This window comes from Mixophyes fleayi, chromosome 9 (assembly GCF_038048845.1).
Source record: "Mixophyes fleayi isolate aMixFle1 chromosome 9, aMixFle1.hap1, whole genome shotgun sequence".
Lineage (NCBI taxonomy): Eukaryota > Metazoa > Chordata > Amphibia > Anura > Limnodynastidae > Mixophyes > Mixophyes fleayi.
In genome coordinates, this window is record NC_134410.1 from 19,610,639 (window position 1) to 19,754,817 (window position 144,179).

A 144,179-nucleotide genomic window follows, 5' to 3' on the forward strand; every position below is an offset into this window, starting at 1 on the left:
CCCTTTCTAGCTTCCTCTCCCATGTATTTTTTTTTTAAAACATATAAATTAAACATTATTCTAACACCTCCACTCGACAATTGCTTGTCGTGTGAATCCGTCATTGGTTTGGAGTTTTTAAAGCTCGGGTCTTGGTAGTGGTTTTGCCAAAGCACCAGTTATCATCTTGCAGTCTCTTAGTAAAGAATCAATGTCGCATTATTTTCCCTGGGTCACATAGGTGGTGATGTCTGACATCAATGCACTTGGTTCTAGCATTGATCTTCTCACTATTTGCAAGCGTCATACAATTTTGGTTGTCTTCATATAGATCCTCTAGATGACAAAGGAACTGACACTTCATTTTTGCTGGAACAGAAGACTGGGCTATCCCTGAATTTGAGCAAGTAACCACTTATTGACTTGCGATCGCTAGAGTCACCAACCCAATCCACATAGCCTGTGAGTTTAAAATCATCTTTTGCTGATAGCCATCTATAACAATGTCCCCACTGCTTGTATATACCTATCTTTGTTAGGTACAAGATCATCCTCTCGTTCCAACTTTAAATAGGTTGTATACATCAGTGGTGACGTGCCTTTGGTTTCTGTCTTCCTAAACGGAATGAAGTTGGTAGAGTAAAGAGCTTCCATATTCTTCTATCAATCTGTATTCCCAGGTATTAACATCGCCCCAGCTTTTACCTGTTTGTTGGGAACGTTAGTTACTTTTGTCTTCTGTATTTACTATGATCAGATCATGGACATAGAGAAGCACACGTCAGCTTTTGATATTTACTCTTGATATACAATCTTTGCTAAGCTTAACTTCATGTGTATCTAAAACAAAACCTTGTTCATCTAGAGTCGCATGTTCTGACTAATTGCTTTAGTTCATAAAGTGAGCTCTGTGACTTGCAAACTATGGGCCTGAGTCATTAAGGCAAAAAAGGAGTAAATGTTCTCTGGGACAAACCGTGTTACAATGCAAGGGGTGCAAATTACGTTATTATTTTACATATAAGTTAAATACTGGCTGTTTTTATATCTAGCACACAAATATTTAATAGCTTTATTATTACACTGAAATTTAAAGTTGATCTAGGACATGCCCTACCCCAACTATAAATCTGTTCGCACATTTTAAATTTACCTCCCCCTCCAATGCAACATGGTTTGGCCCAGGTGCAAATGTTACTCCTTTTTTATGCTTTGCTCTCCTTAATGACTCAGGCCCTATGAGTTCTTCTCCTTTTCTTCAGGTTGTGACATGTATAACTTCTCTTCAATGTGATCATTGGAGAAGGCTATTATGATGTCACTACTTCTCATTTTAATCTTTCGTACAGCTGCCAAGACCATCAGGGTCAAAAGCAGGACTGGACCAAAAGTGTCATCTTAATCTTCACAAACGTTATGCAAATATCCTTTGTGACTAGCTTTTCCTTGAATGTGTGAACTTTACCATCAAAGTATCACTTGGTCTTAAAATGTCATGCAATTGTATGCTCTTCAGATGGGAACTTGTCTAGTTCTCAGGTCTTGAGTCGGTTGATCAGGCTGTAGTGGCACAGAGTCAATCCCCTCACTTTTGCTAATTGTGATCTTGGTGGGGTCTTTGCACAGAATTCTGTATCTTTTTTGGCACTCGCTTTAGCCTACCAGGATTTTATTAATTGCATTAGATTCCCACTTAGCAAGACTTTCTTTGGAGCATGCACATAAGCCTTGCTTCCAAACATTCTAATATGATGTAGCACCAGCTTCTTTCTGTTCCACCGTTAATATGGCGTTTGCTCTGTAGCCTTACTGCTTGCTTCACCCCATTATGTCATTGGCATATCTGCTTCAGAGACAATACTTTGTCTTCTTTCACATAGAGTATCGTTCATTCTATCCGCTATATCAGTCTGTTCAGAGTTGTATAGTACTCTGCTCTGGAACATATGTCATCATCATCATCATCACCATTTATTTATATAGCGCCACTGATTCCGCAGCGCTGTACAGAGAACTCATTCACATCAGTCCCTGCCCCATTGGAGCTTACAGTCTAAATTCCCTAACACACACACACACACACGGGTCAATTTTGATAGCACCCAATTAACCTACTAGTATGTTTTTTGGATTGTGGGAGGAAACCGGAGCACCTGGAGGAAACCCACGCAAACACGGGGAGAACATACAAACTCCACACAGATAAGGCCATGGTCGGACATTTAACTCATGAACCTAGCGCTGTGAGGCAGAAGTACTAACCACTGAGCCACCGTGCTGCCCAATATATAAAAGTGAATACAATATACAAAGTGAATTAATAGGCGGTATTCTGTATTGGTTCAGTCCACAACATGGCGTGTAGGTGCTACACATTTTTAAATACAAATATACAAAGAAATAGTCTTCTCTATGCAGAGTGAGATTTGGCCACATATGTTACTAAGCTTTTTCGAATTAAAGTACCTTATTTATAACTAGAGTATATTTCCCCTTTAATGACTCTTTCTAATATCAGTAAGTTTATAGTTGTCAACCTTTTAAAATAATTTTGCTGGCTATTCAATGCTAAGCCGATGCACCTAAGTACATTGAACAAAGTGCTGTCTAGATGGACATTGGATCAATGTCATTGGTGCACTACAACACCCATAATGACATGGGTAATGAAGCATGTTTTGTTTTTTGCTTTTTTTAAAAACCTTACATTCTTCAAGAAGAATGTTGGTAATGTTTCCTTGGTGTGTTTATTCAGACTGCTTTATAATTCTGCACAGTGTCATAGCCCATACCATGGCAACCACAGTCACATGGCACATGCTGCAGTAAGCAGAGAGGCATTGCCACACCTCTCTGAGCTTTGCATGTGCTGTAACATGCCCCCCCCCCCCTTCTTTTCCCTCCTCGACATGCTGAGTGCTGTGAGGATGTGTGTGACTGGCAGCAATGCTTTGCGCCCTCCGTGGAGATTTTGAAAAGGAGTTAATAGTTTGTAGGAGGGCATATCAGATGTATGCTTAAAAAGATCTTAACCTTCTATGTGTGGATTGCTTTTAATTAACTTTTAAATTGCCATGAATAGGAATTGTGAGAGCTGGATACAATACAGTATAAGAGCAATTGTACTGGGCAATGCTAAAAATAAAAACATTTTCAGGGACAGCAATTTCCAGGGACATATCTTTAAAGCCTGGGACCATGGACATTGGGAACCGCTGGCACCTTTGATATGTTCTCTTGCCTGTGCGGTTCATTTAGCATGAGATCAATTCTAAATACCCAGCGCAAAAGCATCCGAGGATGAGTTTAGAAAGTAAAATCTATATGTTTACTCTGTGTATTTGGTCTGTGTACATCCTGTACATCCTGGACGTGCCACACTTTTTTTGGCAGCTGAGAGAGAAGATTCAGGGAGGGGTGAGAGGTGTGGGTACACATTGCAGGGAGGGGTGTGGTGTGGGTACACAAGGCTGGGAGGGGTGAGGTGTGGGTACAAAAGACAGGTCATGGGACAGGACTAATAAGTAGAAGACAGTGGTAGCAAAGGAGCAGACTGCGGACCTGTACACACCTGAGGAATCCTGAAGATCAGGACATCTGACGGAGGTAACTAAACGGAACGTAGCAGCTATCTCAGCCTCCAGGTGTACAGCTGACAGTACAGTCACAGCATATCACTCTCCTTATCCTCATTCTACCTGTACAGGTAACAGAACATATCAGATCATATTCTCCTCCTGATCCTCACCCTACCTGTACAGTTGACAGAACAGACAGAACATATCAGAGCATATTCCCCTCCTTATTTTCATCCTACCTGTACAGGTGACAGAACAGACAGAACATATCAGAGCATATTCCCATCCTTATTCTCATCCTACCTGTACAGGTAACAGTACAGACAGAACATATCAGAGCATATTCTCCTCCTTATTCTCAATCTACCTGTACAGGTAACAGAACATACAGAACATATCAGAGCATATTCTCCTCCTTATTCTCATCCTACCTGTACAGGTAACAGAACAGACAGAACATATCAGAGCATATTCCCGTCCTTATTCTCATCCTACCTGTACAGGTAACAGTACAGACAGAACATATCAGAGCATATTCTCCTCCTTATTCTCATCCTACCTGTACAGGTGACAGAACAGACAGAACATATCAGAGCATATTCCCCTCCTTATTCTCATCCTACCTGTACAGGTGACAGAACAGACAGAACATATCAGAGCATATTCCCCTCCTTATTCTCATCCTACCTGTACAGGTAACAGAACAGACAGAACATATCAGAGCATATTCCCCTCCTTGTCCTCATCCTACCTGTACAGGTGACAGAACAGACACAGTATATCAGAGCATTCACCTCCTTATCCTCATCCTACCTGTACAGGTAACAGAACATACAGAACATATCAGAGCATATTCCCCTCCTTGTCCTCATCCTACCTGTACAGGTGACAGAACATACATAGGAGGATACAAGCAGTCACATGATACACACAGATCTGATATGACCTTTATCAAGGCAACAGGTAAGTGACGTATAGTGAGGGAACAGATATATATTACAGATCAAGCAGAATAAGGCAGACATAAGAAGATTAAGTTTTATATAAACTTCAAATATTTTTTTAATTTATTGACTTGTATTTTCCCTCCTACGACTTTCACTAAATGCACTTCTTTTTTCTTTTTAGCTGACGTATGTGCTTTTTAACCATATTTTTATATCACTAATGTCCTTTGTTTCCATGCCTCTGGGACACCAGGCGGATCTGCTGAGCTCTCTACTTTGGATAAAATTACGTCCAGAGAGCAGCTTTATCTCTTATCTCAGGGCAATAAAACTGATTATTTCTGCCTGATGATATAAATACATGACTAAAAGGCACAAAAAGGGATGCTAGAAAGAAGCAATGTGTTTAGCAAAGGTTACAGAAATTGATCCAATCTGCAAAAATATGTTGTTATATTGAAGGCAATTATAGAAATATCCCTATTGCATGAAAGTGCAAAAAAATGCAGATTCAGGGGAAGTGGAGATAATATACATAAATACAGTCCTATTCTTATTTATATAACATAATGGACTTCACTTGGGGGTAGATTTACTAAAACTTTTAAGAAGGAAAAGTGGAGGTGTTGCCCATAGCAACCAATCGTATTCCACCTATCATTTTCTACAATGTACTAGATAAACAATAGCTAGAATCCGATTGGTTGCCATTAGCAACACCTCCACTTTTCCTTTTAGAAGTTTTAGTAACTCTACCCCTTAGAGTTTGGAGTAAATTCAAATACAAGGTGCAAATTTGCACTTTAGCAAAACCATGGTGTGCTGCAGAGGGGGCCTATTTAAAATTAGCGGACACATTTAGAATTGTGAGAAAAGCGCATCATAACACAAATCTAAAGCGCAGTATAAAAATAAAGCTGCCATGTATGTGATTGCTGCATGTAAGGCAGGCAGTATTTTACCTGCAGGCAAACAAAAATTGAAATTACACCCCTTGCACTGAAAGACTAATAGGCTAAGAGAACAGGAAAACTGGGCTAAGACTAAAAGAGAGAGATGAGGACGAGGAGAGAGAGTGAAAAAGAGGAAGAGAGACTGGGACACCGTGATAAAGACTAGGCAGAGGCAACAATGGACAGTATAGCACGGATTACAAGAGAGAAAGGGATAGAGAGATAAATACTAAAGGGTATATTTACCAAACTGCGGGTTTGAAAAGCCAACCAATCAGATTCTAGCTGTCATGCTGTAGAATGTATTAAATAAATGATAACTAGAATCCGATTGGTTGCTATAGGCAACATGTCCACTTTTTCAAACCCGCAGTTTGGTAAATATAACCTTAAGTAGAGGAAGAGCTATGGTTGTAGGACTGAAAGAAGAGAGGAAGGGATATTATACTGCGGAAGACAGAGAGCGGGATATGGCAGTAAAGGTAAGAAAAAATGCACTTGAATTACCCTTTTCTCATTTAATTTTATTTGAGAAATTGAAAGAAGTACCGTATGAAAAGTGATACATGGTAAGGACTGGGAGAAGAGAGAAAGGGATACAGTGGTAAGGACTGGGAGAAGAGAGAAAGGGATACAGTGGTAAGGACTGGGAGAAGAGAGAAAGGGATACAGTGGTAAGGATTGGGAGAAGAGAGAAAGGGATACATGGTAAGGACTGGGAGAAAAGAGAAAGGGATATGGGGTTAAGAAATGGGAGAAGAGAGAAAGGGATACAGTGGTAAGGGCTGGGAGAAGAGAGAAAGGGATACGTGGTAAGGACTGGGAGAAGAGAGAAAGGGATACATGGTAAGGACTGGGAGAAGAGAGAAAGGGATACATGGTAAGGACTAAGAGAAGAGAGAATGGGATATGGTGGTAAGGACTGGTAGAAGAGAGAAAGGGATACAGTGGTAAGGACTGGTAGAAGAGAGAATGGGATACGGTGGTAAGGACTGGGAGAAGAGAGAAAGTTATACAGCAGTAAGGTCTGAGAGAAGACAGAAAGGATACGGTGGTAAGAACTTGGAGAAGAGAGAAAGTGATATGGGGTTAAGGACTGGGAGAAAATAGAAAGGGATACAGTAATAAGGACTGGGAGAAGAGAGAAAGGGATACTGGGTTAAGGACTGGGAGAAGAGAGAAAGGGATACTGGGTTAAGGACTGGGAGAAGAGAGAAAGGGATACGGTGGTAAGGACTGGGAAAATAGGACAATATAGTAGTGTGTGTGTGTATGTTAGGGAATTTAGACTACAAGCTCCAATGGGGCAGGGACTGATGTGAGTGAGTTCCCTGTACAGCGCTGCGGAATCAGTGGCGCTATATAAATAAATAGTGATGATAAATAATGATGAAAGTGATATGGTGATAATGACCGAGAAAAGTAAAAAAAAGAAACAGTGGTAAGGAATAGGAGAAAAGAAGAGATATAATGGGAACAACTGGGAGAAGAATGAAAAGGATACAGTGATAAAGACCAGAAGAGTGAAAGGGTTATTAGGTTAAGGGCTGGGGAAAAATAGAGGATAACATAGTAGTAAGAACAGGAAAAAAAAAGAAAAGGCAAATGGTGGAAAATTTGGGGGGAATAAAGAAGGTAATTAAAGTTTATGTCTCCCAATAAAATACCATTTACAGGATCAATAGTACTTCAAAATAACACTACATACCTTATATACGAGAGATTTAAGAAATGTAAAATTTCACACGGATCAGGTTTCAGTGATTAGAGCTGGTAAAATGATGGTGAATTCAATCTTCCGGGTGGTATGGATGGGGTAGGACTGAAATTTTGTGACGAACTGCAGAACAAAGCAAAACTGTTTTGAAATTTTTGCTTCTCCCTACTGTATGTGTCTACATAATATTTCTCTCCAATTTTTTCAATATTTCTTAATTTTTTTATTTTTTTTTTAGTTTTAGCATTTTTCCTTTGTCAAAGCTTTTATGACGAAAATAATAGTGTGTTTAATTTTTGTTACTGTTCTCATGTTGTCCACATGACGTGCCTTAAATTGCCCACACACAGAACATTGCTATGTGTGCGGCACCGAAATGATTCTATTGGAGTTGTTGGAGTTATCGGCCATGTTGGTCAATATGGTCAGAATGTGTTCATCTCTGCCTGCAGCCATCAGCCTGTACTACCAGGAATCAGTACTGCTGGAAGTGATCAGACTGCCTAGCCCGAACACCGAATGGCTGGACCTTGTCCAATTTACACCATCCATATGAGTGGCCAAATTGGACATTGGTCCTATCATTCAGCTGTCAGGCCAAGCAGTAGGATCAAAGTGCGTGTGGTCAGCTTTAGTCTTGAAGGCTAGATTGTGTGTGTGTGTTAGGAAATTTAGAGTGTAAGCTCCAATGGGACAGGGACTGATGTGAGTTCTCTGTACAGCGCTGCGGAATTAGTGGCGCTATATAAATAAATGGTGATTATGATGATTACACATCTCATTCCTTGGCTCTTTCTTTTCCTACTCCACAGTTGCCACCTCATCATGGACTCAGCAGAGCCTTTGTGCCTCCTTTACCGCCTCTACATCTACGCCATCCATGGTTACGTGTGTGAAGTGCTTTTCACTGCTGTCTGTGACTTTGCCGTCAGCAGAGACCGGAGGTTTCGAGGTGTCTCCAGTGTTTGGGCATTGTTTATCTACGGAGTAGCCATGCTGGGAATTGAACATATGTACCTATCATTGAGACTCCACTGTGGATTCATTCTTTGTTCTCTACTCTACACTCTTTGGGTGTATCTGTGCGAGTTCTGCTCTGGATGGTTACTTAGGAGCTTGAATGCCTGCCCCTGGGACTATAGTCACTTTAAATACAATTACAAGGGACTGATAACCCTGGAGTATGCCCCCTTCTGGTTAATTGGATGTATTCTTCTTGAGAAAGTGCTAATTTGGCACATTTTACGCTTGCGTCTGGATGGAAATTGGGAGCCAGAGATAGGAAGCTTGAAGATAGACTAGAAGTCCTCTTTGGGTCAAAGAGAAGACATGTGACCCGCTTTAACTATCAAGATGTGAATGAATGAAATAGACATTTAGTCAGAGGACAGTGAAGGTGTACAAGAATTTCACCGGGTAAAGAGGTCTCACAGTTTAGTGAAACTAAATTCTGTGTCTCTCCTGTTTTGCCTTCTTCCATGAACATGCCAGCTGGCAAAATGAATGTACCTTACACTATGACACTCAGTGGAAAATGTCACAGATATTGTATGTTTTTACATTTTTATATTTATATAGGATAAGTTTACAATGCACTTTACAGTGGAGGCCATTACAAATATATAGAATGTATAACTATTACAGGTGTTACACTTTTCAACTGGGATTTACTGTAAGAAATGCTGGAATGTACATAAACATATTGTTGGTTCAGTTTACTATTAAGTTGGCCACACATTCTATGTCAGCAGAGATATTTGGTAATTGGCACATCTTGAGCACAATGCCTGTCAATAATGTATTTGAAGGTGTTTGAATCATCATGTTGATTGACGTGATATGAAGATGACCACTAACGCCCTGTGGGGGTCCATTTTCCAACCTCGCCAATAGGCCCATGTGGAACCGAAAGAGATCTGGCTGTTCGGCACGTACTCCAAACCGCTGGACCTCATCCAATTTGGTTGCCTATGTGTGTAGATAGTTGGACACTGACTCTGTTACTCAATGCTCTGGCCAAGCGGCAGGATTAGCCCTTGGATGGCCACCATTACCTTTGGGGTCGTAAGGTTACAGTATTACCACATCTCCTCTAAACTGCTTATTAAAAGTTGATATTGCTTACCACTTAAGAAGTTTCACCCTTCTCATCAATTAGTGGAATGGGTAGGACCTACCTGTAGATTAGATTGCTTAACTGGATGGGTAGCACAGTGGCTTAGTGGTTAGCACTTCTGCCTTACAGCACTGGGGTCATGAGTTCAATTCCTGACCCTGGGCCTTATCTGTGAGGAGTTTGTATGTTCTCCCCGTGTTTGCGTGGGTTTCCTCCCACACTCCAAAAACATAATAGTAGGTTAATTGGCTGCTAACAAATTGACCCTAGTCTGTGTCTGTCTGTGTGTATGTGTGTTAGGGAATTTAGACTGTAAGCCCCAATGGGGCAGGGACTGATGTGAGTGAGCTCTCTGTACAGTGATGCGGAATTAGTGCAATATAAATAGCTGATGGTGGGTTGGGCACAACAGTTACCCTGTGCGACCAATGGTTTTGGATAGGGTGGCTTTGCCTCAATTTTAATGCACCTCTGAAGGAAGACACTTTAGAAAAGTACCTTCATTAGAATTTTTAAGATTCGCTATGTAATATTGATTGGAACACATAGAAATAAATAAACTAATGCAACACCTATTCTAAAACTGCAGCCAATTGTTGTAGGGATCTAGGTAACTCGCAGACGGAATGAAGACTTGAAATATGCTCGGAACAAAGGTCAAGTTAATGTAAATTCCAGATAACCAAAAGTAGAATGTCGGCTCTTGTAACATTCTAACAACAATTATCCAAAAATACCATTGCTTCAATAATTATTTTTTTTTAGCAATCAGTTTCATTCGATTAATTTTAAATGTTTTTCAAATAAATTATTTAAATCTTGCTGCAAGTGTAAATGTTGTTTTACTTTAATAAACACACATTATTATATGGCTTTATTATTATAATTATTTTTTGAATTGTATTCAAATACCTATTATTCCTTGCAGATTTGGGAAGATAATGAGTTCAGATTTTGACATACTGAGTTTGAGGTAGTGCGGAGAGGTAGGAGGCGAACCAAGAAATTATAATGCCAAGGAAGCAGAGACTGTCAAGGTGGACAGAGTGATTGACAGTGTCAGAGGCAGTGAAGAGTATGAGGAGAGAGAAGAGGCTCTTGGACCTAGATAAGGGTAGATCATTGGGCACTTTAGTGAGGACTGAGACTGGTATATATGGGGCATTGCTGGCATAATATGATTACACTGCATGAGGAGCAAAGATAATAAAAATAAAATATGCGATTATGGAGGACTGGCGAGTAGAGTGTTCTGCACCAGGGCCCAGCCACTGTTCCGTCTGGATGCAGAAACAGAGTATTGTGCAATGACTGTATGGATTGCTGTTACTTCACCTGCCTTCAATTCAATCACATTCACAAACAGCATTAGATTTTAAAGAAGCATTCAAATTTATACCATATAAATACACATAAAATGTTAGCGATCACCAGGCCTGTTTTAAAACTCCTTTATTACACATTTATTTTAATACTCCATATGTCTGTGTAAGCCCTTTAATTACATCAACCCTTGCACTTACATTAATCTGGTGGTACTGTGATATATACTTAGATACCAGGCCCTTCAAATTAGGAACACTGTAATAAGATAACTTCGCTTTAAAATATAAAAAAATCGAAAAGGCTAAATAGGCAGCATAAAATCCAAGGAAATTATCTTATTGTCAGGGTAAAAAAATAAATTATTATCACCCCTTGACCCTATAGTGCCTTATATGCCTTTCTTTATGTACTGCCCCCTTTTGGCTGACACGCGGAAATGTCGAGAAACTTTGCAAAACTGAATTGGATCTACTTCTGTCACGTAGAGAGATGTGTTAAGTATGCTGCGGTTATGCGGACAAGACAGCGGGAGGTAGGGAGGGTTGTTGCATGACAAGATCAAGATCCTCTTAATGAGTCAATAATGAGCCCGGTGAGGTAAATATATACTTTGGAACAACAGCCTGTACTCTGTCAATGTGTTGCAACCATCAGATGGAACCAAGCCCTTCTCAAATCTCAACAGCCCCGGGACATAACTTGGCCTACATAAGTCTGCTGACTCACTACACACAGTATGCAGGTGACAATCGCTCCCATTAAAGCAATCCTATAAATATAGATTTTAATATGACATATAAATTGTAGAGTAGATTTCATATATATATATATATATAAAAATTATTAATAAACAATGGCGTTAAAATCAGAATTGTAAGTCAGTATAAAAATATCCAAAACCATTAACACTTACTCCATAAGAGGTGGCAGCCTTCCTTCCTTCCAAATTTCGGCTGGTGCTCTGGTAAAGAATAATCTGTAAAATCAAGCAGAAGGAACAATGGCGCCAAATATTGCAGTATCCTCTGGGAAGTATCCACAAATCACCAGTATTGTGATATATGTGTACCAGATAGGAAGACTTTAAGGCTCATCACATAATGCTGGGTAAATCAATTCCGCACAGCTTCCATTATCTCCAACCATATGCGAATGTAAAGACAGAGAGAAATGACCAAATAATAGTGTAGTAGAGTTATAACACCAGTGACCGTTCTATATAGAGCACCGTGTGGCAACGTACCACAAGAAATACAGAAAGCAGCTTATCTGTATATGGGCTTCATGGAGACAGCCTCAGCCCATCCTGGTAGATCCACTGTAGATATAAGGACAGCTTGTCTGTGTATGTCACTTCTTGGCCACGCACAACGGCCCCAGCCGTTTCCGCATCTTTTAAGTGGAAATTACCTTGATGCATAGACCCCTTAATCTATCTATCTATATATATATATAAATAAAAGAACAAGTTTGTAGGTTTGTTTGTTTGTAGGTGAATATCTTCAACACACCTGCACCAATTTGGATGAAATTATTATTTTAAGGGGTTTAGAGACCCGGTCGAACCTCCGTTGGGTCCCCGTGTTTGCGTGGATTTCCTCCGGGTGCTCCGGTTTCCTCCCACACTCCAACAACATATTGGTAGGTTAATTGGCTGTTAACAAATTGACGTGTGTGTGTGTGTGTGTGTGTGTGTGTGAATTTAGACTGTAAGCTCCAATGGGGCAGGGACTGATGTGAGCGAGTTCTCTGTACAGCGCTGCGGAATTAGTGGCGCTATATAAATAAATGGTACTAATAATAGTAATATTATGAGAAAAGCAAAAAGTCTAAACATGACAACAAAGTCTAACTTAACACCAGTTTAGAGCCACTCCTTATCTCCAACAGCTACGAGCTGGTGCAAACATTACGTCCACTTCACCCCTTAATCTCATTTCAACATTCTCTCTCCGTCAGTCAAATTCTCTTCTCTGTGCTGCTGTGCAAAACTCGACGGACCTCCTCTGTACTTTACAAATAACGCCCTCATTTCACCCGACTCCCGTAAATGGTCAATGTAAACCGCTCCTTGGCCAGCGATATTTTGCACAAAAACATATGCACTTTCGAAACAGGCACAAAAGAGGATTTTGCGCTGTGCCTCGACCCCACTGTTTTTCCTAAATGAGGCCCATAATCTGGACTGGCCGCTCAGAAGTGAGATTGCAGTGATATACATACATTATAATGCACCTATGAGTAGACTAAGTATTGTTTTCTGTGAAATATATCACAGTCTTCGTCATATTCTGATGTTGGAACATATTATTATTAGTTATTTATATAGTGCCTACGTATTACGCAGCGCATTGCAGAGAATATGTAAATCATTCACATCAGGGCCTAGTGGAGCTTACAATTTATATTCCCTACCACACCCACTAGGGTTAATTTTGTCAGAGGCCAGTTAGCCTAGCAGTAGTTCTGTGGACTGTGGGAGGAAACTGGAGCAACCAGAGGAAACCCAAAGAAACTCCGCACAGATAGGGCCCTATTATTGGAATTAACATAACAAAGAAAATTATATTTTCCATGGTCGCTATTCCCTCTGTCATCCCCTCTTTATCACCACTCATCTCGCTGAGACATGGAGACGGCCTACTCTATAAGTAGGAAGTCAAAATCAGTGCCGTCCACAGGAAAGAACGGGCGGGATGTGATCTCAGGGTGTTATTATTGCAAGAACTTACGTGACAAGAAACTTTTGATAAAGGGGCTATGCTCTAACCACCAGGATGCCGTGATTATCATTCACTCAGCCATGACGCTTCCTGAAGCCGCGTTGCCATCTCTATGGAAGACAAAGAGAAAATGTAAAGATATATATTAATAGAACATGAATTAGCTTCTCACACCAATTTTTCAGATGCAATAGAAGAATTTGTCTCCACCAAGAACCGGAGAGTCAGTATGCCGACTTCTGCATCATGGTCCATGATCATGCTGCAGCTGCACTGTGTTTGTCTTAGTCTATAATATTACATTTGTTTTTTGTGTAAAATGTCATGCTTTGTTGCATTTGTTTACTTTACCCCCTCAACCCCAAAATATAATAAAATGATTGTTTTCATATTAATTTTATCAATTAGAAATATCGAATTTTTCAAATTACTCTCCCAAGAGGAGGTGGGATTGGATATGGTCATGGGACCAGAATTCATGCTTGCCCACTCCCGGGATATCCGGTAGACTCTCAAATTCTAGTTAGGTCTTCTGGACTCCTGGGACAGTGTCAGGTGCCACCTCCGCGCTGACAGTAGGTGCGAGAGGCGGCCGTCTGTAGGTTCTTATCTCATCGTCCCATTGCCTAGCAAAGGGACGCCTTCCTAGCTTCCGAGGACGACGTGCACATGCGCCGTTACTTCCGCGTACCGTTGCTAGGCAAACAGGGACGCCAGGAGGCCGACATCCCCCTCTCCCATCAGGTCTTAACCAGGGGTATTTATAGGCGGCTCTAGCACCACTAGGGTGCCAGAGTATTGGTTTGCCCCTGCTCCAGATCTTGTTTGTTTCCTGATCCTGTTCCAGTTCTGAGCCGGCTACCTCTCTGACCCTCCTTTGGATTACGCTTTGTACCTTGTTACTAGTTTGGTTTCCCAATTCCTGGCCTGCCTCTGACTATTCTTTGGATTATCCTCTCATACCTTGCCGCCCGTTTGGTTCTGACCCGGATTGATGGATTACGCTTTGTTCACTCTATTGCTACGCTGGTGGCTGTCCTGGAGAAACGCGACCTGCGCACTCTCTTGCAGTGAAGCCCAAACTCCCCTGTGTGGGTCCCTGGTGAACACCGGGGGTGTGTTAGACTCCGCTTCCTCCTTGCTCAGCTGTGCCAATACCAGCTGGTAATTCATCTCTGAACGCAACAGACAGCAAGTAATTCTCCTACATCCTGCTCACTTCAAAGTAAAGAGTGTGGTATGGGGGTTTTGATGACACGATTCACCGCGAAATGCGGCATTTTGGACTCTCCCCATGATGAAACAACGCCATTACGACGCAGCGAGCAGGGCCAAATGACACAATTTCACCCTGCCCACCTGCCTACTGCCAATTCACCTCAACCTTCAAAAATGAAAAGTTTGTAAGTATTTCCTAGTTCTTATGTGCGACCCCGGTCACGATAATATGATTTCCTATTTGCTGGTCACTTTACTGCGTACTTGCCAACTTTACTCCTCTCTTTTACTTTACTTCTACTTACTTTTTTGCTTGTGAAACTTTGTTAGTACATTGCTCGAGTGTACCCAGAAATATGCTTCTTTGACAGTGCAATAACAAAGTGCAAAATGGGTCCCATGGACAAGGCCTGAAGGTCAGTACTTCTGAATTGGTGCCCATAAGTCCATTTGCGGAACGAAATACGGCCTTGCACATAGGAATGTCCCTAAAAATGCCTCTTCACCTGTTTCCCTTGTTTCAATAATCTCTCACTGCAAAATTAAATTTAGCTTCCACTGCCCTGCTCCGTGAGACCCAGGACACCAGTGTCCACCGCGCCCACCAGTGCACCTACTGAGCACTTTGCAAGGTACATCCTCACTCAGCCCAACTCAGCCTGTGCAAGCACCATTCTTCATAAACCTAGGCTGGCTGGCAGAAATGGAGGCACACCTGAGTAATTATGAAGTACAACACAACTAAAGCTTATTCCACTCTGTATCAGCATTATTGTCAATGTCAATGTCAGTCAGTGTCAATTTTAGCAGTCTGTCTGTGCCACGGTTTGTGTGACATCTGATTAATATTAGCTCGGTATGTGTGATGTCGGGGTCAGTCTGTGTTAGTGTCATTGTCGGTCTTGCAATGTCAGACTGCCTATGTCAAATGTGAGCGAATACCAATGTCTGTGACATTTAATTTAGACAGTGAGCTTCAATGGGGCAGGGACTGATGTGAATGACAAATATTTTCTGTACAGCGCTGCGGAATTGGTGGCACTCTACAGATAAATGGTGATGATTGGCACAGCTCACCTACCTGTCCGTTCTGTGACATCAACACAGCTCACCTACCTGTCCGTTCTGTGACATCACCACAGCTCACCTACCTGTCCGTTCTGTGACATCACCACAGCTCACCTACCTGTCCATTCTGTGACAGCACCACAGCTCACCTACCTGTCCGTTCTGTGACATCACCACAGCTCACCTACCTGTCCGCTCCGTGACATCACCACAGCTCACCTACCTGTCCGCTCCGTGACATCACCACAGCTCACCTACCTGTCCGCTCCGTGACATCACCACAGCTCACCTACCTGTCCGTTCTGTGACATCACCACAGCTCACCTACCTGTCCGTTCTGTGACATCACCACAGCTCACCTACCTGTCCGTTCTGTGACATCACCACAGCTCACCTACCTGTCCGTTCTGTGACATCACCACAGCTCACCTACCTGTCCGTTCTGTGACATCACCACAGCTCACCTACCTGTCCGTTCTGTGACATCACCACAGCTCACCTACCTGTCCGTTCTGTGACATCACCACAGCTCACCTTACTCTTTATTTTGGGACAACAGCACATTACCCAATATCTGTACACAAACGGCAAAGTGAACTGTGGGCATCGTTTAGTTATAGAAACAACCATATGACTTTTCCTGTATTCCCATTTGTTATTTTAAAGATGTATCATTAGATCAATTTGATTTAGTGTTCGGGCTGAATCCAGCCATTGTTCAATGAATTTAAGGTAATTTTCTGTGCAGAAGCATGTGATTATTCTTAGGTCTGATGTGCTACATTATGAGGCAGTCCCATATAAGTATGTGTTCTTTGAAGGATATTTTAAAAAACAACAACAAAAAGCAGGTTATTGACATGTTTGATATAGTTCAGATTCAGTCAGAATTCAGACAAATCCATTTCTAAGAATTTTTAATTCGGCCGAGTTCTTAAAAAAAAAAAAAAAAAAAAGTGTATTTAGTACATCCCTAGTTATTTTAAACTGAACATTTAGTCATAGACTGAATAAATGCTTGAAATTTAGAAGACAGAGGAATTTGGATCGAAAAGGGGAACGTTTCAGGAGTTAAGGTTATCGGCCAGTAACTGTCTAGGATATGCAGGACACTGCTGAGTAACCACTATCACTTCAGTGTGTGTGTGCGGGTCATAGCCTATCACGTCCCATCTGGTTCTAAACTAGGAGCACACTGTGGATTAGATTTACCAAGCCTCCTAATAAGGAACAGTGGAGGTGTTGCCCATAGCAACCAATCAGATTACAGCTGTCATGTTCTAGAATGCACTAGATAAATGATAGAATCTGATTGGTTGCTAGGGGAAACTGCTCTACTTTTCCGTTTTAGAAGGTTTGATAAACCTACCCTTGTGTCATCTCTCTCGTGAATACCTCTAGCGATCACATAAGTTGCACTACTGTACTTGGAAATGAAAGAGTTCTGCTACAATGATTTGTGGCACATTCTTTCTGTACAATGGTCGTTCTGCCCTGATAAACATGTCAAATACATCTACACAACTCAGAACAAAGTCTCTATTCTTTCTGGAACGCAAAAGCCCTGTAAAACGGACACTCCTCTGATGAGACATATTCCACAAGTACAACGGCCACAAGAGCCACTTCTCGGATCTCTGAAGTTCAGTTGCATTTCATCTTATGCAGCACAAAAATAAAGAGAGTATCTTTCCGTTAGTCCTTCTAGGGCAGCTACTTTGTGAGAACGCAGCCTATGAATTCACGAGGAGTAACTAGTGATATCACAGTGACATGAATAGATAGACTGAATATTGGTTCACCCAACAAAATGGCTGCCTTCACTGTGCATAGGTGACAAACTTTAAATAATTAGATTTTCAGAAATAGTTAAAAGTGTTCATCCATGAAAATATTAGACATTTATTATATTTCAAGAAGTTGGCGCTGTCTCCATAGGCAAACCGCAAAAAGGGGGGGGGGGGTTTCCTAGTGCCAGGAATCCCCCCTTCAAGCCTGGGGCACTGTATAATTAAAGTGGCCCTACCCTGCTCCCATTGACACTGCTCTGCTTAAAAAGGGAGAGCTGCTTAACAGTAGTGCACGCAGCATTGCCCATGTATACTATGGGATAGGAAGAGCTGGAGAGCAGCCAAGCACTGTCTAAGATTATAGCCACGCCCCCATGCATGCTGGTCACGCTCACTGGCAGCGTGGTGTGGAAACCCCCCTCTACAAATCCTGCGTTTGCCCCTGGTCTCACTATACACATTTAATAACCTCCTAATATTCCAATACTCCAACACGAAGAGGTGTGGCCATGCACTTTAGAGTGCACCTGGCATCCCGGATGCGCCAGGCTGCCCCAACACCTTTCTTCCACCAAAAAAACACCCTTGCGCCTCCACAAGCACCAGGGGCATGTGCATGCAGTAGTTGCCCACCTGACATACTGTATATCCCAAAATATCTAGCAGTTGGGACAAATGTCCTGGCTATCAGTATAGTAGGACATTCCTCCAGAAATCAGGAGCCTTGGAAGGTAGACTTTGTGGACTCTTTAAATATTGTAAAACAGTGAATCTTTCCCGGACAATTTGCTTTAAACTCTGGTAATTTTAAGTGTTTGATATATTCCCAGTCTTCTACATAAGTAGGGAAACATGGTGGTAACCACCTTAAACTAAAAGACTAAATTACTATACTAACAGAATTCAATAACTTTTTATACACTACATTACATGTAGAAATGTTAACAACAGAGTATAATGAATAATTATATTATCAATCACTATATTAAAGCATTTCTTTATACACCTGCGAATACGTCATGTCCAACGCAAGCGGCGTATCAGTTATTTTTGATATATGTTGATTGTGACGAGAATATTCTTGACTGTTAAATAATGGGGCTGCACCCTCTGGGTGACCTGAATGGGTTCCGCCATGTCGACATCCTCGAGGGCGGCCTCTTGGAATCTTTGTTTTAAACAAAGCGAGGATAAGTGAATAATGAAACAACACAGAAGTCCGTGATTGAAGTTCCCGCAAGATGCGCTGCAAATAACTGTCACAGTTTCCACACCACCCAGCAGGTCACATGTTTCAGGTCACCCAGCAGATGCACAGGGAGAGCTCACAAACTGTCACTGTTTCCAGAGCAACCAGCAGGTGCACAGGTGTATTGCGAACTGTCACGTTTTCTAGAGGACAATGGTAATGCATAGTTATAAACTGCAGGCAGACATTTTGCAAAATAACTCAGAAACGATGCAAGTGATTACAACGCCAATATTTTTCCACAAATCTACAGACCAAGACCTTAAATTTGGTATATGATGTGACCTACTCGAACATCATCATCATAGAAATAGGTCACTCATAATAGTCGTACTTATGCTATTAATATATAGATCTTGCCTTTTATAGTTCATAATCATCATCAAAATTTATTTATATAGCGCCAGCACATTCCGTAACGCTTTACATTTGGGAAAAAACAGTATAAAAACAATACTAGGTAATACATACATACGTAGAGGTAAGAAGGCCCTGTTCGCAAGCTTACAATCTATGGGACAATGGTTTGATACACAAGGGTAAGTGCTACATCATATTGAATAATTTGTCCAGCTAGAATGCAAAGGTTACAAAGTATTTAGTGGGCTGTATGCTCAGTCACACAACTATGTTGGTCAGAGGGTTGTTGTCTTGTGTTAGCTGTGTAGATGGTGGTAATAGGGTAACCTAGGGCAATTAAGAGGGTGGTAGCGGAATACTATAAGCTTATCTGAAGAGGTGGGTTTTCAGAGAACGCTTGAGGATTTGAAGACTAGAGAAAAGTCTTGTGGTGCGAGGGAGGGAATTCCATAAAGTGGGTAAGGCCGAAAAAAGTCCTGTAACCAGGAATGGGAGGAAGTGATGAGAGTAGAAAGAGGATGCAGATCTTGTGCAGAACGGAGGTGTCAAGTTGGGAGATATTTTGAGACAAGTGAGGAGATGTATGTCGGTGCAATTTTGTTGATGGCCTTGTATGTTAGAAGAAGAATTTTATATTGGATTCGTTGAAAAACAGGCAACCAATGTAGAGACTGAGAGCGGCTCAGCAGATGTAAAATAATTTGCAAGGAAAATCATAGTTATATAATTAAACATCCATATGGGGTTTTGTAGTATTTATGTTTGCTAGTAGTGAGATCTCAAAACGGAGACCCCTTTTGGGAGCATGTTTTAATATTTCTTAGTATATTGTTAATTCTAAAACAGTGACTACATGGGCCTCTATACAACAGCAGCAGTCGTTAGCATATGGACTGTACAACTGGATAAACATCGCCCCCTAGTGACTGCATTTACAGGTAGAAATTCTGTATTAAATGTAGAATTCCAGTCATGTCACAAGCGCAAAACAAACTCTAATTATAGTCAGGGAACTAATCCAGGCAGGAAAAATACATTATATGCTCCGTATAAGATGCAGCCAATGAGATAGGGTAACAGTAGGGGGCATGGCGTATGCTTGTATAGAGACACAGAGAAAGCAACAATTACTTACAGGCACAGGGATAGACGCTTGTCCAAATTACTTATTGAGTGTCAAGTTAAGTTGCCAGCAATGGTTTCAAACCTCCCAAAACACAGAAAAAGTCTAAAGTCTAATGTACATTGCACAATCTAGAGAAGAAAAATATATGTTATTTTATTGGTATCAAATAATTCATAGGGGGGTATTCAATTGTTTGTTTTAACGCGCTAAAACCAAAAAAAACGAGCGCTCTAAAAATATTACCGTTAACACGGTTATTACTCGCTAAATTTCATCTCGCAGCTCCCTGAGCAGCGAGCTGAAATTAAGCCCGCTGGCAGCGAGTAAGTACCGTATTAACTGTTTACGCGCGCAAAATTACCGTATAATATGACGTTTTTATAGAGCGCTCGTTTTTTTTGGTTTTAGCGCGTTAAAACAAACAATTGAATACCCCCCATAGACTTCTTTTGTGAAGGTGCAGGAAATGATGAAGTCACACAGTAACGTAGTCAATTCAAAACCTATAAAACGTTTGCTTGCACAGCTTCAAGTAATCAGCATAACTGCAGTGCTGCCCACACTCAATTTATAATAATATGCAGACATGCTCAAGAGGTTCAGTTATTGTTCAGACCAAACACCAGAATGGGGAAGAAATGTGATCTAAGTGCATACTTAAAAAACAAAAAGTGAAAATAATGTAATATGTGAAATAAAATTCAGTCCCAGCTGCAAACTCTCTGTTATCTTACAGCTATTATTGTTTTATAAACACCTTCGTTTGTGTAATTTATTTATATTCTGGAGTAATGACTAACTTGGATCATAATCTCTATTCCAAATTAGTCATAATATATCAAGACACCATCTGTAAAACTAGTTATAACATTCCAAATGACCAACATATAATCGTTGGATAGTGTCAATTATCTAGTATTTAGCCCTTTCAATTCAGTGCGATCTTAATATCCATGAGCCACTTAGTATGGATGATCTTATTATACCCAATAATAATTAAACAGTATACTGAAAGCAGTTAATTATTGTTATCTGCTTATTGTAATGCCATTTGTAACCAATGCATAGCTATTGAGTGCAGTGGAGCTAAAATATTCACTCAGTTCATATACTGTCTCATGCTAGGTTCTAATAATCATATATAGTCCCAAACAGGATTCATCGGTGATCTCTTTGGTTGTAAGTAGATACTAATTAAGCTATGCTATAGCGGCGGTATGTCCATCTACCTATTCTATGGCTATCTAGGACCACTTATGATTAGAGCAATATAACCAGATTATTCGACCAGATATATCATATGAACGGCAGGAAGGGAGATACAGAGTGAACGCCGATGCGCGTTTCGCTTGTATGTTTTTTGCCCTGACAAAGCATATAGGTATATTAAGATCGTCCATACTAAGTGCTTCATGGATATTAAGATCGCACTGAATTGAAAGGGCTAAATACTAGATAATTGACACTATCCAACGATTATATGTTGGTCATTTGGAATGTTATAACTACTTTTACAGAGTTTATTAGTTTACTATGTTTGTCCCCAATTGTAAAGTGCTGTGATGATGGTGTCTTGATATATTATGACTAATTTGAAATAGAGATTATGATCCAAGTTAGTCATTACTCCAGATTATCAATAGGAGCAGAATATAAATAAATGACACAAACGAAGGTGTTTATAAAACAATAATAGCCGTAAGATAACAGAGCGTTTGCAGCTGGGACTGCATTTTATTTCACATATCACATCATTTTCACTTTTTGTTTTTTATTTTCGCTAGTTGTATGAAAACAATATTTTTAATACATATCAAATAAAAAATTATTTTAATATAATTTCTAACATCTCAGAGTGCCTCAACATATACTTCTCTTACTCCCTTTCTTGGATTACATTTAGTATTTGGGTGCCCCCTCCAGTGATACTAGTTGTATACATAAATAAATCTTGGACAAAACTGCATGGTCAGTAATATAGGGGATGTGTTATAGATAAAATCTATTTATCAACTTGGTGCGGTTATTTCTTTAAAAAATATTACTTAGTGCATACTTCTCAACTCTCCCAGAATGTCTGGGAGACTCCCGGGAGAGCGGGCAAGTATCCCGCATACGGAACGCACTCATCAAAATGACGCGGTTCACAGTGAATCGCGTCATTTTGGCCCCGTCCCCGGGTCAAAAGCGTCATTTTGTCGCAGGGACGGGACCAAAATTACGCGATTCAACCCCCCTCCCCCTCCCCCTCCCCCTCCAACCAGGCTCCCTGACCAGAATCTCCCGGATTGCCTTCTCAAAGGTTGGCAAGTATGTCTAAGTGATGTTAACCGTGGAAGGGTTGTTGGGGCCAGTTGGGCTGGCTTGAGCATCTCACAAACTGCTGATCAGAAATATAATTGAAAAAAATATATATAAAAATATTATTTTCCCTTTACGGTTTTATGTATATTATTTTTGCATACAACTAAATAAGTATTTCTGTCCTGACCTAAAGGCTTATTACGTTTTTTTGACCCAACTACTTATAAAACGGGACTGCTCGGTAATTATTTTGGAGGGGTGCCTTGAAAAAAAAATTATGGAGCCGCAAACTGCAAAAGATTGGGAACCAATGGCACAGAAGGTTATGCTGCCATCTAGTGGTATTTTAAAGTATAACGTGTAATGAAAAAAAGTGTTTGTATGGCACTGTAACAATGTAATAACAATAATACTATGATTATGCTTAGTAACATAATAAATAATTATTTGTATATTGATACATTATATGATGTGTTTGAGTAACATTTTATCTGCAGAAAAACAGACCACAAAAAAAAGAAGCCACCATCACAATGCTAGCCCCTGTTTTCAAAGACACATTGCTGTAGAAGGGAGTTTTCTTAAAAGACAAATGGGGATCCAGACGTATAACGCTGAATGGAATATTGATTGCACAAAAATACCATCAGAAGTAACGTCCTAGGTTGCCTGTGTATTGTCTCATAGAGAACAATTCACTAGGACATAAGGGGGTAAATGTATCAATATGCAGGTTCTTCAACACTCACATGTTCAGCCTCTTCCGCGATTAAATTTCAAGCGGCGCTGCATTGTAATGGGTTAACTTCCTTTTACAATGCAGCGCCGCTTGAAATTTAATCGCGGAAGAGGCTGAACACGCGGGTGTTGAAGAACCCGCATATTGATACATTTACCCCAAGATCTTTGTTGTGTTCAGCAAATGAATGACCACTGCGCTACCCTAGTGTAGAACAATTTCAGTATACAGCCATAAACTAGAGGTTACACAATGTAGCAGTAAAACACATGAGATAATCAGGTTTTTACAAAATATTGCTATATATTGATTTTGGGAAGTTGTAGAAATTGGAAAGCTAGGGACTTAATTATTAAGATTTAGAATCAAGCTAGGGTTTTAGATTAAAAAACACAAACCACAAACCGTCTGGATTTCTCCTTTTAAAAACTGAAGAGGAAGAGAAACTGAGGGTGGGTTAGGACTAAATGAGAAGTAGAATTCTGTTAAGATTGATGGGCTAGCAGAGAGGGTATGAAGGTGGGTGCAGAATTAAAGTTAAAATATATAAAGCTATTGCGATGGACCTGCCAAAGGGATTGGACAATGTCTGTGTAATTCTCAGTACTCTTTTTTAACCCATTTTCTGCTGGACAATATCATAGTGCCATTCCTATAGTAAGTTTTACTAATGTTATATTGTACCACAGTAGTCATAGCCTGGGTTAAACAGCATTGCTTAGAGGAGTGTGGCACACACATTTTGCAACGATGGAACAAATACAAAAACTCTGTGCCCAAAAATTGTTAGTTACACCCATACTTGCCAACTCTCCCGGAATGTCCGGGAGACCCCCGAATTTCGGGTAGGTCTCCTGGGAGAGCAGGCAAATATTCTGCATATGGCATCTTGCACCTCAAAAGGATGCGATTCGCGTCATTTTGGGCCCCGCCCCCCACAACAAAAACAGCATTTTGTTGTGGGGGCAGAGCCAAAATGATGCAAATTACTGCACCCCACCCCTCCCGCCCCCCAACCACGCTCCCCTGCCTGGGATCTCCGGGAATTAACTTACCAAAGGTTGGTAAGTATGGTTACACCTCTGTGTTAAAAACTGCCCCCATCTGACCTGAGTGAATTCGCTCCGAACCTGCTAATTGTGAGAAACATTTGACAACCTGACTAAATGTTCTGCAGTTTAGATGCCCCCATAGAATGTGAACAGCAGTAAATATCTGTTGGCCGAATTTCAGGCCGGTCAACAACGTCAGGCAGCAGGTGAGCTGTGTTTGTGGTGGTCTGTGAATAAGGCCTATGTAACATGGTCGTTCTGCCCGACCGCAGAATCTCTCCAGTTTGGGCCACCACATGTGTGACAAAATCATAATTAGATCATACTTGCCAATCTTTGAAAAGTGAATTCTGGGAGATCCTGGACAGGGGGCGTGGTTGGAGGGCAGGAAGCGGGCAATCGTGTCATTTTAGCCCCACCCCCCACAAAAAAAATATATGTCATTTTGCCAGGGGGCGGGGCTAAAATTCACAGCAAATCGCGTTATTTTGACGAGAAAGTTGCCGTATGCGGGATACTTGCCTGCTCTCCCGGGAGTCCAAGAGACCTACCCGGATTTCGGGAGTCTCCTGGACATTCCGGGAGAGTTGGCAAGTATGAATTAGATCCTCACTTCACCTTTATGTAGCCTAGATCAGGACGTATTCAGATCTATTGCTAAAAAAGTAATGGAACTCGTATTGAAGATCTAGACAGCAAACTTGCCCATAAACAATTAACTTTTACATATCTATAGTACAATGACCTATACGTTACTGACCAGTCTGCTGAGCACACTTCTGGACTTGTCCAAGTCCAATAAAACAAACGGTATTAAATAATAAATTGACCATGTCTAAACCCACGCTAAATTATTTAATGAAAAACACATCAGCATATAAATGGATCTATGATATAACACCCCAACCAAACCCCAAGTGTCATACGAGGGATCAGAGAATTTACATGTATGTGTTTATGATGTACACAGCACCTTTAAAAAATTTTAAGCAACAATACAAAATACAGGAACAAGTGAAATAGGGAGTAAAGTCTGTGGAACCCGTTTCGGAAACATTAGGCTGGGGATACTATAGGAAATTTATCCCGATGCCGTATCATTAACGATTTTACTAACGGCTGAAAGTCCCAGGCATGCTGATTCATGTGTACACACTATACACGTTTTACCTTCATATCTGTGCTCTTCATCCATCATAACAATCAGCTGAAAAGATCATGACTCTAAACTCTAGGGGGATCTAGATACACTGCTGGTCGTGAGTGCGTCCACACTGCAGAATTGGAACTCAGTCGTTGAATGACATTTTTTGTCCGTCTATAAAATCAAACGATACGGTGAGCTTGGGAATGATAATCGTTCATCATTGGAGCGTACAACTAATGCCACATCTGACTGAATGGTCATTTATCGTGTGATTGGCCCAATAATCAGGTGGGGGGAAAAAAACCTGTGTACCCAGCCTCACACATTAAGGGGCGTATTCAATTGTCGACGGAAACGGCGAAAATCCCACGGTCCGCGCACCATTACCGTTATCACGGTAATAGTGCACAGAAAAACGGTAATACGGTAATTTTCTCACTGGATTTCAGATCCAGACTAACTTTTTAAAAGAAACTGATAGGGACATTGTTTTTAAAAAGCAAATTTTTATATATTTTCGGCCAGCGTGACAGGATTCCGCCAGTCACTCACTTCAATCTCCAGCTACAAGTGTACACGCAATGCCCATAAGAAATGGGTTAAATCCTTTGTGTCCCCCTCTTACTGATGACAGAGTGGGGAAGGAGGAGACAGGATCCTGTGGGTTTTATCCCCCTCTCCTCCAATACACAATGCTCCTAATTTCCATTTGACTAGGTAGTATGCAGAGAGAAAACACTGCAGGAGTTAGGAAAACAAAGGGATTAAATTTGTGTATCTGGCTCCTCAGTAAAGGGTAAAGTGTGATAAACAAGCCAGGGGCTGTAGGGGAGGGCTCAGTCTTTCTCCATACACAACCGGGGTCCATTCCCTCCTTACACAATAGTCCTCCCCCTGACAATAGATTAAGTACTGGGTCTGTGTTAAGAGGAGAGAAGGGAAAGTCCTGTCATTTGCATTTTATTTAGGCTGGGGGTAGTGGCAGAAAGCAGGGGGGGGGGGGGGGCACGGCCCTAGCAGGAGTAGGACAGATGTTTGTTGCAGTCCTGGTACAAGAAGTAACTTTAGACAATATCCTGCAGCAGGGGAGGGAGTGATGCTTAAACCACAAAAATCTGTTTCTTCAGTTACTAGTAGCTCCCCTCCCCCATTCATTCAATTAACCATTTCCCCTCCACCCAGGAAATACTGGTGGGCAGCAAAAACCCATCACTTGCACAGATTTTGGTCACCTTGGCTTGAAAACATCTATATGTTACAAAAAGCATAAAAATATTCCACAAAGAACTTACATCTGACTTGTAACAATTGCTCCCTGGAGTGAATGAATATTTTATTCCTGCTAGTTACACCAAAGATGCCCTCTGGGCACAGTGCTTGAGGAATTGAACTTTATCCTTTGTTAGAGTTTGTGGATCCTTTAACGGTGACGTACTTAACCCTTTTGGTGCCAGGGAGACAAGATACCACGATTTTACTTATTTTTCGCATAAACCAATAAAATACCGGAAACCGTTTCTTTGTGGCTAATCTCTCTCATTACAACATGAATTTCCCACGTTTCCAACATGTGCTTCAAGCAAAGAATAGTGCAAAGAGAACATAACTTGTTGGGTAATGACTAGCAGCTTCTACACAGTATATGCAAATAAAGAGCCGCTGTGAATTAAATTCCACTTTTTAGCTACCTCTGACCGTTACCATATTTCAGCTACCACAATTAAAATTATAAGCTTGTTTTAATAGTAAATATGTTTATATAAATATCTCCACTATGCAGGTTTTCCTTTTAATATTGTGAATCTAAAGAGCACATCGTGAAGGAAGCCATTAAAGGCAGCCTAGGAGCCGGCGTGTATGGTGGGTGATTTTTATCAATCTTGCCACTTTGTCTTAGTACCCAGTCTTGTTTTGGGGCCATATAAAATAAGTGTTAATATCAAAGCAAATTAGACTACATATAGGCCGCAAAATACACATCAGGTAGGAACAATCCAATAACTGGAACACACATTAGAATAATTGGAAGTCATTCCAGAATGCCCTGCTTCGTTTACTTAAACATTTATATAGCAATAGGATACCATTTACATCAATGGCCAATGTAGAGCCATCACTTCCCCAACTTGTAACATTCAAAAACGTGTACATAACCCAATCACGGAGCTTCTTTTAGAATACTATCCATAGAGTTCTCAAAGAACTATCCATAGAGTTCTCAAAGAACTATCCATAGAGTTCTCAAAGAACTATCCATAGAGTTCTCAAAGAACTATCCATAGAGTTCTCAAAGAACTATCCATAGAGTTCTCAAAGAACTATCCATAGAGTTCTTAAAGAACTAGCCACTCTATGGATAAGGCTGACAGTCATACCTGTGTGTGACATGTGACCCAATCACTACTGCCATAGTGGTCTCTATCAAATGCAGAGTGGTCTATTTCTCTGCTGTATCTATAAAGAGCCCAGAAATAATCATACAATGAAGGTGTTTTGCTTCTTGAGCCTAATAACACATTCTGTCACTTGTCTAAACTACTCCAATGCACTAGAGCAAGTCCCATTAGCTGCAACCACCCAATATACGCCAAGCGTTGCGTGTTCGTCATCGGCTGAAACAAGCTTGACCAAGCTGCGGCTCTCCAGGTGTTGCGAATCTACAAGTCCCAGCATGCCTTGCAGCCATCAGCTACCCATCTACAGGCAAAGCATGCTGGGACTCAGGGGCAGATCTAGACATTTGTCCTACCCGGGGCGATTTTAGGGGGGCCGATTTAGGCTCCACCCCCTTTCTGATGTCTAAGGCTGCCGGCGGCTGCATAGTATGTGCAGGTCCGCTCGGCAGTGACAGTGTGCTGCCCGGCTGCTCTGATTGTGTTTAAAACACAATCAGAGCAGCCGGGCAGCACACTGTCACTGCTGAACGGACCGGCACAGTGTGCAGCCGTCGGCAGCAAGCCCCTGCTAGGGGGGGGGGCAATCGCCCCGATCGCCCCCCTGCCCCTGGATCCGCCACTGCTGGGATTTGTAGATTCACAACACCTGGGGAGCCACAGGTTGGCCAGGCGTGATCTAAAAGAAAAGCGATATTTGTGCGTAGGGTGGGTAGAAGAAATCAGCAGCAAGATTTACTGCTAGTCAACTGCAGAAAGGGAGGTGAATTTTACAGAACTATGGCATAATGGAGTGAGCAACTTGAATGTACACGTGATTACGTGCCAATACCATTTTTATATCAAACCTCATAGATGAGCCATCCATTGTAAGGTACATAAAAAATTCTTAATGGTTTTCCGTAATGTTAAGTGTACAGAATAAAATAAAAGCTTCAGCCAGTCAATTTTATGTCAAAATATATTCAATGGGTAGAGTTCTTTACAAGTGTTCTATATTAAATTGTGAATGCTATTAGTGTCCATGTTAAAGAACTTTAGAGTTCCAGCTTTACCCCCAATGGTTCCAAAGATGCAAGATTTTGGGCAAATCAATGAATTGAGAGGAGGTCATGTGCAAAATTGACAGATCTATTTAGCGTGTTACCTAAAAACCATTATCTTGACTCTTAAAAGCTAGATTTGCTCTCCTCTCCCTTGCACAATGCAGAGGAACTGAAACATTTTGTGCACAGAACTGCACAATATAATGAAGCAGCGTTTCCAACAGGCAATTTAAAATACCAGTGAACACCAAGACACAGCTGTTAAATTTAACAAACAGACGTTTGGTTTATTAGATAGATCATAACACAAACTAGTAACAAGAGGAAAACAAATGAAAAAACGCAAATAAGTTAATGTTGTATTAAAATGAGTTACAAGGAAAGTCAAAAAACGTTCACACGTAATAAATTAAAAAAAAGTTTAAAGAAATTAACAAATCGCATCACTGCCAACACAGAACATTTCAGGAGTTATATTATTCTCTTCCACATTTTCATTTTAGGTCTGTAAGTTAATGGGCAAAATAAAAAAAAATACCACAAAACTTTACAAATAAATTAAAATAAGATTAATATTTGGTCTCACTCAGTTGCGGTGAAGTTGAAAAGTAACTAAAAGCTTCCCAGAAGCCCTTGCTCTGTCACAATGCTACGGATCCCTTCCACAATTGTCAGCCCCCATTAGAGCACTAGTCTACACACTTTTAAGAAATCATTAAAAAAAAAAAAAAAGTTAAAACAGAATAAGTTAGATTTTGATCTTTTGGGATACATACCTGCCCCCAATTCTTTACATACACATATCTACACTGGGCTTGTGGTCATTGCTCGAGTATTCCCCAAATCCCCAGTTGTAAAAACAAAGCTCCATTAGATTGTGTTATTGTAGGATTCATTTAAATAAAGAAAAAGACAATACATATACAAAGTCTTAATGCTCAGGCTACATGAACTGGAAGCTAAGGAAAGGTTTAGCTAACAGATTTGTATCACAGGCGCCATGGACCAACACAGAGGGTACATACTAAGGCACTATTGGCTAACCTGTGACACTCCAGGTGTTGTGAAACTACAAGTCCCAGCATATCCTTCCAGCAATAAGCTGCTATATATTTGTATATATAGACTTGTAGCTTCACAACATCTGGAGTGTCACAGGTTAGCCAACACTGTACTAAGGGGTAGGGTTTACTCAACTTGCAAAATCAGGCCTGGTCAACCCGTGGCTCTCCAGGTGCCGTGAAACTACAAGCCCCAGCATGCATTGCTAGGTGAAAGCCAGACTATGGCTGCCAAGGTATGCTGGGACTTGTAGTTTCACAACACCTGGACAGCCACAGGAGATGTTGCCAAGAGCAACCAGATCCGAGTTATTGTTTTGAAGATTGTAATAAATAGCTCGAATCCGATTCCAACCTGCTGATTTTTTTTTTTAAGGTTTAGTAAATCTACCCATAAATCTTAGTTTACATTTTTTTGCTACCCCATTTTGCATGCACCCAATACCCAGAAAGAAGTCCAGTGGGTGGTTACATTCAATTCAGTCCCACTGCACTGACATTTATATCTAGGATACATATGAATTGACAGCTCGATGCCTAAAAATTAAAATTAAATAATTGCAGCTTAAAAAGACTTAAACCCCAAACCCTCATTAAACTACTATGAAATATAATACCACTGAGTAAAACAAGTTTTTTTTTGTTTTTGGTTAACTGCACATAAAATTTGTCTACAAAAGTGTCAGCTCTTTAACCCTACAAAACAGATGTCCACCCCAGAGTGGGAACGTACAGTGCCAGCGGACCTCCGACTAAGAGACTCCGAGCTGCCATCTGTATACAGGGGGCTAAGTAAGCTACACTAGGTGCTCTTAAAGAACACATACATTCTGCTCCCAACATCCCCCATAATAGACCAGCTAATCAACAGTGCAAGTGAGAGGCTCATACCTCAAACAGAGATGCCAAACAGATCACTGGTCGCCTACAGGGAACGTCTCACACTATACTCTATCATCCGTAACCATTCTCAAAAAAAATAACAAACGGATTCAAAATGTAAGAATACTGACGAGTACTTGGAATGGTCTAAATGTGACTACAGAACAATTATTAGCTGTCTGAACCACTATGGTCCACTGAGCAATACAAAAGATCAGTTATCAGAACAATAACCACCGGCTTTAGACATACAAAAATAGATATATCTGTACTAAAAAGAGCCCCAAGCCAGGCGTCCTGCTCAGAAACTTTGTAATATACAATTTTAGAATCACGACAGGAAGAAATCTGCAGCACAAACGTCTCAACTAAGAGTTGTAAAATAAGATATAAAATACAAGTCACATTGAACTTTCAGGCACCGGAGAGGCGTTCATAAAATAGTGTACTTAGTAAGCCTATTAATTAGAGTTTCTTATGCTTCTAACTGGAGTTTGGCTTGACAAGCACTGGTTAAGTTAATATATATGTAACATCTAAAGGAGGAACTGGGGCCTCCAATCTTGTAAACTAGATTCAGATGGGCCACATCACTTCTAAAACACATTTTAGTTTTCGTATTATGCAGAATTACTCTTGCTTTGCAGACTTCTGCATTTGTCTACAACCCTTGTAACCGAGACAACAGCCATTGTTTATAGATTACATATTCCAGTTACAAGTTAAAAACAAGTTGGGAGAATTAGACCCCAATTAGTACAGGGTAGAAATAAGTTATTTAGGAACAAAGTCTTGTACAATCCCATCAAAGAAAAAAAAAATGATTACGCCCAAACAGGCTTGGGACTACTGCTCTAGCCTGAGTGCTCAATATCACGGACAGTCATTGTGGTAATTGAGCACAAAGCAGCATAGGGTGGCGGGAGCAACAGAATAAAGCCCCTCAGTCTGCCAGAAAGCTAAATATTGGGAGGCGCTTTCCTTCCTGCAAACTACCACAGGCGGACTCGGATTCTTCATCGCCCTCCGGCTCGGACAGAGAATCCCATCTTTCAGCTGTCTTGGGGTCCCCTCGCTTCCAAGGAGATAGCTGGAGTCGTAGCCCACCCATCACCGGGTTCTGAACAGTGGGGCGAGGAGGAGACGTCGCTGGCCCATACAAGGTTAGGCCTAGGGTGACAGGTGGGGAATTTGGCGAAGAAGGACAGACACTGGCAAAAGGATTGGAAGTGGGCGTAACCGGGCTGGCAGGAGAAAAGGGGGACAAGGAAGTGAGGGAAGAGGCAAGGGAAGAGGAGAAGAGGGAGAGCGAGGAGGATGAGGATGATGAGGACGAGGGTATCCCCGAGCAGCTAATACTGTGTCTCAGGACGGGAGGGCGCTGCCCCCTAGCGCCACTGCTGAATCTTTGTTCCTCGGCATTGTGGATAAAGTGACAGCGTGAGCCGTACGGACAGAAGCCGATGGTGTGATAAGTTCTGCACAGCTCCGTCTTGTACTTGGGATGACGGTTCAGCCCCCTGAGCTCCCCAGTTCCGTGGGCAAACTGACACTTCGAGCCGTACTTGCAAGAACCGCTCTCGTGGAAAGTGCGGCACAGCTCAGTCTTGTAGCGGGAGGAGGCGGCTCTAGAGGTGACGGGAGACTTTTTACTCTCCTCAATCATGCTGACAGAGCGCTCCGCTTGGAAGGGGATGTGACGTAGCGGGTTTGAAGGGGGCAACTCCGAATCGCGGCTCCATGGATTTTGCAGAGGCCAAGCAGTGGAATCCAACGAGGTTTCTTTGCTCTCCAAGCTGTCGTTGAGGTTGACTGGACAGGAGGAGTGTGTGTTCGGCTGATCCTCATGGGGACTTTTCAAGCTTACCCCGGCCAGCAGGGATACAAAACTCTAAGAGGAGGAGAAGGGACAAAGTGTAAGTATATTGTCTATAGAGGCGTCTTCAACATCATGATTTAGCAAGGTCCTGTTTTTTTCCCCCCAACTAATACTTTATACCTGTTTAAGCATTTTAGTGCATCAAAAACCACAGCATCTGTAGACTCAGTCAATGACAGTCTGCAGTAAACTCACCATGGTATAAAACAATTACCTAATTCATATCCTAATTTATTCTGAGCGAGTCAGATACAAATATTAGATTGTAAGCGCTTTTTGGCAAGTTAAAAAACAAAATTGGGTTTACAGCAATGAGTAATGGCACACATCTGTACATACTGTATGACACCAAAAGACAAACTACTACCAGCAAAATAAGGTGATAGCAAACATAATAAACACACACAAGAGCACTAAGCAGTTTACATATGTATATTGGTTATGAACAAAGGCCCCCAGAGAAGCATGGAACTCCAGGGCCTGGCTATGTAGAAGTTTTGACTTGCAGTCAGAAAGTTTGTCACAGTCTGCTGTGTATCCTAGTTCTTAGGCATGGTGTTATGTTGGGCTTTTTTTTTGTTAAATAAAGCACCAATAGTGTTTGAATCACTCACTGCACAGGAACACTGGAATATACAAGACGACAACCATGCTCGTTGGGGGTTACAATATCTGGGCTTATGGGATACTCCACAAACCAAAATTATAGCTCAATCTAAAATTCAATCTCAACCACAATCCACCAGTCAGATCATCCCACATGAGGCGCCAATAACACATCCAGAATCATGGGCTAAAAAAAAAGTTATCCAAAGAACACATGTGCCCCAGAGTCAGCTCTGCAGGGCCATGCACACGATATAGAGAGGTATCCCAGCAGCACACCCTATACAGGGGCAGCAGCAACACACTAATATATATATATATATATATTATATATATAAAATTAGGGTTAGCAAAGCAGCAACATGCATGTGTCCCATATACAGATACCTCATTGCAGGGCCATGCACCCCTTATACACAGGCTACCCGGCCATGCACCCCTTATACACAGGCTACCCGGCCATGCACCCCTTATACAGTCAGCCACGCAATAAGTTACCCTGTATAACACATACATGACATCTGACTACCACAGCCCCGTTACCTTTGACAGATCAGTGTCCAGCTCGGGGAAGGGGCTCAGCAGGCTGGAAGGCATGGTAATCTGTCCTGCAGACATGCGGGGGCTGCAAGTCCCGGGTCCTGCGTCCACCTCGTGCTCTACAAAAGTGGAATGTTTGTAAGCGGGGCAGATGGAGAGCACAGCACAGACACGCCCCTCACTTGCCCGCCCACTCCAAGAACGTCCCTCACAGGCTCGATTACTCCAGGAACGCCCCTCTTACACCCGCCCCCTCCTTGGAACGCCCCTCTTACGCCCGCCCCCTCCTTGGAACGCCCCTCATAGGCACGCCCCTCGCAGCGTTCTTGCAGTAATCAAGGTGTTCCTCGAGGAACTCCCTCATACACACGCCCCTCGTAGACACGCCCCTTTCCCAGGCCGCGCCCACAACATGCTGCTCTCAGTCTACAAGAACAGTTTCATCCTGTCCCAAACTTTACCTCCTCCTCCTGCTGATCTATCACCCACCAGCCTGGATGTCTCTTCTGTACCTCTAAGTGACTGCTCTTACAGCATGAGATCTCTAATGAGATCCCCCAGGCCCTCTGTCACCTCTGTCCACCCTCCACTTGTATCCAAACCCTTATAAGTCACATTGTCAGACCTGTCTCTTGCTATGAGCCTTGTTCAGACTCTGTACCACTGTTCCCTGTAAGCTGAGAAATTTGGAAATGATAGAGTTAAACCTGCATATTAAGCTGGGTACACACTACAGAATGTTCCACGAACTTTTTATGCCAAGCGATTTTACATGCGATTGATGTTCCGATTGCTCGGTCCATGGACTGCATACACACTAGCCTTGTTTAGGACGATAAAGGGAAGAGCGGATGTCCCTTTAGCGACTTGTTACAGCCATGTTGTCGTGAGCAATGTAATTTCGTACTCACTGTTGTGGATCGGTCGGAAGTTTATACACACTACACAACGGAAACGAGATTGGAACGTAAATATTAAACGGTACGACCAACCAAATGAGGCGACAATCGTCCATTTGGGCAGACTTTCGACCATTGTGTCACTGCGCACACTGACCCGACTTTTGAACGAGCGGTCGTATATCGGCTGATTGAGCCGATTATTGGACGAAAACCGTGTAGTGTGTACCCAGCTTTACTAGGAAGCGTCCTGCAGATTGTGAATGCAAGACTTCCAGGTAGAGCCCTCATTAGAGTGACCTTTTAACTCTTTCCTTTCCAGATTGCTCAGTTTAGTGGGAACACTGCTCTGCTCTACACGCCATCAAGTCACTCTTTTGCACGAAGACACTGATTGACCTATGTGTTACAGTAGTCTGTGTGGAGCTTTTATTCATTTATTGGGGTGTATTAGGTAGGTTGGGATTGCCCTGATGTCCCCCCACCCCCAGTCTCTGGAGGCCTGTAATGTGCAGGCTCTCTCTGAGAGTGTTGCTCTGCATGGGGGGGAAGGACAACTCTGCTCTGTTCATTCCATGTAGCAGAATTTCAAAAGGTTTACAAGCAGTTCTGTGAGACTTTCCCATTTTGCATAGAAAGCCCCCTCCTCCAAAGCTCACACAGGTACCTCCTCCCCCCCCCCCCCAGCTCTCAGAGGACAAAGGAGAGCCCCATTGTAGAGGTAGCAATGCAGATGTGTGCATATACCACTGGGTTGTGTGTGGTTAGTGATCCCAGGAAGATCTCCAAATAAGAAGATGAATGGCAGGCAGCAGCCCAACCCCCTCCTCCCCTCCCACTGTGCTTGTGTATCTCATCTTCCTCTTTCATTTAAGATGCTGCTAATTTGCCTTGCATGCATTATAAACTTCTTGTCACCGAAAATAGTTTCTGTGTATGATGCAGTATCCCAGCATTGTGCAGTATGGGGCTGACATACAGCTGCAAAGGCTGAGGGGGGAAATAATAAAACTTAACCATTAGTTATGCATGGTTGAACTCCAGTCCTCTGAAAGCTTCTCTCTCATCTTGCATTCTAGTGAAAATCATCTGGTTCTGGATGGCTGAGCTGCTTGCAGTCTAGGGGTATGATGTGTTACCCTGTCCCAAGGATTTTACAATGGCATGGCGTGCCTCAGTGATTGCATTCTTATGTCTTATCAATAGTGGTGTTACTGGAACTTTGTGCCAACTTATGTTTTGCAGGTTTCTTAGACAGCGCCACCTATACCATCCAACATTTATCCATAATTTAGACTTCCAGGGACCCACATTAACTGGATTAGTAGAAATTGGTTTCTATAACTGTTTACCTTCTGTGGGTCCTACAATTGGATGCATTCTATGGCCCGAGCAATCTTCAGTGGGCAGAACAGTGGTGTAGTGGTTAGCACTTCTGCCTTATAGCACTGGGGTCATGAGTTCAATTCCCAACCATGGCCTTAACTGTGAGGATTTTGTATGTTCTCCCCTTGTTTGTGTGGGTTTCCTCCGGGTGCTCCGGTTTCCTCCCACACTCCAAAAATATACTGATAGGTTAATTGGCTGCTAACAAACTGACCCTAGTCTGTGTGTCTGTGTGTATATTAGGGAATTTAGACTGTAAGCCCCAATGGAGCAGGGACTGATGTGAGTGAGTTCTCTGTACAGCGCTGCGGAATTAGTGGTGCTATATATATAAATGATGATGATGATGCTCTTCAGGTGACATAGGTGTTCAGTATTTTTCATTTTAAAATGAAGGGAGCCGTAGTCTTGGTGGACAATGGAACGGCCAAATTTGATGCTTACACTTTAATGATATATTTGTGTCTAGAAAGGCAGTGACTTATGATATAATATTTATGCTAATACACACAACTGGAATAGTTGTAAATGGATGATGCACAGTCAGTAAAAAGAGAAGCAACCCTTTCACCTGTCTGTAAGAAAAGAAGTTGAGGTCAGTAGATATTGGCTCCCTCCTAACCATAAGCACATTGCCCTATTAGGACATAGGGCATGTTCTGGTGGGCCATTGTATGGTCGGTCGATGCTGAGCCCTGGGAATTGAACACTGAAGCAGATCTTCCTGGCGTTGCAGCATTCTGGTGCTATACCCCCCCGTCATATTCGGCTGGTTAATAGTATTAACCAGATGACTATATGTGATGCAGGGGAATATGACCCCACTTATGGCTTCGTGTTGACCTGCAACCTTCGCAAACGCTGCGTGTGCAAAATCCTCCCTTAACATTGTAATAAATCAGTGACACATCAATGCTTTTAATATTGTGTAGCGTTGTAAGTAACTTCTCTATAATCTCTTCTCCTTTTGTTGTAGACACAGCTTCTACTTAGTACTACTCAGTAACTGACAAATATTTGATATAGCAGGACACTGCATCAGTAAATATGCTGCCCGTCAGTAGATTTTTATGCAATTTACGTGTAAAAACTCTTTTTGAGGGTAGGCAATTTTTATGTGTGCATGTGGTACAGAAATGAAATTGGGCCAGGAACTTGTTATGCTCAGGAGAGTCCCTCAGTCAGTATTAGCACTAGCTTAGCAGGGCACGGAGTCTAACAGCCTCTCAGGTCTTCACCAAGAACTTCCGCAAGGCAAGATGGACTTGGCTGCTGAGAAACTGCAGGTCGTGGCTCCTACTAAGCCTACAGACGTGAGAGACAGGTAGACAAGTGGCAATATGATACTGAAAAGGTACCTGTAGCCGAAGTCAGATGTACAGCGGAGATTCCTCCAAGGAGTAGTGAAGTACAGTCGGGTCTGGTACACAATAGCAGATGTCCGTAGTGCCAAAGGAAGATCCAATAGAATAGTGAGGTCCAAGCCGGGTCTGGTACACAGGAGCAGATGACAGTTGAGCCAAAGGGAAGTCCAGCAGAATAGGGAGATCCAAGCTGGGTCTGGTACACAGGAGCAGAAGACAACCCTGCCAAGGTAGGTCCAATAAAATAATCTGGTTTAAGCCGGGACTGGTACACTAAGGAAGTCACAGGAGATGCAGGGAGAATCACGGAGCAGATACAAGAAGCCAGGAGTCAGGTATATAACCTGTTGCTCTGACACAGGGCTTGCGTCAGAGCGTGATTTATATGCAGAGGACAGGGGGAGTTTTGAATTTCCCCGGCGGGAGTCACGTGATCGGCACAGCCGCAAACCCGGAAGTGACAGGCGGCTGGCTGTGCGAGGATCGTGGAGTGACTATTTATTACAGGACTGATGTGCCTGAATAAAGTTCTCTGATTGTACAGAGTTGCTGAATATGTTGGTGTTAAAATAAATAAAAAGAAAGTAGGGACAGTTACGAGCCGCGGCAGCTTGGCCCCGCCGCTACTCACTCTGATTCCCCTGACACATCTCGGCCTTTGTCATGACAACCAGGGCATCACTTCCGGTTTCAGTCCCGGCCATGGTAACGGCTGGGACACTCAGTGCATTACAGCTGTGACCAGGCCAGCTGACAGCCTGGCGCATGGACCTCCTCTGTAAATTAGTTAATCCCCAGCTGGGGAATACTGCTGGGCATGCCTCTTGCTCCCATTGGCTATTGCAGGTATTTAAGGCAGGGAGGGCTTAGCCTTCCTGCCGGTTATAGCTTCAGTTTCTGTCTGCTGACCTGCTTCTTCCCTCTGTTCCTCTGCTCTTGTTGTTGGACTGATTCTTTCATATATGACCCTTGGTTCGTTTACTGGACTCTGTTGGACTGCTCGTGACCCTGATCTCTGCCTGTTACCTGGATACGCTGTCTGCCGCCAGTCCTGACCTCTACCTGGACCTCATTACAGCTGTCTACTGTACCCTTTGACGCCGGCCCATTTTGGACTTTGCGGTTTCTATCTCCTGGCCCTCGCCTGCGCTACGGTAAGATTATTAACTTGTACTACTCCCAATTTAAGACCCGGGGGCATCCGAGTACCTTTGAGCACGTTCAGCCCTACGGGAAAGATGGCTGCTATAGGTGAAGACGTCTGTTACCTGTTCTACGAGTTTATGATACTTGCCATCAGCTTTAACAGGGACCCACTATGAAAAAAACATCTCACATAAGGCACATACACCCATCTGAACAAGCTGTTGCACTGCCTGTGTGTACTACCTCACAGCTTATATCTTTGCAATGCGTATGTTTAGAGATGAATTAGTCACTGAGCAGGATCATTAGCACAAACCAAAACAAACACAATGTTTCCCAGTGAATTACAGAATAAAGTGTAATGTGTATTTTGTAGACTCGTTACAAGGCAATCAAACAACACAGCAATATTTTACTTGTATTCCTATCATTATTATTATACAATATATATAAATTACCAGCATTTTAAAATGTTCTACATAGAAGTGTGAACAGATATTACATGCAAGAACAAAACAAAACAAATATATAGACTGTCTTGCTCTTGAGAGTTTAAAATCTAAAAGGGCCCATGTGCTCTTGAGAGGCAACTAGGCTGTTTTAGACATACTTGGTCAACATTGCAGTACACATAGATAGGTCTAAAAATATTTGTGATCCTGATCATCATCATCATCATCATTTATTTATATAGCACCACTAATTCCGCAGGATCTTCTATTTGGGATCATTCGGATGTCTACTAGGATCATGTCCTTGGGATCATTCGGATGTCTACTAGAATGATCTCCTTGGGATCATTCGGATGTCTACCAGGATCATCTCCTTGGTATCATTTGGATGTCTACTAGGATGATCTCCTTGGGATCATTTGGATGTCTACAGGATCATCTCCTTGGTACCATTCGGATGTCTACCAGGATCATCTTCTTGGGACCATTCGGATGTCTACCATGATCATCTCCTTGGGATCATTTGGATGTCTACCATGATCATCTCTTTGGGATCATTTGGATGTCTACCATGATCATTTCCTTAGGATCATTCGGATGTCTACCAGGATCATCCCTCTGGGATCATTCAGATGTCCACCATGATCATCTCCTTGGGATCATTGGGATGTCTACTAGGATCATCTCCATGGTATCATTCGGATGTCTACTAGGATCATCTCCTTAGTATCATTCAGATGTCTACTAGGATCATCTCCTTGGTATTATTCAGATGTCTACTAGGATAATCTACTTGGGATCTACTCTGTGATACCATATGCAGCCCCATTACCTCCTGCGTTTCACTGTACTGCTTTGTAATTCCAAGTGTTGGCATGCTTTGTCTGAGGCTTCTAGATATAGTTCAGCATTGTCATATCCTTTCAGCACCTGTTATGGCCTATAAATTGATTTGAGCAACTTCCACTTTTGTATTCCTTTCAAACCCTGCCAATTGTGCGTATATATATATATTTATATTTAAGGGTTCCAGCCGCCCCAGGCTATTACAGCCGCAGCGCACCCCACCCCCCCACCCCACCAATATACTTCTGAATATGTATATTCAGGAGAATTTGCCAGCATTCAAATTTAGACAGATTGTGCATTCTCTCTTACCAGTTCTTGCTCTTCTCTGTTCCCTGTTCTTTCAGCTTTGTTGTCTTCTAGCTGACTTCTATAAAGTTGGGGTCCTATTTTGAAAATATGCAGCAATTGTATTATAATGCTCAATGTTAACAAATCCTGAATGATTAGGCTCCAAAACACAACAGTCCATTATGGCCAGATAAAACTACCCCACAGCACAGGCATATGTTGGGAATAAAATAAATTGTTGTCAAAGAGCTATAATCAAATATAAACCTCTTTCAACCCCACCTGACTAATATTTAGCATTCTAATGACCCTAGAAAACTGCTCTATTTTTTTTAAATAGTCCCCTCAACCATTTCATCAGCCCCGTTCAGCCTCTTCACCTGCCCCCTTTTAGCATTGTCACCTGACCCCTTTAGCCTCTTCACCTGCCCCCTTTAGCCTATTTACCTGCCCCTTTATCATTGTTACCAGCCCCCAGACATTAGGACTTACCTGTTGTTCCCGCTTCTTACTGTGGTCACATGAGGTGTGGAAGTCCTGATCCTCACGTGACCACAGTGATTCCAGCCCCGTCGCTGCCATAATAATAAAAAAAAATGTTAGGACAAAAAAAATTAATCTCGGCGACGCTGCGCCCCCCAGGCTCCAGCGCCCCAGGCTGCAGCCTGATCAGCCTATTGGTTGATCAGGCCCGATAGATAGATATGTATGTAAGTGTATATATATATATAATATATATATATATATATATATATATAATGTGTGTGTATATTTATGTGTGTGTCTATATATATATATATATATATATATATGTGTGTGTGTATATATGTATATATATATATATATATACATATACATGTACAATATCCCTTTCATAAGGCAAAACGTCGCTGGTCTGTCTTATCATACGCATTGGTCCATCCCTCCGTTCGTCCAGACACGCCTGCCTTATCAGGCGCATTGGACCTTTTCTCCATTTGTCCAGACACGCCTGTCTTTTCAGACGCATTGGTCCATCCCTCCGTTCGTCCAGACACGTCTGTCTTATCAGACACATTGGTCCATCCCTCCGTTCGTCCAGACACGTCTGTCTTATCAGACGCATTTGTATTTATTCTTGTTATTGTTGAACATTCTGTCTATTTCATTATTTGTTGCTCTCGTTGTGATTTTATAGATATTTAGTGTTTTGCTTAAAATAAAGAACAAACTTGGTCTTAAAATACATTTATTTGTGTGACACAGTTTAGTAGGGTGCAGGCCCGGGAGGAGTCAGTACTGTAGAGGGGTGGAGTCATGACTGGAGAGGGGTGGAGTCAGGACTAGAGAAGGGTGGAGTCAGGACTAATCTGTAAAGCGCCCCCCCCTAAAAGAAATGTCTAGATCCGCCACTGGTGGGCAGTTTGATGAGCATGTGTGGATATCTGATGGGCATTGAAGGAGCATGTGAGTAGATGTGATGACATGGAGAGAGTGATGGGCATGTGGGGAAGTCGAATGGTCTTTTAAGGGGCATGTGATGATGTGGGGAGGTTTGATGGGCATTTAACGGGTGTGTGGGAAAGTCTGATGGCATGTTGAGTGGTTTGATAGACATGGAGAGGTTGATGGACATGTGAAAAGGTCTGATGGTCATGGAAGAGACATGTGGGTAGGTTTGAAGGTAAGTGGGGAGATCTGATAGCATGTGGAGAGGTCTGATGGGCATTTGGGAAAATCTGATAGCGGAGGTCAGGTGACGTGGGAAGGCTGATGGGCATGTAAGGGGCATTGGGAAGACCTGATGGCATATGGAGGGGTCTGATGGGCATTTGGAGAGGTCTGATGGGCATGTGGGGAGGTCTAATGGGCATGCAAGGATCATGTGGTTAGGTTTCATGGCATGCAGGGATATCTGATGACATGTCGAGAGGTCTGTTGGAAATGTGGAAATATCTGATGCGTATGTGGGGAGATATGATGGAATGTGGGGAGATCTAATGGCACGTAGGGACGTCTGATGGGCAGATGAGGGACATTGGGGAAGTCTTATATGCATGGGGGGGGGAGGTCTGATGGGCATGAAGTCCATTTATGTGATGTTTTTATACCCATTTCAACAGTTCCCTCCACATCAATTGTAGATACAGTAGCAGCGTGAGCTACTGTGAAGAGACTATTAGTAGCCCTTTAAATCTTTCTCCTCTGCCGGACACCTTCGGACACAGCAGTGAGGTAAGAGTTGTACTTTGCTGATTTTTATTATTTTTGTGAACATTTTGGCAATGTTGGATTTTTTCTATTTTCGAGATATTGTAAATGATGTTATATTTTCAATATACTGTATGTGTGTGCGGTATGTATGTGTGTGTCTATACTGTGTGGTTTGCGGTAACTATAGATATTTTTTGGATCTTGGTCTCTTGGCTGGTTGGCCACCCCTGATCTAATGCAAGAATAAAGCGTCTGTTTACACCGCTGGGAGCAGCTGGCTTTGGAGTAATGCTCTGCAGAGAGAGTGAGCAGCAGCTGGTTGTCAGTAAGGAATACTCTGCAGAGGATTTGAAGAGCAGATGGTTGTCACTGGCTGTGCAGCAATGCTGGGTGGATAAAGGGGCAGCTGGCTGTCATTAGGAGAAGGAATGTGTTTAGTGGGCTGGGGAGGTCACAAGGGTCTTAACCCATCCATTCCGTTACTCTGCTGCCAGATGTCAACAACCTATGTCTCCGCAATGCCTGCACTATATGATTTATTCTCATGCAGTAACTACATCTGTCTTTTCACGTGAGCATATCTGTTTTTTTGTTCAATTACTTACACAGCAGTGTCAGGGTGAATAAGCAAACTGTCTGTTTGCAACAAATGAGCTACCTGAGCTATGGTTCCTATATCTTTCCAGTCACTGATGTTCTATACAATCTTATTTGTACAAAACAATTTCCCTTTTTAAACTGTGCAGGAACAGAAATGACAATATATATGCAGGATATTTCCACTCTTTGATCTAGGGCTTAAATTGTAATTATTTAGAGATTTATGTAAACAGACAGTGTTTATTGACATTTTTGCCCATTTACTGCCACCTTTTGCATGACTGATTTATGGGTTAATTACTGGATGTTCAAATAAAGAGCACCTCTCCCACAAGATGGCCTTTTGATGCGGGTGTTCCTCCAAACCCATAGCAAGTACACTTGTTGAAGCTGGTTCACGGTAGGGCAGCCCCTAAATGCCCAAATCTTAAATAAGCACTGCCAAAACGTGTAAGTGCCGTTTTGTACACTTTATCATCATCATCTCTTTATATAGCGCCACTAATTCCGCAGCGCTGTACAGAGAACTCACTCACATCAGTCCCTGCCCCATTGGAGCTTATAACGGAAACCAGAGCACCTGGAGGAAACCCACGCAAACACGGGGAGAACATACAAACTCTACACAGATATGGCCATGGTCGGGAATCGAACTCATGAACCCAGTGCTGTGAGGCAGAAGTACTAACCACTAAGACACCGTGCTGCCCCACTTTACAATAAATTAACATCACTTGATCTATGTGATTTTTTTCCCCATAGCACTATCCATATTGTTACACATTCTGCACTGATGTGAATATAAACACTGTCATCATCAACATTTATTGACATATAGCCCCAGCAAATTCTCTGTTTATTAAGACTGCCCCAATATGTAGATTTTTTTTTTATGGCTGCTTACCGCAGCGATAGAAAATCTTCGATCGGGCAATTTACCGAAAAGACTTCACTGGGGCAGCTGAGAAATGCTCATCTCCCTGGCGACACTGGCTGACATCGCAATGTAACAGTACTCTTACCGCTTGCCAGGCCAGAGCAGGGAGCTTCTTCAGCATGGCGGCTCGCACTGGACCGGAAAGGCCGGACTCCATCAGGCTCCATGTAAAATAATTTACAAAATACAATAAAAAAATGACAAAAAAAATAGTAAAATAAATGAATAAACTTTATTTAAAAAAAAAAAAAGAAAACATGCTTCATTTTGACAATAAAACATTTTTTTCCATTGCTGCTCCTCCCAGTCCCTCCCCTAGCTAACACCATCCCAAGCCCCCCACGCACCCTGATGAGGGCTTCCGCTGGCACTAGTCAACACCAGGATAACTAGGCAGAAGCCCTAAATCCGTGGAAAATTCCAGTTTTTGTAGGATTTATGGCTTTTGTCCCTTTGATAAATAGACCCCTAGGAGACAACTCCATGAATGGTGATGCAGCTGGACAGTGATTAACACTATAACTCTCTCCTTTGCCTATCTATACTCTAGTGCCCTTACCATGTCTCTCTTTGGTGAAACTGAAGCATATGAGTTCTTATATGAAATTCTTTAAAGTAACCAGGTTCCTGTATTACATCCTTAGCAGGAATTAACTTATTTTCTAGAACTGAGTCTCTGTATGAAATAATCTGTCAGAACAGAGTTCCCAAACAGTTTCTGTGTGAACTTATTGGCAGGAACAGAGTTATTACATGAAACTAGTGGCTAGAACAACATTTGATCATGTAATAATTTGCAGGAATTAAGTTAGTGAAATAAATCTAGTGCTGGATCTGAGTTTTTTTACACAATACTATATGAAGATAACAAGTTCTTGTATGAAATTATTTACATAACCGAGTTTGAGAAACAAACGAAAAAATTAACACGTGGAATTACAATCTGATATCCCTGCAAAAAACACACACACACACACACACACACACACACACACGCACACTAAAGTGTGTGTTTGAGTTTCTATGTGTTAGGGAATTTAGACTGTAAGCTCCACTGGGACATAGACTGATGTGAATGTTTTTTGTAGCTACATGTCCCTTTTGTTTTTGGCCCTGTACAAACGGACCCTGTTAAAAGTGAAGGCAAAACCTATTACTCTGACAGCGCATTCAATGTGTGTTCTCAAAGTTCCGTTATATTTTACTGAGCATTCTAAACACTGCAGGTAACGTCCACATTGACTAGAAGTATCAGGAAGTGTGTGTACAGGTCCCTTCCCTTATATTAGTACTATCAGAATTAAAATGTGTTTAATAGGCTTTAACAATACACATTGACCCCCTAATTTCAACAGCCGCATATACAAGCGATTTGTGTCAGTTATATACAAAGTTTATTGTTTCATTTATTGTTTGTTTGTTTTTTTTTCAGAGAGAAAGCAGATTGATTTTTTTTTTACAAAAATCAAACAAGTGGTTAGCACTTCTGCCTTACAGCATTGGTTTCATGAGTTCAAATTCCCGACCATGGCCTTATCTGTGAGGAGTGTGTATGTTCTTCCTGTGTTTGCGTGGGTTTCCTCCGGGTGCTCTGGTTTCCTCCCACACTCCAAAAACATACTGGTAGGTTAATTGGCTGCTAACAAATTTACCCTAGTCTGTGTGTGTGTGTGTGTGTGTGTGTGTGTGTGTGTGTGTGTGTGTGTGTGTGTGTGTGTGTGTGTGTGTGTGTGTGTGTGTATGTTAGGGAATTTAGACTGTAAGCCCCAATGGGGACTGATGTGTATGTTAGGGAATTTAGACTGTAAGCCCCAATGGGGACTGATGTGAATGAGTTCTCTGTACAGCGCTGTGGAATTAGTGGCGCTATATAAATAAATGGTGATGATGATGAATGTCTTTCTCAGCATCGAGCATTTGATGGTCAAAACTAATATTACTCTCACAAATAGAAACATTTCCCTATTAGTTTGCTTATTTGTTTTTATTATTATTGTGTTATTACTATAGTAAGGTCTGGATCTGCTCCAAAATCCCATCAATATTTTATCAGAATGCGATGAATCACACCCTGGAGTCGGACACTTTCCTCCACCACTCCCAGTAATTTGAGATATGAAAAATGATTTAACTTGTTTTCTTAATTTGTTTATTTTCATTTACAGTAAAACTCTTATCAATAACAAACGCAGAAACACAGTACAGATCATGTAGGAATAACAAAGTTATCAAAAACACAATGAAAATATTAAAGTCCAGAATGACCACAGTAATCAAATACTGTCAGATTACAGGGAAAATGCCGTTTAGGTTCTTGGATACTCCAGAGAGATAAACTGTTCATGAAAGTAAAAGAATCCATCAGAACAAAACATTGCTAGGTATAGGATGAATCCTTTGCTTCTTTCCAGATAGGAGTGGAATAGGCGAGTGTGTGGAAATAATAGCGTATAGAGGGAGGGGTGAAGGAATGGGGATAGCAGGACCCCATCTGCCGCTCTGACATTCCTGTGATTCAAACACTTGGGAGAGATGGAGATGTTTTATCATGCAAAATAACAACATCAATTAACCACCTCCTCAGTATCTCTCTCCCTCTCCCTCTCTCTTTACGGCACTCTCTTTCTCTGTAGATTAAGATTGACTATTTTAATTTAATAAGTGGGTTCCTTTCAATTGCTTTAAATAGCTATGCAGTCCCATGGGCGCAGGGGGGTGGATTACAAAAGCCCATTATCCCTCTCCAGCTGAGACATATTGTGTAAGATATGAAAACTGTTGCACAAACATTTCTAGAACTGCTGGCTCCTCTTTCCAAGAGGAGAGTTATTTGTAGGCTTTTCCTGAGCAGAACGTATTTATAATGTTTTCTATCTAAACTGTATCGATACATACATACAGTATGAATATTTTGGTGAAAAGCAAATTTTGGAACCCCCCTGCCAAAATCCTGCACTTGCCCCTGTGACACAGAACAGCAATCACTGGAGATAACAGCAGTTAATAAGAGAGCGGAGCAGCAGCACTCGCTAACAGTAAACAGCCGTAACTAACGGTAAATGACAGTGAATGAGTGAGAACAAATGTCACTGTCAACGAACAGCAGTCATTAGCAGAGAACTACAGTCACTAGTAGAGAACAGCAGTCACTAGCAGAGAACAACAGTCATTAGCAGAGAACTACAGTCACTGTCAGAGAACAACAATCACTAGCAGAGAACAACAGTCACTAGCAGAGAACAACGTTCACTAGCAGAGAACTACAGTCACTGTCAACCAACAACAGTAACTAGCATAGAGCAACAGTTACTGTCAGTGAGCAACAGTCACTCTCTGAGAACAACAGTCTCTAGCAGAAAATAACAGTCACTAGTAGAGAACAGCAGTCACTAGCTGAGAACAACAGTCACTGTCTGAGAACAACAGTCACTAGTAGAAAACTACAGTCACTAGTAGAGAACAACAGTCACTAGCAGAGAGCAACAGTCACTGTCTGAGAACAACAGTCACTAGTAGAGAACAGCAGTCACTAGTAGAGAACAGCAGTCACTAGCAGAGAGCAATAGTCACTGTCTGATAACAACAGACACTAGTAGAAAACTACAGTCACTAGTAGAGAACAACAGTCACTAGCAGAGAGCAACAGTAACTGTCTGAGAACAAGTCACTAGTAGAACACTACAGTCACTAGTAGAGAACAGCAGTCACTAGCAGAGAGCAACAGTCACTGTCTGAGAACAGTCACTAGTAGAAAACTACAGTCACTAGTAGAAAACTACAGTCACTAATAGAGAACAGCAGTCACTAGCAGAGAACAACAGTCACTGTCTGAGAACAGTCACTAGTAGAAAACTACAGTCACTAGTAGAGAACAACAGTCACTGACAGTGAACAGCAGTCACTAGCAGTGAACAACACTAGTAGAGAGGGGCAAATTAATTGGGGTGATTCTGAAAATAGGTCCAGAATTGATTAATAATTTATCCAGGGCAATCACAGTACATGGAAGAAGCCAAAGTTAGTATGCTTGTAAATATGTTTACATGGGTTTGTTCCTGGTGCTCCGGTTTCCTCCCACAGTCCAAACACATAGCGGTAGATTAATTGGCTGCTGACTAAACTGGACCCTACTCTGTGTATGTGATTGAGTGCTTGGGCCTGAATGATAAATGTTCTCCGTACAGTGCTGCGTAATATGGTGGCACTATGTAAATAATCAATAATAAATAAATGTTTCACGCAGAAATCCCTACCCCATACAGACCATAGAGCAGAATGAACTGATATATAAATAGTAAATATGAATATAAATTCAGCAAAATGTAAGTATAAAAGAATGCCGTCCACTGAATGCTGAAGCAAAAGAGGAACTTGAAGATTCTATCACTGGAACTTCACACCTCTACCAAACAACCTGTTCCACTGTAAAATTCGATTTCTTCCAAATTCCAACACAATCTTCCTCATTTCTAAACTAATAGACAGAGGGGAAAAGTACAGAACAGAATGTTAAATAAAAATGACAGTTTGCAGCAATTCACAATTTTTTAAATAGATAATGTAATAAAAAATCTATTATCGCCACAATTAATCATGCCATTTTTGCCATGGCATATTCGTGATGCTGCCTCTGCGCATGGGTGACCGGCAGGGCCGGATTAAGGGGATGGAGGCCCCTGGGCAAAGGGGGCCACTATTCCCCCGTGAGCCCCCCCCCCTGAGAGCCGCCCCCCCATGTGAGCCGCGCGCCATCTTTCCCCGAGCACTTACCTCTTTCTGTTCTCCTCCTGTCACTGTAGTCCTGCCGTGGTGCGCTGTATGCTCCTTACTGAGGAGATCTCCTGAGAGTGAGACTCACGAGATCTCCTTAGTAAGGAGATTACTGAGTGCCGCGGAAGGACTACAGTGACAGGCTCAGCAGCATTGATCGGGTCGGTGGCGCCCCCGCCCCGCACTGATCAATAATGCCGCTGAGCACTGTCATGGGTCCCCTGGATGCCCGAGGCCCCTGGGCTGTAGCCCGGTTAGACCTCGGGTTACTCCGGCCCTGGTGACCGGGCATTGCTGGTTCACATAGCCCAGACTTGGGGGTAAATGTATCAAGCTGTGTTTTGGTGGGTTTGAAAAACCAATCAGATTCTAGCTATCATTTATTTAGTACATTCTACAAAATGATAGCTAGAATCTGATTGGTTACTATAGGCAACGTCTCCACTTTTCAAACCCAACGGAAAACTCGCAGCTTGATACATTTACCCTAGACTTCCATTTTCACTTCACATAAACAGTTCAACAAATTAAAAAAAAATAATATTTTTTTTTTTTTAAAACATATATTTACAAAAATAATTGCCTGGGACACTGGTTGGTAAAAATGCTTTATTTAACTAAATAAATTAAGCATGCTTTCCCCTATTATCCAGTGCTATCACCACCCTGAGATGGCAGTAGCAATAAGAGGGCTTTAGCCACTGTTCATGGGAAATAGGCTTCCACATGTTTTAGTCGGGAGAACTCGTGATGTATTGAGAAAAGCCCTAACTCTGGCGAAATGAGTTATCTCCCAATGATAAATAGGCCCCACAGACACCAGCAGACAGCAGTCTATGGTGGAGGGCATCTGCAATTATACATGAGCTAAATAAATATTTACATACAAGTTAACCCGTGCATGATACTCATGCATTCTAGTCAAATCAAACTACTTAAGGTGTTATAAAAGTTCTTGTCATGCATTTGGGGCTAGGCCAGGCCTCCTCAGGGGAAGAGCGTTACTTCCCGACGTAAGCGCCCTTTTTTAAAGGGTTTTGTCCACATGTCACTACCTCATCATTCTTCTCCATCACCTCATCCTTCATCTTCATCGCCACATCCTTAATCTCCATCGTCTTACTGTTCTAAAACCTCTCGATACACAACGTTTCTGCTAAACACCTTATCGCTGTGCTCAATCAGTCTTCCTTGAAGGGCAGTATTCATAACCTGCACTTTTACATCACTGCTTCTCCGTACTCGTGAAAATGCGACATACAATTGTCCATGACCAAACACAGGCTCTGGTAAATAAATACCCACACGGTCAAGAGTTTGAGCCCTCAACTCGTAAGTTTAGCCTTTACTACCCCTCCCACGGGGGGAAGGGGGGATGATGGAAGTTAACTGACTTCACTATTATAATTTTTTTGTCAAATAATGTCAGTATACCGAATTTCTGGTCAATTTTCTGAGAAAATAGTTTTTTCCACACACACACGCCGCTAGGCTTATATATCTACTATATAAATGACTAGTGGCGTGTGTGAAAAAAAAAAACAACAAGCTGCAGCGCCACCTGCTGGGCAGAGTTATACACTAACCTATATATTTCTTGAAGGAGAAGTGACAGTCGGGAGTGGTTGCCGGGGGTGACAGTGGGGAGTTTTTAACACCTTAAGTAGCTTGATGAAGGATGTGGCGATGAAGATGAAGGATGAGGTGATGGAGAAAAAAGATGAGGTGGTGACATGTGGACAAAACCACGTTAAAAAAGGGCGCTTGCGACGGGAAGTAACGCTCTTCCCCTGAGGAGGCCTGGGCTAGGCCCAAATGCATGACAAGAACCTTTTTAACACCTTAAGTAGCTTGATTTGACTAGAATGCATGAGTATCATGCACGGGTTAACTTGTATTAGATATTTATATAATGAAGACAAACGGTAACATGGTAGGCCTAATGCTCTAGTGAAGTTACTGATTCCTACTGAACTTTTAGGTTGTGTTCTCATGTATATTGGTACAGCTTCCCACCCACTAGGTGACAGGTGTACGGTAAAATGTATCTTCAATACAGTTTAATATTTTTCTGATGCTAAACTTCAGCTGTATAATTCATTCCCATGATTTTATGTTTTATTTCTTTTTGTTTTCTAATTCATAGTTTATTCTGACTAGTTTAAGCCTTCCAGTTTCCTTTAGAGTAGTTACATTGTGTTCCGTCTAGAATTGACATGGCTTCTCTTATATTGCATGTACGTTGCATGTCTGACTGCATCCACAAAGTGGCACTCTTGTATTAAGTTTGAACATTGCATTGTAAGCACTTGCTGAGACCTCTAAAAGCCCTCGGTCACTAGATAATCATCTTGTTCTGGATTTTCCAAAACAATAAATCTTTCTACTGTTCAACAACGCCACGATTGTATATAATGAGGTCTATTCTTTCTACTTAAAACGTATAAATCTACTTCGAACTGTGGTTTGAACTTTAATAATGTACCCTATGTAGTGTCCCTGCCCATCGTGAACATAGAGACTGTATATTGCAGTAGGCAGTCGACCCCTTACTGTACATATTTTAAGTGTTTTTTTGCATCATTTGCGGCATCCAAATTTATTGCAGCCTTCGTTGTGTCTTAGTTAGTGCTCGAACTAGGATGATATACAGTGATATGCCACACTTCTCCTACAGCCTTCATTGTAAAACTATCAAATTCCATTCATCATCATCACAATTTATTTATATAGCGCCACCGATTCCACAGCGCTGTACAGAGAACTCATTCACTTCAGTCCCTCCCCCATTGGAGCTTACATTCTAAATTCCTTAGCATACACACAGACAGAGAGAGAGAGAGAGAGAGAGAGAGAGAGAGAGAGAGAGACTAGGGTCAATTTTGATAGCAGCCAATTAACCTACCAGTATGTTTTTGGAGTGTGGGAGGAAACCGGAGCACCCGGGGGAAACCCACGCAAACATGGGAAGAACATACAAACTCCACACAGATAAGGCCATGGTCGGGAATTGAACTCATGACCCCAGCGCTGTGAGGCAGAAGTGCTAACTATTCAGCCACCTTGCTATATTTTCCATACCACCACTTCTAAATTTCCACTTCAACCACTGATTTTAGGAGATACTCAAGAGCACCGCTAGCAATGGGCAGGATGTGTCTGGTAAGGGCCTATCAGTGCTCCAACCTCCGTGTAGAACCAGGATAGACTTCTACTTCATCAGCTATTTATATAGCGCCACTAATTCCGCAGCGCTGTACAGAGAACTCACATCAGTCACTGCCCCATTGGAGCTCACAGTCTAAACTCCCTAACATACACACGCAGACAGAGAGGGATACTAGGGTCAATTTGATCGCAGCCAGTCACCTACCAGTATGTTTTTGGACAGTGGAAGGAAACCCACATAAACACGGGGTGAACATACAAACTCCACACAAATAAGGCCATGGTTGGGAATCAAACTCATGGCCCCAGTACTGTGAGGCAGAAGTGCTAACCACTAGGCCACTGTGCTGCCCATAGACTTTGGCAACATCATCTTTGTAAGTGACTTCCTGGTAAAACACATGAAGATCTTTACTTGTCATATGTGTTTTATGTTTGTTTGGGGTTTTTTCTATCCTTTTTGCTTATGTCAATCCTCACTACACTATATTTTTTTATCTGTAGCAAGCGGAGGTTTCTGTCGCAACTGCCGCTAAGAGGTATTTTAAGAATGTCTTTTGTCGCTGGAACTTCCACATTTTCAGTAATCACATTCCGTGCTGAAGCTGAAAGTTTAAAGAGTCTGCATTGGAACAAGTCATGGAAAGGTAGTGTTTGTAGAATGTCCCTGTTGCATTATGTGGAACATTGGTTGTTGATAATCCCAGAAATCCTCGTGGATGGACTACCCTTCACTATTACTTAGTATTTAGGCATACACGAAAATTACCTCAGGAAATAACTCAGTTATGTGACTTATGTCACTAGGTAAAATGCAGAACATTAAGTATTTTGTTATATCATCATCATCTTCTATTTATATATCACCACTAATTCCGCAGCGCTGTGCAGAGAACTCACTCACATCAGTATATACTCTTACTGACTATTGTAATTGCCAGTAGGTAGAACTCTTTAATGTAGTCTTGTGAAAACTTTCAGGTGCTGTGCTGTTCTATTTCTAACTCATCCCCTGATATATGGGTTGATGGAAATAACCCCAGGAAGACATCTAACTGCCCATCCAAGATCCCTGTGGTCAAACTTAGTGATGTGTGATAATCCTCTCAATAGAGTCATGGCCAGGCCACTGTCATCATCATCTTCTATTTATTTATATAGCGCCACTAAATCCGCAGCGCTGTACAGAGAACGCACTCACATCAGTCTCTGCCCCATTGGAGCTTACAGTCTAAATCCCCTAACATACACACACAGAGACAGAGAGAGAGACTAAGGACAATTTAATAGCAGCCAAATTAACCTACCAGTATGTTTTTTTGGAGTGTGGGAGGAAACTGGAGCATCCGGAGGAAACCCACGCAAAAACACAGGGAGAACATACAAACTCCACACAGATAAGGCCATGATCAGGAATCGAACTCATGACCCCGGTGCTGTGAGGCAGAAGTGCTAACCACTAAACCACTGTCCTCCTATCGCTTTCTTTGGATGGCTATAGCAGAGGTTCTGTACAAAAAAAAGAAATGCTTTATTATTTATATAAAGCATTTTTTCTTAATTTAATTATATGATTTGTTCCTCCTTTTTTTTTTATTGAAGGTGGAAATGGAAGCTCAAGTCCAAGTTTCCAGTCCCTCTGAGCATGTGTGAACCAGCGAGACTTACTGCTGTCAACCAGTATCACCGGGGAGCTGATTACCACTCAGCTGTGGAGAGTACTTATGGTTAAATTGCTGTGAAAGAAGATTTTCTATCACTGCGATAAGCAGCAATATAGGATCTTTCACCTCGTGGGGTAATGATAAAGAGGGGCATCCTGCTTGCCTTTAAAGAGCTTAGAAAATGAACAGCTTGCAAACCGTAATATATTATAATGTCCTTTTATTGGAACGTACTGCTCACCAATGAATTGAAAGGCTTATTGATTTGTACATGCTTGCTTGTTCATACAAATATCTGATCAGCTAATCCTCTAGCAGCAACTCCAATGCATAAAAGCATGCAGACATGGTAAAGACATGGTAGAAGAAACTGCGGATCTCCTGGGATTTTTCCGTACAACAGTCTCTAGAGATTACAGAGAATCCAGTGAGCGGCAGTTCTGTGGGTGAAATACCTTGTTAATGAGCGAGGTCAGAGGAAAATGGGCAGACTGACAGATTCAAGCTAACAGGAAGGCAACAGTACCTGAAATAAGTATGCGTTACATATGTGGTATGCAGGGGAACATCTTAGAAGGCACAGCATGTCAAACCTTGAAGTGGATAGGCTACAGAAGCAGAATACCAAACCGGGTTCCACTCCTGTCAGCCAAGAACAAGAAACTGAGGATACAGAGGGCACAGTCTTACCTAGATAGGGTTAGAATTTAATGTAAGCAACATGAATCCATGGATCCATCCTGCCTTGTCTCAATGGTGCAGGCTGGTGGTGCGGTGTAATGGTGTAGGGAATGTTTTCATGACACACATTAGGCCCCTTAATACCAATTGAGCATTGTTTAAATGCCACAGTCTTCTTGAGTATTGTTTCCGACCAAGTGCCTCCCTTTCTGGCCACAGTCTACCCATCTTCTAATGGATACTTCCAGCAGGATAGCACATAATGTCACAAAGCACACGCATCATCTCAAGCTGGTTCCACGAACATGACAGTGAGTTCAGTGTACTACAGTGGCCTCCATAGTCACCAGATCGCAATCCAATAGACCACCTTTGGGATGTGGTGAATATGGAGATTCGCAGCATGAATATATTTTTAAAGTGGCTCAGTGGTTAACACTTCTGCCTCACAGCACTGGGGTCATGAGTTCGATTCCCAACCATGGCCTTATCTGTGTGGAGTTTGTATGTTCTCCCTGTGTTTGCGTGGGTTTCCTCCTGGTGCTCCGGTTTCCTCCCACACTCCAAAAACATACTAGTAGGTTAATTGGCTGCTATCAAATTGACCATAGTCTGTGTGTGTCTGTGTGTGTTAGGGAATTTAGACTGTAAGCTTCAATGGGGCAGGGACTGATGTGAGTGAGTTCTCTGTACAGCGCTGCGGAATTAGTGGCGCTATATAAATGATGATGATGATGATGATGATGAAAAAGGCAGAGGGCAAAACATCAGTTTCACACATTAAGCTGTGGTATACAGACTGCTATATGTGCTCAAGGTGATCATATTTATTATTTTATCATTTTACAATCATTTAATTATATAGAGTGCACTATTGTCTTAGATATATATCGCTGGGTGGAATTTCATTGACCCACTTCGAAACTCGATGTTTGCTCAAAATTGTGAATCACAAGGGGTAAAATACACTTCTCGTTTGTAATCACTGGTTACACAGTGTACATAACAATCTTTCTTTGACATGTTTTATCACTGGAAACATCTGACATACATCAAGAAGAGTTCTCTCATGTCTAAACGTTCCAACCTCACCAATCATTAGGCGAGTATGATGTTGACATTCTATCAATTGGAAACTATACACAGTACACACTTAATTTATTTTCCTCTTCACATCAGAGTCAGATAATTCTATTTCTTTGTATGCTTCCTAAGAAGCATGCCTGCTGATGTGTCCAAGGGGTAAATTTATCAAGCTGCGGGTTTGAAAAGTGGTGATGTTGCCTATAACAACCAATAAGATTCCAGTTTTCATTTGTTTAGTATATTCTGCAAAATGACAGCTAGAATCTGATTGGTTGATACAGTAACATCTCCACTTTTTCAAACCTGCAACTTGATAAATTTACTCCCAAGTCTCACTTAGTGGCATCCAGGGGCAGGCTGGGCTAGGGGGCAGGGGGGCATCTGCCTCCTCGGGTCGGGCCTTGGGCTGGGTCACAGGGCCACCTGCATTTCTTTCCCTTTAAAATAGGATGCCGAGTCGAGTCTTGCCCCCCGGGCTAAAGTTTGCCAGCCCTCCCATGCTGGCATCTGCAGGGGGGCGTACTGTACTCAACTTACGCGTTCCACCTCTCCAGGCGCAAAGGAATGCAAGGTTATGCTCAAAATTAAATATGGTCGCATTTTGGTGCGCAGACGCAGTATAGTTACATCCCACAAATTGACTTTACCACACCTGAGGATCTGTCTGTACCCAGACTGGGTTGTGTCTCTGTAGCTAAGCTGGTGGCTGCGTGCACACAGCTGGGTGGCCTGATTATGTTCCTTTGCATAGAAGTGAAAGGACTGGTACAGATGGTGATCAGACTAGCAAACGAGACCAGGCAGGAACCATAATGCTGGACCAGATTGCTGGACTGGACTGGACTGGAACCAGAATGCTGGACCAGACTAGAACCGGAATGCAGACTGCATTATCTGAGCTGGAATGACAGAGAAGACTGCAGACTGCTGGGAGCCAGGTGGCCATCTAAAGAAACAATATTGCACTGGCCACAGGTTAAGGCTCCAGGAAGTCCTTTTTGTACAAACTGGTGTTACCTGATCGGAGACAGGTCATCTGGGCTGAAGCAGCAATCTGTCTGGCTGAGATGGATCAGGTGACTAGATCCAAGATACTAGCACCCAGAAACTGGTTTTGGAGTGAACCCTGAAGTGGAGACTTCTATCCTCTGATTGTAAGCTGCAGTCAGCTGAGCTGAAGCAGTACTCTGATTGACTGAGGGAGAGCAGGTAACCGAATCCAAGATGGCAACGCCTATGTACTGGTTTTGGAGGGAACCCTGGAGTGGAGACTGCTATCCTCTGATTGTAAGCTGCAGTCAGCTGAGCTGAAGCAGTACTCTGATTGACTGAGGGAGAGCAGGTAACCGAATCCAAGATGGCAACGCCTATGTACTGGTTTTGGAGGGAACCCTGGAGTGGAGACTGCTATCCTCTGATTGTAAGCTGCAGTCAGCTGAGCTGAAGCAGTACTCTGATTGACAAAGGGAGAGCAGGTAACCGAATCCAAGATGGCAACGCCCATGTACTGGTTTTGGAGGGATCTCTGGTGGGGAGACAGACTGGGCAACATACTGCTGAGAGATCCGAGACCAGCAGAGCCTTCAGACCACAGGGATAGCATAGAAAGACAGCGAAGGGGTAAGTGACAGGTCCTAAGAGCCTGGTGCGTGACTTGAATCCAACTGTAAATTATGCCCACCGTGTGTCTCCCTCTCTCTTGCTTTGTGTCTCTTTCGCTGTGTGCCTCTCTCTCTCCCTTTCTCTGTTTATAGCCCATTTTTATTCACATTGAATTCTAAAATTGCCCTTTTCTGTCAGTATAGCAGACAAAGTCTGAGCACGTAGGCTCACTTTCACTTACAGTGGGTGTATGTTTCCTGTGTTAACCGTGGCTTTGGATCCTGGGTGCTTTGGCATTTGTTTTTAGTCACATGTTGTAAGTGTTTGTTTATTCTGTGGGTTCTGACTGATCTATAGCTCCTTTCCATTTTTAGATGTATATCAGTCTACCCTGTAGGTTATGTGCGCTCCTTTACTTGTGTAGCGTTGTAGGAAGGTGTGTAAGAGATGGAAAACATGATCAGTTTTATCTACCGGAAGATGTTGGTGTATAATAAAAAGAGAAAGGATTTCCTACACACACAATGACAGGTCTTCAATCAAAAGTCATGGTTAATCCACTAGACTATCAAGCAGTGTGTGCCAAAAACTTATCCATTGTATCATTATCTCCTGGATTGTCTCCATCAACCTCCTTCTATCTGGTCTTAACCCCACCTGTCTATTCTCACTACAATCCATCTGGTTTTCCGCTCTCTCGATTCTACATCTGCTGCACCAGTCTGCCAATGCTTAGACTGGCTCCCCCGGGTTAATGTCCCAGACCCTAAATGGACTACCCTGCCTGACTAGAGACTATGGGCCTGATTCATTAAAGATCTTAACTAAATAAACTTCTTATTTAAGACTCATGGACAAAACCATGTTACAATGCAAGGGGTGCAAATTAGTATTCGGTTTTGCACATAAGTTAAATACTGACTGTTTTTTCATGTAGCACACAAATATCAACTTTAAATTTCAGTGTAAAAATAAGCTATCAAGTATTTGTGTGCTACATGAAAAAACAGACAGTATTTAACTTATGTGCAAAACAGAATACTAATTTGCACCCCTTGCATTGTAACATGGTTTTGTCCAGGAGTCTTAAATAAGAAGTTTCTTAAGTTAAGATCCTTAATGAATCAGGCCCCAGATTCTCCCCCAACCGTCATTCTTACAAGCGTTCTCTCAAAACCCATCTCTTCAATATAGGCTATGCCACTCTCACTTAAAACTACTTCCTCTATGCATCATACACAGCTATGGGCACCATAGCACCCTGTCGTAGTAATGATAATTCCCACCACTGCCTCCCTGGCAGCACTTGTGGTAACATTCCATCCACATTGAACAAAGTGTACTGTCTTAATACACTATTACAGGTTTCATTGTTATCATTGGAGTAGTCAGTAATAAATGGACACTGTCTGTTTTAATATTTCAACATTGTTTGTTAGTGTGATATCTAAGAATATAATAGTACATAAATGTGCTTCTATAATGAATTTTATAATAAAACTGTTGTTATTCAACTAATCTCCCAAGCAGTCTAAATCCCCCTGTGATCTTCCAAGCAAAAATGAAATTGCCTATAAACCGAATAGTGGCAACAATTTCTTAAGGACCACTTCACGTCACCCTGGGTCTATGACATGTAATAATGCACCTGGACAGTTTATAAGACTCATGGAGAGCTGGTCTGACTGGCAGGAATTAGAACACAGATAACGGGAGCTTCGAAAAAGATTGTCGCTTATCGGATATTCTGAAGAAAGTGATTCACGCAGCATATGAGAGTGCAGAGTGACCTGACAGGGAAGGTTCACTGATATAAGTCCAGGATAGGATTACAGAGGAAAGGGATGAATCATATCTTTCTATTACACAGTACTCAACTGATTACAGTGAAAATCTGCAAAGTTGCATCAAGACAATATCCTTTATTAAAAATTGCCCCTGAGCAATTTCCAGTTTAACATCTCTCTTTCATTCTCTCTCTCTGTATATATATCATACATGCCAAAAGCGCTACGGAATATGTTGGCGCTATATAAATAAATGATGATGATGATGATGATGAACTGTGGAGATGTTCCGTCTGGGAGATTTCCAATGCCAACGAAACTGGGGGCATGGCCATGCAAATTGCGTCATCCTGGCCCTCTGTCAAACTATACCAATTTCGGCCTAGTACATCAGGGGGCAGGGCTAGGATGACACGATTAGCCCTACCCACTTCACTAACAAAGTGGGAAGGATGCGGGAGGTTGTCCTGCTCTCCCGGGAGAACTCTCAAAAATTACGGGAAAGTAGGCAAATATGATACATATACTGGATAAAAAACTACTAAAATATATACTACTGGCCTTTAAACTGAAACAGGGGGACTTGGGGGGAGGGGGCTCTGTTGTCCACCACTGGGCTCCTAGTGCAAAGACTACAGGAGGGTGGAGATGATCGGTTTCTAGGGGTGGGCAAGCCAGGGGGTTAAAGGGCAGGAATGGTGATTTTGACCATATTTTTTTTCCATAATTTTGCCTCCTCTCCCATAATGTCTGGCGGTCAGTGCCCATACAGCTCCCCCCCCCCCCCTCCACCCACAGCTCCTGCTTGCATCTGTTATCACCACCATACTTCCCAGTCTCCAGCTTTTCTTTCTGTCGCTCCACACTTTTGTGGATTTGGAAGTTAGACATCATCGCACAGCGTTCCCAGGAGAACAGAATATGAAAGGTAATTTTGGATAAACTGCAGAAGTACGGAGGGAGAGAAAAAGCAGGTAAACCAGAAATAAGGTGGGCACAGTGCAGGAGAGCTGAAGCTAGGGAGAGTGGCCAGCAGAGACAATGGTAGTAGAGTACAAAAAAACAATTAAATAAAATAAGTGAATTATTTTGGTGGGGACAAGAGAAGGGAAAATATAAGTCATAGGGTAGGGAGCAAAAGTTTATGCACACCATTAAATGTCACCTGTCTAACACAGGACCGGGTCAGACGGCATCCACCCACATGTGCTAAAGGAACTAAGTTCAGTTATATATATTATATTATATTATGTTTCACTGAAATCAACAGAATACTGAGTAACAAAAGGACATTTTTAGTGTGTCAAATAATTAATAGGCCACCGACAGACATTTCGGTTTTAAGAGTGTCTGGCTCTTCATGTGTCAGATCTACTGTGGATCATAGCTCTGCAGAAGATCCATTCTAATCTGGATATACTTTAAGGCCAGAGCTTAAGTAGAATGGAGATCTGGGTCACGGCGGTAGATGTGGCCAAGATGAAGAGACTGTTGTCAGTATGCACTCCAGTCTCGGAGCTTGGTCTAGGTCTAGGTCAAGATGGGTCTAATGCAAATCTCAGTGTCTGTGAAGGCAGGTTATAACCAATGAGAGTGTTTAATGGCAACCCCCAAAAGGGTGGTCACTGTAGAGAGTGATTACATGAACAATTTTGGGATTGGCCCAAACTGGTAGCAGGGATACCTTTATGCAGGGATTAATTTGTGTCTTCTGGCAGATAGAGATGTTTAGAGGTTTATGCAGGTGAGCATCAAGCTGATGGATCTGAAACCTCAGGGGAATCTGAAATAAACCAGGTTCATAGAAGTCTGTAGGGTCTGAGGAAGCTGTTTCAGGTATGTTTTGACCAGCGCTCAAATATCTGAGAGTGCACGACTTGGTGGTATGGGGACGTTGGGATTCTAAGCAGGAGGTAGGCTTAATGCTGAAGAGCAGTGAAGCTGATATGACACCCAAAGGGAAAAAATTGTGTATTCTCTGGGTAATGGAGCACTCCGCCTGATGGAGAAAGGTGCAGTAGAGGGGAAACTTTAATGTTATAAGAGTTAACTGGATGCAGTGTGGAGTTAAGGCCAACACTTGCTTGGCTGCAAGCCACTCGTCTGCAAGGGTCAACATTTTGTCCATACCTGGACATATGTGTTCTCCATGAGAACATATATGTCCGGGTTCATGGTGGTACCATATAGACTATAACCAGAACTGACTATGCGGGGTCACATCCCATTGATCTCTACTGGGGGGGTGGGGGGTTGGATTGGATCCTTCAGACACTTGTAGAATATTCCATCTGTTACGTAGATATGTGTTATTCCCGGCTTGGATCGCATAACTGATTGCACAACCTTTTGCAAGAGGTGTTATTCTCCTCACAGACTTATTATACCATGCCTTTCCTTGTTGTATTTTCTTAGTTAGTGACGCTTTTATCTTGGTTTCCACTTTGGTTGGAGTGTAAACCTGGCCATGGGGATTATAATACTAGTGTGCCATGATAACAGGTCCCATTCAGTCTGTAGAGCATTTATGAGGTCAGGCACTGATGTTGGATGAGAAGGCCTGGCTTGCAATCTCCATTCAAGTTCATCCCAAAGGTGTTCGATGGGGTTGAGGTCAGGGCTCTGTGCGGGCCTGAACTTCTCAAACCATGTCTTTGTAGTAGCTTTGTGCACTGGGGCACAGTCATGTTGGAATAGAAAAGGGCATCCCCAAACTGTTGCCAGAAAGTTGGAATCATAGCATTGTCCAAAATGACTTGGTAAGCTGAAGTATTAAGATTGCCCTTCACTAAAGATAAGGGTTCTAGCCCAAACCCTGAAAAACACCCCCATACTATTATGCCTCCTCCACCAAAGTTCACAGTTGGCATAACGCAGTCTAGCAGGTAACGTTCTCACAGCATCCACCAAACCCAGACTCGCCCATCTGACTGCCAAGCAAAGAAGCTTGATGGGTCACGCCACAGAACACGTCTCCACAGTCCAGTGTCGGTGTGCTATACACCACTTCATCCGACGATTGCTCTTGGTGATGTGAGGCTTGCATGCAGCTGCTTGACCATGGAAACCCATTCCATTAAGCTCCAGCCACACAGTTTTTGTACTTACACTAATGGCAGTGGAGTTCGGAACTCTTCAGCTATGGAATCAGCAGAGCGGTGGCGATTTTTTACGCACCATGGCCGTAGCAGTCTTTGACCCCATTCTGTGATTTCATGTGGTCTACCGCTTTGTGGCTGAGTTGAAGTTGTTCCTAAATGCTTCTACTTTGGACTATCCAGCAGGGATGAAATTTCACAAACCATGTTATAGCAAAGGTGGCATCTTATCTCATTACCACGCTTGAAATTACTGTGCTCTTCAGAACAACTCATTTTGTATCACAAATCTTTGCAAATGGAGACTGCATGGCTAGGTGCTTGATGGTATACACCTCTGGCAACTGATCTGATTAAAACACCTCAATTAAATAATTAACAGGTGTGGCCAAATACTTTTGTCCATATAGTGTATATCTGTAACATCTTGTGAACATTTTGCCAGTATGTGCTTGACGGAGTGCACTGTGATTTCTGCTAGGCGGTTAGATAGCAACTACTACTGACATTTTCAAAATCCCAGGTGAGTGCAAATTCTCTGCAAATGAATTGCATAGCATTGTCGGTCATGGGTTTTCGTGGAATGTCATGAAATACAGTGTCTTTTGAGCTTTGTAATGACTGTTGAACTGGTGAGGTTGGGTAAGTAGTCAATTTCAAATCAGCCTGAGTATGAGTCAACCAACACTATGGGCTAGATTTACTAAGCTGCGGGTTTGAAAAAGTGGGGATGTTGCCTATAGCAACCAATCAGATTCTAGCTTTCATTTTTTTAGTACCTTCTACAAAATGATAGCTAGAATCTGATTGGTTGCTATAGGCAACATCCCCACTTTTTCAAACCCGCAGCTTAGTAAATCTAGCCCTATGTGTTCTTCCACTCTCCATTTGAAAATGTCTACATGCGTGTACCCACGGCATATCAGGAATCTCGTAGAGGCACAGTGTTTTTTTGTTTTGGTGCAATTAAAGCATGTTACAGCGTGCACAGCGGAAAATCTCTCTTTCAATGTCGCCAAACATAGATGACCAGAACTTGGTTTCCCCTTGCTCCCTGCCTTTTTGGTCTCCATTCCAAGGTGTCCTTGATGATGTTGCTGGATGAAACACTTTTGGAGAGAATATGGTATGATGAACCTTTCACCTCACAGTAGTAATCCATTGTTTACTGTTGGTTCATCCCTCATGGCATAGAAAGGTCAAATGTCATGTTACAACTCTTTCGATGAATCATTCCTGACGATATGTGACAGACGCCTGCACAGATCATCACCTAGTGTTTCACATCTGAGTCCATCAAATCTTCTTGAAGAAAGCACTTGAAGGGTCATGGCATCATACTCCTCCATCAGCCTAGCACTCTCTTTGTGAGACAGGTATGCACATCAAAGGGTATCCGCAACATATAGTTCTTACCATGTTTGTATATGACATCCAGGTTGTATCATGTAGCTTGTAGCTTGAGCATGATTTTCTGAATGTGTGAAGATGCTGTTTGGAGTGCCGTTTTTAGAATGGTGATAAGTGGTTGGTGGGCTGTTTCCATTGTTACAGAGGGCCGTCGATGTAGTTGTGGACCTTCTGACATGCAAATATTAATGCCAATAATTTCTTTCCAGTTTGCACATAGCATGATTCTGTCTCTGTTAGGGCTCTGAAGGAAAAAGGCACCGGTTTGTTGTGTTGGGAGACAAACTGCACCTAAGCCATGTTGAGAAGCATCTACAGACAGTACTACTGGCTGGTGTACATTGAAGCACAGGGCACTTGTCAGTAATACCTTTAGATTGGTGAATGCAGTATCTTGTTGCTCTTGCCAACACCCCACTGTATTTTGGTTAAAGAGCCAGCTGGCACAGTGGTGTAATTGCTTCACTGTAGTTCGGTATGAATTTGGATAAGCAGTTGGTCATTCCAAGGAACCATTGTAGTCTGAGTTTGTTGAAGGTGGCATTTGACATATTACTTCTGTTTTGCTGGGCAGGTTTGACTCCTTTTTCGGTAAGTAAGTGGCCCACATATGGAAGCTCGGAGACTCTAAACTTGCATTTGTTAAGGTTCAGTTATAGGTTGGTTGCCCTTATCCTTTCCAGGACTTGACATAAGCGTTTCTTGTGCTCTTGAATGGAGTTTGTTGTTGACATTGATTTTACATGACTATTCAACAAAGAGCTGTTCGGTGCATCTCTGGAGTACCTAGCCGCCTGTCAAAATTTCGTAGGTCATGTGCAGAAAGACATATCTGCCTGCCATGGAAATTAATGTGGTAAGCTTGGATAATTGCCCATCCAATGGAACTTGCCAAAATCCACACTTTGCATCCAGTGTGCTGGGTACCTTTGAGTCAGGCATGTTTGCTATCACTTGTTCTACCATACTGATAGGATGATGAAATCTTAAAAGGTCCTTATTTAAATGCATTGGGTCAACACAGATCCTCACCATGACATCCTACATTGCTGCGGCTATTATGGCTGCATTGCTTCTTCAATGGGGTCAATGACCCCAAGTGTTGTCAGTCTGGCAAGTTTCACAATGACCTTGTCTTCCATGGTAAGTGGTATTGTCCTGGGCGTACAAACCGTAGGAGGGATTGAGTCATTAAGTCGCTTGTGAAATACGACTGGGAGCTTTTCTGTTGTTTCAGTGTAATAGGTCTTTGAACTCATTGAGCTCTGGAGGTTCTTAATGGAAATTATATACCTCTGCTCTGAGCTGTATTAGGCCCAGCTTGATGCTATCTGGTAGACCCTACAGTGGAATGACCTCAACGTTCATGATGTGGAATTGTAGTTTTGAAATAAAGATCGTTTGTGTCCTTTATCTTAATCACTTGAACGCTTTGAGACACAAATTTCACATTGCTTAAGTGGTCTATTTGTACATAAGGTCTGACATGCCTAATGGGGCAGGAGCTTGGACATAACGTTACATTTTCCATCAGTGTCTATTTTTATTTCAACAATTCTGTTGTGTTTGACCAAGAGGTTTGTAAGGATTCCGCCTCTACCTGAGGTTAAGTTTGTACTTTCACAGTACAGTGTGTTAGTGAGGTCTTGTTCTATTTCTGTTTCAAGTTGGTTAACTTTGTACGTGTTTGTTTCTTGGTGTGGCCATTGCTGCTTCCTGTGTTAGCCTGCCTGCAGAGATCTGCATCGTCATACAGAGATCTGCATAGTGGTCCCACTTTCCACACGAATAGCAGCACTTGTTGAAGGTTTGATATATCGTTGAGATGGGTGATGCCCATTACACTTTTGGCATTGTATGTGTTAAAGCGGTGTGTAATTCACGTTTTTGATTTGTAGCGTTAAAGACGTGTCTGTCCATAATTACGATCCTTTTCTGGAAAGCATATTTCTGCAATGTTCATTAGTAGTATTTCAGGGTCTTCCCTATTTGCCCCTTCCTCAAAAGTAAAATGCGTCAGTTTTTCTACTTCCTCTGCATCAACCAGCTCGAGCAGAGTGTATGCTTGTTCCTTTCTTGATTTCTCTAAGAGACCTGCGATGTAGCAGACACGCTACTCTTTCCTGACCTTTAGCCAGTTTTCAGCAATGTTCTTATCTACCCAATTGTAAAGCGTTACGGACTTTGCTGGCGCTTTATAAACAAATGTTGACGATTTCGATGATCAAAAACGAAGTGATGGATGTGCCAGAGACCTTGTGCCATGTCTGCTAAATTCCGCCACAATTTAGATGTGGGTGAAATAATACTGGACAACACTTGTTGTGGTTGAAACAATTAACTTTTACTGTCCTTTGCACGCATCGCCCTCCCCCTCTGGATCTGCCAGTGTTTGCATGCCACACGTGGTGGTACAAGACAACCTATAACCAGAACTGACTATGTGCAGTGATTTATCAGAGGCCACCCAATCACATCATGAGGGGCCTGATTCATTAAGGGTCTTAACTTAAGAAACTTCTTATTTAAGTCTCCTGGACAAAACCATGTTACAATGCAAGGGTTGCAAACTAGTTTTCTGTTTTGCACATAAGTTAAATACTGACTGTTTTTTCATGTAGCACACAAATACTTGATAGTTTATTTGTACACTGAAATTTAAAGTTGATATTTGTGTGCTACATGAAAAAACAGTCAGTATTTAACTTATGTGCAAAACAGAATACTAATTTGCATCCCTTGCATTGTAACATGGTTTTGTCCAGGAGAGTTAAATAAGAAGTTTCGTAAGTTAAGATCCTTAATGAATCAGGCCCGAGATGCATAACTCTACAGTACTTACTTATTTTGCCATACTGTGCATGCTAAGTATGCACTATTTTTGCTGTGTTCAGTGTTCTACAGTGTTCACATGTTCACTCAATCCTACCCTTATTTCGCTCTTCCCCATAGACAGAAGAGAGCAACGCAGAACTGGTAACTAATATGGGCCTGGTTTGGGGACCATGATAAGAGCTCTCTTCTTGGCTCTGACATGCTCTCCTGGTTTACTGCTGCGTGCACAATGGCCATCTATATATTTTTAAGTGAAGAACCATTTAGGAGTCATTGTTAAACAATGTGCTTATTCATGTGTTCATAAAATCTAAACCACCTAAAACACATAATCACATATGGGGCTAATGAAACAAATGCAAAAGCCAGAGCAATACGTTTGGGCAAGTTTATCCATTCAGATCTATTGGTACAAAACAAAGCAGTTTGGAAATATAAAAGCACAGCAGAGTTTGGTTGCTGCAGAGGAACAAATCACTGTGGCTCCTGGTTACGTGTATAGCTATTCAGAGTATGCGTCTTAGTGATTATTTGTATTTTTACCATTATTTTGTAATGTGAACACAGTTGTGAAAGAGAACAAATAGAGTTTACAGCTGTATTACATTATTACATTCTCTGTGCATGCTCTGCAAATACTTTGCCCATAAAAGCAGAAACTGGAAAGAGGAAGTGGAGGGGGGGAGGAGAACGATGACGCGGGTGGTTGGGGGGGGGGGGGGGGGGGTTTAAATCTCACAACCGGGCAGTTTGCTGCCAAAACAGATTGGAAGAGACATTCTTTTGTGTAAAGACGGAACTTAATTATATGATGTAATAACCCCTGGCTTGAATATTACACTCGACCTCCTGTCCACACAGAGCAGTATATATTTGTTGCACACTGTGAGTTAATACACAAGAATCTATGTATCATTTATGCAGACAATGAGTATTCACACAATATTGTGATTACAATATTGGATTTACAATTTGCCTTCCACGGGTCCATTGTTCTATCCTTTCCTCTTTTTTAACACTAAGGGGTATATTTACTAAACTGCGGGTTTGAAAAAGTGGAGATGTTGCCTATAGCAACCAATCAGATTCCAGTTAACATTTATTTAGTACATTCTACAAAATGACAGCCAGAATCTGATAGGTTGCTACAGGCAACAACTCCTCTTTTTCAAACCCGCAGTTTAGTAAATATACCCCTTAGTTTGAATCAGTTAATCCCGGTGGCTAGTGTATAAAGTAGAACACAGTACTGGTGGCTAGTCTAAAACAAACCCCTGTCTTGATGGCTAGTGTGGAATGCATACTTTAATGATGGCAGCTAGTGTAGGAAGCAGATCTTAGTCCTGACAGCTAGTGTAGGAAGCAGTTCTTAGTCCAGGTGGCTAGTGTAGAATGCATCCCCTAGTCCTGGCTGTTAGTGTAGAAAGCAGATCTAAGTCCTGGTGGCTGTTGCAGGAAGAAGATCTCAGTCCTAGTGGCTAGTGTAGAAAGCAGATCTCAGTCCTGGTGGCTAGTGTAGGAAGCAGATCTCAGTCCTAGTGGCTAGTGTAGGAAGCAGATCTCATCCTGATGGCTAATGTAGAATTCACCCCATAGTCCTGGCAGCTAGTGTACAAAGCAGATCTCAGTCCTCTTGGCTAGTGTAGAAAGTAGACCATATTACTGTAGTATTATTGTCCTTTTGTGGATAAGACCAAAGTCGTAAGTTTTGAATATACAGTCATGGCCAAAAGTTTTGAGAATGACACTAATATTATTTTTCACAGTCTGCTACCTCAGTTTTTATGATGGCAATTTGCATGTACTCCAGAATTTCATGAAGAGTGATCAGATGAATTGCAATTCGTTTCAAAGTCCCTTTTTGCTATGACAATGAACTTTATCCCAAAAACAAAATTTCCACTGCATTTCAGCCCTGCCACAAAAGGACTAGCTGACATCAAGTCAGTAATTCTCTCGTTAACACAGGTGAGAGTGTTGACGAGGACAGGGCTGGAGATCACTCTGTCATGCTGATTGAGTTAGAATAACAGACTGAAAGCTTTAAAAGGAATGAAACATGCAGTCATCATTGCTTTGCAAAAAAAGTACTTCACAGGCAAGGATATTGCTGCTAGTAAGATTGCACCTAAATCAACCATTTATCAGATCATCAAGAACTTCAAGGAGAGAGGTTCAATAGTTGTGAAGAAGGCTTCAGAGCGCCAAAGAATGTCCAGCAAGTGCCAGGACCGTCTCCTAAAGTTGACTCAGCTGCGGGATCGGGGCACCACCAGTGCAGAGCTTGCTCAGGAATGGAAGCAAACAAGTGTGAGTGCATCTCCACGTACAGTGAGGCGAAGACTTTTGGAGGATGGCCTGGTGTCAAGATGGCCAACAAAGAAGCCAGGAAAAACATCAGGGACTGATATTCTGCAAAAGGTACAGGGATTAGACTGCTGAGGACTGGGGTAAAGTCATTTTCTCTGATGAATGCCTTTTCAGATTGTTTGGGGCATTTGGAAAAACGCGTGTCCGGAGAAGGAAAGGTGAGCACTACCATCAGTCCTGTGTCATGTCAACAGTAAAGCATCCTGAGACCATTCATGTATGGGGTTGCTTCTCAACCAAGGGAGTGGGCTCACTCACAATTTTTCCTAAGAACACAGCCATGAATAAAGAATGGTACCAAAATATCCTCCAAGAACAACTTCTCCCACCCATCCAAGAACCGTTTGGTGATGAGCAATGCCTTTTCCAGCATGATGGAGCACCTTGCCATAAGACAAAAGTGATAACTAAGTGGCTTCAGAGATCAAAACATCGAAATTTTGGGTCCATGGCCAGGAAACTCCCCATACCTTAATCCCATTGAGAACTTGTGGTCAATCCTCAAGAGACAGGTGGACAAACAAAAACCCACAAGTTCCAACAAACTCCAAGCATGAGCGGCCATAAGTCAGTACGTGGCTCAGAAGTTGATTGACAGCATGCCAGGATGAATTGCAGATATCTTCAAAAAGAAGGGTCAACACTGCAATATTGACTCTTTGCATAAACTTAATGTAGTTGTCAATAAAAGCCTTTGACACTTATGATTGTAATGTTACTTCAGTATACCATAGCAACATCTGACAAAAAGGTCTAAAAACACTGAAGCAGTAAACTTTGTGAAAAGCAATACTTGTGTCATTCTCAAAACTTTTGGCCATGACTGTAAGGGAAAAAGTGAATATGAAGAGTTAACACACACACACACACAGGGTAATACAATAGTGGCTAGATAGCTTACAGTCAGTGTAATGATTATACAATAACACAAACATCCCTGCCTAGGAATAAACATAATTTCTGGCACAGCAACAGGTTATATGGTGGAGAACCGAATTTGTTCATTTTATAGCTATTTCTCTTTACCATTTACAAAAACATGATTTTAATTTTTTATTGCTAACCCCATTGCCCCAATAATTTATTGCCTAAGTAAATCCAGCTCTATGCTGGAGTATTGTAAATTAGAGACATTTAAAGTTGCATTAGTTTACGATGACGTTAATTAAGAGCGTGACTAGCACTCATGGACGGTTTTACATATGTCAATTGTTGCGCTGCTCTGACGTGCGTACAGCAGATCACACCGATGGCAAAGACATGAAGTATACTCTCAGGGCAGGAGTTGTAGAAAGCCCAGATTGACCAGGACAAAGGGCAGTAGAGCTGTAGTGACCGCAATCAGCACTTACTGGTTTTATGTATATTATTATTTACATGTTATTAAGCTTTAACAATGTGCCCAATCAGGACTGAATTATTTCCATTTATTTATACAAATGAGAAGCCATAAAGACCTGTGGCGGTTTATGAAGGGAAGGGTATAGTTGACAACTGTCAATTTCCAAGGACAGTTCCCAGATTTTGAGATTTGTCCATTAGAGATTTGTCCATTTCAATCTTGACTGACAGCTCAATAAAATGTTCGGAATGTTAGATGCAATCCTTACCGTCTATTCTTATTCCCTATGTTCTAGAAGTTAATATTTACTCTATTGCCTACAATATTTGATGCACTGGCTCAGCAGCGAAGTCTCCCTGCAAAATCTTTAGAAATTTTGGCAACTATGGGGACGTACGCCCGTTTCCGTAGCGTAGCTTTGCGTGAAATCTCTCAGCGCATTCTCAGAAAGTGGGCGAACGCATATGCACCTTTGCAGATTTGCGTGATTCCAGCACTAACGCCCGCTTTGCCTGGAGAGGTGGGACGGGGAGGTAAACAGGCGAATACAGTAAAGGGGTGGCAGCACAGTGGCCTAGTGGTTAGCACTTCTGCCTCACAGCACTGGGGTTATGAGTTTGATTCCCGACCATGGCCTTACCTGTGTGGAGTTTGTATGTTCTCCCTGTGTTTGCATGGGTTTCCTCCGGGTGCTCCGGTTTCCTCCCACACTCCAAAAACATACTGGTAGGTTAATTGGCTGCTATCAAAATTGACCCTAGTCTCTCCCTCTCTGTCTGTCTGTGTGTGAGTGAGTGAGTGTGTGTCTATATTAGGGAATTTAGACTGTAAGCTCCAATGGGGCAGGGACTGATGTGAATGGGTTCTCTGTACAGCGCTGCGGAATTAGTGGCCCTAAATAAATAAATGATGATGATGATGATGAAATGCAGTATATATGCCTGTGAGGAGGTATATATATTGTACCTTCTACAGGACAGGTGCAAATACACGCTGATGATGATTACGTAAATCAAATACTATTTATGCGGACGCGTCTCAATTACAGCTCTGCACATGGGCGAAGATATGATTATTTGGAGTAATTTACGCGCATTTACGCACAACTAACTTTTACTACTGATATCTTTTCATGCACTGCCCTCTTCTACTCAGACACTGCGCTACTTCCAAATGTCTCCCAGGGAATCACTATTACTAATGCTGCAGGACCACATCAGAAGAATCGTGCAGTGTATCAGTTCCACTTTTCAAACATTAAGCTGCTAACATTCCGCTACAGGACCACAGTGTCTCCAGTCACTACCCTCAGCCCCTCCCCGCTCTAGTTTACAGACCACAAGGTACTTGGGCATTGCATAGTCAGCTTGTATTGTGGGGATTTACATAAAACTTTTGTAATTGTAGTCCATGGTGGCTATTTTGAGACAGGGAAACTACCTCTAGATTAGACACAGGGTTATAACCCAATTTCTATATATAAGTGGCCTGCGTTCCACCTGGAGACAGCTATTTGTTCTAGGTGACTCTCTACAAGCTGCCTTAGCACTTCTTGTTGTGGATTGTGTGGATGATTCATAGTCATGATCTTGTTGACGAGGTTTGTGGAACTGGCTCAGCTGCAGCGGTAGACTCACGTGATCTTCTAAGCCTGTTTTTCTGACTTGTCACTCCACAATGAGTCACTGCTGACACACAGAGGAAGGTGTCCACTCCCAGTGCCTGAGGAGAGGGGGCCAGCTTAGCAAGGTGAAACACTTATGCCATAGCCTCAGCAGTTTCTCCCCCACTCCTCTGGGCCATCCTCATACCTTAAGCATTTCAATTATGAGCAGAAACTTTGCTCACAAAATCTGAAACCCAGTGGGGAAATGTAAAGCAGCTTTTTCTTACGTTCTAATTTTAAGATTTCCCTGCCCTATAATTTTCTATGTATTTAATTACATATAGTTAAACATTGCACAGTATGCTGGCGTTGCATAAATACATTTTAATAATAAATACATTTCTTTATTAAATGGTTTGACATCTTGCTGCAGATTTAAATGTTACATTTTATCAACAGTACTTATGTTGATGTTACTATTATCTGCATTTATGATACACACACACACACACACACACACAAGTCTACCGACATTCTGCAAATATATGTGTGTGTAAACCTGCAGCTCAGTCCTCGTAGGTGAGGGGTTAATCTTGGAATGTTGTTGGAAATGCAAACGTAGGTCTGGAAGACAGAAGGAAAAGGAAATAAAGGAGAACGCAAACATAGCAGGAGACTTAAACATGAGACATATAGAATAAATAACCCGATCAGTCACCAGCAAGGCATGACATATGATATGTTGTTTACCGAATTAAATAGTTTTCACTGCTTTGGAATTTTCTTCTTCGTATTATTTACTGCACAATATAGTTCACTATAGAGGAATCCTTCTCACTGTTTATCTGTAAGGTACCACACCACTCTGCAGAGTCAGGGAGTGGGTATAAAACATCAGACATAAAGCAAATCATACTTCAAAACTAACTGTACATAACAGAACAAGTGCCCACGTGGACGACAAAGTGCGAATGTTAGATAGATGGTAGACAAGGCCCAGTTCATGGGAGCTTACAATCTGGAGGATGAGGGAAATGCTGCTGACACAAAAGGAATTGGTGGGGCACAGAGTGGAGTTCTGGACGATAGTTGATAGAACCCAAGAAAAGTAGTATGAGGTGGGGATAGGATCAGAGCCGAAATAAGGGGGGGGGACACCTGGATTAAGCCGCAGTATCTGTCCGGGAACAGACGCTGTTAGGGTAACAGCCTCAGCGGCACCTGTTCCTGGAAGCTAACCCATACAGAGGCTTCAGTATTATTAAGGGGAATTATTATTATTATTATTATTATTATTATTATTAATTGCAATAATCAAAGGGGCACTATTATTAATTGCGATGATCAAGGAGGCACTATTATTACTTAAGATCATCAAGGGAACACTATTTTTAATTTAGATTGTCAAGAGAACACTATTATTATTTATGATTATTAAGAGGGCACTTTGATTAATTTAGATCATCAAGGGGTCTAATAGTGTCATACATTCAGAAACATCACCATCATCACTATTCATTTATATAGTGGCACCAATTCCGCAGCGCTGTACAGAGAATATTTGTTACTCCCTTCTCCATTGGAGATTACAGTCGAAATTCGCTAACACACACAGACAGACACACACCCTACCAGTGTGTTTTTGGAGGACACCGCCCCCCCCCCCCCCCGCTTCCCCCGCAAACACAGGGGGAAAATACAAACTCAACACAGGTAATTCCAGGAATCGAACTCATGATCCCAGTGCTGTGAGGCAGAAATGCTAACCACTGAGCCGCTGTGCTGGCCGTATACCATGTGCCGCTCTGCATGTGTGGCTGCTTACTCCTATCGGTACTATAGACAGGAGTCACATGGGACGCGCATCACGTGACAGGTGCCGTCCCATGGGACTCCTGTCTATAGCACTGATAGGAGGAAGCAGCCACAAACAGGGCTCCGCAGCCACATTAAGGAAGGTGGCTGGTCCCGAAGGAGGAGCCAGCCACCCACTACCACACTTACACCCTCTGCAGGCACCCGGTCCGGGGGGGTGCTCTTAACAACAACAAAAAAGACATTCGGCGGCCTCCTGAGGCCAGCGGCCTGCCGGGAAACGTACCAGTAGGTTGTATGACCAATCCGCCCTTGGATGAAATACTGGCTCTTTTTATAGAGTTTTACATACATAACTTGGCAGGAGGTAATCCAGCACCTGCCCCATTGACCAATCAAGGCTGATTCATGCAGCCTGCACGTGGATCAGCAGGTTGGGAGCGGTTTTTTGGTTCTGAAAAACCCAACACTAATTTTACCTACAAATAAAAACCGAAACAGTTAAAAAGCGGTGGCAATATTAACAGACTTACCTTTACAGCGACTCTGAAGATCACCGATGAGGGGAAATGCTGACCGCAACTGATCTGGACTGTCACGGGCACTAGGAGTTTTACCCAGAATTCACCAGGTGGAATTTCACTTTACCAGATGCGCGGAGTCTAACACAGTGGCTGGTCTTCTCCAGGAACTCCCGCAAGGGAGTATGGTTTTAGCGGCTGCCACTGTGCAGGTCACGGCCCTCTGGGAAGTGTGGTGAATATACAGAACTGTACAACTGAATAGGAAAGAGAATGTCAATAATATAAATGCAGAGTCTCTGAACAAGGGAAACAATGGTAACACGGTAGACTGATGAGCAGTAATAAAAGGAGGAGAAAGTTCCAAAGTGCATTAGCACACAGGTAGCATACAGCAGACCAATATATGACCACTGGATAAAGTCTATGGAAGGACCAATCAATAATGCAGCAGGAGAGTCAGCGACTCGCAGCTATATCTCAGAGGCACTATAGGCTTTAGTCCTAATAACAGGTACCATGCAAAATAGTAGGGTAAGCTGCTCCTGACATACGTTCTAGCTGGTAAATGTAAAGACTTGTGCAGATGCTGGTATAATACTAGATAGCGTGGAGCGGTCTGTGACCGGTAAGTCTCACCACTGATGTGAAGAGAAGACTTGTCCAGGTGCAGGTATGTTACCAGGTAGTGTAGAGTGGTCTGCAGCTGGCAAGTTGTACCACTGATATGGAGAGAAGACTTATCCGGGTGCAGGTATGTTACCAGGTAGCGTGAAGTGGTCTGTGGCTGGTAAGTTGTACCACTGATATGGAGAGACGACTTGTCCGGGTGCAGGTATGTTACAAGGTAGCGTGAAGTGGTCTGCGGCTAGCAAGTTGTACCACTGATATGGAGAGAAGACTTATCCGGGTGCAGGTATGTTATCAGGTAGCGTGAAGTGGTCTGCGGCTGGCAAGTTGTACCACGATATGGAGAGACGACTTGTCCAGGGGCAGGTATATTACCAGGTAGTGTAGAGTGGTCTGCAGCTGGTAAGTTGTACCACTGATATGGAGAGACGACTTGTCCGGGTGCAGGTATGTTACCAGGTAGCGTGAAGTGGTCTGTGGCTAGCAAGTTGTACCACTGATATGGAGAGACGACTTGTCCGGGTGCAGGTATGTTACAAGGTAGCGTGAAGTGGTCTGCGGCTAGCAAGTTGTACCACGATATGGAGAGAAGGCTTGTCCAGGTGCAGGTATGTAACAAGGTAGCGTGGAGTGGTCTGCGGCTGGCAAGTTGTACCACTGATATGGAGAGACGACTTGTCCGGGTGCAGGTATGTTACAAGGTAGCGTGAAGTGGTCTGCGGCTAGCAAGTTGTACCACGATATGGAGAGAAGGCTTGTCCAGGTGCAGGTATGTTACCAGGTAGCGTGAAGTGGTCTGTGGCTAGCAAGTTGTACCACTGATATGGAGAGACGACTTGTCCGGGTGCAGGTATGTTACAAGGTAGCGTGAAGTGGTCTGCGGCTAGCAAGTTGTACCACGATATGGAGAGAAGGCTTGTCCAGGTGCAGGTATGTAACAAGGTAGCGTGGAGTGGTCTGCGGCTGGCAAGTTGTACCACTGATATGGAGAGACGACTTGTCCGGGTGCAGGTATGTTACCAGGTAGCGTGAAGTGGTCTGTGGCTAGCAAGTTGTACCACTGATATGGAGAGAAGGCTTGTCCAGGTGCAGGTGTGTTACCAGGTAGCGTGAAGTGGTCTGCGGCTAGCAAGTTGTACCACTGATATGGAGAGAAGGCTTGTCCAGGTGCAGGTGTGTTACCAGGTAGCGTGAAGTGGTCTGCGGCTAGCAAGTTGTACCACTGATATGGAGAGACGACTTGTCCGGGTGCAGGTATGTTACCAGGTAGCGTGGAGTGGTCTGCGGCTGGCAAGTTGTACCACTGATATGGAGAGACGACTTGTCCGGGTGCAGGTATGTTACAAGGTAGCGTGAAGTGGTCTGCGGCTAGCAAGTTGTACCACTGATATGGAGAGAAGGCTTGTCCAGGTGCAGATATGTAACAAGGTAGCGTGGAGTGGTCTGCGGCTGGCAAGTTGTACCACGATATGGAGAGAAGGCTTGTCCAGGTGCAGGTATGTAACAAGGTAGCGTGGAGTGGTCTGCGGCTGGCAATTTGTACCACTGATATGGAGAGAAGGCTTGTCCGGGTGCAGGTATGTTACCAGGTAGCGTGAAGTGGTCTGTGGCTAGCAAGTTGTACCACTGATATGGAGAGACGACTTGTCCGGGTGCAGGTATGTTACAAGGTAGCGTGAAGTGGTCTGCGGCTAGCAAGTTGTACCACGATATGGAGAGAAGGCTTGTCCAGGTGCAGGTATGTTATCAGGTAGCGTAGAGTGGTCTGCGGCTGGCAATTTGTACCACGATATGGAGAGAAGGCTTGTCCAGGCGCAGGTATGTAACAAGGTAGCGTGGAGTGGTCTGCGACTAGCAAGTTGTACCACTGATATGGAGAGAAGGCTTGTCCAGGTGCAGGTATGTTACCAGATAGCATAGAGTGGTCTGCGACTAGCAAGTTGTACCACGATATGGAGAGAAGGCTTGTCCAGGTGCAGGTATGTAACAAGGTAGCGTAGAGTGGTCTGCGGCTGGCAATTTGTACCACGATATGGAGAGAAGGCTTGTCCAGGTGCAGGTATGTAACAAGGTAGCGTGGAGTGGTCTGCGGCTGGCAAGTTGTACCACGATATGGAGAGAAGGCTTGTCCAGGTGCAGGTATGTAACAAGGTAGCGTGGAGTGGTCTGCAGCTGGCAAGTTGTACCACGATATGGAGAGAAGGCTTGTCCAGGCGCAGGTATGTTCCACAGCAAACAGAGAGCACAAGTAGAAACCGGAAACACTCGGAGTCACAAGGGAATGAGAACCAAGAACAGGCAACGGTAATAGAGTAACAGGTGCCTTAAGTAGTGAGAGGTGATTGATTGACCAATGAGACTATGAGCAAGGTTTTAACAGTCCGTGGTTTCTGCACATGCGCAATCCTTGGTCAAGATGGCGGACGGCCGCGGCGCAGAACAGGCGCTGGCCAGAGAGAGAGAGACCCATGTCCCAAACCAGAGGCACTAACCGTCCGGTGAGTGACATGGACTGAAGAGCTGTCCGGCACTTCTGTTTCCTGTCATCGCGTCTTGTATTCCTCTGAATTTAAAGCGGCAACGTCGGGCCCCCGTAGGTTAAGTGTTTAAAAACTTAACCCGACATCGCCGCTTTAAATTCAGATCAAGTGATTGTGATGGCGATCACTTTGCAATATATTATTTACAAGGAGAGGCTCCTATCAGAGTCTCTGTCCTGGTTAATCAATTCTAATAAATTGTCACGTTATTCCAATGGTTATCATTGGGATAAGAAACGTCAATGTGAGCAATGTGCTATCTGGTCCCCATGGAGTATAAAAATTGGCTACACTTTTACTTGGTTTCAAGTAAGTAAACTTCTCTCTCAAACATGATCATTTGAATAAATAGCTGCTATTGTACCTGATGGTATTTTAAATGGACATCTGAAAAGAAGGAAGTGTCTGATTGCTTAATACAGTCTGCCTGGCTGTGACTCACGTGCCATTACTTATATTACGAATATGTCACATGGCATGTATTCTATTTCCTCCACTCCTTAAAGTACATCTGTCCTGGATATCAGAGAACTTTCCAATTCTCTGCTCAAGTCTCACAACAATCTATCTGACGGACGACAAAAACACCCAACAACGACATAGCAACTATATTACTGTCTTTTCAAAGGATCCTTACGGGACTACTATATCAGTCAACACTGTTGGTAACCTACCCCCAACAGGTCATGTTTACAGGATTTCCTTCTGGCAGAACAGGTTGGTTAACGTTTTACACAATGGATTAGATTCATTCCAATGTGTAATGTAAACCACAGCATTCTCCTACAGATTGTTTGTTCTGTGCATGGTTCAATCCCAGCTCACCTCTGGTATTGTCCCCATCCCACTGGTGTCTCCTATAAAGGAATCTGTTACAATATAGAAGGTATTCATTAATAAGTCCTCTATCCAGTATTGCGACTTCTCATCTAAGATGATCTCTGTTTTTGTTCATCTAATAACATCATACCTGCCAACTTATAAAATCTGCCCTCTGGGAGATTCCAGAGGGGAGTCAAGTGGCAAGAACAAGGGGGTATAGCAATGCAAATTATGTCATTTTGGTCCCACCTCCTGTCATCTTGTCACAGTGGACGGCTCCAAAATGAGGTGATTGGAGAAAGACCCTCTTCCCCTGGGGTCAGGAAGAACTATACGAAATTCAGGAGTAAGCAAGTAGGAATAATACTCTACTATCTTCCCTCACTTTTCTGTCACTAAAACCATGAACAGCTTTTCTTGTCTAGCAACTATATCAGTTATTTCCAGCAGACCAAACAATTAGATTTTTTGTTCACAAAAGAATAAAAAGTAGAGCATATCATACAACAAAACTATAAATCCGCACAGTGTACAGTAAAGCTAGATGATAGGGACCTGAGTCATTAAGGAGAGCAAAGTTTGCTCCTGGACAAACCATGTTACAATGCAAGGGGTGAAAATTAGTTTATTATTTTGCACATAAGTTAAATACTGGCTGTTTTTTTCATCTAGCACACAAATACTTGATAGCTTTATTTTTATTCTGAAATTTAAAGTTGATCTAGGACATGCTCTACCCCAACAATAAATCTGTCCCCACATTTAGAATTTACCTCACCCTCCAATGCAACATGGTTTTGCCAAGGTGCAAAGTTACTCCTTTTTTATGCTTTGCTCTCTTTAATGACTCAGGCACTAAATGCTTAAGCTAGGTACACACTATAGGAAAAATAAACGATGAGCGAATTACAAACGACAGGAAAAAAAAATCCCGATCAGCCTATACACGATTACCTTCAGATCTGGGCTCTTCATCGGTCATAACCATCGGCTGGCTGTCACACTGTTGCTCAGCAGGGATTCACCCTCATACTCAGCCTGCATTCCAAGGTATGTGTGCCTGTCCCCCCCTCTCATCTGTCGTTCCAATTCTGCAAAGTACATGCACACTGCAGAATTGGGACGTTGTTCCATTGCTGAACAAGCTTTTCAAGTCAGTCTGAAAATCTCGATCAATGATTTCAGTGGCTTTGGAACGACCATTGGTCATCGTTTCACTGTACACACTAAGGTGATATCAGACCAAATGGTTGTTTATTGTCCGATTGACCCAATCATTGTCTGAAAACACTGTAGTGTGTACCTAGCCTTACCAGTACACCTTGTACCATGCATTGCAGATCCAACAGACCAGCATATTATACAGCCCCAAGTCCAGGACCTACTGACTCTTAGCACCAGTAGCATATGAGCCCAGTTCACTCCAGGCACACGTCACAGACATGTCCCACTTGCGCCCATGTTGTTTGCCATTTGTGTTATGGTTTTTTTTACAAACGCATTTGCTATTAGGCATCAATAAAACCTAAAACAGCTCTCTAATAAACCATATACAATTTTCCATCATGTTTTAGGTAAAACACACACACAAAAGCATGATATAATCCAGAGGGATAAAGAAAGGACGTTTGTAAAGCGCTACGGAATTTGCTGGCGCTATATAAATAATTGTTGTTGATGATGATGATGATGATGATGATGATGAAAGGACCAATCGGTGTCAGTGGTGCAACCGGAAGCAGCCAATCACAAGCAGCTGGCTAGTGCCTGAGACCATCATCATCATCATCCGCTATTTGCATCTGACCATGACCACCGCCAATAAACACTGCTTTCTCTGGTATATATTTTCCCGATCTCCCTCTGTTCGCAATTGCCTCTATTGTACTCCGTGAAGCCACATTTTTGGCACATCTAGAGCAATTTAGTATTAGCCACATGGAGTCTGCTCCTCTCACTAGAAGAAAGAAGGGAGCCATGAGACGTAGAGGTTTATTTACTAAATGGTGAATTCCTTTTGCCGGTGAAAACGTCTTTTTTTTACTGACAAAAGGGCTTATTTTCACTTCATATTAACATACTACTGTTTAAATCATTTATTTAATAATAAAAAACAAAATTCATGTTTGTTTTTTTGGTTTTTTTTTTTTTAAATCATTCCATTTTTTTTAGTCTGGTTATTACTGGAACTGAAAGCTCAGATCGGAGAAGTCAACTCTTGGCAAGAGCACAATGACTGATGTATGCGAATCCTCTGTACAGCGCTGCAGAATTATACCCCATTCATACTGCACCAAAATCCCGGGATTTTGCCGGGGCGAGCTCAAACGACCCGGGTCTTGGTGCAGTATGAATGGTACAAGTCAAAAATCCCAGGTCTAAAAACCCGGGTCTTCAACCCGGGATTTATTGAGGGGTAATTCCCGGGTCGGATCCGGGTTGCCTGCATTATGAATGGTGCAACCCGGGTTTTTCAACCCGGGTTGCACAGAAAACAAGCTGATTGGCTGTCTGACCTGTAATGCTCACAATATTTACATCAACTGCATACATAAAACCAGGAAAAAAAAACTCGAGAGGAAAACAACAGTATGGACTGAAACAACTACTTCTATCATCCACACTATAAGAAACAAACGAAAGAGAAAGGTCGCACATACTTTACATAGGTGACTAAAGTAAAGTACGGAGCGTTGAGCAGTACAGAACGGAATTGGTGGAAAGACTGAAGAAATGTCTGATTGTTTACAAATGATACAATGGAACAATAAAAATGAAAATATCTTATAAGATACACTCACACATCTTTATGGACAAAACAGCAGAAAAGCAGACTATTACAAAAAAAAAAATGTTTTCAGCCAATAAAAACTGCTCTGGTGATGACTCCCACAGATTGCCAGGGCACAGACTTGTGCAGTATGAATGGGGTCAACCCGGGAAATTCCCGGGTCCGAGGTGCAGTATGAATGGTGTTTCTGAGCTGGGACGCTCCGAGCCCCGGCAAAAACCCGGCTTGAAAAACCCGGGATATTGCCGGGGCGGCAGTATGAAAGCGGTATTAGTGGCACTATATACATAGCTGAGGATGATGAGTGACTGAGAAACACTCAGATACCACAGTAAGATAAAAATGGGCGAGAGTTATCCATGTTTCTTACCACCATAATAGGAAGATGCTTGATAAATAAGTCCCATAGGGTCTATCCCTCCTACTGCAGGGGTGACACAGGTAGAAAGGAGCTATATAGAAAGAAGTCTGCATATCCCACTGCAGGGCGATACAGACAGAAGTGAGTTAGGAGATGGAATCTCTCTCTCCCACTACAAGGTCTGAATTCCACCAACTCTCAGCCACCCAAACTGCTCCAGGGATCACTAGAACAATGTACCCGCTCTGTGCAGTCCATTCAACTCCCCCCTTCAGCCTTCTCAAACTCCTCCTTCTCCGCAAACTAATACGCTTTGGCGGAACACTAGACATTCTTGGGATTTATAAATGACCGCCAGAGAAAGGAGCTATGAAATGACATGTATCACTGTGATAAATGTAACTTTTTTATCACTGCGATAAGAAATCACTTTTGTGCCTCAATTTAACAATATTTTATCACTGTGGCAGCTGAGCGATAGTCTGGAGGCCCTTGTTTTGCTCTACTAAACACGTTGGGGGTCTGACTCACACATGGCTCATATATTTTTATTTCACAATTCTCTATATCTTTTTCACCGATCTGATTTTAATATTTTCGCCTCTTTAATGACCTGGCTAAGTAAGGATCAAGCCTTGAATAAAAATGTTTTAATGTATCATTAATAAAAAATGTTTTAATGTATCATTAATAAAAAATGTTTTAATGTATCATTAATAAAAATGTTTTTATGATTGCTAGTGGACTGAGTACTCCAATATCCAACGCTAATCCTGTGGCCAAGTCCACATCTTAAACTGATCTCATACAGGGAACCGCAAGCCCGGTTTGAACTCATTTGCAACTACTACAAAAAAGACTGAAAAAAATAGTATATAGAACAAAGTGAAAACAACCCTGCCGCCTATCACTTCCACCCTGTGATAAGTCAGCCCCAATGCTCATTATCATTGCATTTAGGAACAAATTTGTATTAAACCATTGCGTCCAATGAGACATTTTCTTTCATTCTCCATCTGGCATTAGACAAATAGAAGGCAACTGTCAATTGGCTGCTCTAGTTGAGTGCATCCTCGCACCATAATACAATGCTATTACATATTCCTATTTATCCATCCCAATACAGGGTAACATAGTCCACTAGTAATTTAGCATAAAATACTTTGGGGAGTAGAATTACTAAAGGTTCTAAAGAGGAAAAGTGGAGGTGTTGCTCACAGCAACCAATCGGATTCTAGTTATCATTCTCTAGAATGAACTACATAAATGATAGCTAGAATGTGATTGGCTGCTATGGGCAACGCCTCAACTTTTCCTTTTTAGAAGAGTTAATAAATGTACCCCATGAATTGCACATGCTCACACACACACACACACACAGTGATCTTTAGGTGTATGGCTATAAATGAGCCGTGGCTGTTTGTGATTTAGGAATAAGAAAAGGAAACACATTTTTTTTCTGTACAGATTCATTTATTTCACTTGAATGATTACAAACTTCTTTTTTTGACAAATATATATTATTTTCAAAATAATACAAAAAGATAAATATATATAAAATTTATTTGGTAAATAAATAGGACATAAATAGATGCATATGTGGTAGAAGATACACACTTTGGATTACAATGATCAAGGTAATAATTATTACCAGATTTCGACTGATATTTTCCATAAAGCACCTGATTTTAACTCCGCAACTGGTTAAGTTGAACTCTGTGAGGTATAAGACATGCTGTAGGTTCTAGAGAAGGGAGTACTAAAATGCATTGCACATAGGTGTTATAATACACAAATCAGAGAATGATAGTTTGATATGCAGAACGTAATGTCATTTGGGCATCACAGTCATTCTCAGGCCATATACACTGCAATATCAGGCCAAATGCCAGATATCTCAATCATTTCCTTACATTATGGTAACTTGTAAACACTTGATTGCTTGCTGTCAGTGACAGCACATTTGTGTTACAAAGGTCTACAACAAGTTACTTGCATATTAAGCCCAATGTGCGGAACTTGAGAACACCGCAGACCTTGATGTCATCCAATGACACCAATTATGTCAAATATTTTACTTATTATTATAAACAAAATGCATAAGTGCTCTGTGATTGTTTTGATTTTGGATTTTGTGATTCTTTTTTTTTTTTTTTGCATTCACAAATTTGCAGTTTTTCTTGTTTCACAAGTGCAAGAAGGAATTATATGGAGCTCTGGGAATAGAGTTGCCTGAACCCCAGGCAGCTTAGACCTATAATGGTTTATTTAATTGCATGTAGCGGACGTACTACAGCACCCAATCAGTAGATGGTGTAAAATTGGTTGAGATGGACACAGCGTATGTCATTACAGAAGTCTTTAAGTGTATGTATCTGCATTATACACAGTGTAGTGTGTATTACCCATGTAGTAGTGTATCTCTATTATACACAATGATGCCGTAATATTATCGTACTATAACACTGCAATGCATTGCAGCACTTCCAAGTTTAAAGGTGAATTATTTCAGGAGTTCACAGGAGTACAAATTCAGGGTTTGTTTTTTTTCACAATAGGGATACTGGTCCACACAGGGTCCCATTCACATAAGTTTAGGTCCAGCCCAAACTTTGGGCTTGAGACTAGGGGCAGTAAACATGTTATATACCTTGTTATGCTACATTAATTCAGGGCTTTATCCCATTCTACGCAGCAAGAAGTAGGGGGAAGCCCTTACACAATAAAATGGACCTTTCAGCTCTGAATAGGTTAACAGATTTTGTAAAAAGGGGTTTCCATAGGTGCAAAAAGAGTCATGTCCTCTGAAGCTACTGTGAAGCCTTCAACCCAGACCACAGAAGCCCTGAGAATCGGTGAAAGGCACATGTAGAAGGTCCCTGAAATCTTCCTTCCTCTACGGAGGGCGTTAACTTCACAGAACGCCTTGCTTCTTCTTAAAGACATTGCGCTGGTCTGATAGGAGGGCTAAAATAAAACAGTTTGTTCGGATGCTTTTGCCCGCTCTCCATCCTCAATCAGATACAGATAGCCTGTGGAATATTGGCAACCTCTTGTTGGCGAGCATCTGACATGACATCTCAAAGACCGGAGACTCTGAGCCGCTGCTGTAACACTCATTTTCGGTCAGGGAACTGGAAGAAGGTGAGCGTAGGAGCATATGGTTGGAGAAAGGGTCCTGAATGAGGGTCCCAGACCTGGAGCACCGACACGAGCAACAGCGAGAGCAGGAATCTGTTCCTTTGAGGGAGGACACATGACTTCTGGTCTCAGAAGGAGCAGGAGAGAATAGCAGGTCGGAGGAAGGTGGAGGGGACACAGAGGCAGCTCTGGAAAATGAAGCAGGGTCAGGGAAACCTGGTGGTGGAGGGGAGCCTCTTCTTAATGGTACACCAGTGTAGCTGAGGCTCTGGCGTAGAACTTGCTGTGGAGTTCCTTGCTCAGCTGGGTGATGAATAAAGTTGCAACGGGACCCATATGGACACTCTCCATATAAGTAGAATTTATGGCAATACTCTGTCTTGTACTTTGGGTGACGGTTTGGCTCTCTCAGCTCCACCTGCCCATGAGCAAACTGACATTTGGAGCCATACTTACAGGTACCCGTTTCAGAAAAGGTACGGCACAGCTCTGTCTTGTAACGAGGAGAAGGGGCAGGAAGGGGAGGTAAAGCAGTCTTCAGAGGAGGAAACCCCGGTGGTGGTGGAGGTAGTGCAGTCCGGGGTCCTTCTGTAAGGCTGATGGAACGATCTGCTCTGAAGGGAACACGAGGAGGGTCAAGAGCCCAGCGGTCACGAGTAGCCCAGTGTGTTTCATCATACAGTTCAGGGGCACAGGAATGTCTCCTCTGTAGGCTGGTGAAGATGTGATCATTGGCAGAGTCTAGTTCCTCAGAGAGACTCAAGTTATGAAGGTTCTACAAAGAAGGCATGAGAATTAGGAGGAGACCTAGGCTTGTAAGGAAATAAGAGGAAGCAAACACTTTTACATTAGCTTTTAGTATATCACTGTTTTAAGTGTCAGAGGCCTTCTTCAGAGAAAGGTCAGATGGATCTATGCAAGTGTGCCTAACATATGTGCCAGTGCTAATATGAAGCTGGTTTTCTTTAGGTTGACACATAGGAGCATTAGAAAAGCAAACAAAACCACAAAGCAGCAGTGAACAGAAACAGGAAGTCTACAGTGAGGCCCCTTCATTACAGTATACATAGTAAAGGAAAACAAGTAGGGGAAGTGCGTATATTCTCCATCTGGCTTTAAGTGCATAAGGTACACAGGTCACATGGATGGAACAGAGAGAAGGGCAAAGGGGCATTAGAAGATGCTGATAACTGAAGACAGTGTAACTGAGTGACACAGAGTTATAAAGTTTGAGTGAAGTACAAAAGCCGAGTGACACAGTGCTGAGGTACAAGAGCTCAGTGACAGGGAGGCACAAGAGCTGAGGTACAAGAGCTAGGAGACAGGGAGGCACAAGAACTTAGAAGCTAGAGCTGAGTGACAGGGAGGCACAAGAGCTGAGGAACTAAATCTGAGTGACAGGGAGGCACAAGTGCTGAGTGACAGGGAGGCACAAGAGCTGAGGTACAAGAGCTCAGTGACAAGGAGGCACAAGAGCTGAGGAACTAGAGCTGAGTGACAGGGAGGCACAAGAGCTGAGTGACAGGGAGGCACAAGAGCTGAGTGACAGGGAGGCACAAGAGCTGAGGTACAAGAGCTGAGTGACAGGGAGGCACAAGAGCTGAGGTACAAGAGCTGAGTGACAGGGAGGCACAAGAGCTGAGTGACAGGGAGGCACAAGAGCTGAGGTACAAGAGCTGAGTGACAGAGAGGCACAAGAGCTGAGTGACAGGGAGGCACAAGAGCTGAGTGACAGGGAGGCACAAGAGCTGAGGTACAAGAGCTGAGTGACAGAGAGGCACAAGAGCTGAGTGACAGGGAGGCACAAGAGCTGAGTGACAGGGAGGCACAAGAGCTGAGGTACAAGAGCTCAGTGACAAGGAGGCACAAGAGCTGAGGAACTAGAGCTGAGTGACAGGGAGGCACAAGAGCTGAGGTACAAGAGCTCAGTGACAGGGAGGCACAAGAGCTGAGGAACTAGAGCCAAGTGACAGGGGGGCACAAGAACTGAGGTACAAGAGCTGAGTGACAGGGAGGTACAAGAGCTGAGTGACAGGGAAGTACAAAAGCTGAGTGACAGGGAGGTACAAGAGCTGAGTGACAGGGAGGTACAAGAGCTGAGTGACAGGGAGGCACAAGAGCTGAGTGACAGGGAGGTACAAGAGCTGAGTGACAGGGAGGTACAAGAGCTGAGTGACAGGGAGAAACAAGAGCTGAGTGACAGGGAGGCACAAGATCTGAGGAACTAGAGCTTGGTGAAAGGGAAGCACAAGAGCTAAGGAACTAGAGCCGAGTGACAGGGAGGTACAAGAGCTGAGGAACTAGAGCCGAGTGACAGGGAGGTACAAGAGCTGAGGAACTAGAGCTGAGTGGCAGGGAGGCACAAGAGCTGAGGTACAAGAGCTGAGTGGCAGGGAGGCACAAGGGCTGAGTTTTATGAAGGCACAAGGACAGAGTTATAAGGAGTTACATGGTCTGATTATTAAGAACAAGGACTGGGTGACATTGAGTAATATAGTGACACGTATGTATAGGACGAGAGGTACAAAGGTGCAGTGACAGGCCAGTGCAATGAGGTCACCTAATATTAGCAGGTTTCAGCTCTGATGTCACTCAGTTTTGAGCACAAACATGCCCCTGGTAAGAGGACATTCCTTAATGACAGATCATTCTGCAGTTGCAACAAATGGATATTGGGATACAACAAACCCTCTGCCCCCTTCTCTCAAACGTTTCAAGTTTCAAAACTGGGGGCTGGGAACACCAGATAGTTACAATGCACTATTGTTCTACATGGGTAGTGTATGCTGAGAGCAAATTATCACTATAGTACAAGTACAGCCAAAGTAAATACGCTTTGTATACACCGAGTTATTTGTGGAATATACTCTACACCAAAAAATAGTTGATGGTCATTGTCTTGATCTCACCAAACACTTCCCAATATCTGTCAAGATCACCTGTATCCCGTCTGTCACCTATTATCCCCAGCTCCTCCAAAACCCCCTTTAAAACTCCCAAAAGTCATTTGTGCCTGTTTATCCACTCCCCCCAGCTGTCCTTCTGTCTATCTTAGTTATCTCCCTTCTCAACACTCTGCATTCCAGCTCTTTAACCACTCTGTCCATTTAAACCTACTAGTCACCAGTCTGTTGTCTCCTGACCTTCATGTCACCTTTATATCCTTGTCTACCTCCAGATCCCTCCCAAACCAGTCTATATTTCCAGTCACCTTTGTGCCCCGCTGCCTGGCTCTCATCCTGTTCGGGGGGTCCCACCCTGTCAGAACCCCTAGTGGTAAACAAAGTGGTCATAACCAGCGTCACAATACAGCTCAAGTCATGTTACACGTATCAGTATCTCCAGAAGCAAAAATTCATTTTGTAAAAACTGAACTTACAAGTTACCTCTATCAGAACACCGAGAAGTTTTAAGACTTATTTAAAGAAACAAAAGGGCAACAAATAAAAGACCCCCCCCCCAACAGACTGCATGTCATCCATAGCTTCCCAAGGTCTCACCTTATAGATAGTACGTATATCCAGGATGGTGGACATAATGATCCAAAAGCAAATGCTTGCTCCTACGCCCAGTAATTCCTTTGAATAGTCAGTGCTGTACTGAGGCTCTACCTTCCTGTCTTATATACTCTAAGCCCCTCCTGCCTGCTGTCACTATGAAGTCATCCTTAAGGGTGAAGTCCAGAGAGGGAGGGGCGGTGTTAGCTAATCTCTCCCCAGTTAGGGAAAACAAGTCGGTCTGAAGCCAAGATCACAGTGTAAGTGGGGGGAGGGAGGGAGGAGAGCAACTGGGAGAGAAGGAGAAAGAAAAGAACAAGAGGACAAGAGGAAAGAGCAAGAGAGAAACTTAGGAGAGGAAAAGAAAGTGAGGAGAGGGATAAGTAGAAATCAAAAGAGTTGAGGCCCATAGGAAAACAGACTGCAACACAGAGAATCGTTTCTGAACTGCAAAACAAAAAAAATGCAACTGTTTGTTCGACAAACACATTTCTAGTCCCTTTCCGGTCCATCTAGTGTTACTTGTTTGTGGGTAACCTGAAGATGCATCCCTGACATCTGTCGGTGCAAACATCTGCACCCCTGAAGACCCCACCACACCGAAACCAGATTAATTTGTGCAAACGTAGGTTGCGTGAAATCACCTAACATTGGCAAGTTCATAAATAAGCCTTACAGCGTAAGTTAGCGCGCAATGACCCACTTATCGCGTTTTTTCTTCCGAGCTGTCCCTTGTTTGAGTCTACTGGGACATAATGAAACTCAACAATCGGCTTCAAAAACTGTCCGATTCGTAGTTTTTTAAAAGAAAGATTTTATTATGTAGCAACATAATTGTTCGGGGTCAACCCAACTTTAGGGAAGGCTGCCCATATAGGTAGCAATCGGCGTGGTCAACTCATTTCGGATTGGGTTGGATCGGATGATAATGGCTGTGATCAGCTTGTGAGTGGATCTGTCCAATTTGGCCACACACACAGTTCCAGTGGATTGCTGCTCAGAACAAGAGGATGGAGTTACTCCACATAAGTACCATTGTTCTGATTATCACAAATTCCGCTCAACCTGTCAATCATCAATGCTGTGAGGAAATTGCGTGATCCATTAAAAACTTTGATCAAAAGTTTCTGACATGTTAAAAGAAAAATATGTTTATTAAGAGACAATTAGGCCAAAAAATGACTTTTGAAAAGATAACAAAAATTCTCCATAATTTAACCCAATTGCAGAAACTAGCAATTGTGATCTACCTTCGCCCCTTCTAAATTGTTTTGCCCTCGATTTTTAGTTATTGAATACTACAGATGCCAACTGTCAGTTGAAAAGCTTTTGAATGATGCTAATGTTGTACTTTCTTAGACAAACTTGCAACATTGCAAAGTGTGACTAGATTAGTTGGGTTTACAATGGAGCCGCACACAAAATTATTTTGAAAAACTCATATTCCCCAAAATGAGAGAATGGTGATTTGCAAATGATTGTTATTAACTTGTTTCTGCTGTAAAAAAATAAGCATGTTCATAAGATAGAACTGCTTATTCCAGTGAATTTATACCATAATAAAGATCTGAAATGAGTTTTCAGATAAATTGAATCTAGCCACAGAACAGATGAATTCGAATGCAGAAGTTAGAAATGCTGATCACTCTGATTGGCCTACGGAAGCACTGATCATTAAGGAAGTGAATCCAGCTGCAAATCTCTCTGCTGGTGTTGTATTATGGTGATATACTTTAGGTTTTTAGCCAAATTTGGGAACTTTTATTAAGGCAATATTTTTTACTTTTCTACTTTTTTTTCCCCATTTAATTCTCTACACTAATGCTTTATTTCACATTAAGGGGTATATTTAACAAGTGGTGAATGCTGGTGTAAACGCTGACAAAAAGGCTCTTTCGCTGTTTATTCCTATATATGGAAGGGTTAGTGTAGGCATTTAACGTGGTCGCCATAGACCTTTATGAGGACAGCAGTTTTAGGCAATTTTCTAAGCCGCGTTACTGGTCTTTTAGAGTGGGATCCAGCTGAAGCTTCTCTGGCTTTGTTGGATCCCTCACGGGTCAAATCGCTATGCCCATGCTCCAATGCTAGCATTAGGCTGCCGGTGAATAGGAAAAAAAAAAATTGTGCATGAAGGGGTTCTTTGCCAGGACCCCCAGAGCAGCCTCGGCTTGGTAAATAGCGGCAGTACTACATTATGTATCACAGCAATACATAAAGATTGTTACCGACACTCCATAATCAATAAACCCCTTATATACATCTTATAACATCATTTTAATTTGGCGGTTTAGTTGCCATTAAATAGTTACAGTATGATAAGTAGGATCTGGCTGTTTTAGATACAGGATTGAATTATTTAATTCAAGTTAAATGTGGGATGAATAAAAGGCCATCTCTATATTACCCCTATTTTCTCATTCTTAATCAATGACACTGTATGTTTCTCCTGGTAATAGGTAGATCAGGAGCTGCCGCCATTTTGGTTATGGGTAACTGATAATTTAAGTAATTCTACTGTTCTTGGCAACACAGTGACTAAATATGTTGTTCCCCTTTCAGATGAAAGTTTGAGACCATGTTCCAAGAATTTTCAAAGTTTGTAATACTTGTAGGTTTATATAACATATAACTAACAATACAACTGTGCAATAACCCATAGCAGCCAATCAGAAGCTAGCTTTCATTGGTTTAAAGAAAGCCTCTGATTGGCAGCTATGGATTACAGCCAAGGTATGCCATTATAATGTTAATTAGAGAGGCTTGCCACGTCTGAGTTAATGGGTAGTAGGCTTATTTTAATTCTGATCCGGGTTAAACTGTTCCCAATTTCTACACACAGTGGAGGCGGCCATTTCTTGGCCGAACCAGTATGCATGAGAATTCACAAGAGACTAGTGACATCACTGAGGAACAACATGGCCGCCGGTGTGTGTGTGTGTGTGGGGGGGGGGGGGGATGGGGAAACTTTAAACTGTGGTAAACACAGTCTCTCAAGAGACAGATACATTTTACAACTGTCTGGACAACCCACTTAGTTTCTAACCCTGTGTTGGCTGATCTAAAACCACAGACCTCCATATACATTATAGAACAGTTTAGGAGATAGGGCCCTTTGTCCTAGTTATGTAATGCATTTTATACCTTTGAAACACTTCACAGTAGCTTAAATCCCTTCGCATATGTTATCCGGGAGTGGGATATAATGTACAGCTCTGTTAAAACATCTGCATTTAACAGTGTGCTGACGAGAGCAGAAGAAGTCGGATGTTAATTTCAGTAGAAAGCCCTGCCCCTTGAACACACACAGGGAGGGCCATTTCCATGTTTGGCTTGGCAGAAAAATACAGCGTAGAGTTGTGTAACAGACCTATATGTCTCAATACTTTGATTTCCAGGAAGCTCACACCCCACACAGCAGAACTAAATAGAACTTATAGTACCTGAAAGTAGAATCTGCCTCCAGTCCTTGCTTTACTTAGACGCTTTTTCCAGACACATAGGTCAAATACTAGATACAGAAAATCATTTATGTATCCTGTTTAGGTCCTCAGAAAATCATTTATGTATCCTGTTTCCTCAAAACTCTATATGTTATTTTCAATATAGGAATAAGAAGGGTATCATTGTCTATTGTGGTGTCATTAAAAGATTAAAGTTTTATGGTATCTACTCACGTTGTGGTTTAACATCTGTTCATGGTACATTACCATGCGATCGTCTCAGTGATCAATAATGTGCTCATTTTCACAAGCAGTGATGCTGTGTTTGCCACCAGGTAATTGCTATACAGGTCAGCATGCTATAGGCAGATACATGCCTACCTGTGAGTAACCTAATGATCATCAGCAGCTATTTATATAGCGCCACTAATACCGCAGCGCTGTACAGAGAACTCACTCACATCAGTCTCTGCCCCATTGGAGCTTACAGTCTAAATCCCCTAACATACACAGACCGAGAGAGACTAAGGTCTATTTAATAGCAGCCAATTAACCTACCAGTATGTTTTTGGAGTGTGGGGGGAAACCAGAGCACCCGGAGGAAACTCGTGCAAACACAGGGAGAACATACAAACTTCACACAGATAAGACAATGGTCAGGAATCAAACAGGAGCGATTGTCACAATTGTGTGATAGTCACATGTCATAATGGATGGCTCATGAGCATCCGCATGGCAGGCAAATGCTTCACAAATCTGTGCTTAGGAACAAGTCTCATTGTTGGAATATGCAGTTGGTGTTTTTTCCCTCAGGCTCAGCCGCTTGTCACTATGCTGCAAACAATAACTGCCTTGTCTCCAATTACCTGATAGGCTATTCGCCTGACTAAATGAAGCAAGACGGACAGACCCGTCTGCTGTGCCAGGCTCTTGTGGAGACATAGTGGTCCTGCATCCACAGAGATTAGAAAACAAAACTTATTAACTTGATGAAATAGATTACAGCGCAAGATTCTATATTTACACAACACCAAAACATTTGCTTTATGATAGCATTCCTATAAACGTTTCACAATCTTATCTAGAACGTTGAAACATGAAACTTACAGTAAAATGATTCTGTTTGTGATACTTTGAATGACAGGATGCGCTTCTTACAGGAACTGAGTGTAAACAAATTGTAAGAGATTTAAAGTCAACAGAACAAAGTGAAAATGATAGGCACATTTTTTGGGGAAAAAAAATCATAGAAAATGTAAAAACTGTCCTTGGAAAATAGGGACAGTTGTCAGGAATGAATTCTATCATGTACACCGCTGTGCAATGAGAAATATGGTCAGGATAAGGGGCAGCTGGACACTCTGCCATTAGACATATGATGGCGTCAACAGAGACTTTGTTACAGACAAAGTTACTGAATAACAACGTAATGGTTAAAGAGGAAATAAGAGTTATGCCGATGCTCTGTACCCTCTGCCGAAACCTTTCTGTTTAGACTACAAACACCAAGTGTGTGCACGTCTGTGTTGTTTCCCCATGCCAAAGTTTAGCCTCAGGCCTAGCTACTGCCAGGAAGCCTCTTCTTCAATTCTGTGTGAATCTCATTGGGAGAAGTTATATTTTGTTCCAGAACTCCCTGTATTGCCGGAAGGATGAATGCATAATTTAAAACGCGTCAGTACAAGAAGGAGCAGAGTAGCCTACTTTCCTGGAATGTACGGGAGACTCACGAATTTCTGAGACTCCTTCCAGACTTCCGGGAGAGCAGGGCAACCTCCGGGTCCTGGACACACTTAATTAATTAAATGGTGGAGGCGGGGTTTATGACAAGAATCATGCCTCATCGTGGCCCTGTCTCATGCCATAATAGGCTAGAACTGATGTGTGCTTAGGGGCGGGGCCAAAGGGCGTAATTCATGGAGCTCCGCCCCCACACGACCACCCCCGCAACTTCTGGAGGCAAACTTACCAAAGTTAACAAGTATGGAAGAAGTCATAGGCTAGAGAGACGGCTTTTTCTGTTCCATGTGAGAGGTGCATTATCTGGGCCTTTTATTAGGGGGGGGGGGGTAACCTTGCCTTTGTGAAGAAGCGATATTATCTGGGCCTACTCCCAACATAAAAATAACCACTGCGTTGCACTAATCTGTTTGAAGGGTGCGTAGTGGGTTTGGATCACCTCACCTCCTGACTAGAAGTACATTCATCAACTGCGAAGTATCTATATGAGTTACCATAGAAATCATCTATTCTTTTTTATTATTATTACTATTAACATTTATTTAACTAGTACCGGCATATTCTGAAACGATTTACAATTGGGAACAAACACAATAAAAAAACAACACTGAGTGGCCTATTTAATATTGGTGGCTAGTTGGCAGTATGCCATGCCAGGGCTCATTGGCAAGGCCTGGCGAAACCCTCCTCCTAAACTTACTAAAAACGCCTTCACGAATGGAGGAACTGACCCCCGTGTGGCTATTGTGCATGTGCAGCTAAGTTTGCGCATATCAGTGGGACCCAACGATGGATCCACAGCGTCTTCTCCAGCGACGATGGAGTCCATAGGAGTCAACCGCAGAGGTAAGCTAACGGCAGTTTTTTAAGGCTGGCGGTGAAAAGCACCTTTTCAAATTGTTAAACTGGGTCACACCTCAGTGCCCATAAAAATCTACAGGGACTGCAGTGACCAGCGTTCAACAAGTTAAGGCAGGGGAAAGCTCTGATTTCTCTTGTTTTAACCCCTTGATAAATTGAAATAGACAAAGAACAAAGAGAGCTCTGCTCACAATTCTCTAGGAATCCTTTTTTTGCAATAAGCATAGTGTTAAACAAGAAAATAACCATGGAATTTGATGGTAATTTGGTAATTTACCATGGTAACCCTGCACCTCTCTTCATAAGGAAACCCACATACTGTTCTACCGGGTGGAGTGATTCTCCAAAAAGTAATGCATTGCTTTGTAAAGCACAATTTGGATCCAGTTCAAATCAGAACACAACTTGCATGTAAGTTACGGTTTAAAAAGGAGCACGGAACTCGAGCTTAGTTCCAAAGCTATTCAAATCCAAACCGATCTCAAGATGTGTTTTGATTTGAATCTGGGGGTAAGTATGCTCTGCCTAAACGGTACTTGCTGTATGTTAACAGCCAGAACAGACTGCAGTATAGGAACAAGCGTATGTGCAATATAAGGTCACATCAGAAAGCACACAAAAAAATTATATTATAAAATAAATTACTAACTCTAAACAGTATAATATCATTAATAAAAACATGGTTGGTTTAAAAAATATATATATATATATTTTACATTAAGTACATAAATCAATTGTTCTTAATGCGTACTGTACATACAATGTATTTTTGTATATCACTTGCCTACACATGTTCTGTGCCAGCTAGTGGTATGCATATGTGTACTTTTCCAAAGAAAGACTATGCCGTGCCAGTTATCACTGTTAGTTGGCACTTACTCCTGCCCTAAAACTGGGGCAAATGACACAGCTGAAACAAGCGTAATTAAGACTTTAATTAACCAGGACTTGAATCTGCCACATCTGCATCGGCACGCCCTAATTGTACACTGGCAATGTTAGTTTATTCCGTACCCACCCTCGTTCTGCCCTTCAAGTCATAGGCAGTTGTGTCATTTGTGTTCAGATATGAGTTGCATGCAATTGCATTCATTGGTGTAAGTTCCATTTCTGACCATGCAAGATACGGCACGCAAACAGACAGACGTCCTAACATAAAGCAGGCCCTTTATATTTTCCTCTGTTTGGATGAGATATACATGCTCCTCTAAAAAGCGAGAGGAGCATGTATATCTCACCCAAAGAGAGGAAAGGAGAAATCATAGTAACCAGATGGGAGGTAAGGAGACTGTCATTGGCTGATCATAGAGGGCAGGAAGGAGTATGATTGGAGATGAGGTCCATAGGCAAACCGATGAGGGGTTACCCTGCGCCTGGAAACCCCCCTCCCAGCGGGGGGCACTGTATGCTTGATGTGGATGGACATTAACAGCCATCTCCCCCCTGCTGTTTGTACTGATCCGTTCTCTCCCACTGCCTGCATATCTCGTGTGTGCAGCAGGAGGACGCAAGACACAGCACTAGATGAGGGTAAGTGTGTGAATGTGTGTGTGTGGGGGGGGGGGTTCTCATGTGCTTTTAATGTAAGTCGGGTGAGTTAATGTATAAGTACAATAGTTCCATTGTAAACATAGGCTTGGAGGGGCTTTTAATATATATGTTGGGGAGGGGGGAAAGGAATTTTAATGTAAGTGTAGAAGTCTGGGGGTATTTTGTGTGATGTTGATGGGGTGTGAAATATAAATTTCCTACTAGATTGAGAGTGGGAGCTTTTAATTTATTGGTGGGGTGAAGGTTGGGGATATTTAATTTAATAGTGGGGTTATTGCGGACCTATTAAGGGTGAGATGATGGGACTATTCATTTAATGCTGGGGTGGTTTAGGTGCTATTTATTGAATGTGTGGCTGAGCTTGTGGAGAAGGAGAGCTATTTCTTAAAGGTGAATGCTAATTATTTAATGTTTGGAGGAAATAGATTTATTCATTAAATGTAAATACAATTTAATGTTGGGGTTGTTTGTGGGGGGAAATGGATCTTTTTATTAAAGGTGCATGACATTAATTTACTGTCCGGGTTGGTTGCTGGGAGGCCTAATTATTAAACGTGGGTACTTTTGATTTAATATTGGCCTGCTTTAGGGGAGGGAGGCCTACTGTGTTCACTTATTTCTGGGACTTCTATATCATATACCTGTCCTTTTTCCAAACAGGACCCCAACATTCCAGGATCCAGACAAGCAGCAACTGAGCTTAGGACACGAGCACCAGCAACAAGTATTGAAAGCAGTAAGAACAGGTAGAAGAGAGCAGGACAGTCTGCCAATTGTTCTGACACACTCAAGACTTTGCCCTGACTGTAGGGACAGTTGGGAGGTATGTTACACTTCACACAGCTCTACTCAAAAAGGGAGAGCTGCGTGCACCTAACAGTAGTGCACCCAGCATTGCCCATGTATATGATGGCGATAGGAAAAGTTGGAGAGCAGCCAAGCACTGTCTAAAATTATAGCCACGCCCACATGCATGCTGGTCACGCCCACTAGTGGCGTGGAGACCCCTCTCTACAAATCCTGCGTTTGCTCCTAAGGTCGGAGACGTAAGGAGCAGAGGAGTTAGGACGGGCTTTATAGGTGAGGGTGATGTGCTTGAAGAGGATTCTGTAATGGAGGGGGAGCCAGTGCAGTGCTAGACAGAGAGGGGAGGCTGATGTAGTCTGGTGGGAAAGGAAGATAAGTCCACTACAGCGTTGAGTATGAACTGAAAAGGAGTGAGGCGGGTGAGGGGGAGGCCAGTAAGGAGGAAGTTGAAGTAAGCAAGGCGGGAGATGATCAGAGAATGGATAAGAATTTTGGTGGCATCAATGGAAAGGAAAGGTCTGATACTAACTATATTGCTGAGATGGATGAGACAGGATTGTGTGAGGGATTGGATATTGGCAGGTGGGGGTGAAGGAGAGGGAGAAGTCAAGGATGAAACCCAGGCATAGAACTTGGGAAAAGACGAGATTTTGGTATTGTCAATAGTGATGGAGAAGGTGGAAGCATAGTCTTAAAGGAGGGAAGACTATGAGTTCAGAATTGCCCATGTTAACTTTGTGAAGAATTAGGCACAAATAGAACGTGTTTGGGGTATTTTTGTTCCAATCACGTTGGCAATGTACTGCTAACGCATTACTCTGCACTTTTGTAATAGTCATTGATCAAATATGTGAAGTTGATGAGTCATGTGTATAACTCGCATGACTTCTTGTAGTGAACAGTGTGATTTCTGTAGCGGTACAAACATCTGGGATTTCACAACTGTAACAGTAAAATCCCCTCTTCCTTGACATTGTAGTTGTTGTGTTTTGTAAGTTTTATCAAGCGATTGACCTTTACTAAGAGATTCTATATGAATTAAGAAGAGTTTATAAGAACAAACTTAGCACATCAATCTGAATTTGTAACCGACTTTTTAAAATAATATTAGAAACATAGTAAGGACAGAAAACACAAAGTGACCCATCTTGTCTGCCCTTGGTAGTCCTAGTTAGTAGATTTATTATTTGCATGTCAAAAACTAATCTGGGTCCTGATTTCTAGATACATTGGGTCTCTGGGATTGGCAGATGCCTGTGCAGCCGTACTGATAACAGATTCCACAAGCGTTGTAGAGCCACAGGCTCGCTATCCTACTGTATGTCCAAATAGCAAGTGCTGGGGGAGGAGTCACGGTGACACAATGCAGCCACTTGCGTCATCAAGCCACACCTCTGGGATGGATCTGGGAGGGTCTTCCAGGAGTCCAGGAACTCGCTGAATCTCGGGAGTCTCATGCTCCTTACAGGAGAGTAGGCGAGCATGGCCACAGGGTGCCTATCTCTGCTATAGTTCAGCAGGGCTAGGACCATTAGATCAACAACAGCCAGAGAACATGGGAGAGCATGCTCGGACCTGTAGTTCCACAACAGCTGAGGGTTGTCTAAACTTGATTTAAAATTTTAATTTTCTAAAATGATGTTCAAATTGAGCAATTCTCAGGGCGGCTTCAAATCCAGAGGGACTGTCTTTTATTCCCCCTGATACTGTGTCTCTGTAGACACAGTAGAAGATCTGGCTGTACCAATAAGTAGCAATACATCAATTTACACTGTCGTGGGGGAAAAAAATACCTTTATTCCCGATGCCGTTGTGGTAACACAGTATCCCACCCCATCTGTAGCCTTGCTTTGTTTCAGAATGCTGAGAATATGAAGCATCCTCAGGCATGGAAATTTAAAGCAATGAATGCAAGGACCTAAATGTCTTACTTCTAGGGTTAAATGTATGACGCTGCCAGTTTCCTGCGGGTTTGAAAAAGTGGAGATGTTGCCTAAAGCAACCAATCAGATTCTAGCTGTCATTTATTTAATACATTCTACAAAATGACAGCTAGAATCTTTCAAGTTTATAAAGATTCTTTTTGCAGAAATCATGACTGCATGAGTGCGAAGAGGTATTTAGTGAGGAGTTGAGGTGTTGGCAGAGCAGAATGGGCGGGAGGGAGTGTGCAAGGAAATGAGGTTGGATATGTAGGGGGGAGAGGAGTGGTTGAGGACTTTGTAGAAGAGGGTAAGAAGTTTGAATTGGATGCTGAAGCAGTCAGGGAGCAACTGGCAGAGAGGGATGGCAGAGGTAGAGCAGCGAGTAACCATAAATTGTCCCCAAAACTAAATGGGCCTGATTCATTAAGGAAAGTAAAGCAAAAAAAAAAAAAGAGCAACTTTGCACCTGGGCAAACCCATGTTGCATTGGAGGAGAATGTAAATTTAAAATGTGAGGACAGATTTATAGATGGGGTAGGGCATGTCCTAGATCAATTTTAAAATTCAGTGTAAAAATAAAGCTATCAAGTATTTGTGCGCTACATGAAAAAACAGCCAGTATTTAACTTGTGTGCAAAAAATTAAACTAATTTGCACCCCTTGCATTGTAACATGGTTTTGTCTAAAAGAAAATCTACTTATTTTTTTCTTTTGCTCTCATTAATGAATCAGGCCCAATATACTTATCTGTGCTAGAAGTTCAATACCCTCTTTTTCCAAACAGAACATTTGATATACTACACACTTTGGCAAAATAGAGAGCTTTAACTAAATGGATTATCCAATGGGGTAAGGACTGATGTGAATGAGTTCTCTGTACATCGCTGCGGAATCGGTGGCACTATATAAATAAATGGTGATGATGATGATGATGTCTGCATTTATTTTGTCTCCCTTGTATGTCCCTGTTTTATGTATGTCCTGTGTATCTACTGTACACTGCCGCTGAGCACTATGGTGCCTTACAAATCTACGACAATAATTATCATCTTGTGATAGTAAGGCGCCCCAATGGTTCCGTAGCACCGAATTAGACAGTCTTGTTGCACTGGATTCCTATAAAAGGTTTACTGTGATTGACATCACAAAGTAACTGAGGTGTATGTACTTTTATAGACTGAGCAGATATTGATATGATTGGATGCTAGACAATGAAAGCTCTACATTAGCTGCAATAACTGGCATTAGAGACATAGGAGAGATGTAGGAAGCAGAAATAGAATGAGATGAAAACAAAGCAGCTGCTGGTTTATGCATTAATGACTCAGTCGCTGACCTCTTTTCATTCCTAAACACAAACACGAGCGTGAAACTTTGCAGGTTTCTATCTCAAAGGCCACGATCTGTTACTCAGGGGAAACTGAATCTGATCTGGAGAGAGATGTTTACATTTCTCCTGACTGATGCTTCAAATATTCAAGGGCTTAGGTTTTGCAAGTGTTACATTATATCTGACCATGTTATTATACTTAATTTTTTATAGTCAACCCAAATATACTATACATATCTGTATATAATTCACAACAATGAAAACTTAAGTCTTAAGGTAGGCACTCAAGATACAATTTTGATTGTACAATTGAAGTTATAATTAAAGTTGAAAAACGTTTATCCTAAAGCAAAACAACTCATGGAAGAGCCATAATGGTACATTATTTCCTAATTGTTCACTGCAGCGTGCATGTTCTGCCAAGGTAAACAGGGAAGTAAGTGTGTGTTTGTGTAGCAAGGTGGCCGCAGGCTGCGATCTCACAGACAATATCCGGCAAATGAAATAGAAACCAGTAGGATCATAATCGGGTATGGAGGAAAATGTTATTTATTGAATCCAAGACCCGAACCTCATCCAACTAGGCCATCGATGACCAAACTGAACGAACATCATGTTGCTTGAGTGGAGCTACGAGATTTTGTGGGGGAACCCTGTGTTTTAGGATGAAATCAAATTAATTTAGAACTCTAAAAAACTCAGTGTACCATGTATGGGAAAAGTGCAATGCAATACAAACTACAATCAGAAAATTATTATGGGCAGCACGGTGGCCAAGTGGTTAGCACTTCTGCCTCACAGCATTGGGGTCATGAGTTCAATTCCCGACCATGGCCTTATCTGTGTGGAGTTTGTATGTTCTCCCTATGTTTGCATGGATTTCCTCCCCCACTCCCAAAACATACTGGTAGGTTAATTGGCTGCTGTCAAATTTGACCCTAGTCTGTCTGTGTGTGTATGTTAGGGAATTTAGACTGTAAGCTCCAATGGGGCAGGGACTGATGTGAATGCGTTCTCTGTACAGCGCCGCGGAATTTTTGGCGCTATATAAATAAATGGTGATGATGATGATTCATGTCGCCATCCTTCTCACCTTCTGCAGCATGCAAACACAGACAAACGCAATAACAACTGCACTGGGTTCTATGTATATTATATACACAAATATTTCACCATTATGTCATTCCACTTGTTGCCTTTACTTATGTTTAAATACATTTTTTTTTTTTTACATATATGTTTTCTTTATCAATACAGTAAACTGTTATTCTGAGTTATTGTTAATAGTCTGAATTAGGCTGGATACACACTATAAAAATTTCTCCCGATGCGATATCCTTAACGATTTTACCAACAATTTTAAAAAAACAAAGCCCCAGTCAGCATACCGATTCATGTGTACACACTAAACACATTTTACACATTTTACCTTCAGATCTGTGCTCTTCATCTGTCATAACCATCAGCTGAAAATATTGTGACTCTGCACACTCCATAGAGATCTATAGACACTGCCGGTTGTGAGTGCGTACACACTGCAGAATTTGAACAACATCGTTCCATCATTAAACAAGATTTTTAATCCGGTTTACAAATCAAATGAAACGATACGATGAGCTTTGGAAAAAAATTAGTTTATCGTTGCAGCGTACGCACTAATGCGATGTTGGCTGAACGGTCGTTAATCGTTTGATTGGTCCGATAGAAGACTGAAAACACTGCTGTGTGCACCCAGGTTTACTCTTTGAATCCATGTGTGGTAACACTAAGGGCCTCAGTCATTAATAAGAGCAAAGCAAAAAAATTGAGTAAATGGTCTCTGGGAAAAATCATGTTACAATGCAAGGGGTGCAAATTAATTTATTACTTTGCACATAAGGAAAATACTGGCTGTTTTTTCATGTAGCACACAAATACATGATTGCTTTATTTTACACTGACATTTAAAGTTGATCTAGGACATGCCTTACCCCAACTATAAATCTGTTCCCGCATTTTAAATTTATCTCCCCCTCCAATGCAACATGGTTTTGCCCAGGTGCAAAGTTACTCCTTTTTTTATGCTTTACCCTCCTTAATGACTCAGGCCCTAAGTTTATAGGTACCACAGGTTGAGAAATCCTGATTTAGATGAAAAGATATACTAAGATAACTACAGCTGTCATTGTAACCTAAAAAGCAGCAAGAGGTGTCTTTTTATGGGGTAAATGCCATTTTCTGTTTAAAGAAATAAGGGTGCTGCTGAAGATATCCCCTCTCCCTGGAAAATAGGTCTTGTGTTTTGTTTTGTCTGCATCATAGGTGTGCACGGAAGTATGAGTCAGAAACCCCAATCTGTTTTTGGGGTCCCCTGATGTGACAGGCAATTAATTCTACTGCCCTTGGGGGTCCCTGCTAAAATACAGTAATAAGTATATAGGGTACATAACTTGTGTTAAGGATACTGCACAGAACCCGTGTTTTAGTTTCCCTTCTCTAAATTTATACATGTCCATTTTACTCACTGCCACTAAACCTCTGCCCCTGACTCAGTCTATCCACCCTGAATAAACACCCTGTCTCTCTCTCCCTTTTTCTTCTTGTGTCTTTCGCTCTCCATCTCCCTCCTCCCAGCTCTCAGTCTCTGTTTATCCATCTACCCCCACCCTCCTGTCTTCCTTGTACAAAGTTCCTGGCTTTGTGTCAGGTGAGCTGACGTCAGTCCTTATCTCTGAACGCACACAAGTACATCTCCTCCCCCCCTTTGTAGCAGTTCAGTGTACTGCACGGTGTATATACACATATATACAGACACTCAGTGGTATCATATCAGAGCATGATAAATACTGCATGTAATCAGCACATTCAGAACTACAAAATATAAGTCGTTTGTACATCAGAAACTACACTATTAAGAGTAATAGTCCCATCTAAACTCTGTGACCGAACCGGGACCTCTGCCTGCCCCCGCACACCTTTAATGGATAACTAAGATGACAGAGTTAAAGATAAGGGGCCTGATTCATTAAGGATCTTAACTTGAGAATCTTCTTATTTCAGTCTCCTGGACAAAACCATGTTTCAATGCAAGGGGTGCAAATTACTATTCTGTTTTGCACATAAGTTAAATACTGACTGTTTTTTCATGTAGCACACAAATACTTGATAGCTTATTTGTACACTGAAATTTAAAGTTGATATTTGTGTGCTACATGAAAAAACAGTCAGTATTTAACTTATGTGCAAAACAGAATAGTAATTTGCACCCCTTGCATTGTAACATGGTTTTGTCCAGGAGACTGAAATAAGAAGTTTCTCAAGTTAAGATCCTTAATGAATCAGCCCAAGGTTAGGCTTCTGACTGAGGCAGGCCAAAATGTCTGGACCTTCAGTGCGTAACAATAGGCAAAATAGTGTAGCCCCCTTCTACTACATAAGTGCCATTTTACAGCAGGGCACCTACCTTACGCTTGGGGTCGCTTTGGCTAGCTCGGATGTTCACATCCCCGGGCTCTGTGGGTTAATATGTGGAAAGGGATTTTGGACATGTAAGTTTGAAAACCAAGTTGACATAGGACAACGTAAGTGTCACAATACTACTCACATTACAGATAGTGTAATTGTGGGCACCAGATCATCCCCAGATAAAACCCACTCTTTTACTGACATCTTCCAGCACAAGCTCATTAGTTGCAATAAAATTCAGCAGTGATCAATGATGTTTTACAAGTGCTGGCCCTCCACGCCTTGGGGAATGATCACTATCACTCTTCTCCTCTGCACTATCCCTTGTAGCAGCTCTCCTGAGGATTGCCCAGTATCGGGGTATTTACTCATCACTTCACAGTCTCTAGTCCCTTCCTCTCTCTGGACATGAGCACTTTACACCTTGTTATCTGTTCATGAGCTTGAGTGCTCCGTCATCACAACTCTACCAGTTGACTAGGTGGATGGGCTTGAACTCAGATACTGTTCACACTCCAACCAGATAACAGGAACTCTGTTAAGGGCAGGTGGTTCAATTGCTCCATTCCGGTCTTGGTCTTTCCATTTCTAGCTCTATCAGCTAGATAAGGCATTCCCGATCCTCAGTGGATGTTCGCAAACCTCTTTACTCTGTCTACCCTCGAGAACACCTCTCTCACACCAGTCCACCAGCTAACTCTCTCCCAGGAATGAATGGGGCCATTTAAATCCTCCAATCCTTCCACTGACTAAGTAACCCCTCCCTTGGGGCAGATCTAGCAGTCAGTTAATTATCTGGCACAACCCTAGACTGTTTTGGGGCAGCACGGTGGTTCAGTGGTTAGCAATTCTGCCTCACAGCACTGGGGTCATGAGTTCCATTCCCGATTATGGCCTTATCTGTGTGGAGTTTGTATGTTCTCCCCGTGTTTGCGTGGGTTTCCTCTGGGTGCTCCGGTTTCCTCCCACACTCCAAAAACATACTGGTAGGTTAATTGGCTGCTAACTAATTGACCCTAGTCTATCTGTCTGTGTGTTGTTAGGGAATTTAGACTGTAAGCCCCAATGGGGCAGGGACTGATGTGAGTGAGCTCTCTGTACAGAGCTGCGGAATTAGTGGCGCTGTTTAAATAAATGGTGACGATGATGATGATGATGATGATGATGATGATGATTAGCGTTACATCAGCATAGGTATGGAAACCGCTTGAGGTGTTAACAGTTTAAATTGGGCTTTAAATGTTTAACTTTTGCTTATTTTGACCAGACGTGCTACCCAGAAGTGCTGCCCATGGTCCACAGGCGTTGGTTATGGCAAAAAAGTGTACAACACACAACAGGTTTTGGAGCATACCACAAATTGTAAAGCGCTACAGAATTTGCTGGCGCTATATAAATAAATGATGATGATGATGATGATGAAGCACTGGGAACAGGAAAATAGCTTGACAGCTAAGTTTGGGACAGAAGTCAATGAGAGTCGAGCTGCATCTAAGCCTATTCATGTCGCGATCCTTCTCACCTTCTGCAGCAATGCAAACACGGACAAACGCAATAGCAACTGCACTGGGTTCTATGTATATTATATACACAAATATTTCACCATTATGTCATTCCACTTGTTGCCTTTACTTATGTTTAAATAAATGTGGCTTCCACCTCTTACTACCAGAACGGTGTTGTATATTTTATTGCACAGTAAATGCAAACATTGGAGAGACAGATTTTTCCTCTCCAGGGAATAGTTTCCTGGAACTATCTGTATTATTTATAGAGGGTCAGATGACAACACAGAAAAAGATGAAAATACACAATGTCACAATGACTACTGGACTAAAGGGCAGAGGGACCGCGGCCAAGATAGCAGGTCGCTGTGATTCAAGTGGAAAATATAGCAAGAGTCAAAGGACATGAATTTTCCAATTTAGTTTTCACTGTAAGATTTTTGACACAATAAACAAAATTAAGGGTCAAGCAATCTTTCGGAAATAACATATTCCACTTACGTTAACTGAAAAATGGATTTCTAAGGAACTGCCATCAAAATAACCATCAGGCAGTAACAACTATGTAAAAAAAAAAAAGAAGTAGACTTGGATAAAATTAGTGGGGGCAGATTTTTCTACATCTGGGAAAATCTAGGAACAAAAAAATGAAACATGTCAACCATAGCTATTAGAGGTGTTACTGAAATAAGTACTAAATAAAATGTGCATTTGAACGGTAGTCAATGTGCCCTGTATTTTAAGGCGATTTTATATTAAATACTTATTTACACTGGGTGATACTTACTGAGGCATTACATAAGCAGGTCTGAGGGTCCGCCTGAGAGGTTGGCTTGTTGGGAAGGTACCACAGGCACTATGTTTGTGTGAACTTATGAGATCTGTTATTTAAATAAACTGTGATTTTTTTTCCCATTGTTGCTAAATAACATATCTTTTATAGACTAGGGGCTAGATTTACTAAGCTGCGGGTTTCAAAAAGTGGGGATGTTACCTATAGCAACCAATCAGATTCTAGCTTTCATTTATTTAGTACCTTCTACAAAATGATAGCTAGAATCTGATTGGTTGCTATAGGCAACATCCCCACTTTTTCAAACCCGCAGCTTAGTAAATCTAGCCCTAGGTGTAAGATGCTTCCAGTGGCTAGCTATCAAGCACCTGGCTGTATTAAGGATTTGCACAGCCAATTTCTCAACGTATTTATCCAACCCCACTATGGGTAGGCCCCGGATAAAAGCCCAAGGGTTTTTGACAATAGGTACTTTAGGTATGTTGTTCAGAAGATCAGTGATGTTGTCCCAGAATGCAGATATTTTAGGGCAGGACCACCATATAAGAGCAATCAGCCTGTCTCCTCAACAGCCTCTCCAACACTGTCAGGAAGCAGAATCATAGATCCTAGGTAACCTAGTGAGGAGCAGACACCATCTGAACATTTTGTTATGAGCTCTCAAAGATTCCAAAACCCGTTCTCTTATTATGAACCAGGAATCATCCTTGGTGGCCTGCCCAGGTCTGTCTCCCAATTAAACTCACGTTTTTCGGGGTAGCTGACTACTGTGTCTTTAGCAATAAATTGCAGAGAACTGAAAAGCGAGTTACGGAACACTGAAATTCAAGTAAAGACAAGGGTCTGGTAATATGTGTTCTTAAGAGAGAATGAACAAAGTGCCTCATTTCTTGATATTCAAAAGGTCTCACCACCCGGAAATCAAATTTATGTTGTAGCAGATCTAAAGTAAGACATACACCTTTCTCAGTTACCAATCTGATGCCCTTATTAAACCCTCCGTGGGTAATTTGACAATGACTCAGGAAACTCATGTCGTGAGTTGTCCAATGTGAAACTCTGGGTTGTTCAATATGGGGGTGAGAGGTGAAGGGAGAGTGGAGATTTTTAGATGAAGTCTACAATAATTCCAGGTCTGACAAGAAAAGGTTGTAACTAGGTGTAAAAAGGGCCAATGCAGGTTTTTTTTGTTAGGTATGCCGATGATCGAAGTTAGGCTTCCACCTTCCAAGTTTTACCACCGCTGATGTTTGAGTGACAAAACATGAATGTGTAAGAATTCTGTCTGATAAGCGTGGGTCCCCTACTCACACATAACCAGGGGGTGATTTACTAAGGGCGTGACATTTCCTTCAGCTTGCGTTCACATTCCAACAGCCAATTGCCTTAGGATAAAGTTAGATTCACCAGGGTGGGGGATACTTACACCTTTAGTAAATCACACCCTTACCTATCACTTTCTAGTTATCACATTTTTAGGTAAGCTGTCACAGCTCATACCCACAGGTTTAACCCATAAACACCCATATTGTGGTCTGTTCTCAAGTAAGTCTTTTGTTTGGGTGGAGGGTCACCTAGTATCATCATCATCATCACCATTTATTTATATAGCGCCACTATTTCCGCAGCGTTGTACAGAGAACTCACTCACATCAGTCCCTGCCCCATTGGAGCTTACAGTCTAAATTCCTCATCATACACACACACACACAGACTAGGGTCAATTTGATAGCAGCCAATTAACCTACCAGTATGTTTTTGCAGTGTGGGAGGAAACAAGAGCACCCGGAGGAAACTTGCACAAACATTGAGAACATACAAACTTCACACAGATAAGGCCATGGCCGGGAATTTAACTCATGACCCCAGTGATGTGAGGCAGAAGTGCTAACCACTTAGCCACCATGCTGCCCAAATGCATTGGGACCAAAGCACCTGTAAGACCTCAAAACATTGCAAATTTTAACATTTTGTGCAGAACCGACCCGTTGGCCGGATCTGCTGGTTGCAGTGCTGCCAGCCATGTGTATGTGGGAAGAGACAGATGCTGGTTACTGTAGGAGGCAGCCTGACCTGGTACTAGCAGTGCGCTATAGCATCCTGTCTGACATCACAGTGCCCTGCAGACGAGTCTTCCCTATTTCCTTCTATGCCCCTGACCCACTATCTAGTACGGCTGTCTAAGCCTGAGGCTCAGTGAGACTGCTGTTTAATAACACTGAGTCACTGTCAGATGAAAATAAATAAATCTGTGAAACTATGAATATGTGTCATGCCACTATATGCCTATTACACATGCGATTGCATTATATAACTAGGCAGCAAGAGAGTGTAATAATGATCCCAGGTTTTATAGACTTACCCCTGGATTTGTCAGCAGATTTATCAAAACGGTCACTAGAGTTAGGGTTACATTCTCTAGCTTCCCCTTAAACAGGAAACGGTGACAGCCGATGACAGCCTTGCTATCGCCAGCAGTAAGCCTTGCCGCCAACAAGATATATCGATTTTCAGATATCGTTGCATGGGGAAGCCAATTAACAAGGACTGCGGATGTACTTCTTCTGGCACCTGTTTAAAGCATTGTTCCATATTTAGAATTTTTTAAATACATTTCATTTTAAAATTAGTGGAACGGAAAGATCACATCCGGACGTTTAGTCCCACTGCGCATGTAAGCCCATTAGTCCGCTCACGTATCATCATCATCATTTATTTATATAGCGCCACTAATTTCGCAGCGCTGTACAGAGAACTCACTCACATCAGTCCCTGACCCATTGTAGCTTACAGTCTAAATTCCTTAACACACACACACACACACACACAGAGACAAACAGAGAGACTAGGATGAATTTTAATAGCAGCCAATTAACCTACTAGTATGTTTTTGGGGTGTGGGAGGAAACCGGAGCACCCGGAGGAAACCCACGCAAACACGGGGAGAACATACAAACTACTCACAGATAAGGCCATGGTCGGGAATGGAACTCGTAACCCCAGTGCTGTGAGGCAGAAGTGCTAACCACTTAGTCACCGTGCTGCCCCATGTATGCGCATATCTACAGAGACTGGCCTGGCAAAGTGGTAAGTTAACCCTTAGCCCTCCAGCCCAGGATCGCTGGCACAGCTGTGTATCAGTCGGTCTGCCCCGGTGATATTTTGTTCTTTTAACGTTAACTTTATCATTGAGTTTTAAAAACAGATCCCTAGTTTTTGCTCCGTATGTCCGTAAGAGCTGACATTACCTCCAACCTGACCATACGCACAGTCCCACTTCTGTTGTTTTGTATGTAGATTATAGTTCTAACAATCTATGTACTATACTCTTATGTTAACAATTATTTGTGTGCTGACCTGGTCCCTATTTGCTATGATAGCTGTTTTTGCATAACATTATGTATTCTAAGTCTCCATGACAACACATCATATTATTAACAACAACTGTACTATTGGAAAGTTTTTATTAGCAGAAAGTATAGAGATGAAAGGGTGGGTGACGCCGAGGGGTTCCGAGAACTCACTTGTTTTCAACGAGCTCTTCAAGCAGAAGAATGTGGAGGATGTCTAATGTTGCATAGTAGTAAATTCCATAATTTAGTTAAAAAAAAGAAAAACCTGTAGGCTTCAGTGAGGTGTGGTTATAAGAAGGTCGGAGAGGCACACATTACATTTTGTTTATAGAAATACAGCCACTCAGGGACATGTCTTGATAAACAATAGAATTTCTCAATGGTGAGTTTAATACAATGGACTTATTTGTAGAATAAATAAATCCAATTTTGCTCTTGTTTGTCTGCTTTGGCTCAATGAGCAAATCTACGTGTGTAACTACCACACATATAAATCTGCTCTTGGTTTCTGGATTTCCCCTTGCACTTGGATTATATGAACATTTTGTGCACTCCAAGGGGATAAATGCTACGTCTAAGCATTACCTATCTGTACCACTTCAAAACTACGTGTATACCCCTAATTTCTCTACCCTTCCGGGAATTGCGGATATTTGGCTTTATTCTAGCATGGAAAAGAAAGGGATATGCAATATGAATACAGCCTGAAAAGCCCCCAGCATCTAATAAAGGGAGGCAAGGCATAATTTTGCCTTGGTAGCTATGCCGACGACTACCCCAATGCACCGATCCTCTTGTGTGCCGATGCAGAGAACACCGTGACGTCCCCCTCTGCTGTTCCATTACTGCGCTGCGCCTACATGCTGTATATCACCCGGCTGCTTTATATCAAAGAAAATCTAATTGTACCATTAAATTAGGAAAAATCACAAAAGGAAATTCAACACAAAATATATACATACTCATGGAAATGCATTGTAATGATTGAAACCAGATAAGTGGGGTCCCAGAATCTGTTTGTATGGTCCCCTGATTTCCAGACACATAACGCCTGATTCATGTTTGGACATAAGTCAGTTCGCATGCCGTATTTTGTGTGAAACAGCTCTGCACATGCTGAGGAACGGGCCTTATACCAAAGAACGCAAATGCATGCAAATCATATCCGAACGCACATTACACTTACTACTGGCTGTGACTTGAAGTGCGGAACGGGGGAGTTGGGGGGGGGGGGGGGGGCAGACGGATGCAGGCAATTGACAGTAAGGGTGTACTCTGCAGATGTGGCTGATTCAAGTCCTAGGTTTCTCTTAAGTACACTTAGTTTTAACTGTAACATTTGCAGCTACAGAGCAAGTGTAAGTGCCGACTGGCTGACTGGCATGGCATGGTCTTTGTCTGGAACAGTATATGTATGCTTGCCACTAAATACCATCATCATCACCATTTATTTATAGAGCGCCACTGATTCCGCAGCGCTGTACAGAGAACGCATTCACATCAGTCCCTGCCCCATTGGAGCTTACAGTATAAATTCCCTAATATAGACACACACACAGACAGAGAGAAAGAGAAACTAGGGTCAATTTTGATAGCAGCCAATTAACCTACCAGTATGTTTTTGGAGTGTGGGAGGAAACCGGAGCACCCGGAGGAAACCCACGCAAACACGGGGAGAAAATACAAACTCCACACAGATAAGGCCATACCACAAAACATGTGTATGCAAGCAAGATAGACCATAAACACACATTGTATGTACAGTACACAGTAAGAACATCTTCATTTATGTATTCATGGTAAAATATACATACATATATATATATATATATATATATATATATATATATATATATATATATATATATATATATATGTATGAACCAGCCGTGTTTGTATTAATGATTTGACTGTTTGGAGTTGTTCATTTTTTTTGTAATATATAATATTTTGTATGCTTTCTTATGGGACTTTGTATTGCACATATGCATGTGCTTATATATTGGGAACTAACCCTTCTTTCGGAGTCCCAGGACAATGGGTGCTGACATTTGGGGTGCCAGCTAAGAACGGGTTATGCCTTACTGATTTAGGCATCAGATAACAGAGTCAAATAACTGTAGAATGTTCAGTTTAAAGGTTTTCCTTTCTTGGATGTTTTTGAAATGTTCTTTATAAACCGTGGTTTCCAGATCTCACATGTGCAAGCAGTGATCTCAGTTCCTCTGTAACACAGGTTTTACTTATCATATTACACAGTGCTTGGTCTTATCTATGTCATGTTACAAATTGGTCTGTACATACTGTTCCCCTTGTGTTCTCTGCTGTACATTTAACAACGTCAGTCACAGTATACTTTACCTTTGTACTTCATATAGGGAGAAGTGTACAGAGGAGCGGTGAAGATTTTTCTATGGGTTGTGTTGAATGCGGTGGTAAAATACTGTAATAAAAAATCTTCTGTAAAGTAAGATATCCCAAGTTCCATATATCCACCCCCCCCCCTCCCCCCAATTATTTTCTTTAATGTATAGAGCAGTTTTCCCCTTCCCTGTGAAAAGCTCACTAAAAATAACTTGAAATTGCAAACATGCTGTGTTATCTTAAAACAACAATCACAACCCTTTTTCCTGGGTTTGTTTCTTCAGGTTGCTATTAATGATTTAGAATTCTGTAGGGTTTGCACAGTGTGATGTAACTACCATGGCAACCACAGTCACATGGCACATGATGTAGTGAGCAGAGAGGCTTTGTAACGCCCCTATAAGCTCAATCTGCACTGCACATGCTAAATTCTCCCCTCCTTCTGCCCTCTCTGCCATCACATGATACCCTGAGAGCTGTGAGTCACTGGCAGCAATACTTGTCTGCCCTCCACAGAGATTTTGAAAAGGAAGTAATGATTTTTAGGAGGACAGCTAAGTAAAATGAGATACATGCTGAAAAGGTACTTTACTTGCTATTCATGGGGAAACATAAAGGCTATATGGGAATGCTTCTTTAGTTTCTTCTGCTTTATTGGCTTCATTTTTGACAGCTCATCCCCCTTTCAGCCCTCACTGCAAAGGCTAAACATTGTTCTAAGATCCATTCTTCACCTACAAAGACACTTGTGTACACATTCATTCTATTTTAGGCTCAACTAATGTACCACAAAAGGAATGCATAGAACATCAATATACGTACAGTCAATAAAGAGTACCTTACATTTGCAGCAAGAGGTCAAATCATTTAAGACTTACCTAAACAAATACATGTAGAATAATGCGGAAGGAAAAACTGTTGAATCTTGCTCAATAAAGACTGTGCCTGTTTAGCACTTAGAAATGTTTGAATTACAATTCACCCTCCTATGCAAACGAGAAGTGCTCTTACACTATGTGTACTAGGCTCATGTCCTCTATAAGGATCAGTGATCCCTAATATTCAGGGCTCCCGTGTCCTCAGAATGTATCACAGGCACCAGTGTGTACCAATCCTAAAGGACAACTAACCTACAGTATGGCTTCAGCTTTGTCCATGGACTGAAGTTGGACATTCACCCTATGTCCAGTTTTACCATGTTATTTGTGAGGCACATTTGGTTTATTTGTGTAACCTAATTATTTCATTATCAGGTGCGTTTAATGAGTTAAAACCCCCCGCCCCCCTTTCTAAAGCAACATAATACCCTCCATATAGAAAAATGTTTTACTAGTATAATATCTGTCCTCATTCCCAACAACTGGGTCTCCTCTGCTTACCAACCCTGTTATATATCTGGAGACTTATCTCCAGCATTCTACCAGTTTTCCCAGTTTCAATGTTATCAGGTCTATTTACTATTATGCATTCATAACCAAGACTTTCTATCAGCGAAGATCTATGATCGCCATCATTTATCTAGACAATATCAGCTGTCCAACTATTCTGGCTGGCATCGGGAGGAGTACTCTTAGCGATTCCACAGCCGGTCTTGGGTGCATCATACACGCGCGACCTGGCTATACTTAAATAATAAGCCATTTTTTATCTGTCAATATCCCCTGCTATACACTATCCTCATTTGGCGATAGCAGGAGAACTGTGGCGGTTATTGTACCCTATGTCATACTTGCCTACTCTCCCGGAATTTTCGGGAGGCTCACAAAGTTCTGGACTCCCGCAGTAGGCATCCTCCTGGACTGTGATGGAGGCAGAGCTTAACTACACGATTTTATGTCATTAAGCTCCACCCCCTGCCATAATTTTTGGCATTTCCTAGCAGAGGACCAGGGCTATGGTGACGCATGGTGTGACCTTTCCTCCGGAGGAAAAGTTGGCATTGTTGAAAGAAATCCCTAAGCTTTGTATGAGGATGGCCATGGTATCTCTTCGCCAGCAGCATTGGCGCGGTTGTAACCCTTGATGTATGGGGAGAAGCCCTGACACGGTGAGAACATTTTTGCCAGAGATAGGGCTTTTCTCTAAATAGTAATTAAACCCATGTCATGTGACTAGAGCTAATTAGTAGGGATCTTATACTAGTCCAAAAATTTTTTTTCTAAAGGGTGGGGGAGCAAACCTAACCTCATCATTGACATTTATTTATATAGCGCCAGCAAATTCTGCAGCGCTTCACAACTGAGAACAAATACAGTAATAAAACAATACTGGGTAACACAGCCGAGAGGTAAGAAGGCCCTGCTCACAAGCTTACAATCTATATTTAGCGAGAGTTGCCCTTTTAAATGTCAGTGCTGTGTGGAACTACAGTGACTTTCTGAACATGACATGTTCCATGAAATAAGATTTCTTTCTTTCCACAAATGTTACCTGTATTGCATCAGCTATATTTAAAATCCAAAAAATCAGCATTGTTTTTACAGCCAACAAAAGTGAAGTAGAAATCTGAAGTTTTTGCAGAAAAACAACCTGACGTAATATTGGTTCAAAGTCCAAAAACAGACATTGGTCATGTGACCGCTGCAGAGAACAAACTCTATGACGCCTTACCAACCCCCCTCCCTCCGCACACACACACACCCAGTGATTGCAACAGGAAGAGACACGTAGTGAGCAAAACCTCAAACACATACACACACCCAGGAGACAAAATACAAACACACAGCTAGGAGACATATTACAGCTTGTGTACAAACACACTTGGAAAATAAAAGTAGGAAACGTGACACCATGTAGAGATAGATATCAACCAATCTGGACACATGTTGCATGGCTGAAGAGCAATCAGTTGACATGTATACTGTATGTCTGTTGCTACAACTGTGCAGGCTGTGTGTACTGTCACCTAAATGCATTGCAGCCACGCAGCATGTGTATTTCATGCATGTCTGGATTTATATAGCTGGTGTAGTAACCCAACACAGGAGACAACAACACATGTATACAATCACAATCAATCTGCATAGGCAAAACACACAAAGTTTTTAAAATGCACCAGGTGCCCGTTGCCCCCCATTATATTGTCCTGCCCCCCTTCCTAGTTCTTACCTTTTGTGGAACGGTAACTTCGCTTGTTGAGAGTGTGGCGCTGAGCTGTGACATCATAGCCCAAACGCTGGACTCCCAGCTAATTACCAACATGAAGGAGCAAAAAATGAATGACTGTTCCCCCTCCATATTAGCGGCCCAGTGAGGTGGCGCCACTGTGAAAATAAAGGCATTAAATAAGTGACATTTTATCGCTGTGTATTGGTTTGTGTAGCATAATGACATAGTTGACATAATGAGCTGTAAAGAGAAGATGTGTTACAAAGTAGAAGACTAAAGGCATGCCCAGATTTAAGAGGTGTTCCATGGACTTACAAGATATATAATAATATAGTGGGATATTGTCTGGGAACTAGAGGAGCATAATATAAAATAAGAGCACAATTATGTAAAGTGAAAACAATTAGCATAATTTACGAATAGCACTTGATGAGCACTTTAAAAATCCCTCCCCCTCCCTCTCCTCTGTCACCCCCTCCTTTCCCTCTGTGTCCCACTCCTTCTCCCCCTCCATCTTCTGTCTCCCCCTCCCCTCTACCACCCCCTCCCTCTCTTCTGTCTCCCCCTCTCTTTCCCCTTTTCTCCCCCTCCCTCCCTCTCTTCTGTCACCCCCTCTTTTCTCCTTGTTTCCCCCTCCTTTCTCCTTGTTTCCCCCTCCTTCTCCTGTCACCCCCTCATTTCTCCTTGTCTGCCCCTCCCTCTCCTCTGTCACCCCCTCATTTCTACTTGTCTGCCCCTCCCTCTCCTGTCACCCCCTCCTTTCTCCTTGTTTCCCCCTCCCTCTCCTCTGTCAACCCCTCCTTTCTCCTTGTCTCCCCCTCCGTCTCCTCTGTCACCCTCCTTTCTCCTTGTTTCCCCCTCCCTCTTCTCTGTCAACCCCTCCTTTCTCCTTGTTTCCCCCTCCGTCTCCTCTGTCACCCCCTCCTTTCTCCTTGTTTCCCCCTCCGTCTCCTCTGTCACCCCCTCATTTCTCCTTGTCTGCCCCTCCCTCTCCTCTGTCACCCCCTCCTTTCTCCTTGTTTCCCCCTCCGTCTCCTCTGTCACCCCCTCCTTTCTCCTTGTTTCCCCCTCCCTCTCTTCTGTCACCCCCTCGTTTCTCCTTGTTTCCCCCTCCGTCTCCTCTGTCACCCCCTCGTTTCTCCTTGTTTCCCCCTCCGTCTCCTCTGTCACCCCCTCGTTTTTCCTTGTTTCCCCCTCCGTCTCCTCTGTCACCCTCTCGTTTCTCCTTGTTTCCCCCTCAGTCTCCTCTGTCACCCCCTCCTTTCTCCTTGTTTCCCCCTCCGTCTCCTATGTCACCCCCTCCTTTCTCCTTGTCTGCCACTCCCTCTCCTCTGTCACCCCCTCGTTTCTCCTTGTTTCCCCTTCCCTCTCTTCTGTCACCCCCTCCTTTCTCCTTGTTTCCCCCTCTGTCTCCTCTGTCACCCCCTCCTTTCTCCTTGTTTCCCCCTCCGTCTCTTCTGTCACCCCCTCCTTTCACCTTGTTTCCCCCTCCGCCTCCTCTGTCACCCTCCTTTCTCCTTGTTTCCCCCTCCGTCTCCTCTGTCACCCCCTCCTTTCTCCTTGTCTGCCCCTCCCTCTCCTCTGTCACTCCCTCCTGTCTCCTTGTTTCCCCCTCCGTCTCCTCTGTCACCCCCTCCTTTCTCCTTGTCTGCCCCTCCCTCTCCTCTGTCACCCTCCTTTCTCCTTGTTTCCCCCTCCGTCTCCTCTGTCACCCCCTCCTTTCTCCTTGTCTGCCCCTCCCTCTCCTCTGTCACTCCCTCCTGTCTCCTTGTTTCCCCCTCCGCCTCCTCTGTCACCCTCCTTTCTCCTTGTTTCCCCCTCCGTCTCCTCTGTCACCCCCTCGTTTTTCCTTGTTTCCCCCTCCGTCTCCTCTGTCACCCTCTCGTTTCTCCTTGTTTCCCCCTCAGTCTCCTCTGTCACCCCCTCCTTTCTCCTTGTTTCCCCCTCCGTCTCCTATGTCACCCCCTCCTTTCTCCTTGTCTGCCACTCCCTCTCCTCTGTCACCCCCTCGTTTCTCCTTGTTTCCCCTTCCCTCTCTTCTGTCACCCCCTCCTTTCTCCTTGTTTCCCCCTCTGTCTCCTCTGTCACCCCCTCCTTTCTCCTTGTTTCCCCCTCCGTCTCTTCTGTCACCCCCTCCTTTCACCTTGTTTCCCCCTCCGCCTCCTCTGTCACCCTCCTTTCTCCTTGTTTCCCCCTCCGTCTCCTCTGTCACCCCCTCCTTTCTCCTTGTCTGCCCCTCCCTCTCCTCTGTCACTCCCTCCTGTCTCCTTGTTTCCCCCTCCGTCTCCTCTGTCACCCCCACCTTTCTCCTTGTTTCCCCCTCCATCTCCTCTGTCACCCCCTCCTTTCTCCTTGTTTCCCCCTCCGTCTCCTGTCACCCCCTCCTTTCTCCTTGTCTGCCCCTCCCTCTCCTCTGTCACTCCCTCCTTTCTCCTTGTCTGCCCCTCCCTCTCCTCTGTCACTCCCTCCTTTCTCCTTGTTTCCCCCTCCGTCTCCTCTGTCACCCCCTCTTTTCTCCTTATTTCCCCCTCCGTCACCCCCTCCTTTCTCCTTGTTTCCCCCTCCCTCTCCTGTCACCCCCTCCTTTCTCCTTGTTTCCCCCTCCATCTCCTCTGTCACCCCCTCCTTTCTCCTTGTTTCCCCCTCCCTCTCCTCTGTCACCCCCTCCTTTCTCCTTGTTTCCCCCTCCCTCTCCTCTGTCACCCCCTCCTTTCTCCTTGTTTCCCCCTCCCTCTCCTCTGTCACCCCCTCCTTTCTCCTTGTTTCCCCCTCCGTCTCCTCTGTCACCCCCTCCTTTCTCCTTGTTTCCCCCTCCGTCTCCTCTGTCACCCCCTACTTTCTCCTTGTTTCCCCCTCCGTCTCCTCTGTCACCCCCTCCTTTCTCCTTGTTTCCCCCTCCGTCTCCTCTGTCACCCCCTCCTTTCTCCTTGTCTGCCACTCCCTCCTTTCTCCTTGTTTCCCCCTCTGTCTCTTCTGTCACCCCCTCCTTTCTCCTTGTCTCCCCCTCCGTCTCTTCTGTCACCCCCTCCTTTCTCCTTGTCTGCCCCTCCCTCTCCTCTGTCACTCCCTCCTTTCTCCTTGTCTGCCCCTCCCTCTCCTCTGTCACTCCCTCCTTTCTCCTTGTCTGCCCCTCCCTCTCCTCTGTCACTCCCTCCTTTCTCCTTGTTTCCCCCTCCGTCTCCTCTGTCACTCCCTCCTTTCTCCTTATTTCCCCCTCCGTCACCCCCTCCTTTCTCCTTGTCTGCCCCTCCCTCTCCTCTGTCACCCCCTCCTTTCTCCTTATTTCCCCCTCCGTCTCCTCTGTCACCCCCTCCTTTCTCCTTGTTTCCCCTTCCGTCTCCTGTCACCCCCTCCTTTCTCCTTGTTTCCCCCTCCGTCTCCCGTCACCCCCTCCTTTCTCCTTGTCTGCCCCTCCCTCTCCTCTGTCACTCCCTCCTTTCTCCTTGTCTGCCCCTCCCTCTCATCTGTCACTCCCTCCTTTCTCCTTGTTTCCCCCTCCGTCTCCTCTGTCACCCCCTCCTTTCTCCTTATTTCCCCCTCCGTCACCCCCTCCTTTCTCCTTGTCTGCCCCTCCCTCTCCTCTGTCACCCCCTCCTTTCTCCTTGTCTGCCCCTCCCTCTCCTCTGTCACCCCCTCCTTTCTCCTTGTTTCCCCCTCCGTCTCCTCTGTCACCCCCTCCTTTCTCCTTGTTTCCCCCTCCCTCTCTTCTGTCACCCACTCCTTTCTCCTTGTTTCCCCCTCCGTCTCCTCTGTCACCCCCTCCTTTCTCCTTGTTTCCCCCTCCGTCTCCTCTGTCACCCCCTCCTTTCTCCTTGTTTCCCCCTCCGTCTCCTCTGTCACCCCCTCCTTTCTCCTTGTCTGCCCCTCCCTCTCCTCTGTCTCTCCCTCCTTTCTCCTTGTTTCCCCCTCCCTCTCCTCTGTCACCCCCTCCTTTCTCCTTGTCTGCCCCTCCCTCTTCTCTGTCACTCCCTCCTTTCTCCTTGTTTCCCCCTCCGTCTCCTCTGTCAACCCCTCCTTTATCCTTGTCTGCCCCTCCGAGTGTTGTACTCCATAAAATATACTATAATACACCTACAAATCAATGCAAAATTGTAAATTCTCATTAAGCTGGCTATTAAGTTGCTATCTGGGATTCCGGTTTTGCTGGTTTGCACATAAACTTGGGTTTGTTGTTTGGGGTTTATGTTACTGAACTTGGGGTTATTGTCTTCTGTGTTGCAATATGACGCTCTTCCTGTGGATTCTAACAGACTTGGGGTCATGGTCTGACTGTTCGTTCTAACAAGTCCGGGGTCATGGTGTATGTTTTAATGAACTTGCTTTTAAGGTCAAGTCTTCTGGAATGAACATTTGGGGAATGTGAGAGTGGCTGTGGCTGGCAGGTGTCTCAGTTAAAACTAAGTATAGAATATTTATAGGAATCCAGTGACTCAGTACCACCTGAGGTCTTAAAGGATATGTCACACCCACCTGGGAACCTATAGTTAGGCCGTCCTCATCCCCACTAACGGTGTACCCAATGGCGCTTTGTCAACAACTTGGGGGATTTTGAAAAATAAACAGCGCTGTGTTAGAACCATAGCTCTGTGCCATCGATGACTGTGTTACACGCTAACAGGGACGCTCTTCACTTTATTGTCGAAATGGGGGGAGAAATCAGAGCCGGCTGGGGGTAAGTACTCCCAAACTGAGAGGATCCCGGCAATGGAATATCCGCAATTCTACTAGTTGGTGATCAAATTGTACTTTCTGGGTGGAAATATCCATAAAACCTATTTGCACCGCATAATACCAGGGTGAAGAAGCAATCTAAATTATCTTGCTCTGTCTAACTACATAGTGGAATATTACCATTAATTCATATATGCTCTGTGTAAACTGTACTTTACTCTCTGCCTGTAAATTGATAAGAGGGAACATGTGTTCAGTACATGAATTTATGGTATAAAAGGACAAAATGCAGAAAAAGTTACAACACGTTTTCCAATCACGGTGGTCACGGGACACAAATTAGTCACTTTCCTCGCTGTGTGTGTGTGTTTAACATTACGGACACAATTTAAAGGAAGTAGATGAATTGTGTGACACATTTGAAAGATACAGTAAGTCAGTCGTGGGTCCTTTGAGGCATACTTGTAGTCATTATGCTATCACTGTTATTTTAATGAATATGTACATAATGATAAATGTATTATAAGTACCACTATCTCCATATCTGATGGGCTATTTCTACTGCTAGAAATTGTTTTGCTAATCCAGACCCCTAATGCACTAATTGAAGACATGGCCAAATTCTGGTTCTGACCTCTCGAGAATGCCCAGGACACAATATATGTAATCTCTACCGTCTCAGAAACCATTTGCTTTGGAAAAGATTTACGTAACCATAGGCTGGGTACCCGCTACAGTGCTTTCAGTCAATTATCGGACTAATCACACGATAAACGACCGTTCGGCCCGAAATCACGTTAGTGTGTACACTGCAACGATGAACGATTATCATTATAAAGCACATTATATCATTTAAGTCAATTTTTAAACCGGACTGAAACTGTCGTTCAACAATGGAACGATGTTGTTCCAATTCTACAGTGTGTACGCACTCACGACCGGCAGTGTCCGTAGATCTCTATGGAGTGTGCAGAGTCATGATCTTTTCAGCCGATGGTTATGACAGATCAAGAGGATGTTTTTATCTGTAATTGGTAAAATCGTTAAAGGTGTCACATCAGGAGAAATTTTCTGTAGTGTGTACCCAACCTAACCTACCATCTGTAAATGCCACAAATTTTAATCTATCAAGATAGGATTGGCAGCGAATCTGATATGTCTGGGGGAAGGCTTGGGGAGTCTTTACACCAAGTGGTTTTCAAACCTGCCCTCGGGTCCCAAAAGTATTTGGGGATCTTTTAGGACAAGCCATGGCCTAACGCACCTGTACGTCTGATGGATGTTGAAAACATGTAACTAATAGGGAAACCAAAAGATATATTTGAGAGCCACTGATTTATGGTGTGCCTGTCAACTATGGCTGGATCTATTATTCATGAGCCTTTGAATTCACTAAGAACATAGTTGACTATTTTTGCCTACTTCGCTTTCTGGAGATGCGTAAACGAGGTAGGAAAAGAGGAAGTTGGAGGGTGAATTGTAACGCCATTTGCGCCAAGATGGAAGCAACTGTATCATCAACCCCCACCCACCTCTGTAAACACTAGGTGGCAGAGTGGGATGCCCCACTACATGTTATCACACCCCTGCCACTCGTTTACTGAGTTTGACTGAATACGCAATTCGCAATGTGCTCTCTAAGAGAACTGCCTGCTGCGTCGGGAGTCCGTGAGGTCTCCCACCTTCGGGAGTCTCCTGGGTGTCCCGGGAGAGTAGGTAACTATGGCTAAAGCTGGGTACACACTACAGAAATTTCAACCAACTTTTTATGTCGAGCGATTTTACATGCGATCGATGTTCTGATCGCTCGGTCCATGGACTGCATACACACTAGCCTTGTTTAGGAGGATAAAGGAAGAGCGGACGTCCCTTTAGCGACTTTTTACAGCCATGTTGTCGTGAGCAATGACTGTAATTTCGTACTCACTGTTGTGGATCGGTCGGAAGTTTATACACACTACACAGCGGAAACGAGATTGGAACGAAAATATTAAACGGTACGACCAACCAAATGAGGCGACAATCGTCCATTTGGGCAGACTTTCGACCATCGTGTCACTGCACACACTGACCCGACTTTTGAACAAGCGGTCGTATGTCGGCTGATTGAGCCGATTATTGGACGAAAACCGTGTAGTGTGTACCCAGATTGAGAACCTGAGTAATGATAAACTACATTCTCAAGTCCACATCATGACTTCCACCACTGTGCACAGACAAGAGGTGTACTTAATGATTTCTTATCTGGAACCTTGAAGCTTTATTTGTTTTGTGTGGATTACCTGGTAACCTAGTGCTGTAAAGGTGGATAAGGGCAATAAACAGCAGTATCTGTGTGTCTCCTTCCAAACATTGTCATTTAAAGTGAAACTGTGATATTACTGCAGGCTGTTGTGTGTACCTTCGCTGTCATGTCTGTGATTTCCTTACCTTTGTACCTTGAGCTGTGACTAGATAAAAGCACACAAAATACCATCTGTACCAGACAAGACCCATGGCTATGTAGTCTCAGTATTATAGTTATGTTCTATTAAAACAATCTCATTGATACAGTATCCTGCCACAACACATCATTGTTATGGATGATGCAAGCAGTATTCAGATAATCACTGTTCAGTAGAACTTGGCAGCACACCAAAGTTTGTAGGGAAACCAAGGCAATCAATCTTATAGACTTAACATGATGCTTGTATCAGATGCTACTTACATCTAGGTGCATTGGTATGGACTTGCTGCTATGCATTCATAATGAGACACGTTACTGAGTACAAAAGGATCAGGCAAGAGCAATAGATCGAAAATGAACATTCAAAGAGCTGTCTGATTATCATCATCGTCATCACCATTTATTTATATAACGCCACTGATTCCGCAGCGCTGTACAGAGAACTCATTCACATCAGTCCCTGCCCCATTGGAGCTTACAGCCTAAATTCCCTAACATACACACACAGACAGAGAGAGAGAGACTAAGGTCAATTTTGATAGCAGCCAATTAACCTACTAGTATGTTTTTGGAGTGTGGGGGGAAACCAGAGCACCTGGAGGAAACCAACGTACACACGAGGTACATACTCCACACAGATAAGGCCATGGTCGGGAATTGAACTCATGACCCCAGTACTGTGAGGCAGAAGTGTTAAACACTTAGCCACCATGCGGCCCATGATTATCTATATAATAAAAGGAAAATGTATCAATTCTTGAACTGACTTCTGAAATACAACCAATTAGTTACAGCCAATCATGGATCTACTAGTAATGGTATAAACAGGATATATTCTCATACCTCTAACAGTCACAATACGTAGCCCTTGAAAGGGAGGGGCTTTATCAGGAAGGGGGCAGTGTTGGTCGCAAAGTGGGTTTAGTTTTGTGGACCGGGAAGGGACGTGAATTGGAGACGTGATCAGGGAGGGGCTTATTTTTTTTATTCTTTCCTGGTTTTGTCTGAATAAATGTTTGGAGGTATTCAATCTATTCATTGACACATACTAAACATAAACATACTAGTACGTTAATTGGCTGCTATCAAAATTGACCCTAGTCTCTCTCTCTCTCTCTATATGTGTGTGAGTATGTTATATGTTAGGAAGTTAAGATTGTAAGCACCAATGGGGCTGATGTGAGTGAGTTCTCTGTACAGCGCTGCGGAATTGGTGGCGCTATATAAATAGCTGCTAATGACGATGCTGATGATTGAAACGCAGCATGGAGCAGAAGTCATATCTTTATACCAGCCATGTACAACATGTGTTCTCCAGCATATATACATGTGTGTGTAAGCCCAAAAACAAACTATCTATCTATCTATCTATATATATATATATTACACAAAATGGGGAGCTGTTTTTGCTATATTTGATTTTTGTTAATGTTTTAATGATGCCAAATAGCAAATGCTTTTTTTGCACATCACATAAAACAAATAGAAAAAAAAAATGGCCACATATGTTGCGCAAGTGTCTGTGACATGTGCCTGGCATAAACAGAATGCAAATGCAAATGCTACTGCTGCCGAGATGGACAAGACTTAATATGCGCACGGCTCACCATAACATCATCATCATCATTTATTTATATGGCGCCAACATATTCCGTAGCGTTTTACAATTGGGGACAAACACAGTAAACTAATAAACAAACTGGGTAAAACAGACAAAGAGGTTAGAAGGCCCTGCTCGCAAGCTTACAATCTATGGGCTATAAATTTGCAATTTCTAAGTCTAGCTTTTTTAAATGTACATTTTGCCCCCCATTTTGAGGCCAACAGCCACATAGACTCTAACAGAACAGCGCCCCCAGTGGTGAATCTATTAGCATTGCAAAATACTTATATAACATTACCTAAAATAACTTCCGAACCAAGCATCTATTAAACATTACAGTACTGGTTTTAACTACCATAATGAACCATATAAAGTAGATATTCCTTACAATAATGGTGTTAACGACCCTTATATTATTAACCTTGCATGTCTCCAGTTAGATATGTTTTAATAACTGTGTATTGCAGCTGTCCGATGTGTCTTGACTTGTGTACTAGAAGGCTGCCAACTCCAGGCCTGAGTAACCAGTAACCTTATTTGTGGACATTCGTGTCATGTTAAGGTACGGCAGCCAAGACATGTGCGTGTGTGATGTGTATAGAGCGTGGACAGTTCTGTGCTAGGATAGAGAGGCAGTGTACCAACCACGAACTCATCATCAGGTGTTCATCAGGAAAATGACAGCAGTGATGTTAGTTGCTATTTTAAGCTGTGTTTGCCTCCAACCAACTAACAGCTGTGGAGTGCCGAGCTTGAGCGAGCTTATAACCCTGACTTCTATGCTTCCATACTACCATACCATTCTATTCATGCCATTCCGTTCTCATTCAGACCCTTCCCTCTCTGGATATATGGGGGCAAGACAGATTCCTGCCTCTCCTCATAAATATCCATCTTCTGTGTGCTGCCAGCATGAGTGTCCACTGCCTGTCTGACTGTCCTAACAGTCAGTAAAAAAATAAGCACATTTTTTTCAGACTTACTGATTTGCAAAAATAGGACATGCTCTTTACTGAGCCAATTTGACTGTACTTATTACACCATTATATTTTACGTACAGGGAGTCTTTTTTATTGTTCGCAATATTATTATCAGTCTTTATAGTTACACAGCTCCGTACATGCAGGGAGCTGTGTTACAAACAAATTACAATGACATTAAAACAGAAGGCGGATGTGGCTTTACTTAAAATACTTACAATGTAATGTATTTGTTACATATTATACATGGAATCCAGCTATATTTTTTCCAGTATATGTTTTGGGTAAGGGGTCTCCTACCCACAAAAGGATACGTTAATCCTCTCTACAACCCCCTGCACTAATAATGCTTTAAAACAATCCTTCCACCTAAGTAATAATTCACCTTCCCAAGGTGACTGTACACGTATTACTTTAGTCATTGGCAGGGCCATGGAACACAGTAAGAGAGGTAAACAAGGAGGGGAGGGGGGGGGGGGGGGCGTCATGCCCGAGAGGTGCTCCACTCTGCCTGCATTCCCCGTTTGTCCAGTTCAGCAGCCAAGTAAAAAATAATTATTCTGGCTGCACTCACCACCGGCGTGTGGCGCCCTGCTCCATTCTCACTGACTGTCGGGCGTTACTGTCAGTGAAGAGCCGCCAGAGAGGAGCCAGCGCACTGAAAAGAGAAAGACATAACAGGAAGAGAAAAAGACAGAAGAAAAGAAGGTCAAAGTAAGGTAAGTAAAGAATGAAGGGGAAGCAGTGTGAAGACGCGGGCAGTGTGATGGAGGGGGCACAGAGTGATGGAGGAGCAACAGTGTGGTGAAAGTGGCAGTTTCATAAAGGTGGCACAGTGCAATAAAAGGGAAACAGTGCGATGGAGGCCCAAAAGTGTGATGAAGAAGGGCATAGCATGATAAAAGTGGGGGCACAGTATGATGAAGGAGCGGGCACAATGTAATGATGGAGAGGCAAAAGTGTAATGATGAAGGGGGGGCACAATGTGATGATGGAGAGGGCAACGAGTGATGATGGAGAGGCAAAAGTGTAATGATGAAGGTGCACAGTGTGATGAAGGGGGGGCACAGTGTGATGACGGAGAGGGCACCGTGAGATGATGGAGAGGCAAAAGTGTGATGCTGAAGGAACTCAGTGTGATGAAAGGGAGGGTACAGTGTTATGATGAAGGGGCAAAGTGTGATGAAGGGGGGCACAGTGTGATGAAGGGGGGCACAGTGTGATGATGGAGACGGCAAAGTATGATGAAGGGGGAGCACAGTGTGATGAAGGAGGTGCACAGTGTGATGAAGGGGGTCAGTGTGATGATGGAGAGGGCACAGTGTGATGAAGGGGGAGCACAGTGTGATGAAGGGGGTGCACAGTGTGATGAAGGAGGTGCATAGTATGATGGAAAGGGCACAGTGTGATGAAGGGGGAGCACAGTGTGATGAAGGAGGGGCACAGTGTGATGATGGAAAGGGCACAGTGTGATGAAGGAGGTGCACAGTGTGATGATGGAGAGGGCACACTGTGATGAAGGAGGTGCACAGTGTGATGAAGGAGGTCAGTGTGATGATGGAAATGGCACAGTGTGATGAAGGGGGGGGGCACAGTGTGATTAAGGGGCACAGTGAGATGAAGGGGGAGCACAGTGTGATGAAGGGGGAGCACAGTGTGATGAAGGGGGAGCACAGTGTGATGAAGGGGGAGCACAGTGTGATGAAGGGGGTCAGTTTGATGATGGAGAGGGCACAGTGTGATGAAGGAGGGCACTGTGATGAAGGAGGGGCACAGTGTGATGAAGGGGGAGCACAGTGTGATGAAGGAGGTGCACAGTGTGATGAAGGGGAGCACAGTGTGATGAAGGAAGTGCACAGTGTGATGAAGGCGGTGCACAGTGTGATGAAGGAGGTGCACAGTGTGATGAAGGGGGAGCACAGTGTGATGAAGGAGGGGCACAGTGTGATGAAGGAGGTGCACAGTGTGATGAAGGAGGTGCACAGTGTGATGAAGGAGGTGCACAGTGTGATGAAGGGGGTCAGTGTGATGAAGGGGGAGCACAGTGTGATGAAGGGGGTGCACAGTGTGATGAAGGAGGTGCACAGTGTGATGAAGGGGGAGCACAGTGTGATGAAGGGGGTCAGTTTGATGATGGAGAGGGCACAGTGTGATGAAGGGGGAGCACAGTGTGATGAAGGGGAGCACAGTGTGATGAAGGGGGAGCACAGTGTGATGAAGGAGGTGCACAGTGTGATGAAGGAGGTGCACAGTGTGATGAAGGAGGTGCACAGTGTGATGAAGGGGGAGCACAGTGTGATGAAGGGGGAGCACAGTGTGATGAAGGAGGTGCACAGTGTGATGAAGGGGGTCAGTTTGATGATGGAGAGGGCACAGTGTGATGAAGGGGGAGCACAGTGTGATGAAGGAGGTGCACAGTGTGATGAAGGGGGAGCACAGTGTGATGAAGGAGGTGCACAGTGTGATGAAGGAGGTGCACAGTGTGATGAAGGAGGTGCACAGTGTGATGAAGGAGGTGCACAGTGTGATGAAGGGGGAGCACAGTGTGATGAAGGAGGTGCACAGTGTGATGAAGGAGGTGCACAGTGTGATGAAGGAGGTGCACAGTGTGATGAAGGAGGTGCACAGTGTGATGAAGGGGGAGCACAGTGTGATGAAGGGGGAGCACAGTGTGATGAAGGAGGTGCACAGTGTGATGAAGGGGGTCAGTTTGATGATGGAGAGGGCACAGTGTGATGAAGGGGGAGCACAGTGTGATGAAGGAGGGAGCACAGCGTGATGAAGGAGGGAGCACAGCGTGATGAAGGAGGGGCACAGTGTGATGAAGGAGGTGCACAGTGTGATGAAGGAGGTGCACAGTGTGATGAAGGAGGTGCACAGTGTGATGAAGGAGGTGCACAGTGTGATGAAGGAGGTGCACAGTGTGATGAAGGGGGAGCACAGTGTGATGAAGGGGGTCAGTTTGATGATGGAGAGGGCACAGTGTGATGAAGGGGGAGCACAGTGTGATGAAGGGGAGCACAGTGTGATGAAGGGGGAGCACAGTGTGATGAAGGAGGTGCACAGTGTGATGAAGGAGGTGCACAGTGTGATGAAGGAGGTGCACAGTGTGATGAAGGGGGAGCACAGTGTGATGAAGGGGGAGCACAGTGTGATGAAGGAGGTGCACAGTGTGATGAAGGGGGTCAGTTTGATGATGGAGAGGGCACAGTGTGATGAAGGGGGAGCACAGTGTGATGAAGGGGGAGCACAGTGTGATGAAGGGGGAGCACAGTGTGATGAAGGGGGAGCACAGTGTGATGAAGGGGGTCAGTTTGATGATGGAGAGGGCACAGTGTGATGAAGGAGGGCACTGTGATGAAGGAGGGGCACAGTGTGATGAAGGGGGAGCACAGTGTGATGAAGGAGGTGCACAGTGTGATGAAGGGGAGCACAGTGTGATGAAGGAAGTGCACAGTGTGATGAAGGCGGTGCACAGTGTGATGAAGGAGGTGCACAGTGTGATGAAGGGGGAGCACAGTGTGATGAAGGAGGGGCACAGTGTGATGAAGGAGGTGCACAGTGTGATGAAGGAGGTGCACAGTGTGATGAAGGGGGTCAGTGTGATGAAGGGGGAGCACAGTGTGATGAAGGGGGTGCACAGTGTGATGAAGGAGGTGCACAGTGTGATGAAGGGGGAGCACAGTGTGATGAAGGGGGTCAGTTTGATGATGGAGAGGGCACAGTGTGATGAAGGGGGAGCACAGTGTGATGAAGGGGAGCACAGTGTGATGAAGGGGGAGCACAGTGTGATGAAGGAGGTGCACAGTGTGATGAAGGAGGTGCACAGTGTGATGAAGGAGGTGCACAGTGTGATGAAGGGGGAGCACAGTGTGATGAAGGGGGAGCACAGTGTGATGAAGGAGGTGCACAGTGTGATGAAGGGGGTCAGTTTGATGATGGAGAGGGCACAGTGTGATGAAGGGGGAGCACAGTGTGATGAAGGAGGTGCACAGTGTGATGAAGGGGGAGCACAGTGTGATGAAGGAGGTGCACAGTGTGATGAAGGAGGTGCACAGTGTGATGAAGGAGGTGCACAGTGTGATGAAGGAGGTGCACAGTGTGATGAAGGGGGAGCACAGTGTGATGAAGGAGGTGCACAGTGTGATGAAGGAGGTGCACAGTGTGATGAAGGAGGTGCACAGTGTGATGAAGGGGGAGCACAGTGTGATGAAGGGGGAGCACAGTGTGATGAAGGAGGTGCACAGTGTGATGAAGGGGGTCAGTTTGATGATGGAGAGGGCACAGTGTGATGAAGGGGGAGCACAGTGTGATGAAGGAGGGAGCACAGCGTGATGAAGGAGGGAGCACAGCGTGATGAAGGAGGGGCACAGTGTGATGAAGGAGGTGCACAGTGTGATGAAGGAGGTGCACAGTGTGATGAAGGAGGTGCACAGTGTGATGAAGGAGGTGCACAGTGTGATGAAGGAGGTGCACAGTGTGATGAAGGGGGAGCACAGTGTGATGAAGGGGGTCAGTTTGATGATGGAGAGGGCACAGTGTGATGAAGGGGGAGCACAGTGTGATGAAGGGGAGCACAGTGTGATGAAGGGGGAGCACAGTGTGATGAAGGAGGTGCACAGTGTGATGAAGGAGGTGCACAGTGTGATGAAGGAGGTGCACAGTGTGATGAAGGGGGAGCACAGTGTGATGAAGGGGGAGCACAGTGTGATGAAGGAGGTGCACAGTGTGATGAAGGGGGTCAGTTTGATGATGGAGAGGGCACAGTGTGATGAAGGGGGAGCACAGTGTGATGAAGGAGGTGCACAGTGTGATGAAGGGGGAGCACAGTGTGATGAAGGAGGTGCACAGTGTGATGAAGGAGGTGCACAGTGTGATGAAGGAGGTGCACAGTGTGATGAAGGAGGTGCACAGTGTGATGAAGGGGAGCACAGTGTGATGAAGGAGGTGCACAGTGTGATGAAGGAGGTGCACAGTGTGATGAAGGGTGTCAGTTTGATGATGGAGAGGGCACAGTGTGATGAAGGAGGTGCACAGTGTGATGAAGGGGGAGCACAGTGTGATGAAGGAGGTGCACAGTGTGATGAAGGAGGTGCACAGTGTGATGAAGGAGGTGCACAGTGTGATGAAGGAGGTGCACAGTGTGATGAAGGGGGAGCACAGTGTGATGAAGGAGGTGCACAGTGTGATGAAGGAGGTGCACAGTGTGATGAAGGAGGTGCACAGTGTGATGAAGGAGGTGCACAGTGTGATGAAGGGGGTGCACAGTGTGATGAAGGAGGTGCACAGTGTGATGAAGGAGGTGCACAGTGTGATGAAGGAGGTGCACAGTGTGATGAAGGAGGTGCACAGTGTGATGAAGGGGGAGCACAGTGTGATGAAGGGGAGCACAGTGTGATGAAGGAGGTGCACAGTGTGATGAAGGAGGTGCACAGTGTGATGAAGGGTGTCAGTTTGATGATGGAGAGGGCACAGTGTGATGAAGTAGGGCACTGTGATGAAGGAGGGCACTGTGATGAAGGGGAGCACAGTGTGATGAAGGAGGGGGAATTTTTTTCTCTTCTATACATCTCAACAAACTAATTTGTCAAAATTTTATTACAAAGAATATATATTCTTCATTTATATTATTGATATAGCAATAAATGTGTGCTGTTTAATGTATTCATTTATATTGCTCTCTTTATTAAAGTTTATTATATGATTTGTATTAAAAGAAACGCATTATCGAATGAACAAATAATTTAGAAAAGAGGAGGGCGCGCAGATATGCTATCGCCGGCCCTGACCATTGGTATAAATTTCATGTGGAGTGTGGTGCCATTAAGAAAATTCACAATGCAATATGTAATACTGTAAAACTGACAGCTGCATCCTGTACATAGCAGTTACACTTGCCGGACCGTGCTTCCTGCACATATCAGTCACACTTGTGCTTCCAGAGTGACAAAATCCATCAGGTGTTATGTAAAACACTGAATGCTATGGTCAGGGACTTCTATCCCCGCTCAGTGCCATTGTCAGTACAGTTGTCAGTGGAGCCGATAAAACTGCAGAAATTTGTCACCTGCAAAGTTGATTTGTACTGGGACTGGCACCTGCAAGCTTCTGAGATCTCTAGTTAGCAGAGAGCTCGCCCACCTGTATACAGGAGCCAGCATTGCTCCACAGTCACACAAGGTGGAGAGGATGATGTTTTAGTTTTTCTCCTATTCAGCACTGTGTCGCTATTTAGGGAGGCTTGCCATCTATCCACAGGCTGTTTCCACGTGCCTAATTCTCTATATTCTTTTGGAGACTTGTCACTTAATAGTATAGGATGCAAGGCCATCCTGAAATTTAGATGCCAGAACATCTAAGGCATTTTCTAGGTTTGGTTGTTTCAGAGCAACTAACCAAAACTTGACCTGCCAAGATAGGAACACATTATATGGTGTAATTAGCAACCCAGCAGTATCGCCATCCATGTGCAGTAAAACTGGGTCTGAAGAAGATCTAGCGTTCTTAGAAAACATTCGTTCTTAGGAAACATTCGTTGGAAAGACTCAGCTGTAATCTCTGGCCCTTGATTAAAGGGTGGATCAAAGGAAACCACAGATTGGACAGCAAAACAGGGTAAACTAGAATGATCCCTTCGACCTGATCTTGATTGTGTGCTGATCTTCAGATCTTGACCTTGCAGAGGTTACTGGAACGTGTCCCTCTAGTCTGATCTGTGCAGGACACAACTGTCTAGTTGTCCATCAGAAGGAGAAAAGCCTAGTGGGACTAGTGTTCCGAGAGGTCTTTTAGCTTTTCCCAACATAACTAGGTTGATGTGGTGATAAGATTCTGACTCCATCCAGAGACCCTAAACCACCCATTCTGGATGGACAGATTTAGAGTTGGGAGGGGTGTGTTCTAACTCAACTCTAAAGTGCAGTGTAAAAATAAAGATGTCCAGTAAGTATATATGTGTGCCACATGCAAAAACAGACAGTATTTTCCCTGCATGCAAAAATAAATGCATTTGTACCCCTAGCCTTGTAACATGATTTGTTCAGGAGCAAATTTGCTCCTTTTTTTTTGGCTTTGCATTTAACTCTAAATGATGCCCAGTGCGAGTAGGCTGTGCGAGGCAATAAGAGAGACAGAAAACATTAATCCAAATATTGCACTAATATACCATATCCAACCATGTACTACTACACCATACAATACACACACCTCATAACACAACACAGTTAGGACCCTGCTTAATTGGTGAGGTAAGCAGGCTTGCCATCAATTGCCATAAGTTTGCCTTATAACTACATTTCACTCTTCAATTTTTTAAAATTTTAGGCCAAAGTACACTTAACTGACCATAAATTGCACAAACTGAGTAGCAATACCAATCAACCTATGACCAGGACAGTGACCACCATCTCCATGCATGTGTGGTCATCTCCAAACTACTCGTGCACCACGAGTTGGTCATTCAAAGTGCCGAATGGTTTGATCTGTCCGGTTTATACGTGTGTGGCCAAATTGGAAATTCCTCTGTGCTCGAGACAAGTGGCCGGATGTGACCAAATGTGGGCACCTTAACCCGTATTCTTCTTGCCAGTAGGATTGCCAGAATCTCACTTCTAGGTCATCGTTCTTTGTTTTGCCAAAGCCAAGAGGCACATTTCGTACTCTCTTGATATGGCGGTAATTCGTATGTACTCAATAAGAAAAAGACCCCACCCAACTGGGTCACATAGTTTAAACCTTTTCCCTGATGGAATACAGAACACACAGCGAAGGCAAAAAACAAAACGAGAAACACCACACCTGGATATGTGGATCACACAACCCTGTAATCATAGGTCCTTGGGACAACTTATTAGTCACACTAATACGCAAGCCACAGACTATTTCATACTGTATGGTTTCTGTTTGATTCAGCCATGTGAAGGAAAGTGTGACAGTTAGATGAAAATTAACCAAGTTGCCGTAATTAAAAGAGGCATGAAGTAGTTTTCTTGTTAACTGTATGCTAAAACAGTAAGGAACAATAGCACGATAGATTGGCATTGTTGAGTGTGTTGTAATAATTTGTTTGGAATGTGTTGCTAGTTGAGCGTCACACTGGCCCCACTGTGTTAATGTGCTGGGAAGTTACTGAATGCTGCAGACCCACTCGTCTGTGGTTGTTATATGGGGATGCTGTAGTCAGCGAGGGTTTATTAAGTTCATTGCTTAAGTTTTGCAATAAGGCTGCTGAATATGTAGTATTACGCAACTAAAATTACATTAATTTGCTCAGTGGGAGGATTATGACAATGCGAAGATTATGACAATAATCCTTATGGATAGACAGAGAAGAAGACACCAGTTAAATACTGATTGGGGTTTGTGATGAGCAACACAGCAGACACAATTGTACTGAAAATCTATAATTATTACACAATGAAAGGAGAAGTTGTAGAAGAAACAACAAGAGAGGTAGCGCAGGTTGACTTCAGAATAGATATTATATCTAATGTACAGGTGAGGGAGAATTTAAAGAAATGTGATGGTAACATGAGAGAAAATAAAACATTTTATAAGGAAGCTACATTATGTATGCATCTTAGGGGCCTTACCCACTGGTATTGCATTGGTGTACAACAAAATGTAAAACGCATGTAAGCGCCACACGAAAGCGTAGGCCGTGCAGTTGATATCGACACCTTCACATGTGTCTGTGAATGGATGCAGAAAAAGAAGCAGCATGGAGCTTTTCCCATTCATTTCAATAGCCCATTCATTTCAATAGTTCATTCATTTCAATAAATAGCCCATTCATTTCAATAAATAGCTCATTCATTTCAATAGTCAATTAATTTCAACAGGCTTTCCAGCATGTGCTACATGTAGAAACCCCATTGAAATAAATTGGTGATTGAAATTATTGGGAGGACAGTACATAAATAAATAAATATGGGCATTGTGCCCCCCCCCCCCTCCCATCTAGGCTGGATCCCAATATTAACATAGAAAGCCACAGAGTGGGGCCCCACTGTCATAGCAGAAACCAAACTTAAGAAGCTTAGTAGGAGCCTTGGTGAAGGTGTGGGGTACAAAAGATAGCATGCCCCCCCCCCCCTTCAGAGATTGCCAGCGCTGCATTGAAAAGTGTTGAGGCTCTTTCTGAAATTAATACAATGTAAAAATTATTGTTAAATCAACTTTTATTAATATAACTCCACAATCCCACATTACCAATTTATTGGTAAAATAAATAAATAAAATTGTTTTTATTTTAGTATTTTTAATCCACAAGGATCTTCTTGTAAACCGTGTGAAAATCTTCTTCTGGTAATATACAGGAATTCTTAACTTGTAATTCAAGGGGAATGTTCTTTATATAATCCATGAAAATTCTTCTTAATTTGTAAGCCGAGCAGGATCTTCTTCATTTGTACTTAAAGGGAATTCTTCTACGTGTAATCCACGTAAAAATCATATCCACAGGGAAAAAAACCCACAACAGACAATCAATCTGTTCAGCTCGAAGCCCCACTGCAGAATGACTAATGACAAGCGGTTTCCCGAACTAGCCGTGAAGTAATCAGCTGGTGGTGATGGATTCTCTGGGACTTCCTGCTTTGTCACAAATCTCTATTGATGTAGAAAAAACCCCAACAATTTAAAATGCCGTGCAGCTCCATCATTGTCAATGGCCCATTCAGTGACTATTCATTTTTACATGTAGTGCCCAACACCACTGAATTAAATGGGCCATTGGCATGAATGGGTAAAATACAGCAGAAGGCTGGTGTAACTGCCTTGTGGGTATGTTCACAATGTGCTCCTGTACGGATGAATGGACTGTTTCAAGCATAAAGATATGCTTTGAACGCTCTGAAAAAAAGCGCCGCAACACGAACGCAAGTATGAACCCAAATGGGTATGAATACGTAGAATAGGTTTCATTTTTAATTTACATTAAGGCTAGGAAGAATTGACAGTTTATTATGGAAATACAACAAAAGTAGCAATATATGTAAAAAGGAAATCAGGTTAGCAAAGACCAAAGCTGAAATACAAATTTCAAAAGATTGTGGGCCTGATTCATTAAGGAAAGTTAGGCAAAATAATGAGTAAATTTTCTCCTGGACTAACCCATGTTTCAATGTAAGGGGTGCAAATCAGTTTATTATTTTGCATATAAGATAAATACTGGATGTTTTTTCATGTAGCATGCAAATACTTGATAGCTTTATTTTTACACTGAAATTTAAGGTTGATCTAGGACAGTGTTGGCTAACCTGTGACACTCCAGGTGTTGTGAAACTACAACTCCCAGCAAACCCTTCCAGCAATAAGCTGCTATATATTGGCAAAGCATGCTGGGACTTGTAGTTTCACAACACCTGGAGTGTCACAGGTTAGCCAACACTCATCTAGGACATGCCTTTACCCCAACTATAAATCTTTCATCACATTTTAAATTTACCTCCCCCTGCAATGCAAGAAGGTGCAAAGTTACTCTTTTTTTGCTTTAGTTTCCTTAAGGAATCGGGCCCTGTAAATCTAATCCCAAGTTTATTAATAGCAAAAAAAACAAAAACTGATAATATTGGACCACTAAACGATAAAGTAGGAAAAATAACTGTAGACAAAGTAAACGAGGATATATTACATTGTGAAAAGTAGCTGTAAGCACAGAATTGTTCAGAATGTTACTGTATGCTGTAGCATTAAGATTTCCTTCACTGGAATAGAAGAGGCCTAGTTTAAACCATGAAATTCAGCACCATATCATTATTCCTGCTCCACCAAACTGTACAGTTGGTCCTATGCATCCGAAGCAATCTCTTAGCATGCGCCAAAACCAGATTGGTCCGTCCTACAGCCAGATGGTGAAGTGTGATTCATCACTCCAGAAAACGTTCCACTATTAAAGAGTCCAATGGTGGCAAGTTTTGCACCACTACAATCGACACTTGGTGTTGGCGATCTTAGGGTTGTGTGTGGTTTTCATCCATGGAAAGACATTTCATGAAGCTCCCAATGGTTCTTGTGCTGGTATTGCTTCCATCGGCACTTTGGAACACGATCACGTTTCAACTCAGGACAAATGATCTTTATTTGCTACATGATTCAGCACTCAGCACTTGTGTTCTGTGAGCTATTGCGGCCTACTAATTTGCAGCTATGCTGTTGCTCCTATACATTTGCACTTCACAATAATGGCTTTCACAGTTGACTGGGGCAGCTCTAGCAGGAAATACATTTGAAAAACTGATTTATTGGAAAGGCATCCTGTCAAAATGCCTTGCTGAAAGTCACGGAGCTCTTCAGTAAGGCCCATTTTATTGTCAATGATTGTCTAGAGATTACATGGTTGTATTGCCTTTATGTACCAGTCAACAATGGGCATAGTTGGAAAAGCTGAATCCACCAATTAAAAGGGGTGTTCACATACTTGTGTCCATATAGTGTATTTTACATGTTGTTTTCATCTGTATATCAGAAAATAGTCTACTCACGCTATTTAATGTTACTTGTCTAACAGAGGAAGAAGTTACAGTAAAACAAGGTAATCATGATTTTAACCTGATAAGGATAATTATGAAAATAGAATGTTAGTGTTTCCCAGAATGTCTTTTTCTTGTCACTTGTTCTGTTGCTGTAATTCCCACCATGGGAACCTGTGTTTGTGGTTTATCGTCTCTGTTGCTCTGTTTAAGCTTAATATCAGGTAAAGGAGAATATCAGGCTTAATTTATAACTTTTCAGACAGGCCAAAGTATGGTAAAAATAAAACTGCGTAATTTCAAAGCCTTGGTTTAATCTAAGTTTAGCATATATTCCTTTTGGAAAACATACCTGATCAAAGGAATACTTTCCATAAAACATGTTTGTGAATATCCCTGTAACCTCTGAAAGTAAGACAATATATAAATAGATAGATGATGAATAACATGTGTCAATGTTATACACACCTCATGAGGAACCTACAGAAATTATGCATCTCTCCTACGATTTTAATATAACTAAATCATATTTCACATGTGTACGTGGAGGAAACTTATAGCAGGTTTAGTGGAATTAATGCCGTATCTCTGCTCTATACCAAAAAAGAGGAACAGTGCATTTTTGGGACTCATTAACAGAACGGTTGAGCAAGAGGGCAATAAATCGTCTGTAAACAGATTAGCATACCAGCATACATCTCTCAGTGAAGTCACAGAGTTAAACGTCAGTTTTTGGGGATTAGTCTGCTACTGAAAGATTGTCCAAACCTTCAAACCTCCCCCAAGAATCAGATTATGCAAAAGTGTACATGAGTGGATATGCCTCCATTTCTGTTTTATTTGAAAAAATTAATTTCACATTTATATATTGGTATGTCAATTTGTTATAATTATTTTTATTCAGTAAGCATTGGGACTTTTGAAATTCATATGTCAGATAGAGGGATTTTATAGTGCTACATTTATGCAGATAATCGTTTTCTTTACAGTAACTCTGATTAAATTAGATTGCAATCACACTGGGGGATGTCAGACAGTAGTTACTCACTGACATGTCAGCTCTTCAAATAAATCCTAGTGGTGACAATAATTTGTGTTTATTAGTGAATGTGAGATAGATCGTTTGGGCTTTTAACTACTTTTGGACAGGCCAGGTGAGTTTTGCTTTGATTTTCAAATCCACATGTCACTTATACCCACGTGGGTTTTGGCTGGTTGTGGGTAACAACGATGAAGATGGATAAAGCACTATGCCCAGATCCACCCACGTGTGCTAAGGGAACTAAGTTAAGGAACTGAGAGACCACTATAAATATATATATATATATATATATATATATATATAGTGACTCCATGATAACCAGGTCAGTCCCAGAAGATTGGATGAAACAGATTTTCAGAAAATTACAGCCCTCTGAGTCAGACTTCTGTTGTGGGTAAATTATTTAAAGGGATTCTGAGGGATGGGATTGTAGAGAATAATTTGACAACACAGTGTCAGAATGCTTTCATGAAGGACCAATAATGCCTAATAAATATTTTTCGAGGAGGTAAGTTGTAAACGATATGTTGGTAGTACAACTAATGTGATATACTTGGATTATGTAAAATCGTTTTTCCACATAATATGTTGCATAACACGAATGTACTAGGTCTAGTGGACAAAATTATGTACTGTACATGGGTATAGGACGGATTTAAGGATAGAAGACAAAGTATAGTTATAAATGGAACATATTATATTATAGGTGTATTGGTGGGCAGCACGGTGGTGTAGTGGTTAGCACTTCTGCCTCACAACACTGGGGTCATGAGTTCGATTCAGACCATGGCTGTGTGGAGTTTGTATGTTCTCCCTGTGTTTGCGTGGGTTTCCTCCAGGTGCTCCGGTTTCCTCACACACTCAAAAAAACATACTAGTAGGTTAATTGGCTTCTATCAAATTGACCATAGTCTGTGTGTGTGTGTGTGTTAGGGAATTTAGACTGTAAGCTCCAATGGGGCAGGGACTGATGTGAGTGAGTTCTCTGTACAGCGCTGTGGAATTAGTGGCACTATATAAATAAATGTTGATGATATTGTGCCCCGAACCTTTAATCTTTTTATTAATTACCTTGTAGATGGCCAATCTTTCAACTGCTGCCTCAAAAGTCACCTCTTCATGCTTACCTACCCCATCCCATCCTAAGACAACTCCCTCCTCATACTGCACCTGCCCCTTCCACTCGTCTCCCACCACCCTCATTGTCTGTTTCCTCACCACTCTAGATTGTTAGGGTCCTCTCTACATCCCACCCTTACCTCCTTGTCCTCTTGTAAAAGTTGTGTCTTCTGCTATTCTTTGTTCTCTTGCTCCAAAATGTATTAGTATTGTGTTCTACTCGTATATTGCAGAGTATTCCATGCTGCAGAATCTGTGCCGCAACAAAGAACGATGATGAGATGTCTGGATTATCTACCATAATCTCTGTTTATTGAGCTGAATTTATTATACAACCTAAAATTAAATCAACACAGGGATAGTGCACCCATATACCAAATATTGTTTATGTAATAATAATGGGGAGTTTATCTTAAACAACAAACATTTGTCAAATCATCCCTTTAATTACCGACATTTATTAATTATACAGCCCCAGACCATGTACAATTTACATGTAGCAGCCATTAAAGGGATGACCCTTTAAACATTCTGCATCCATCAAGCGTCATTCTGTAGATCCGTCCTGGACAACCTGTGGCTCTCCAGGTGTTGTGAAACTAGTCCCAGCATGCCCTGCCAGCTATCGGCTTGCAAAGCATGCTGGGGCTCGTAGTTTCACAACACCTGAGAGAGCCACAAGTTGTCCAGGCCAGCGGTAGATGGATATATACAACCAATATATCAGTAGAAATTTTTTTAAAAAAGAGCGCAAGTCAAATCTTGAAGAGACAGGAAACTGATGAGGTGTCCCTAACTATAGGGGCGATAATGAATATTAAATAAACCAGTCACAAAATGTAGAGAAAAAAAAGCCCGCGCTTGGTATATCCCACATTATATATGGTACCAGCTGCTTGGCAATAAGCCCGCGCTCGGTATATCCCATATTGTATGTGGTACCAGCTGCGTGGCAATATAAATGGCCATATCTGTATACAAAACAAAAAGACAGTTGTCAGCGCTTATCCTATAAACTGCATATCTGTGTGTGTCTAGCAAAATGAAAACATGAGGTATTAGTTCATATTTTGATCAAAAGATTTAAGCCTGCATCCCAACGTCAAGGGCACCTCATTATATGCAGTTTAAAGGATAAGCGCTGACAACTGTCTTTTTGTTCAGTCACAAAATGTAATCACAAAAACAAAAGTAAATAAATGAGTTAATAACTGAGATTTAGGGAATAAACTATTTAAAAATAGGATGTGTAATGATAATGAAGTTATAAATAGAATTGTCTTCATATAGACTAAAGTATCAAAATAAATAATACGTAGTATCAGTAGCAGTCGTATTAATCACAGGACAAGTACAGTACAATACATTTTAACGACACACTAGTGCAGCGGTTCCCAAAGTGTGCGCCACGGCTCCCAGGAGTGCTGTGGCCAAGGGCCAAAAAAAAAGTACCATTCCGTAGGAAGATAAGAGAAGAGTGAAGAAATAGAAGAAAGTATGGTAAGTAAAGAAACGGAGGGGTAGGTGTAAGGAAACAGCAATGAGGGGGCAGAGTGAGGATGAAGAGGGGCAGACAGTGTGTGTGTGTGTGTGTGTGTGTGTGGATGAAGAGGGGCAGACAGTGTGTGTGTGTGTGTGTGTGTGTGGATGAAGAGGGGCAGACAGTGTGTGTGTGTGTGTGTGGATGAAGAGGGGCAGACAGTGTGTGTGTGTGTGTGGATGAAGAGGGGCAGACAGTGTGTGTGTGTGTGTGTGTGTGGATGAAGAGGGGCAGACAGTGTGTGTGTGTGTGTGTGTGTGTGTGGATGAAGAGGTGCAGACAGTGTGTGTGTGTGGATGAAGAGGGGCAGACAGTGTGTGTGTGTGGATGAAGAGGGGCAGACAGTGTGTGTGGATGAAGAGGGGCAGACAGTGTGTGAGGATGAAGAGGGGCAGACAGTGTGTGAGGATGAAGAGGGGCAGACAGTGTGTGTGGATGAAGAGGGGCAGACAGTGTGTGTGGATGAAGAGGGGCAGACAGTGTGTGTGGATGAAGAGGGGCAGACAGTGTGTGTGGATGAAGAGGGGCAGACAGTGTGTGAGGATGAAGAGGGGTAGACAGTGTGTGAGGATGAAGAGAGGCAGACAGTATGTAGATGAAGAGGGGCACAGAGTGTGTGAATGAAGGGGCACAGTTTGATGATTTTTGTACATGTTGTTTTATTTTGTTTGATCTTATTCCCCTTAATATTAGCTGTAAATTATTCTTTGACAGAAATATAATTGAAAAAAATATATAAAACTATTATTTTTTCCTTGGATTTATGTGTATTATTTTTGCAAACAACTTACTAAATATTTCGGTCCTGACCTAAATACTTATTACATTATTTTGACTCAAATACTTAAAAAAACGGGACTGCTCGTAATTACTTTGTAGGGGTGCATTGAAAAAATTATGGAGACTCTAAGGGTGCCGCAAACTGAAAAAGTTTGGGAACCACTGCAATAGTGTGACAACCTAATCTATGTAATTCTATGGAACTGTATTTACTTGGAGAAAGCTATGAGAAAAGTGTTACTGTAATATTGTTGTGTCATTTTGGAGAATTTTGAACTGAGGTCTTCCTCAACAAAGGCCATACACAATCTCTCACGCAACTTCCACCAATTTAAAGTGGAGAGAGATTTCTGTTTCAGATTCATGCAAGAGCCTACATAAAAGTGGCTGGTGATCAGTTCCCTTAAATGAAGTCACAGACACACAACTCAGGTGCCGAAATATGCCTAGTCACAATACAATTACAGTAACAAATGGTGTTTATTCCGCACACTCATTTACAGGGAACAGTAAATGTTTATCGTCAAGTCTGCTGAGAATTGTCATTTCCACTGCAGGAAGGTAGGTGTTCAACAGCAAAATAATCCCGGCCTATACTGTACGAGAAGTGACTCATAACCTAGAGAGAAACTAACGTATCTTTGGCAATAGAGTTAGGGCAGTTTGTTATTGAATGAGAGACATGGACAGAAGCTTGTTGCTGGAAGACAGACAGGCAAGAAGGTAAACAGACGGTAAGGGGAAACCACTCCAATGTAAAGGAAGAGAGGAGAGAGATAGAGCTTGTTTGCAACAAAAGGAAATAAAGTTCATCAATGGAAGAAGAAAGAAAAAAAGGGAAGTTCTCTACTAGAAAAGAAAAAAGAAGAACAATTTCTCTCTAAGCGGAGAAAAGAAAAACTTTCTTTACTAGAAGGAAGAACATTTTTTCAAGGAAGTAGAATGTTTGAGAAAACCTAGAAGACCACAAACGATGAACAATCCTTACTAGAAGTAAATGGTAGAATGTTCCTTACTAGAAGACGGAAGAGGTAGAATGTTCTTTACTAGAAATGGAGAAAGGTTAAATGTTCTTTACTAGAAGGAGGGAAACGGTAGAACATTCTTTACTATAAGTGGGAAACCGTAGAATGTTCCTTACTAGAAGAGGGAAACCGTAGACTGTTCCTTACTAGAAGAGAGAAACATTAGAACATTCTTTACTGGAAGGAGGGAAACCGTAGAATGTTCTTTACTAGGAGGAAAACGGTAGAACAATCTTTACTAGAAGTGGGAAACCGTAGAATGTTACTTACTAGAAGAGGGAAACCGTAGAATGTTCCCTACTAGAAGAGGGAAACCATAGAATGTTCCTTACTAGAAGAGGGAAACCGTAGAATGTTCTTTACTAGAAGGAGAAAAGTTAGTACATTCTATACTAAAAGGAGGGAAACAGTACAATGTTCTTTACTAGAAGGAGGGAAACAGCAAGAATTTCCTTACTAGAAGATGAAAAAAAACCATCAAGTTCTTTACTAGACATGGTAACGGATAAACCGCTCCTGCCTTAGGTAGAAGGTCAGGATAATTGCGACTTGGGACACACGCTGGATGGATATTTTTTTTTATTTTATTTTATGTCCCAATTCAAAAATTGTACTCCCAGTACCTTCATGGTCATTTTGTATTTGTTTATTGATTGTTTGGAAATCCACAATCTCTTTGCATGGGTTCTGGCAAAAATAATAAATGATAAAAACCCAAAGGGAAGACAATAACGATTAGCTTCTTCCACTCTCCTTTTTATTTTAATGTAGACATAAGAAACTCTCCGACCTTATTTTATTTTTTCAGACAGGTTGCAGAAACAGAGCAAGTTGTTTTGTAACAAAAAATGTACAGCTTTCCTAAGAGCGCCACACACTGATTTACTGCTGGCTGGACCAACTTCCTCCAATCTCTGCCCGTATATATGCCAGCTCATGTGGAGGTGGACTGATATGAGGAAATACAATGATTTTATATGTATACTTTGGAAATGGATTGTAATGACAGGAGTAGAAGAGCTCTTCTGGGAATTTGCCAACCACCAATGCCACACACATGCTTACTCATCATTTATTACATGAGGCTTTTCTAATGACACTGCCGTGACTCAGACTCTGTTGCAGGTAGGGCGGGACGCTTGGGAATAAAGTTATAAGCTGTTATCAGGTGGTTTCCCCAAAAACACAGCAATGACTCTAAAGTAGGTTTGTGGATGATTGTCTTACTCTCCTAGGAACTGCTCTGCATTGTTACACATCCAAATTAATCAATTACAGACTGTTAATGGCACATCATCAGCTATTTATATAGCACCACTAATTCCGCAGCGCTGTACAGAGAACTCACTCACATCAGTCCCTGCCCCAATAGAGCTTACAGTCTAAATTCTTTAACACACACACAGACTAGGGTCAATTTTGTCAGCAGCCAATTAACCTACCAGTATGTTTAATAACACCATCTATGCATCACACAGAGAGGCTTTTATTTATTATTATCTTTTTAATCTCTTCTCCCCTTCTACTTACCTGGGAGCCATAACTAGAAACTTCACAATAGCAAAACTCCCCATTTCTGAGGCTGCCTGCACAATCTATTTGGATCCAGGAGTACTCTAGGAGGTGGGTAAGGTTTGCAATATAAAATACCACCAGCTATGGCATCAGCCCCTGAGTTCTTCACCAGTGTCTATCTGCCCATTTCCTTTCATTAGACAGGGTACACACTACAGAATTTTCCGACCAATGTGTTCCGACCAATGTGTTACCTATAACGATTGTAGTCCTGATCAGCAGCTGATTCATGTGTACACACTATACATGGTTTAAAAGATTGACCTTCAGACCTGTGCTCTTCATCTGTCATAACAGTCGGCTGAAAAGACCATGACTCTGTAAACTCTATGGAGATCCTGATCGTGAGTGTATACGCACTGGAGGATTGGAAGGACAACGTTCATTAGCTGAACGAGATTTTTTAGTTTTGCTGAACAATCAAAACAAACGATGGCCGGTGCTTTGGAACGACTATCATTCATCGATACACACTGATGCACTATCGGGATGTAAGGTCATTTATTGAGTGACTGGAAAACATTGTAGGGTGTACCCAGCCTTGGTCTAGTTCAGATTGTTTTCAGAGGCCTTGCATGTGCTCCTTAGTCTCAGACATTATCTTTGTGAATGAGTATCAATTCATGTGGGATTGGCAGGATGTGTTCACTAAGCTGTTTTAGGACAATCTATATCTGGCTGGGCAAACTGGTGAGAAGACAACAGCAACCAAACCAATACACAGATTTAGTAAATGTTCCTTACACTGGGAAATCCAAATCATTAGCAAGTGGGCCAAAGAGGAGATCTGCTGCAGCCTCTTATGCCCCTGTTGTCCACGTTGCTTTAGTCCCTACTGCAGTGTTGGCTAACCTGTGACACTCCAGGTGTTGTGAAACTACAAGTTCCAGCATGCTTTGCCAATATATAGGCAGCTTATTGCTGGAAGGGTATGCCGGGACTTGTAGTTTCACAACACCTGGAGTATCACAGGTTAGCCAATACTGCCCTACTGTGCTCCTTTTGTACTCTGCAAAACTGTATACTACCATTATCATCAGCTATTTATATAGCATCACTAATTCCGCAGTGCTGTACAGACGACTCACTCACATCAGTCTCTGCCCCATTGGAGATTACAGTCTAAATTCCCTAACATACATACACACAGACCAAGAGAGACTAGGATAAATTTGATAGCAGCCAATTAACCTACCAGTATGTTTTTGGAGTGTGGGAGGAAACCAGAGCACCTGGAGGAAACCCACGCAAACACAGGGAGAACATACAACGCCTAATTACTCTTGTCCCAATTCACTTCTCATTTTCACTAAAACAACTACTCTCTTCTATGCCTAAGCTGTCCTGCCCGGAACTCGCTGCTTCTTTCTAGAAAAGTCCTCAAGAATGCAGCTCCAGCTACCACCTATAGGGGGGGAATTTGATTCCCCTTAAAGTAGTGCAGCGTTAAACCTATTACCGCTATTAAGGCAAATTTAACCCAGCTTTCTGTTTGCAGCTCCAAAAACTGGCATTGAATCTACTGTAATAACAGTATTTAACTGCATTATTACCGATAATAGTCCGCAGGCCGCGTTACTTTTTACAGTGATGACGTCACTGGAGCGCCTCTATGACGCACATGGACAGCGCTTACAACATTTGCACCGAAAATCTCTTGGAAGTTCTAACCTGTGGCCAATGGGAATAGTTGTCGGCCAACGTAGCAGCGAGATTGGTGGTCTCCTAAGGGCGGGACAGGCTCCAGGTTCTACAGTTGCGAAAGGGTTAAACTCGAAACAAGTTTAATGTATTAGAAATTAATAAAACATATCCAAAACCAATGTGAAAGATATATGGGGGGTAAATGTATCAACATGCGTGTTTTTCGCAGGTTTGTAAAGTGGAGATGTTGCCTATAGCAACCAATCAGATTCTAAATATCATTTATTTAGTACATTCTACAAAATGACAGCTAGAATCTGATTGGTTGCCATAGGCAACATCTCCACTTTTCAAACCCGCAGCTTGATACCTTTACCCCATGGTGCTGCTTGGTCAACAAGCACAAACTTTATAGGGTACTTGCATACAATAATCACAAGGGGTATGCAGTCCAAAAAGGTTCACAATCGCTGCTTTAAAACATACATTTTCTTAGTGTTGACTGTGTCATTTCTCGATTTTATTAACACAAGAGGCTTTCAGCCCCCTGCCAACATTAACATAGGATATTAGGTTCCCTTCCCATTGTCATTGGGTTTCCCAAACACA

At 42.7% G+C, this 144,179-nt stretch overlaps 2 protein-coding genes and 2 long non-coding RNA genes across 4 annotated transcripts; 1 reads left to right on the forward strand and 3 right to left on the reverse strand.

Annotated features, from left to right (window-relative positions):
- Nucleotides 1-3,088: 3,088 nt before the first annotated feature.
- Nucleotides 3,089-10,112, forward strand: LOC142102137 (uncharacterized). Its single transcript, XR_012679216.1, has 2 exons — nucleotides 3,089-3,585; nucleotides 7,987-10,112. It is a non-coding gene; the product is annotated as an uncharacterized LOC142102137 (long non-coding RNA).
- An 18,980-nt stretch (nucleotides 10,113-29,092) lies between these two features.
- Nucleotides 29,093-44,098, reverse strand: LOC142102138 (uncharacterized). The gene is made up of 3 exons (XM_075186785.1): nucleotides 43,999-44,098; nucleotides 33,803-33,918; nucleotides 29,093-32,665 (listed from the first exon to the last, which is right to left on the reverse strand). Exons 1-3 carry the CDS (start codon nucleotides 44,078-44,080, stop codon nucleotides 31,718-31,720), a joined length of 1,146 nt encoding a protein of 381 aa, XP_075042886.1. The 5' UTR covers nucleotides 44,081-44,098; the 3' UTR covers nucleotides 29,093-31,717.
- A 4,208-nt stretch (nucleotides 44,099-48,306) lies between these two features.
- LOC142102142 (uncharacterized) lies at nucleotides 48,307-114,072 on the reverse strand. Its single transcript, XR_012679217.1, has 3 exons — nucleotides 113,675-114,072; nucleotides 110,564-110,645; nucleotides 48,307-48,387 (listed from the first exon to the last, which is right to left on the reverse strand). It is a non-coding gene; the product is annotated as an uncharacterized LOC142102142 (long non-coding RNA).
- Nucleotides 82,358-87,580, reverse strand: LOC142102139 (mRNA decay activator protein ZFP36-like). The gene is made up of 2 exons (XM_075186786.1): nucleotides 87,454-87,580; nucleotides 82,358-84,728 (listed from the first exon to the last, which is right to left on the reverse strand). The coding sequence occupies exons 1-2, from the start codon at nucleotides 87,487-87,489 to the stop codon at nucleotides 83,826-83,828; spliced, it is 939 nt and encodes a 312-aa protein (XP_075042887.1). The 5' UTR covers nucleotides 87,490-87,580; the 3' UTR covers nucleotides 82,358-83,825.
- Nucleotides 114,073-144,179: the final 30,107 nt, after the last annotated feature.

Coding starts and splice junctions, on each gene's coding strand:
- LOC142102138 (XM_075186785.1), bottom strand. CDS start 44,080: ATGGAGCCTGATGGAGTCCGGCCTTTCCGGTCCAGTGCGAGCCGCCAT. Junction 33,919..43,998: donor CTGCTCTGGCCTGGCAAGCG/GTAAGAGTACTG, acceptor CCACTTTTGTAG/AGCACGAGGTGGACGCAGGA. Junction 32,666..33,802: donor TGGACACTGATCTGTCAAAG/GTAACGGGGCTG, acceptor TCCTCCTCTTAG/AGTTTTGTATCCCTGCTGGC.
- LOC142102139 (XM_075186786.1), bottom strand. CDS start 87,489: ATGTCCACCATCCTGGATATACGTACTATCTATAAG. Junction 84,729..87,453: donor ATATACGTACTATCTATAAG/GTGAGACCTTGG, acceptor CCTTCTTTGTAG/AACCTTCATAACTTGAGTCT.